Below are 144,179 nucleotides of genomic sequence, written 5' to 3' on the forward strand. Positions count from 1 at the left end.
AATGCTACAGTTTGGGACTTTTTATATCCAAAATTAAGTTTAAGTTCTCTTTGCCATGATTTTTTTTTTTTTTAAAGAAGCACTACTAAGAGAGATAACTATTATGTCAAAGATTTTAGTCTTAATTTTCAGTGATAAGAAATTAGGTAGACTCCATCCATTAACTGACTCTGCAAGTTAGTGGTTGACACCGGCTCTCCAGGGAAAAAGCTGGCATGGTTTCTAATCCAGTCTGGGAACCAGGACTACAAGACCCAAAGGAAAAGTCTAAGCCCAAGTCCTGGGAGGATACTTGAGCTTCAAGTTCCTGATACTCTTATAATTTCCACAAATGAAAGCTCAAACAGTCCTTAAGCAAGGTTTCAGTAGAAAAAGCTGGGGAATAAGTGAAATAGGAAGAGCATTACATGCAGAAGATCCTGGGGGACAGGAAACATGCCACTACATTGGTAATGGCTTTGACTGTAAGCCTGACCAGCTAGAATGGTCAGAAAAACATTAGCTGGACTAGTGGATACCAAAAATTGAATAATTTTAAAAAATCTTATAATCCAATGATCTCAAAATAGATCCTGTGATTATGACTTCACAAAGTTTGTTCAAAGAGGTGAAAGTAGTAGACAGAGAGGGTTGAGTAACTGGATATACATATATACAAAAAATCACAGCAGGTCCTCAAATAACATCAGTTCATTCAGCATCATTCAGTTAGAATGCTCAAAAGGGAAAAATCTTAGCTGGTATTGAAAGAAGCAATGCTATTCAAGGAAATTGTTTATCATTTTGCTTAATCCGTTTTCAAGAATCCCATCAACAATATATTGTGGAGTTTGTCATAGACATAAATACATAGGTATATGATCTCTTGCATGTTATATATGCATTATTTCAAGTTGTTATATGTTAACTACATTATATATTTTAAGTACCACATATACATCCAGGTATACATGTATAAAGGTACATAATATATACTTATTTCAAAGGAGATAGATCTGAGAAGTACAACTAGGAAGGGAGATTATTTGAAGTTGGATTTGCTAACTTGTCAACTTACCTCATGTAGAGATTGACTACTTCCTCCAATGCATATAATTAGAAGTGGATAACTTTTTTTATTCTACATATAAATGAGGTCATACAATATTTGTCTTTCTATGTCTGGCTTATTTCACTTAGCATGTCAAGTTTTATTCATGTTTGCAAGTGGCAGGATTTTCTTCTTTATTATTTGAATTTGACTATATGTATGTGATATATATGTATATGTCATATGTGCATGGGATATGATTCACTTATATATCACATTTTCTCTTCATCCATTTATCTGTCAATGGAGAGTTTTGTCTGTTATCATCTGTGAAAAATAATGCAATGAACATGTGAGTTGGGATACTTCATCAAGATAGTTATATTCTATAGACATAAACCCAGAAGTGGGATTGTTGTATCATATGGTAATTCTATCTTTAATTTTTTGAGGAGTTTCTATACTCCTTTCCACAATAGCTATACAAGTTTGTATTTTTATCAACAGTATATAAGATTTCCCTTTCCTTCACATCCTCACCAACCCATATTATCTTTTGATTTTTAATAGCCATCCTAATAAGTATGAGGTGATATTTTGTGATATTGATAAGCATTCTCCTGATGATTAGTGATGTTGATCATCTATTCATATATCTATTGGCCAAATGTATGTCTTTTTTGAGAAAATGTCTATTTAGTTTCTTTGCACATTTTTAATTGGGTTATTTGTTTTGTTGTTCTTTTTAAAATTTCTATGAAAAACAACACTGAATTTTGATAGGAATGCCAATGAATCTGTAAATCACTTTGGGTAGCATGCATATTTTAACAATATTAACTTTCCAATCCATGTGCACAGAATATCTTTCCATTTATTTATATTGTCTTCCATTTCTTTCATTGATGTCTTAAAATTTTCAGTGTACATATTTTTCATGTTCTGGGCAAAACCTATTCCTAGATATTTTATTCCTTCTGATAGTTGTAATGGGATTTAAAATTTTGGGGGGCATAGTTCATTGTTAGTATATGGGAATATAAATGACTTTTGGGTGTTCATTTTTATATACTGCAATTTTATTAATTTGCTAACTTTAATAGTGTTTTGGTTGTATCTTTAGGATTTTATATATTTAAATATATTTACATGATTATCTCTTCAGCAAAGAGATAATTTTGTCTTAGTCTTTTTCCACTGATTTTTTTCTTCTTTGCCCACATTGCTCTGTCTGGGACTTTCAGTACTCTTAAAGTGGTGAAAATGGGCACCCTTGTCTTATTCATGAACACAGAGAAAACACTTTCAGCTTTGAGTACAGTATTAGCTATTGAATTATCAGATATGGCTTTTTATTATATTGAGAAACATTCTTTCTATACCCAATTTATTCAGAGCTTTTACCATATAAGGATATTGAATTTTACGAAATATTTTACTGCATTTTAAATATAGTACACCACATTTAATCTGCAGATATTGGACAATCCTTGCCTCCCAGGACCAAGTTAGTTGTGGTTTATGATCCTTTTAATCTGTAGTTTAATTCAGTTTGCTAGTATTTTTTTGAAGAGTTTTACGTATATGTTTATCAGGGATATTAGCCTATAACATTCTTTCCTTGTATTGTCCTTATATGGTTTGGTTTCAGAGCAATGTTGGCCTCATAAAATACATTTAGAAGAATTCTTTCCTCTTTTATTCTCAGAAGTTTGAAAAGGATTGGTATTAAATTCTTCTGTGATGTTTAGTAGAATTCACCAGAGCATCCACCTTATCATGAATTTGTTTGTTGGGTTGATTTTGCTTATTAAAACTCTTTTATTGATCTGTTTAAATTTCCTATTGTCTCATGATTCAGATTTGATAGATTTTGTGTTTCTAGGAATTTATCCAATTTTTCTAAGTAATCCGATTTGTTGACATACAATATTTGATAGTAGTTTTTTATGAACTTTTGTATTCCTGGGGTTATAATTTTTTATCTTACTAAACTTATTCTATATATCTCCTTTTTTGGCATAGTTTATCAGTTTTATTTATATTAAAAACTGATTATTTTACATTATTATAATCTCAATTTCACTTATTTCTGTTCTAATTTTTACTATTTCATTCATTCTGCTAATTTTACTCTTAGATTACTTTTTAATAGTTCCTTGAAATATAAAGATAGGGTGTTCATTTGAGATCTCCCTTTTTCTTAAAGTATATGTTTATCATTATAAAAACTCCTTCTAAGAGCTACTTTTGCTGCATGGAAGCCAGGCTTGTGCAGTAAACACTGCTCTAGAGTCTAGGACAGGGGTACCACCACTGTGATGTTGATTCCAGTGCCCTTGGTATGTGCACTCATGGAGCAATTGCAAAAAGGATATTGAGACAGCTATAGGCAGAGTGAGCATGGTTCTGGAGCTGAATCTCAGGTGTAGCATGGATGGATTGGCCATGACTCTGGAGTCCAAGGTGTGTTGGAGTTGAGGTTGTGGGCAGGTAGTCCCATGGCAGGTGACGGTGACTTCTTGAAAGGCCAGAACATTATGTCCTTCTCAAAGGCCTTTGGCAGTAATGGCTATTGGTTACTTCAGCAGCAATCGCCACTTTCCTATATTGAGATCTGTGTTGTCCAACATAACCAGGTACTCCACTGTGAAAGCTGCAGGGAATCGACAGATGTCACAGTGGCTATTGAGGTTCCGCATAATGAAGTCTGCTAGGACTCTGTAGAGCAGATCACTGGGGACCATGATGACATCTCTGCATGATGCTGATAGATTCCATCCTAATTTGTTCCTAGACATCTTCAAATGTCTTATCTCTACCAATATCCCCACTGATCCTTTCCACACGACTGTTCTGGATTTGTACTCCACTGCATTGCTGCAGGTTATTAATTGAACTCTTGTGCTCTCCCAAGGGCATTTTTATTTGTGGATAGTTATCTAATTGTTTGTCAGTTCATTAGGAGGACGAAAGCTGGGCTCACCAATTCCATCATCTTGCTGTTGTCACCACCCTTTCATCTTTAGATACTGTGATTATTGGGCTTGTTCTATCACCCTTACTAGTTTATGTGTTCCTTTTTTATTTATGTATTTTCTGCTTACTCCTAATTCTTTGTTCATAGTAGACTTCTTGAGTTTTTATAAAATATAAAATATCAAGTGTCTCATATTTAGCAGCACTTGAAAAATGTTTGTATATAATTGGTTTGGACGCAACATTATAATGTACAGAAAGCATGTCCTTCAGCCTTCAGCAGCAAGAGTCATTTCTTTCGCTCTTCTAAAGCTGGCTTAGCTAATATACCTGCTCCAAATGTTCACTTGCATATAGGAATCGAGAGTCTATTCCTGGAACAAACTAAATTCAGAGGCTCTGTGCGGGCAATAGCTTTGCCTAGAGCATCTCCTGACATTTACTCACAGAAGGAAACCACCCTAGCATCAGAATGAGCTGAGCAAGCTGTAGGTGTTGCAAATTAGTACTCCAGTTGGGAAACCCACACAACACACACCACCAACAACAAAAAATACACAGTTACTCTTAAGCTAAATGCACAGATGTGTGTGGGGATTCCTTAAATAGCAGGGGTGGGTTGTAAGTTTAGATCATGATATCTCAACTGTGTTCTCTGTGGGTGTGGATAAGGAAAGACAACTTTTTAAAGCTGAAATGCAGGACATTTTAAGTTGGAATACAATATTAGGAAGAGTTAGATATTCATCATTTAGAGAATATCATATTTCCTTTGACATAATATTTAGTAGATAGAATGACAAATAATTGCACACACATATCACCTATATTACATTATGTTTCCTCCTCTTTCTGTTGTGTAGAAAAAAAACAAGCTGAATTTATATGGATTCCCAATTCAAGAGAAAACATAACCACAAAAGTACATGAAGTTGAAAGTTAAAACAAAGTATTCTTTAGTTTCATTTCAGAGGAAAATTTGATATGTAGTTCTCTGTGTGAAAATCAAGATATATATGGACCTGGGGACAAAGGCGGGGGAAATAAGATTCTTACCTATCAACTTCCCTCTTACCTTAAATATTAATGTCTAAGTGCCATTAAGTGCACCCTCTGGAGGTGACTTGGTAACAGAATGAAAACAGGTGAAGACATCCTGCTTTCACAAAAGTGGAGACTCCATATTGGGGTGTAGCAGTCAGATGTGACATGTGATATAAGGGATCTGTGTGACATACAGGGGTGGTTTTCATCAAATATCATTTTTAGAACCCTCTGGATCTTTTCAACCTCATTTCTCTCTTGTGTTATAATTGCAATTGTCTATCTCCACAACTTCACACATATGAAATTTGATAGTAATTTGTCTCATACCCATGGAGCTCCTTACCATGTTGGAAATGGGAAGTTGTGAGATCCCACATAAGCCCACAGATGTGTAACCCAGAGAATAGGAAATTTAACAACTTACAAAATTTTTTCCTGACTAGTAAAGAGTTGGTGCATAAATGATTTCTTTCTTCTACTGACAAAGAGGCTGTCCTGTTATACAGTTCACATGGCTTCTGAAAAGATAATCCCTCAGATTGACAAATCATTCACATTCAGTGATAAACTGCTTCATATACATCCCTGTACTAACTCTCCAACTTTCTTTTCTAGTCTCCTCTTGTTCCTTATTTTTTACTCTATAGGGTTCCTCTCTCTAATACAGGAGTAGCATATAATCTATACTTCTTTCATAGTGGTATCCATTTCCTGAAGAGCCCAGACAAAAACACACAGGTAGTACTTTTAGTCCATTGCTATAGACAGCAGCTGGAAGATATTCTCATATCACCTGAAGATAGAGTGCTTTGAGCCCTTCAAAACTCAGCCCTTATTTTAAAGAGCTTTTCACCTTTTGGTTAACTAAAGAGCATGACCACATTCACCTAAAAGAAAGTTATTTTTTAAGTTATTTAAGGAAAATCCACACTAAATTACATCTGATAGATCACTAAGAAGTTCCTCCCTGTCTTGGCCACTTATCCCAGTTTTTAGGCTTATTTTCCCCCTGATATTGAGGAGAAAATAAGGCAGAGGAGCAGAAGCTGATTCAAAAAGAGAAAGAGGAAAAGGAGGACATTATTTAATGAATAGTTCAAAGTAATGTGCTCATGTAGGTGATATTTGAAACAGGGTCATCACTTTGTGCCTGAACCATCTGTACTTGAACTATTTCAGGATGTCTCAGACTAGCTCACCACTGCCATTGTAGTCGTTGTTATCACCACCACCATCACCGCTACAAAACTTTCTTAATGTAAGATTGTGGAGAGGAAGAGCTTCATAAATGTAAATCTCATGTAGATAGTTATTTCTGTTAAAATTATTCTAACCTGGATGTTCTTGGCTTCTCTCTCTGTGGTTTCTCCAAGGAGGCAATATGAGACTACAGAAGAGGTATGGAATTTGGGGGAATTTGTGTCTCTTCCTGTCTCCACCATTTCCTGTTTGGTCTATATACATGTTTCTTCATTTCTCAGAGCCTCAGATTTGTCAATGGTAGCTTGAGGATAATAATAAAGATTCCCACGCATATTCCCCACAGAGATGTGAAAGATCAGCAACATAATGTTTTTGAAAGCTCTTTATTAGTTATAAAGTGGAGGATAAATATTAACTGCTATTAATATTCTCTTCTGTCATCCTATTAAAACATTTTCCTGGTGAAGAGGTACTTATTTCACATTATACTTGTCCAAGCAAATTACAAATATATAATTGCCTTCTTGAGCTATTGGCAATTAGGATGAAGTGAAAAGTTCATTTTCTGCAGGTTGTCAAACTGAAAAATCTCTGCATTTCCACCATTGGGCTTACCCAAGCATATTGAGAACAGACATACATAGTTAATTGTGGGCTTTATCTTCAAATACTAATTCCTTTAATAATAATAAGAAATTCTAACCCAAAGATGGAATACAACTGATTTTGAGCTGACAAAACTACAAAAATAACTTCTGAGAAATAACTTTAGCCTCACCATATTTCAGTCTTGGTTAGATTGAAAATATGAGTGAAGAGACATATTGGTAGATGCTGGAAGGAGAAAAGACAAAGTGCAGGGGAAATAGTACACTCCTCTATGACATTTCCCTAAGCACCCCAGAAAGTCAGTATTGAAAAAATCCTCAAAGTAATGCCCCTTCCACTAAGATCTAAAGCAAACTAAAATTTATCTGAAATATGTTCTTAAATCACTTTACAAAAATTTAACATGTGACTTCCAGTTCTTAGTTCTACATGTAAGAAGCTTGGAAGTCACCACTCCATCCTAGCAAATAAAAAGATGAACATATTGAAGAACCATTTTAGACCCTTAAGAGACATGAAGACAACTGCCCAGGAGACTGGAGAGATCACCAGAAGTTGTGGTTTACCAAAGCAGATACTTATGAATAGAGACCGCTGAGATCCAATGTCAAGATGGGAAATTCTGGACTGAATAACTGATAAATTGCTGTTATCTATGCCAACTCTGAGTTTATTCAGTGCAATTATGAGCATTACAAAGTTAGGTGGGGTATATATGTATGTGAGACAACCAATTAGTGACATTTACCTTCTAAAGTTGATCCTAGCTTCCCTAGTAAATACAAGAAAAAATTCTCTGAGGTTTGCAGCAGGAATATGAGAAGAACCATTTTGAAACATATCAGAGGGGAATGCTTTATCCTCTCTGATTAGATCCCAGTCTCCTCACACTTCAGCACTCTCTTGTTCAAGGACCATTTATAGCAGTTCTTTTTATTCAATACATCAGGTTAAGGTGTTCAAATAAATTGCACTGTATACAAAAGGCAAAAAACACAATTTAAAGAGACTAAACAAACAACAGAACAAGACATGACAGGGATGTTGGATATATCAAGTAGGGAATTTCAAAGAAATATGATTAATATGTTAAGGAATCAAATGGGCAAATAGACAAGAAGAAACAACTGATCTAAAATGTAAGCAGACGTTGCAAATCCAAATAAAGAGCCAAAACCAAAGTCAGTGAATTAAAAAAAAAAAGCATGACACAATGTCTTTGATTGGATATAATAGTAGACTGGATCTGGCTAATGAAAGAAACTTTGCAATAAATCCTCAAAATTTAGCACCTCTTCAGGCTACTTGTGACTCTGAAGGTATTTCTTTTTACAAATATTTTTCCCTTCCCAAAACAGCAGCTAGCAGCTTTCCTGCTTGCCTGTGACTATGCAGGTGCCTCTCATTTTCTACTTTTACTAAGAAAACTGCCCTTTTAAAATGTTAAAAAAAAAATCCCCCCACAATTAAAATTTAATGAAGTCAAAGCAAAGAGTGAAAACAAAGATCAAATTTTATTAGGGCCATGAGACAACTATAAAAGATTAACATGTATGTTAGTAGTGATGGGAAAAGGAAGTAGAAATAAAGAATATTTTAAACAATAAGGAATCAGAATTTCCCAAAACGAATATCAGACAGAAAACCAAAGACCAAAATCTTTGAAAAATCACACTGAATAAATACAAAAATTGAAACCAACAACACAAAAACTACAATTCAGCATTGCATTTTCAAATTAGAAAAAAATGAAAAAAAATAAGAAAGATCCTGAAAGAACCCTGAGGATGGAAAAATACTTTACTTTATAAAAACAATAATAGAATTACATCTGACTTTTCCTCAGGAAACATGTAAGCAACAAAGGATTAGAGTGAAACATTTTAAGTGTCCAGAGGATGAAATCACCAGCCTAGAACAAGTCTAATAAGGTGAGAAGGTTGGGGGAGGGAGGAAAAAATGATATACTGAATGAAAAGGGAATACATAAAAATTTCCTTATTTGCAGATAATATCAATGTTTATGTAAAAAAATTTAAAGTAACTGACAAAAAAATTTTGAAACTAAGTGAGTCTATCAAGATTTCAGAATACAAATTACTGATAAATACACAAAAGTCAAAAAAGTCAAATGCCTCCCATACATCAATAATGAATAAGCCAAATTTGAAATTAAAAGCTCAATACTAAATAAGTGAAATATTTAAGAATAAATGAAAGACAATATGTAGATTATCCATATGAGCAAAACTATAAAACATAAATTAAATTTAAAAATAACCTAAATGAACATAGAGCTATTCCGAGTTCATTGATGAGTCAGTATTGTTAAGATATTAGTTTTTCTCAAGTTGAGCTATACATCAGTATAATTCCAATTAAAAATCAAGCAAGTTATTTTATGGTTTATGGCAAATTAATTCAATTATTACTATGGAGAGGTGAAAGACTCAGATAGTCAACACAATATCAATGGAGAACTGATACTGCCCAATTGCTAGATTTACTTTACAGGTGTAGCAGTCAAAATAGTGTGGTATTGGAGAAAGGAAAAATAAATCAGTGGAGTAAAATATAAAATCCAGAAATACAAGCACATATAATATAAGCAATTGGTCTTTGCTGAGGAACAAAGATAATACAATGGAGCAAACAAAGTTTCTTCAATAAATGCTGTTGGAGAAATTGAACTTCTACATGTAAAAAATAAATATATCCAGATTCATACCTTACACCATTCATAAAAGATTAACACAATGTGAATCAGAGGCCTAAAGTAAAACACAGAATTGAAACTCCAAGAAGATAATATTGGGGGAAAAAAAACAAAACCAGATGATCTTGGGTTTAGTGATGCCTTTTAAATACAACTTCATCTGGGCCTCCTTGGCAGCCTAGGTGTTAAGTCTTAGTACTATCACCTTGATGGCCTGATTTGGATAGCTGGCCAGGGAGTTAACCCACATGACACAGCAGACCTGTCTCACCCACTGATCCCCTCCGCAGTGTATTTCAATAGATCTGCCTGTTCTGCTCCCCACTCTGTCTCTGGTGAATCCTCTCACTCTCCACACCTCCTGCCTACACATAAGTTACTCTACATGCAAAAAAATAAAAATAAATAAATAAATCAAGGAATAAATGCAATTCCACCAACGTGACCCCAAAATAATAATTGTAAGTAAAACTTCACTGAAATTTAAAACTTTTGTTGTGTAAAAGACAGCAGCAAGTGAATTATAAAATAAGTCATAGTTTGGGAGAAAGTATTTGCAAGAGATATAGCTGATAAAGGGCTATTATTCAAAATATACAAATAACTGTTAACATTCAAAAATAAGAAACCAGAAATCTGGGTTTAAAATAGTGGGCCAAAGACTTTAATGGACACCTCAACTAGAAAGGTATCCAGATGGTAAGCAAGCATTTTAAAAGGTGTGTCACATCATATGTCATCATGGAAATGCACGTTAAATAAAGTGGTAAATAGATACCACTTCTAGTGCCAGCAAGCATGGGGCAGGTTTACCTTCTATTCCAGCGACGAATAAGGAGAATCCTGGAGCCCTCAGTGGATTTCTCAGGCCTCAATGCTCTTTCAGGGTAGCAGGCACACATGCACACCAGGCAGGGAGGCAGCCATCAGTGGGGCAGCTGGGGAGTTGGGGGCTAGGAGCCTGGGTTGCAAGCAGGAGACCAATCTCCAGTATTCCTGTCTGTCTCTGAGTGATGCCACCTTATATCCCTGGCCTCTAGACTCAGGTGTGCACACTTACACATGCCCCCACCCATATTCCAGGTGTCCACAATCAGGCACTTGTGCCCCACACCCACACACCTTTTCTGTTAACAAGATCAAGGCCCCAGGTGATAGCCACAGAGCCCAATGGCATAAAAACCCTGATGAATTCACTTACCATACCACTATATACCTGCTAATATGACCAAACTTTGGAACACTGGCAAATAAAATGCTGTCAAAGATGTGGAACAACCTGAATTCTCATTCATTGAAGACTGAATTGCAAAAAACGCCACTACTTTGGAGGAATGGCAGTTTTCTAGAAAACTAAACCTACTTTTTCCATATGATCCAGCAATAGTACTTTTTAGTACTGACCCAAAGGGAGCTGAAAATTTATATTTACACAAAAAACTTGCACGTGAAAGTTGATAAGAACTTTATACATAATTGCCAAAAACTTGGAAGTGACCAATATGTCACATATCTTTCAGTTAGTGAATGTGCTACAACAGACAATGAAATATTAGTCAGTGCTAAAGAAAATGAGTTATCAATTCATTAAAAGACAGAAAGAAACTTAAGTGCATATTTCTATGTGAAAGAAGTCAATTTGAGAAGGCTACATATTGTAGGATTCCCACTATTGATACTTGACAATCTGGAAAAGGCAAAGCTTTGGTGATAAAAAAATCCAGTGATTACCCCAAGGATAGTTGGGTGGAGAAATGAATAGGCAGAGCACAGAGGATTTTTATGGCAGTGAAAATACTCTGAATGGTGTTGCAGTGATTGAAAATAAATGTCACTACACTTTTGTTCAAAACCTTAAAATATAAAACACCAATAAAAAATTCTATGGGCCTCTCTGATGGTGCAGGGGTTAAGTCTCAGCACTATGAAGCTTTTGGCAACCACAGCAGCAGCATGAGCTCAATCTCTGGACAGGGAGCTGACCCACATGGCGCAGCAGACCTCTCTTGTCTTGCCCACTGCTCCCCTCAGCAGTGCATTTCAGTAGAACCACCTGCTCTGTTCCTCACTCTGTCTCTGGTGAACCTTCTCACCTCCCCCCACCCCCCACCTCTGGCCTATACGCCATTTCTTTTATGCATAAAAAAATAAAGAATTCTAAGGTAAACTATGGATTTGGGATGATTATTATGTGTCAATACAGGTTCGTTCATGGTAAAAAAAAATATCTTGTGTGATGATTCAAGTAATGTAATGGGGGAGGCTGTGCATGCATGGGATAGCAGTTAAATGGAAAATCTCTTTACCTTCCTTTCAATTTTATTATAAATCTAAAATTGCTCTGAAATCTAAAGTCTTAAAAATTATCATGTGTTTATTTTATCCTTAGCCATGTTTCTGTTTTGGGAAATAAAGTGTTACAAGATACAGAAGAATTGAAGAGGCAAACATTGTACTCACTTATCATACAATAATTTTCATATAAATAAAACCAGTAGATATTTTGTGGTTTTTAATTTACTTGTCTTCTAAGTAGTAATCCTTCTTGAAGGAACATTTTTTTCTTTGGTCTTTGGAATTCCACATTCTCTTGTTTCTTCTTCTTTATTTTCCCTACCTCTATAGTCCTTTTTACTAATTTTTCCTCATATTTTCCTTCCTTTACTCTCCTTTAAAATGGAGGCTTAATTTACAATTTAGTTTAAAGTATTTTTTCATTTCTCCCCCAACTCCAAACTTCTTTTTTAAATGATCTCATTGATTATAAGTATATTAGTTTTAGATCAATAATAAGTAATCTAATTTTTACCCATAGACTCAATTACCGTTGAATAAAATGATTCACAGTACATTAGTCCAGAACTTTTGTCTGTACTCTAGAATTTTAGAGCTAGTTGAAATTTGACATTTCTACTGGGATATGTCAGGGCTGCCCTAAGTTATATCTACTGGGGCAGTTATATCTATCTCCTTGTTATATCTACTGGGATATAACAGGTCTGACACTGACGCCGAACTGATGATTCTTACAAACAAATGAAAAAACATTACAATGAGTAAAACAAAACAAACCTATTTTATAAGTGCTCAACAATGTTCCTTATCTTTGTAAAAGGTAACATCATTCATAATTGTTATTGACAAAATAAACAGGATTTGTCAAATCCATTGTTCATCAATTCCAATGTTCATCAATTTAATCTCTTGTGTATGAGATAGCATTTTATATTTTTAGAAAGTCATCATTAAATAGATCACACATCATATTTTTTGGCAAAGAGCCAAATGATAAGATCATGCTCTTCTCTCCAAGATAAGAAACAAAGCAAATAAACAAAAGGCAGAAAAATTGTAAAGGGAATAGTAAAACTTTATTTACATATAACCTGGTCTGTTTTAAAAATAATACATGCTAGTGATTGTACAAAGCAACTATTAAAACTGTAAATAAGTTTAACAAGTTTGTCAGATACAAAATAATTTTGCAATTCAATTATTTTTCTCTGTAGTCATCACAAAAAAAATGGTGTCTACTTTTACCACTGCTATTCAACATAATATTGTAATGTTATTTAGAGCAATTAAGCAAGAGAAGGATATAAAAGGAATTCAAAATGCAAAAGAAGTAATAAAATATTATGTCATTATTTGTAATGACATAATAATATACACCAGAGAACCCTAAAGATTCCACTGAAAAAACTAATTGAAACAATAAATCAGTTCAGCAAATTGGAAGGTTATACAATTAGTAAAAACATTTTTTTTTTTTTAGGATTGAGTTATTTATTTATACAAGCACTGGGTACAGTCAGAAGCGCGGGAGGGTGAGAGAATTCACCAGGGCCAGAACGGGGAGCAGAGCAGGCAGAAGGACCGAAGTACACTGCTGAGGGGAGCAGCGGGTGGCAGGAGAGGTCTGTGCGCCAGGTGGGACCCTCCGGTGGCCCGGGAGCAGCCGGGGATCGAACCGGCGCCGCAGAGGCTGCAGGCAGCTTCTCAACCCAGCGCTCAACCACTGTGCCACCGAGGAGGCCAGTAAAAACATTTTTAAGCAAAAATTTCAATTACCATTAAACATCAAATCAAAAAATATATTAGGGATAAATTGTAACATAAGACATGCAAGACTGAATAAATTTAAGAATACCAAAATAAAAGGTAAGAGATACCACAATCATGGATGGGAAGACTCAGTTAAAAAGGCACAATAATCTCAAGTATACACATATCTAATAGGAAGGTGACAGAAACCTTACTTTTTCTGGAAGTTAATATTACTAGAGACAATGTTGGAAACTTCTGTGGCATAATATTAATCATGAAGGATTCCAGTCTTAGGTTAAAGTCAAAACTTAGGAGAGAGTGGAGACAACGGAACTCTATTACCATCCTTCCTCATATTATTACCCATTACTTATATCTCACTGGATTCTGTTTTATCCCTATAGTTATAAAATTATAACTGAATCAATGCATTTATTTTTTAATCAAAATTTTGGAATCTAGTATTTGTAGTCAAAGATATACTATTCAAAATAGTGAAAAATAAACATACAATTTCTAAACAGATAAAACTTAAAAAGATAAGATAAACATGACCCTCCTAATGAATAGAAAATAAGTTCCCATGATCACTTCCGGATTTTGAGAAATCTGAGAGTTCACTTACTAACAAGGCTAATATTGGGGAATCACTTACCTATTTTCTAGGACCTTCAGGGTCTTGTAGATCTGGTGGGAAGTATGTGGATTTTATGATCATCAAAGACTTTTTTTTCTCTTTTAAATATTTTAGTTGTAGCCAAACTAGCCCCTGATGTATTTTGTGTCAAACAAAGACATTTTATTGAACTCCTATTCACTCTGATATCCCAGTCTGGTATGTCTTTCATCATTTCCAGTAAGAATTAATTCTTTGCCATACACTTGCTTCTTTCCCTCTCCCATGGTATCTACTCAACAGGTCAATATGCTACTTTTACTAAGCAGATAAAATTCACATTTTATGCATCTTCATAGTTACAATATTTGGTTTAGTGCAGGCTTGAATTTGTTGAAATGAAACAAGATGAAATCAAATTTGTACATTTGTGCCAGTTTAGGTCTTTTCATTTACTATCAGGGTTCCTTGAACCTACATGCATATGTGGTGCATTTTTTTTTTTAATTAAAAGCAATAGAGATTCTTACACTTTTTTAAGTAAAAATGAGTACTTTTTTAAAGATTTATTTTTATTTATTTATTCATACAAGGACTGGGGTGTAGGCCAAAGCTGCAGGGGTGAGTGGATTCAACAGACAGAGTAGGGAGCAGAACAGGCAGATCTACTGAAATACACTGCTGAGGGGAGCAATGGGCAAGACAGGAGAGGTCTACTGCACCATGTGGGTTAGGTCCCTGGCAGGGGATTGAACTCAGACCACAGTTGCTGGTGATAGCTTGATAGCGCTGAGACTTTAACCTCTGTGCCACCAGGAAGGCCCCAAAATGAGTTTATTTTAAAGACATATGTCTCAATAAACGATGCAGGTATCTCAGGAATCTAGATTATTTGTTACTCAATTTCTTGGAAACTGCTTATGGATTTATCTATTGACATTCAGCAAAGTAGTTCATGACCTTCATTTCAGTGACCTATTATTAAAGAATTAAATATTCTGATTAAACATGGACATATTTTTTAAAAATTTAAAATTTAAAAATACTGATATACTCACCACTGAGACTTGACAACTAATGATGTAATATTTGCTTTAAGCATATATATTTTTTTCTAAATGGAACAAAACAACTAGAGATAAAGCTGGACCCTGTTCTACCATTGTGTTTCACTAGTCTTCCTCATCTCCAAAAGCAATGATTCATGTGAATTCAGAGTGTACTATTTTCTGTATCTTCACTTACATACTAGACATAGTCCATACATAATATTTCCTGCATTTTAAAATTTTGAAAAATTGTTCTATTTTATCAATTGTTAATTTCATTTATTGTTGCCATCTTCATTTGTGGCTTCTCTTTATCATTCTTTTTTGCATTCTCTTTTTCCTGTCTTCTAATAGACTAATAGAATTTTTTTAATATGTAATATTGATATTTTCAATATTTATCTACTATTTTCAATGTTCTATGTAGCTATTCTTTTTGTGGCTTATATCTTAATATACATACTTGTCTGATATTTTTCTAAAACACTAAACTTTGTATTTCAGTTTTCTTCTAAATAAGAAAAAATGTGTCTACTTTAACAACCATTTTAATTACTGTCTTTCAATCTTTCATTTTATTATTTGGCATTTTAATGGCAACACATTTTATAGTGCAGAAATACTATTATTTAAAAATTTACATTAAATACTTTATGAATATATTTTGCTTCATTCTTTGCTCATATTTGCTTCTTGCATACTCTTCCTTCTGGGTTTACATACTTTCCTATATATATATTTATAATATATATATATATTTATAAATTCCATGGACAACACTTTTACTAAGCAATAGTTTTCTTGGCATAGTCTTTATATCATCCATAGATTTAAATTATGATTTAGCTGGATGTATAATTTAAGGTTGACAGTTTTATTTTTTCCCCCTCAGTGTTTCTAAAATATTATTCTAAAAGTCAGCTAGTCTCAATTTTTGCTGATAAGAAGTTCATTGGCAGTAGAAACTACTTATTTTAGTATCAGGATCTTCTTTTCCCCTTTTCTTAGATTTGTTTTTATTATTTTGATTACTTTGAGAACTTTAGAGAACCAAACATTATACTACATTTAAAATTTCTTTTTCTTTTTGTCTGCAGCCCACACATTTTCCCATTTGAGAGTCTGTTGTCTGCCTTTATGCTTTTCATGTCTGCAAGAACATATTCATTGATCAGCTTCCAGGTTCTTGTGCATAGGCTGAGTACTGGAAGTTTTTCTATGAGGCAGTTTGACAGCTGCCTCTGCCTAGGACCTAGGAGTAGCCTGGCCCTAATTTTCATACATGTTTTCTTATCTAGGATTCTTCCAAATAGGTTGGGTGGTATAAACAGCATGGGACACATATAGAACTGAGATCTCACTTACTGTGAGCAGTCACTAACTGTAACTTGGTTCATACTTATGAGCTCAATTGTCACTGGTCAGTGGGCAGAGATTTCAGAGATGTTATTGCACTGCACATGTATAGGACTGTACATATTTGGTTTCTGCTTTTTACTAAAAATCCAGCTACAAATCTCACTATATCTGGGACCTCAAGTCCTGATAGATGTTTGTCAGTAATGTTAAAAATTCAAGCCACTAAGGCATATCTCCTCACTCTCCCAGTGTTAAGGTGGCTTTAACTAATGCTCATTGCTATGACTCTGGTATTATTTTTCATTTCTGACATCTGGTTGCTTTCCTCTTGTTTTATGTTTTTCATTTATTAAGAATATATTAGTAAGCATTACTATATTGAGATTAAGAGCTAGAATTTCTGTTCTGTTAAGCCTGCCAGTCAACACAGAAGTTTGGTTTTCCCTTTCCTTCAGCCTCAGCCTCTATTTGAGTATGTACCTTATCAATAGTTAGTGTCCCTATGAGCAGATATTTGATGCTCATCCACATCTTACGTCAGCAGCCAGTATGTGCATTTGCTGCTCTCGGACCAGCCTAAATAAGTGACTCAGAGAATATCCCTAGTCATCTTCTCTTAGAAGTTTTAAGTTGGAGCTTGAAAGGATGTTAGACCTGATAAACACGGCTATTAAACCATTTAATATATTCCCTAATGAAAGGTTTAAATGTATGAAATGAGTAATAGATTGTGCATCACTTAAGAAATCAGAGTGAGTGTCACATAATAAACAAAATTATTTGTTGAAAGAATGACAATATTAATGAATAATGTTTTCCAGATAGGCTCTTCATTCATTTCATTTGAGCAAATGCTTTTCTGTTCCCTCAATTTCCTCAACTTTAAAATAATGAGAAAAAAATTGGCTCTGCCTCCTTCACAGGTTGTTGTGAAAACAGAATAACAAGAAGAAAGAATATGTGGAAATATTTGGAAACCATAAGATGCTATACAAATGTGATTTATTGCTATTGCTATTGTCATAACAGAAGAGAATGTTTTATTTTGCTTCACAAAACCATTTGTGTAGTCTTATTATAATCTGTAATGACAAAATAATACAGCTTATTAATCATCAAGCTATTCCTTGTCATATTTCACTATGTCAACGGTGCCAAAAATATAAACAGCCATTTAAGAATTCTGTTGACTTGAAATGTTATGACGCAGCCAGATTTGTGAAGTAAACTTAGTCTTTGGAGCCAGATTTTTCTGGTTCCCAAATACTAGTTCTGCCACTTGATAGCTCTTTGATCCTGAGCAAGTTAGTTTTTCTGAATCTTGGTGACCTAATTTTTGAAATGGGGATAATTACACCAGCTTATTGCTGTCCTTGGTGTGATGGAGCGGCACAGCATACAGGGGTGAGCTCAGCTAGATCCAGTTGCCCTTCATTTTCTTGTCTCCAGCTAGTCCCCTGCTGCCTCCCAATATAATCCTTTAGAGCAAATTTCAAGGTCAGCGGGTGATTGAAAAGGACTATGTCTTATTTATTTTTTTTTAAGGGAAAACTCTGTCCATAAACAATGTGTATTTATAAAGCACACAGCTATGGCCTTTTTTTTATATAGTATTTTAAGTGTAAACGAATTAGAAACAGGCTTCAAGTGATGGGTCCTCTCTCGTTAATTGAATTTGATGGCCAACCACAGTGACCTGTTTCATGTAATTAATAAAATTCCCTCAGTAATTTTTGAATGCACATATAGAGCATAGAAATTCCCAGATAAAGGGATGTGCAATAAAACAATGTAATGTGTTACTGAATGTGTTGTGGCTATGATTCTCTTATACTCTGGAGAAAAAGTTTTTCTTTTAACTCTCCAGAAGACTCTGTGCTTCACAAAAATTAGTTTTTGATCTGATTTTCAAAATTAGATAGTAGTTATGCATTGAAAAAGAAGTTCTCTCTGTGCCTTTTATGTTTAAACTTTCTTCTGTTCTGGTTGCTGCCAAATTAATAAAAATTGATTTATAGCTCTGAATAAAAATTTGAAATTCTTTAATAAAATATATTAAAAGTTCTTCGAAGGGTAAGAACTTTAATATAATAGGAATCAGAAACTTCCTTTGAAATAGTTGATGTTATTTTATTTTTTTTAGATTTATTTATGCATGCAAGAACTGGGGTACAGGCTGGGGGTGCAGGGTGTGAGAGAATTCACCAGAGACAGTGGGGAGCAGAACAGCAGATCTACTGAGATACACTGCTGCGGGGAGCAGTGGGCTCGACAGGAGAGGTCCGCTGTGCCAGGGCTGGGGATCAAACTCGAGCTGCAGTTCTTGCAGGTAGCTTCATAATGCTGAGAGTTACCTCTTACATCACTAGGGAAGCCCTGAAATAGTTGATTTTACACCTTTCTTTGTTTCTCTCACAGGCAGTTTTTGTCTTCAGACTATGTGACTTGTGTTGAGGATGGGCAAACAAACCTTTAATTGTAGAATTTGGGTGGTTTTCACAAGGAAGAAAAATTTCCCCTTAGGGGCCTCCCTGGTGGTACAAGGGGTTAAGACACAACCTATGAAGCCATCAGCAGTCACTGCAAGCACAAGTTCGATCCCCAGTCAGGGAGCAACCCACATGGCGCAGCAGACTTCTCCTGACTCGCCCGCTGCTCCCCTCAGCAATGTATTTCAGTAGATCTGCCTGTTCTGCTCCCCACTCTGTCTCTAGTGAATCCTCTCACCCCCACACCTCTGGCCTGTACCCCAGTTCTTGTATGCATAAATAAATAAGTCTTAAAAAAAAAGAAAAATTTCCCCTTAATTATCTCTGCATCAATGACCTATTGTTATTTTTCATATGGGAAGCAACAAAGAGGTTTAAAGCTGAGAACTGTCAAAGTTTTTTCTCTGCCCTAAGGGACTTCATGATGATTCTTATATTTATAAATGAAAGGTAGCCACTCCAGTTATATTGAGGAAAATGTAAAAAGGAAATTGGTTCATGATTGAAACATGTAAAGGTAGTAGGTAGAAAATGGCTAGATATTCCTGAATGTGGTGACTCAAAACGGGTATTAAGTCCTTTCCTCTTGATGTCATGGCTCTTCTTTCTTCCTCTGTTGCCTTCATTCAGGTGGTCTCATCCCACATAGTAAAAATAGATACTAGTACCTCCTGTTCTCTCAGAAACTCCATCAAAAGATGATTTTCTTTTCAGAAAATTCCAATAGTGGTCCAAGTTCAATTTTTTGACAGATTTAGATTACTTGCCTTCGATAAGCCAGTTAAGGATTGGGTGGGCTTAAACCATATACCCCATTCAGGATTTAACCTACCCATAAAACAAGGATTGAGAGAAGGGGAAGATCTGTGTGGTCTTAAAAAACAGAATATTTTTACTATGAAAGGTAAGAATGGATACTATATTACAAAAATAAGTAAAAGGAAATCATCTTAGCCATACCTATGATACTTGTGTTGCAGATGGAAGAGCAAAAGCTCACATGGTGAACAAGTCATTATAGGAGATAGAGTACTAGACATTAGGGCAAAGGGATTAACAAACATAAGGGAACAACTAACGGTACAATACTTTGGAGACATGAGAGTCTCGACTGTTGTAGCTAAATCTCACAGCAATGACCTCCAGGAAGAATCACTTGTGGCAGAAGCAGGGCATTTGAAACAATAGGTATTTCAAGGACAAAACATTTAAAATTATATTTTACAAATTGTACAAATTTAGGTGGAACAGAAAAGTTACTGCTCAAATAGATTTTAGAGGCTGGCTAGGTCATTGTTTCAAAATGGTCTATAAAGTACCCACCATGTGCAAGATCTTGGAGAATATAGAGAAATCAGCCATGCAGGATAATCAACCTTTCAAGGAACTATTAACAGGGTACAATAAAACATGTGATCAAAGCACTGTGTATAGGACAGGAAAATTAAAGCTTTTAACCCTTACACTTTCAACAATATGAGTCAAGGAAAGTCCCAGAATTGTTTGTGCTCCTGGAAAGACCTCTAAATTCTCTAAACACATCATTCACAGCTTCACCACCCTTTCCTGCTGCAGAAATTGGGACCAGACACATCATGCTCTCTCCCTGATCGCATTATCTATAGCCACAAAACACTCAAGACTATCTGGTCATCCATAAGCCATTTAACTCCTCCTTATAGGTCTCTTTCAATTCCTCCATTCTCATCCAGTCTCCCATTCATCTCTCTTAGTTTCTGTCAGGTTAATTTCATCTTTGGTGACACATGAATCCAAGCCTCCCATAACACTTTTCTCTCTTTTAATAATTGACACACGGTTCTATCCATTCCCATTTCTGATCTCATCTCTCTCTTCTCCAAGTATACTCCACTTTCACTAAGACCTTGGAGTTTTTGGTTAGTCATCAACATGGATTTTGTTGTTCTCCGTCTTCTTTTTAAATAGCTGTTGTGCCAGCAAGCACAGGGCAGGCTCACTATCAATTCAAAGAGTTAGATATAGGAGCATCCTGTAGCCCTCAGTATATTAAAGCCTCAGAGAGGCTTTAATGCTCTCTCAGGGAACCAGGCACACAGGCATACCAGGCAGGGAGGCTGGCGTGCAAGGATGTAGGAACTGGCTGGCGTGCCAGAAGGCAGGGGTTTGGCTGGGAGGCAAGCAGGCCTCCCTGCACACCCACACAACTTTACTCTTTTTTTGGGCTCTCTATGGGGTTCTCTCACAGTCTCACCTCTTCTGCAGCCACTTGTCCATTTGCAGCCATCTTCCCGTAGCCATCCCTGAGTGATGCCACCCTTATATCCCTGGCCTCTAGGCTTAGGTGTGCACACTTGCACATGTGCACACACCCATTCTCCGGGTGTCCACAGTCAGGCAGGTGTGGCCCCACCCACGCTCTCAAGGGCCTCCTGCATTAGCACAATCAAGGTCAAGGTCTCAGGTGATAGCCACAGAGGCTAGTAGTGTAAAAATTCTGATCAGATCATTTACCCTACAATAACCTCTTCTTATGTGAATGGAGATGGTTAGCCACTGACAATGTTCTTTCTCCACAGGCTTCTCAGGTAGTGAATATACATTCCACAAATCTTATGCAATTTGTCTGGCAGTAAAATGAGTTCCTCCTTGCTCTCCTTTTTTTTTTTTCATTTTTGCTGCTATTGGACCATTATCTCTCCCTCCTCCATAAAATTCTTCAGATTAAAGTTTTCTAGATTACCACCTTAATGCAATAATATAGCAAACTTTGACCCTTCCTCATGATTTAATGATTTTTAACACTTGGCTCACTACCACTACCTCAATAGTAGTGCCTTAATTTTGGTGATCAGATCATTGGGGGCACAAAAGACTACAGTGCTTTATTGATGCATGGTGGGGAATGTGCTGTGATAACCTACATTTGAAGAGATATGAACCTATAACCCTAAAATGCATACAGTGTTGTGCCAACATTCCCTTAATTAAAATAATTAAATTAAATTTTTACATAAATTATATTTCCACTATTTAACCTCTCAACTTCTTGTTCTCTTCCCCTCTCTTAATTCAATCTACCCGTTTCCATCACTACCATAAATACCTTTGAAGTGACGTGGCTGAATAACTTCAATTTCTTCATAATCTTTGTTTCAAGCTCACACACTCTCACTCTATCTATCTCTACTGATCTAGTATCTTTATTCCAATCATCTTTTGAATTTACCAACATCTCTGATCTATTGCTCTTACCACTTTCATTAATCCTAAACTCCCTCATGTCCTCACCTCCTTATTTAGCTTATATTCTATAAGCAACATGATTATGTCTTTGCAGAGATTCTTAATTGCCATCCTATTAAAACCACTTCTTCGTTTACTCACCCCTGTACATACACAGACATATGTGTGGTGGAGGAAAAACAAGTGGTCATACTGATGAATCTCTTGTCAAATTCCTTACCACCATCTCCAGGCAGAACTTTTGCCTCCCCCCCCCCATAATAATGCTACCTCTCCCATGGTCATTTACCTTCTTACTTTTCTAGAAAGTAATTTACTTTCCTTTCATAGTTGTCCCTTTGGTCTCAAATATCCAACACACAGCACCACCTCTCCTAGTCTCACTCTTGACGAGCAATCATGAATTGTTTTTCATTTAGAAAGACATCGAGGAAGAGAGCCATAAAAGACAGTCCTCAAACCCCCAACAGTACCTCTGCTGGCTGCCAGCATGCCTCCTCTTGCTCTCAACTCTGTGCTATTTAAGAAAATCCCTTACAAAACACAATAAAACAAAAACAGACAAATATAAATCAGAGACATCCTGCAGGAGAGGAGGCCCAGAGAGGGATCAGAGGGAGAGAAGGAGGGAGGAGCACAGGGCACTGAGGTAGTGGTGCATGGGTCCATTGGTGAAGGAAGTTCTATGGGGACTACACCTGGGGAGGGGTGTGGTGGGGGGGTGGAGAAGTGGGGGGGTAGGGGGTAGGGAAGCAAACATTGCTCAAAAATGAACAATGATGTAGAAAAAAAGTTTGCATGGAAAAAACAAACAAAACAAAAACAAAAAACTGCTATGCAACCTATATTTTCACTCAACAATAAATCATAAATTTTTCCATGTTAAAAAAAATTATAATGTAAAAAATAATTAAATAAATAAATGACTTCCTGGACTGCTGATAATCTTTAACTCCTATATAAATAGAAATCTTTCTTTTCTTGCAATTTGCATTTTTTTTTTTACTTTGAGTAAGAGTAAATGTGTCTATGATATTATGCGGTATTTTCAAATGATTCTGTGTTTTTTCATATGAATGAGTTGTAACTATTTGTTCCATTGTCTTGTCTCATAGCTAGTAACTGAAAATAAATTTCAGTACCAATAAATTGTTTCTGGTAATGCAAAAAAAGAAAGAGAGAGAGAGAGAGAGAGAGAGAGAGAGAGAAAGAGAGAAAGAGAGAGAGAGAGAGAGAGAGAGAGAGAGAGAGAGAGAGAGAGAGAGAGAAAGAGAGAAAGAGAGAAAGAGAGAAAGAGAGAGAGAAGAGAGAAAGAGAGAAAGAGAGAAAGAGAGAAAGAAAGAGAGAAAGAGAGAAAGAGAGAAAGAGAGAAAGAGAGAAAGAGAGAAAGAGAGAAAGAGAGAAAGAGAGAAAGAAAGAAAGAAAGAAAGAAAGGAAGGAAGGAAGGAAGGAAGGAAGGAAGGAAGGAAGGAAGGAAGGAAGGAAGGAAGGAAGGAAGGAAGGAAGGAAGGAAGGAAGGAAGGAAGGAAGGAAGGAAGGAAGGAAGGAAGGAAGGAAGGAAGGAAGGAAGGAAGGAAGAAAGAAAGAAAGAAAGAAAGAAAGAAAGAAAGAAAGAAAGAAAGAAAGAAAGAACTTACACTTGTCCAATACATACATGTATACAGTTATTCTTTTGGCAGCCTTTTGCTCTTTATCCTGAATCTTTTATATTTTCCCTCTCTACCTTTCTAACTGTCCACATGCAGTTAAATATGGGAGATGAAAGACACACCAATAAGATGAATTATCTCACATTGAGTCAAATATACCTTTCTGAAGTGAAGTCTTATTATTTCTATCAGCATGTAAGAAACAACACAAAAGCACTTCTTGATGCCAATTAGATTTTCTCTGTTGGTAGGTGTAGTGTGACAACAAACATTTGTAGAGATGTGAACCCATGCTTCTAAAACATATACAGTATTGTAAGCCAATGTTATCTCTATAAACATAATTTTTAAAAACTATTTCACTTTTCTGTTTCCTTTTATGCCTAATTCCTTTAAATATGGTTTTGTTTTTTGTTCCCAGTTCTCTTGAACCTATTCCCAATTATTTCCTCCTTATTCTTGAACCCATTCCAAGTAAGAGTTTACTTGTCCAACCCCACAAATCTTTTCATGTCATCACAAATAACTCTATGTTGCTAAATCTAACAGTCACTTTTCAGTCCTCATCACTTGATCCAAACACAGAATTTTACATATTCATTGTTTTTTCACTTTGAAGCACTTTCTTCACTAATTCTTCTGATATTTCAATCAGATTCTTTATTGATTCCTTCTGATTATCTTGATTTCCAATACTGTAACACCTCAGGTATAGTCCTTGGACTTTTTCTTTTCTAAAGACACCAAATTTTTTTTGATGGCTTCATATTAAAACAACCTGCCTAATCCTTTCTTCTGAATGATATTTTCCCACTAAGTTTAGGAGATAGCTTAGTGCTGTCTTTTAAATTTAAAGCATCACTTTTAAATTTAAAGCATTTTGAACTAAAACAAAAAAACAACAACAAATGCTGAATCTCTAATTTTTTGCTTCTGTCAAAGCTGCCAGTCCATCTTTTTAGTTGCTTAGGTCAAAACAATGAATTTATCCATTATTCCGATCATACTTCCATATCCTTCCTCTAATATCAGAAAATACTGTCAGCTTAAATTCCTAAAATGCAGTTTGAAACCACTTCTCAGCACTCCCTTGCTAACACCCAGATCCAATCCCCATCATCTTTTCCACAGCGTATGTATGCCATATCTTTCTTGCTAGGACTATGGTTGACACATTTGTTATTTCACTCAGAGTGAATTTTACCTCAAGAACCTCTCACCTTCGTTCTTGTTCCCCTGTAGCGTATTCTGAAAAACCAAAACCAAAACAAACAAACAAAAAAGTCAGTGCCCTGATTAAAAAAATAATAAGGTATATCATGTCAACAGTTCTTCTCAGAACCTTCTAAGAGACCCCTTCTCTGTCCTTTCCTACTTTGTTTTATGCCTAAAGGGGCTCAACATTTTTTTTTTATATTGCATATACAAGATTCCTTGATCTCTAGATTCTGGCTGCATTCAGTAAGGAGAGACACTAGGCAGATGAGTGGAAAGAGCTGTTGATTTCCTTCTGAGAGTCACAGCTGCTGTCCAGCAGTTCACTCCAGACACATTACTGTGGTTTCTTAGAACCACATCTTCCATTTACCACATTAGGCACAGGGTAGAATGACTGATGACTCTAGATAGTACTGGGTAACTATACTCATCAGGTTTCTTAAACCTTATTCACATATTTATAAATAGAAAATGTATTAAACTACCCTTAAATTTCACAGCTTATATATGCCATATCTTTCTTGCTGGGATTATGGTTGATACAATTGTTATTTCCCTCAGAGTGAATTGAAAGGTTCTTACAATGATCTGCAACTACATACCTTATTATCACCTCACTGACCATCACTTATGTCTTCATTACCTATTTTCACATATGCTCCTCATATTCCGACAACAGTACCTCTCTCTCTCTCTCTCTCTCTCTCTCTCTCTCTTTCTCAAATTAAGGCTTTTAAACTTGCTATGAAGTATGTTCACTCCTCCACCTTGTCTAAGCTTTCACTTAAAAGCCATTTTCTCCTTGAGTTTTCTATAAAGTCTACTTAAAATCGAAAGTCCCTTCCCAATACTCCCTATTCCATGTCTGGATCATCTAAATTGGTAGAACTTATCACCATATAGCACAGTCTATATTTTACTTGTTTGCTTCCTCTCATCAAGTTGACACTTTAGTGGCAGGAGACAGAACACAAATGAAATAATTTGGTCTCTTTTCTGCAGTCATAAGCTTTGAATTTTCATGATGATAATCCTGGGCACAGAGTAGATGATAAATATAGTTCAACGAGTAAATGGATTTAAAAATGTATCTAAAACTTAATAGAAAGGAAATATTTTCTGCTGGTGGTATCAGAAAACATTATCATTTAGACTTGACCTTGATGGACATGAGGAATGATAAGGGTCTTACGTGCGAGTAACAACCTGAACAAGTTACATTGTGGAAAAGTATTCCAAAAATAGTAAGTCCTTGAATTGCATTGAAATGTTAGATGCATATATGGAAGCAAAAAAGAGTAAGTTGCTGAAGATAGGCTGAGATATCATATGATTCAGCAATTCCAGTGAACAGAGTGCCCCCAATACAGGTGAAAACAAACCAAAACACATTTAATCTTGTCGAAGTAAGGAGTCACAGAGACTTGGATACTAGAAGTGTCTTGGTCAGAGTTGTATTTTGAAATATTGATTTGGTGATGGAGCACACAAAAGTTTGGAGAAGGGAGACAGAAAGCTGCCGAGAGAGGTGCTGAGTCTTGAAACACAGCAGTAATGATCGCATGTCGAGGAGGACCATAAGGTATGTCTTTTAAGTTTATTGACCAATACGGGGGTAGGGGGCTTATGCAGGGCTTTTGGAAGAACTGATCTACTGATCTCTTCATTATTATCTAACCCTGAATCAGCACAGTGCTTTATTTAATTTTTCCAATATCATCTGGATTTTAAAATAATAAACTATTTTTTTTTCAGCTTGAGTTGATTAGCCAGAAATATTCTATGAAACACTGTAGATAGGGAGTGTTTATCACAGTTTAGTGTCCTGTCTTTTTGAGCCTTTTTAATAGCAAGATCACAAATAGAACATCTGCGGATGAGCATGATGCTAACTCTAGCATCAGCTGTTAATGCAGATAGAGTGAAGCAGGGATGGGAGTTTTTAATGCCAGGGTGGCAACCAGGCCTGGCGTAGCACAGCTGGGGCTTGTTCCATCCCTGCTGGATCGTGGATCATCTGTCCTCAAACGATGCCAAAGGCCAAATTTAATGGTGCTGGAAGTGTGTTTGGGAACCCTAGGATTCCAATATGGGAATTCATTTTGCACAGTGATAAGCAAAAGTCTAAAATGGTGCCTTTTATGAAACAGTGCATCTCTCATGCAGGGAAGATGGCAGAAAGCCAAGTGGTCATCACAATTAATTTACTTTCGGTAACTTTAATGGAAAAACTATCTTCTAGTAATCATACTAGTGTTCTGTGATTCAATCTATATGACCTGTCCATGGGAGCTTACCAGAATGCAGGTGAATGATATCTATATATCTAACTTAATAAAAGAAGCATTGTGAATGATACAAGAACAGAGAAAGGAGCATCTAACTCTGCCTGGGAAAGTTTCATAGATTTTAGAACATTAGCACTGAACTTGAAGCATTGAAAGAGGGGAGAAGAATGTACCTTACTAACATTGCAAAGGCATATAGAAAATAAAAGTAAATGGCACATTCATGAAATAAATCACTAAGTATGAGTATAGCTTAAATTTGTATAAATCTTTGGAAGAAGGAGAAGAATCTTAAAAAAAATGGAAGTAGATCAACAACAGTTCACAATGGAAGATGAGTGGAAGAGACATCTCTAAGATTTGCACATAAGAACATTTAAGTTCTTTATATTTCTGACTTTGGAGTACTTGGATGGAATATGGATTGTGCTTTGAAACACACAAGAAAATCTTGTCTCATTATTATTATCACATGAACTTATAATATCAGAGACAAAAAGGCACATACTGATTCTTCATTTGGCATAATTGGTTCTTTGCTCAGGGTATCATAGCAAAAGAAATATGATTTGGATAGAAGTTCCTAATTTCAGGGATGTTGCTTTTTATACACTAATTTCTAAACCAGGTTCTATTTATAGTTATCATTATGAACTATATGGACACATATCACAATAAGAAGATTTCTTAGACTTTTTTATGGTAAAATAATAGGGCATAAAGTCCTTAAGAAGAAAACCAGTAACATTTTCAATCAAAAGAGTAATGGCCTTGGAACCTATGATGATTAAAATTTGATTACAAAAATCTACAAAGAGCTCACATGACTTAACAAAAAGAAAGTAAACAATCCAGTCAAAGTAATGGGCAGAAGAGCTAAACAGACACTTCTCCAAAGATGAAATACAAATGGCAAACAGGTATATGAAAAAAGGTTCAACATCCCTTATTATCAGGCAAATGCAAATCAAAACCACAATGAGATGCCTCCTTCCACCAGTGAGAACGGCACATGTTAAAAAAAAAAAAAACAGCAACAACAAATGTTAGTGAGGATGTAGAGAAAAAGGAACTCTCCTACACTGCTGGTGGGAATGCAAACTGGCCCAACACAGCTATGGAAAGCTGTGTGGAAGTTCCTCAAACTACTGAAAATGGAGATAACACATGATTCAGCAATTCCACTAGGAATCCACCCAAAGAACACCAAAACATTAATTCAAAAGGATGCCTGCACCCCTATGTTACTGCAGCACTATTTACAATAGGTAAGACATGGAAACAACCCAAATGCCCAAAAATAGATGACTAGATCAAGAAGATGTGGTACATATACACAATGAAATACTATTCAGCAATCAATAAAGATAAATGCCATTTGCAGAAACTTGGATCAGGCTGGAAGGGGTTATGCTCAGTGAAATAAGTCAGAAGGAAAAAGAAAAATATCAAATGGTTTCACTTATCGGAGGAGTATGGGGGAACCAAATAAGGGATCAGGAAAAAAGATAACAATAAATAAAAAAAATAATAGGCAACTATAAATCAGAGATATTCTTCAGGGGAGGAGGAGGGAGAGGGATCAAAACAGGGGAGGGAAGAGTAAAAGGGCCTATGGTGATGCTGCATGGTTAATTGGTAGTGGGAATTTTATGGGGACTGCATTGTACAAAAATAAACAATGGTGTAAAATGTATATAAATAAATTAATTAAAAAATTAGTCCAAATGAACTGGAGGCACCAGAGTTGAACTATGAATAATCCATGTAAACTTTGTCTATTCTCACAGTTACTGGCCCTGACAGTGACAGAAAACAGAAAAGCAAGGTGAATAGAAGTTAGCTGTTTAGCATTACAAGTGGGAAATGCAAATTACAGAAAATAGCTAAACAGACAGAAGCGTTGTTCAGGATTACTTGAGTAAAAGCTGTGTACCTTTTAAAAGTTCTTCCAAATATCACTAGAACATAGCTGCCATTGTATGGGTATATGAGAAAGGGAGAGGGTCATTTCAGCATTACGCAGTAAAACAAAGAAATATAGAATTGTGACTGCACAGAATTTCTAGTCCTACTCCATCCATTTTGTAGACTTAGAGACACAGAAATCTGAGACACAGAGGAGAAATGACTTGATTATTAATATATGACCATTTTAGTTCAGAGATAAGTTGAGAACCTGAGTTATTTTGAAGCCCATAATTACCAGCTCATCCTTCCTCTGGCAGTGGTTAATTATGGAATAAACAGCCTCCAGTCTAGAGATAAGCCCAGAACAAAGTTTTATTGCAATACTCAAATCCTAGACCAAGATCGTGTGTAATAAGCTCCATCCATCGTAGTCATCTGCAGTTTTCAGAGTCTGCCTACTGCTTTGTTGACCAAAACAGAATGAGGGTGAAGGGAGGGAGGGAGGAGAGACAGACAGAGAGAGAGAGAGAGAGAGAGAGAGAATGCAACTGACACAGTTCTTCCCATTCTAGAATTTTTCACCAGGCAGAAGAAATGTCCTAGTCGGAGCACAGTAATTATCTTCTCCTTATAGTTGTGGCACCACCACAGCTACTTAGCTTACCACCTTAAGGATGAATTAAGGAAGGTTGAATTCCAGTCTCAATAATTCAACTGAAAAAATAAATCATGGTCTATGTTATGGTACTGACATTAAAATATGTCCACAAATTCTTTGATACTCCTTTCCTGTGAAAGATGGAGTTAAATTCCCCTTCTCTTGAGGTTAGGTTAAGCTTAAAGGATTCATTTCTAACCAACAGAGTATTGCAGAAGTGATGACATGTCACTTTGGAGACTAGGTCATAGAGGACACTTGACTCACTCTCCCTCTCTGGGATTTCATACTTTGGGGTGATTTAGTGGATGTGTTGTGAGGATGTTTAGGCAGCCCTCTTAGAAGGTCCATGTAGCAGGGATTAAGCATGTGCCTGATCTTAGAAGAGAATAATGCTGTAATCCCAGTCAAGTTTTCAGAGACCTGGGCATACACCTGGCCAACATTTTGATGGTAATGTTGTAATTAACTAAACCTGCACCACCCAGCTAAGCCTCTCTCAAATTCCTGACAACAGAAAATATGAGGTAATCAATATTTATTTTAAACTCTGATGGGGATATTTATCACATGGCAATACAAAGCAAATATAGTTATTTCTCTGTTTCTTACTTTTACAGAGACTACAAACCTTTTGAAGCCTTCAAATGTTAGTCATATGAAATTAGTCTAGTCTCTAATTTTTTCCTGTGAAAGACTGCAGTTAGACCAGGAATTCCCAGAAAGTATACCAGGATTCAGCAGGTTAAGAAACTTTTCTTGTATCTCTTTTTTTTACTCCCGTTTTCTTATATAAACTAATGATAGTAATAATAATAACACAACTACAAAGCATATAATTTACCGATTTTATAGGTTCATATTTATTGTAAAATTTTACTTTTACAGAAGTTCAACGAGGTAGATATTATATTATTCTCATTTTATATATGAGAAAACTGATAACTTGAGAGTAAATGTGTCTGGTTGAAAGTCACACAGTTGATAGAAGCACTGATAATTCAATTTTTACTCCATTTTAATTTTTTCCCACTATGTCAAGATTCCTTATTTTGGAAATGACCATTCAACTTTATTCCCCAAACCAGGATATCCACTCCACATTTTAGCTGCCCAGGCTGATAATTGGAATTTTTGTGTATTTCCCTTCCATTTTATATTACTGAGGTTTAGAAATAAGTGAATTGAACTATTTTTTTTTTCTTCTGGTTCTTCTTAGAAGTCATCTAATTGTCTTCCTATAGCTAATCATTATACCTTAAAAAGGTTGTCCTATTTTAGATGAGTAATGAAATGGATGTAATACCAGGGTTCTGACTACTATTAGTTTTCAAGTTGAATAACTGCATCTACTATTTCTATAACTTTATTTTCTCTATTTAGTTTTTCTCATATTTATATAATTTATATAATTTTATCTGCAAATAAAGGACTCAAATCCTAGCACAGGGCAAAAAGTTTTAAACTTTGCACTTCAAGAAAAAATATTATCAGAATATTACGATTTATTTTTATCTTATACTCCAAATTTATAATAAGTCATCACTGATTTTTCATTGAAACATTTACAAATATAAGGATACTTAAGATGGCTTTTCTTTATAATAGAATACATCTGAATCATTTGGTGAGATTTAAAAGTTTAAAGTAGGCCCCAAATATGTGCAATTTTTTAAAAGGTGGCATCTAATTCTAGTTAAAAACCACTTGCCTAAGGTGCTTCAAAATATGATTATAAATAATCAGTTAATTGCAACCATATGGCTCAGTTTTTGACAACATAAAGTAGTAAGTTGTTATGTAAGTCATTATGTTTTAAATGAAAAATATATACATATCAAAATTTGATCCTATTTTTTTTAGCAATGAAACAATAGAGTATTAAAATTGTCATCACCTGGAGTAGGATTTAAAATAGTTCTTGATCTGAAGTTAAAATTTACTTGAAATTTTTCTGCTTTCTTTTTTGAGCTCATTTCAAATAGTCATTCTTCCCATTCATTTGAATTGTCCAAGAAAAAAAAAATCCATGTTAATTATTCTCCAGTGAAATTTGAATGTGTCAGTAATGGCCTCACTACACTGGGGAGTAATATATATTTTTTGTTCAATATTATAGCATTACTATGGATCAAGCCTCCTTACGTATAAATCTGCACAGTTCAAAGGAGACTTTTTTTCTCATGGTCAAATGATGCTGGAAAACAGAGAAGTCTTATAAAAATCCAAATCTTTAATACAGAGAATCCAAAGCACAGACAAAGCAGACGCATAAATGCAGCAGACTTCATAACGCACACACTCTCCCATTTGTCTCTTCCTTCACTTGAGCTATAGAATGTTCAGTTTGAATTCCCTTTTTAGCTCTTCAGATAAATGGATGAAGTGATGCTTTCTAATGATCGTGTTACATGCTCTGCTGTGTTCTAAATGTCTTCAGTTCTTCTGAGGCTCCCTGGATATTCAGAAATGAAATGGCTCATTGGCAGATAGTTTGAGCATTGCATTCTTATAGAACTAAAGCCACTGAATGAAATTAACCAAATAGAGACATTATTTTTTTCCCAAAGAATCATTCCTCTTAGCCAGAAGCTATAATTATTATTATGCATTCTTTCAACAATTTTTCTTTGGGGAACATTTATGGACAAGGTCTACTCTTTTTGTACACTTTTCCCTGATTTGACATGTTGGCAAGTGGAGGTGGGGTATTGGTAGCAAAATTCTTTGATTCTTTCATTATCTATGTGCTATATCTCAGATTGAAGGTCTTTTGCCTCTTGAGACAATCTCAATATCTTATCCTTTGCCAAAGGTAATGGTATGTGTTCATCAAGTTCATTTAATTTTTGTCTTCCTTAGAACATTTTCCAGTCTTCTCTATGACTACCTCAGTATTCAATGCGAGTTTCGGGTAGTGAATTAAAAATGAGAATAGTAAATGCCACACTTAGGCTAAAGCACAGAAGATCAGAAAGCCATACTTTTCACATGGCAAAGCTATAAAAAAAAATAAGCCCTTACACTGGATATGCAGAATAAACAAGAAGTAACTTGTGATAAGAAACTATTGAATTTTTGGAGTTATTTGTTAGCAGAGCACAGCTTATTTGATTCTTATTAATACATATGATTGCTACAGTTATCCTACCAGATTCCAAAGGCCAGTGTTTGATGTTTCACATATTTAGAATACACTCTACTAACCACTTTACTATTCAACTACCTCCTTTTGCTGAGGCAACTCCAAGGGCTAAACATGCCCTACGTTTTCATTTATTGCCTGTGAAAACCTTGTTAAAAGGATGATTCGTAGTCCTCCTTGGCTGGAGAAAATCAGAGCCTATAAAGGTAAAAGAGGAGTTAAAGAGAAATAAAAATTAATGGTTCTCCAACTTTCTGTGCATCAGAATCACCTGGGAAGTTTATTCCAAGAGCAGATCTTCCCCAGTCTATAGATACTTATTTAGTTACTCTTGTATGAGATCAGGGAATATATGTTTTTATATGAACTCAAAAAGTTCTGATATGGATGCACCAAGGAATACACTTTGAGAAGCCATGGACTAAACTCTAATAGACACTATCTTGTCTTAAAACCTAAATAATAATATAAAGAATGTAGAAAGTGTCTGAAGGAATCATCATAGATAAAAGTTCAGATAGAATGCCCTATTTGAATTATCAAGAATACTATTTTAAGTACAAACTCCTAGATACCACTTAGTACTTAATAACTCAGCCCCTTTGAGTGAGAGGCTTGCTGGGATTTTCATTGTAAGAGACACCCAAATGATTTTCAGACATACAAAATTTGAAAGCCATCATTATAGAAATTGTTTGTCCTGCTGTTCATATAGCTTTATGATTAGTTTAGGTCAATTTATTATTCATGACTTTTTCATGAGCATTAATTCAGGAACATTAGTTTTACCACCAATTCAACCTGTAAGTGAATATATTATTACTAGAGTCCTTACTTGTTAAAAGAGAAAATAACTGGAACTCACAGTGTGAATCACAGCTGCTGAAAGATTAAATTTGTTTTTCAAGGTAAATGATGCATATGTTTTTATTTTCCATAAAGAAAATATATATCACTTATTTTTTTGCGGGGCAGATTATAGTATGATCATAGAGTCTAGAGACCCAATAAAAGATTCTACTTTGAAACACTTTTGAAATGGTTAAACAAATGTTATGTTTTAAAATGAAATTATATAAAATTATAATATGATGGGTCAGATGACACATCAAACACTTGATATGGCATTTAATTAGCTATGTGATTTGCTGTGGGTGGGTTTACATTAACTGCCTTTCTGACTTGAGTGTATTATAGTTCAGAGCAAATAGTTTCAGTGAGGTGACTTTGTAATAGAAATACTTCCATTTAAATCCTTCAGGAATAGTTCTAGAATTTGGCACTGGATCAGATGTCAGAAACCTAAATTAGAGGTCCAACATCACTAATTGGCTGTGTTATTAGGAAAGTTTCTTAACTTGGATAATATGTTCCTGTTCTGTACTGTTTTAGTGCATTTTGTAAAATAATGATTTAAAAAAATGATGTGTATGAAAGAATTTTTAAGCCACAAATCATTGGGCATATATAAGTTTTTAAAACCATGGGAGTGATTTCACTCTGGGAATAATACTGGTCAGTATTTATTGAGTACTTACAATGTGCCAGGCACTGTTCTATACACTTGCTTAAATTATATCGTTTGATGCTTGCAAACCTGATGCTATTAATAATGTCATCTCTATTTTAGATATTAGGAGATTAAATCCCTGAGAGAATACAGTCAAACCAATGGGTAAGAATCAGAGCTCACATCCATCTCTACTTGAATTAAAAGTCATGCTCATAAAGTAGAAAATATCCTATTGATGATATCTATTTAACCTACAATGATATTTCAATTATGAATATGCATGACCCATGAGAAAATTTTCTTTCTTACTATCATGTGACTCATCCAAATTCATGTACTAAATATTACATTCAATTGTAGCATGTTGGACCAGGAATAATAATATAACCTACTAACCTTTCTACAAATTATAAAACTATGATCCATTATCTTACTGACCCCTATATAACTAATGCCCAAAACTATGTCTTTATATTGTACTCATGTGGTCAATGGAAAATGAAACTGATGAAAATTTAATTGTTGACGACACAATTATCTAGCTACTCATTCATAATAAGAATCCATGTTAATATCACTGCTTCTGCCACAGCCTTTTCATTTATTTTTTAACTAAGAAAATAATTTAAAAATAAAAAAAAATAATTTATCAGTTTTTCCAAAGATATTTCATAGTTTGGGACACTGTGCTAAGTAAGATTAAGACTGACTATGGGTTAAAAAATTCTCTCTGTTCTTAGGATTTAAATCAACTTACATTACCCACTTTTAACAGATTTGGAGAGAAATGGCTGTCTTCTGAGTGAAGATCTCTGAACATACATCAAATTTGGATTAATTTCTTCAGAAGGAATGCAATGTAGAAATGTGTTGTGTTCAGTCAATTTCTGCTAGGTATTCAATGAGGGTTGCCTGTCATTTCTCCAGTTGCAAGTACATGATTTACTAACTACCTGATTTACTAATTACAAATTCCATGAATAACTGTGGAGAAACCTTATTCCCTTATTTTCTTAATTCAACAGAAATTCTCTGCTCTAATTCAAAGGGGAGTTTTAGGAGGAATACTCTGTTTGCTTTTTCCACTCTTCATTCACTCTTGATGACACAGAGGGGCTGACACTCATTGGCCATATCTCACTGGTAACCTGGTCCTAGGTATTAAAGGTGACAACTCATGTCTGCTAGGGCCTTTTGTTCTTTTTACTTTACTCCTGTTCAGGAATAGCAGATTGCATTTCTAATTTTCTCAGTAAGCCCACTAGGCAGGGAATTTTTGGAGAGTTGATGGATGACACCCTCTTTCCCAGATTTGTTTCCTCAGTGAAGTGTAAGTTCAGATAAGCCCTATTCTGTGTGTTCAGATGTCACCAAACTATGTCCTTAGGATTAGCTTAAGTTTTCCAGTCTTGGTATTGATAGATGTGCTAACATCCCTAATCGGAAATATTTGGGTGAGTATTTTAGTTCTGAAATTATATACTAGTGTCCCTCAGGTTAAACATGTATTCATGTACTTAGACTGGTTCTTTACTATTTTCTTTCTCTTTTTTTAAAGTTTAATTCATTCCCAAATTGAGAGATAACCTAAAAATATGTATATTTTTAGATTCTTTTGGAAAATCTGTACAATCCATCAAAGTGAGACTAAATCAATGTCAATAATCAAGATGATGCTGAGCAGAGATTGCTCCCTTTTTAAGAAATATATACTTTTAAATTACCTACAGGCTTAATGATCTTTATTATCTCACTGGCTTAGAAATCAAATGTCATGTACTTTTAATGATATGCTAATTTTTTATACTAAAGAAATATTCATCTATACCTGCTTCCATACAACATTGATCCTAGATGGAGAGCATGTGTATTATGTTTACATTTGGTCTACTTTTCTATATTTTCTTACCTTCTGATCCATGTAGGTGTTTGAACTGACCATGCCTTACTGCATGGGAAGAAGGAATTTATGTACAAACCCGACCCTAATCCCTGAACACTGACAACTATCACTTCTGTATAAAATTAGGAGATGATTGTGTCAACTTTGATTTCATTTAAAACATTTTCTCACTGCCCTATTTTCTTTTTCCTGGATTTTTCCTAATACACATTAGAAAGAAATTGGAGACACCCCAGCTTTCCTAATATTTAAATCAAATCTTGATTACCTAGATGAAATATTCTTCAGATATGAATTCAAAAGTCATAAAATGTAGAAGGGAAAGAAGAGATAAAAATTTGTTAGTACAAGTGAAATGGCATAAAAATATAACTTTATTGATGCTACAACTTTAGGCAGCTTAGATAACACTATTTTACAGTGAGACAGAAAACACCATGTACCTCTCTGTGCGTGTATTTGGTTCTTCCATGGACAATTTGGCATAGGCTTTCTGTTTAGCTTGGTCCTGCAATTTATACCAGAACCATATCCTTTCCATATCATTCCCTTGGGATATACATACCCTGTAAGTGTCACAGCTGAAGTACACCTGAATGACTCAGAGCATAAGGATGATCAACTAACTCAAAGGAAACACATTCAGATCATTTGTTCAATCTTAAACCAGCGGATAAAACAGAGGATTGGACTTTAGGCAACTTTCAAATACTGACCTTCTAGGACCCAAGAAGAGTGTGCTCTTCTGAGGCCATTAGAGGCAATATTTCTGGATTCAGGTCCTTCAGGTCTTTGTCTCCTAGAAATAAATAGTTTTCAAAAATCAATAAAGGGGACAAAATCTGATAGTTCATTAGATGATAAAAAATGTCAATCATTCCCATAGGTTCATGACACAAAGAGGGCTGGTAGAGATTTCAGCCACCACCCACCATACAAGGAATTATAGGATATAAAAGTCATTGTTATTGGATAAATCCGTGAAATGGTGAAGAGCAAGGGCTGAGATCTGGGGAGCAGGGGGTTCCAATCTGGTGCCATTTTGTATCCATTGAGTTTCTGACTCTTGGGGAACAGGCTTACAGAGGTGTGTCTCCCACTGGGGCTGGCTATGAATCTCTGCCCGACTCTTGCTCCTAAGGTGACTCTCTCCTTCACAGTAGGTGACACAGCAGCGACAGGCTGCAGAGGGCTTCCCTCTGTGCTTGGACATCATGCCTGGGGCTGGAGAGGCACCTGAAGCCCTCCCTGTGCTCTGGAGTTCTGGGGGTTCTTTCAGACGGCTTCTCCTCCTTTGAACGTGGTCCAGACTGATGTCGGACTGGGAAGAGCAGCTCTCATTCCAGCCAGAGCTGGCACTCAGACTTCTTAGGGGAAGAGCCAACCGCAAGGCCTTCCAGAATTTAGAGCCAGAATGCTTTGACTTTTCTCCCTTCCAGCTCACAAAAGATACAGACTCCTTCAGCTGCAGGATGCCTGGGTGTGGGTGCTCAAGGGGACGATACTCAACCACAATGAGCTTGGTGGCAATAGAGTTTTGGCACATGACACCCAGTTTAAACTCCAGCATGCTGATGCTCTTCTCTGTCACATAGTCTGGGCTCAGGACAACAATCATCCTTCGGCTTCTCTGAATGAAGTCAAAAACTGCTTCCACTGTATCTATAGGGAAATGAAAAATAGGACAATGCGTAGTGAAAACTTATATAAGATACATTTCCTCATAGTCCTTGTTAAAAAAGGACAGGCGATGAATAAACACTTGAGAACATAGGATCTCAGTGCTAAACAATATACCTAGCTGGGAAATCTCATTGACTCCACTTTTACTAGTGGTTACCAAGCATCTGCTACCTTCAAAAATGAGGAATTGATCCCCTCTAAATGTAGATAACTTCAGCTTTGTTTGTAATTAATTTCTTTTTGTGTTTTGAAACATTCTTCCTTACCAATTTATCTTTTGGTTTTTTATGTGTTGTCTTCAAATTCTTGAAATATTTCACAACTATTGTGATAGCACTGTATTTTCTTCTCATCTGTAGACTAAATTAGAATTTTATCTAATTCCCCATGTGACATAGTACTTTCATCATGTTCCTCTGAATAATATTCAGTTTATACTAGTATCTCTTAAGAGTAACATTCAGATCAGGACTGAATACAGTGCTACAGATATAGTCTGATCAATAAAGAGGAATACAGTATTATTGCCTCTTAAGATTTACAAGTTATATCACTTGAAGCAAAAAAAAAAATGAGACAACAGATGATATTATTGACTTTGTTGTCATTCAAAATTTTCTTTTGTGTGTGTGTGTGTGTGTGCATCTGTGAAGAACTGATCAAAATCAACTTAAGGGGCAACAGCAATGACAATGGGCAAGAATCAGTTAATTAATTAAGACTTCTGGCAAAGCTTTCAATTTTAATAGCCACTAACGTAGGTTTGAACAGATTCCAATGAAAAGTACTTAAGATAAATGCAGTCCTTGACTTACTATGATTTTAGAGGCTTACACAAAGTTATTTTCTTAAGGAAGGAAATTTCAAATGTATAGATCACAACCATTGACAACCTTGAAAACAGATACCACAGACAGTGATGTTGAATACCTACACTTAATGGCCAATGACAGAGTGACAGAAAAACTTTTCAGTCTGTTAATACAAGCAGAAAGGTTTGCAGTGAATTTGATCATTATGAAATTGAAAGGGAATGAAGAGCTCTGCTACTTACCAGATTAGTTCTTTCTAATTAGTGAATTTAACATGAATTTGAAGGAAAATTGGAAGAAACACGTGCCCACACTTTTATTAGAACTTTTGTCTGGTTTTATCAAGGTGGCAGTATTTTGGAAAATTTTTAATTTGACCTTAAAAGATAAATCTAAATATTCACATATCTTCAAAGCTTGTGTATGTGTGTTTGCACATATGAGGGTTGGTGGTAGCACCTTTATCCTCACTTAGTCCTACATAGATTTTTATTAACTGCCTTTCATAAACCTGAGGGTGGGAGAGTACGAAGTCTACTGTCTTATGATAAGTATGAGATAACCTTTTTGTTTTTCAATAAAAAGGACTGCTGCATATAAGAACATTTAATAGTTAATCAGATAGACACTACACTGAGAGAATCCTTTAGCACAGATTAAGACTGAAACACCCTTAGACATCAGAAATCAGCACCTTCTGCACCGAAGTGATCATGGGGAAGATTCACAATTCACTGGAAATAAGGTATGTGGCAAGGATGCCTAGAGGCTATGGTTAGTGTAGTGAACATAGAGAGCTGGGCAGTCAGGACAACCAGGAGCAGGAAAAATAGAAAAGACGTGGAGAAGCACACCCTTCAAAGGAGGAAAATCCATAAGAATAGCTAGGTGAGTCCCACAGGGAGGGTTCTCAGTGAGGAAAAGAACAGTGAAGGAGATCTAGACTGTCCTCCCCCTCAACCACCACTCAGAACGGGCACTGACCTCTTGAAGTAGACAGATAGTGCAAAGACTGATGAGTCCAGGTTTGCACATCCAGGTTTGGCATAAGCTTTCATTTTGTTTGAGGGGTATCAGACATGAGCCAGTACCCCCATGAGCAAATTCACATCAGCTTTGGGACTAATACAGTGTCCTCCCCAACACTGCCTACTCAGCAACTGCAACTAACAGAAGCCATCAGTGGTCAATAAAAAAACTACATCTACAGAACTGCCTGTAGGTAAACCTCAAATATATGGAGAACAGTGTGCTACTGAGTGACTACTAGGCTAATGAGGATATTAAATGAAAATTTCAAAAATACCTGGAAACAGTAAAAAAATGATAGGAGCTATCAGAACCTATGGGATGCATCAAAAGCAATACTAAGAGGCGCGCAGACCTCTCCTGCAGCGCCCGCTGCTCCCCTCAGCAGTGTACTTCGGTCCTTCTGCTTGCTCTGCTCCCTGCTCTGGCTCTGGTGAATTCTCTCACCCTCCCGCGCTTCTGACTGTACCCAGTGCTTGTATAAATAAACAAATAAAACAAACAAACAAATAAATAAATAACTCTTTTAAAAAAAAAAGCAATACTAAGAGTATATGGAAATGCAGGTCCATATCAAGAAACAAGAAATATCTCAAATAAATAATTTAATCTTACAACCTGCATTTACTCTGGTCTAGAAATAAAGAACAAACAACAAAAAGCTAGCAAAAATAGGTAAATAATAAAAATTAGACTGTAAATAAATAGAAATAAAAAGTTTAAAAGATCAAGGAAACCAAAGGCCAATTCTTAGAAAAAACAAACAACAAAGACAAACCTCTAACAAGGATCACTAAAAGAAAAAGACAGAAAACTCTAACAAATAGAATCAGAAATTAAATAGAAAAAGACACAATGAAGAGCTCAGAAATAGAGGATCATGAAACTACTATGACCATATTTATGCCTATAAACTGCCTTACTGAAATAGATACATTCTTAGAAGCATACAACCTTCCAAGACTGAAGTCAGGGAGAAATAGAAAAACTGAACAAACCAAATAAAATCAAGAAAGTTGAAAATTTTCCAAAACACAAAAGTTAAGGGCCAGATTTTTTTCACTAGTCAGTTTGAAGTATTCAAATATGAATTAACACCTATCATTCTCAAATTCTTCCAACAATTGAGAAGAGTGAATGCTTTCAATTACATTTTATTGGGTCAATATCACACTGATACTAAACGCAGACCAAACATCACATAAAAAGAAAAGTACAGACCAATATACTTGATAAACAGCATAGATGTAAAAATCCTCAAAAAATTTTAGCAAACTGAATTCAATAATACATTAAAAGGATCATAAATCATGATCTAGTTGCCAATTCAACATCTATTTATGATTTTAAAAAAAAAAAAACCTTCTCATAAAATGGGGATAGGAACATGCCTTGACATAATAAAGGCTTTCTTGCCAAATCTATAGCTAACAGCACACACAGTGGTGAAAAACTGAAAGGTTTCCTCTGAGATCAGGTACAAGATAAGAATGTCCAACATAGTATTAGAAAGTTCGATCTAAAGCAATTAATTAGGAAAGTGAAAGATATAAAAGAAATCCCAATTGGAAAATAAGTAAAACTATCACTATTTGCAGAGAACATGATAATTAACATGGAAAAACCTAAAGAATCCAATAAAAAAACTATTAGAAATAGTAAATACAGCAAATTTGTAGATAACAAAATCCACATACAGAAACTGTTATGCTCTTCTATTCAAACAACTCAGAAAAGAAAGAAATCAAGAAAAGAATCCAATTTGCAATTGAAAATTTTAAAATTAAGTACCTAGGAATAAACTTAACAAAGATGAAATACCTGTACAATAAAAAACTGTAAGACATTATTAAAAGAAATATAAAATATTGAGATATGGAAATATCTATCTTATTTGTGTCTTGGAAAAATTAACATTACTAAAATTTCTACCACACCCAAAACAATATAAAGATTCAATACCTATCAAAGTTTCAGTGGAATTCTTCAGGAAACTGAGCATTCATTACTGAAATTTACAATCACAAAAGATCCTAAATATTCAAAGCAGTCCTTACCAAAACAAAACAAAACAAAAAACAAAAAACAAACAAACAAAAAAAAAACTAGAGGGATGGAGATAAATGCCCAGACTTCAAAGCTAAGCAAAACAATGTAGTATTACCATAAAATAGAGATACAGACCAATGGAATATAACTGATTGCCAAAAAATAAGCCCACATTTATATGGACAGTTAATGTAAAACAAAGGAACCAAGAGTATACAATAGAGAAAGGAAAGTCTCTTCAACAAATGGTAGTGGGGAAACTGGTCACCCATATGCAGAGAAATGAAACTAGACCACTCTCTCACAACATAAACACAAATTCAAAATGTACTAAAGATTGGATGGAAGGCTGGGATCTATAAAATATATAGACGAAAACAGACAAAACACTCCTCAACACCGGCTTCAGGTATGCTTTGGGATGATATTCCAAAAGCAAGGAAAATAAAAGCAAAAATCAACAAATGCAACTACATCAAACAAAAGAGCTTCTGCACAGTGAGAGAAACTAGCATTAAAACAACAAAAAACACCCTCTGAAAAGGAGAAAATATTTGCACATTATATAGCTCTTAAGCAGTTAATGTCCAAGATCTACAAGGAAATCACTAACTTAATAAAAAGAAAGCAAAGAACCCTATCAAAAAATGGGAAAATTGCTAAGCAGACACTTTTTCAAAGAAGACTACAAATGACCTACAGGCATATGAAAAAATGTTCAACATCATTTAGAATCAAGGAAATGCAAATCAAAACCACATGACATACCACCTCACTCTAGTGAGAATGCCCCATATCAATAAAATACCAGAAATAACAAATGTTTGTGAGGGTGTGGAGAAAAAGTTACCCCCCCTACACTGTGGGAATGAATAACAGTCCATCCCCTAAGGAAAATAGTATGGAATGTCTCAAAATATAAAAAAATAGATATACCATATGATCTAGCAATTTTACTCCTTGCTATCTAGCAATTTCACTCCTTGTTTTTGACTTGCTAAGCTGTCAAAAACATTCTTTCAAAAGGGATAAATGCTCTCCTATGTTCATTGTAGCACTATTTATAATAAATATGTTTTGGAAACAATCTAATTGTCCAGACAAATGATTAGATTAAGATTTGGTATGTATGCAATGGAATACTAGTCAGCCATAAAAAAGATGAAACCTTGCCACTTATGGTAATATGATAGAACCGGAGGAAATTATGGTAAGCAAAAAAAGTCTGAAGGTGAAAGGCCAATACTAGATGTCTTCATTCAAGTGAAATATAAAGAAAATAAAGGAACAGACAAGTCTAAACCAAGAAAACACTTAGAAATTGAAAGAAAGTGGCAAATAGGAACAAAGTGAAAAGTGGACACAATGGACTATGGTGGGGGTTTATTTGTTCTTTGTGATGGATGTTGGTGGTAACATACATCTGAACAGTAGTGAACCTATACCCCTACACTATAACAGTGCTGTGAGCAATGTAACCCCCCCCAAATCAAATAAAATATTAGAATGCTAAGTAAACCTTAACTATATCATTATATGCTCAATAAAATTAGGAACTATAAAGAAAAACAAAAGGACTCTGTATTCAAATTTTTCATTTGTGTTTAACTTCAAAATAATCACTTTAGAAAAACATGTTGTCTAAAACAGCTAACAGTAACATAAAACAGTCTCTTAGGTATTCTATAGAAAATTGTCTTTAGAGTCTGTGACTTTTTCATTTTCCTTTTGTAAAAAAAATGTATTGGTACTCACTCTGAAAATGTAAGGTTTGCATTTGACAATGGGTAATGCTAAAGAAATAGATGTGAATAGTGGTATTCCCGAAATTAAATAAGCAGTGGAGAAAATGCTTCTTGAATGGAGGTTGGTCTATGCCTTTGGTCTTCACATAGTATTTTAAAGATAGCTGTCCACTTTATGGCATATTTTAATATCTTTCATATTTTCAAAACTTTTTTAGGATATGAAGGCTACTTGGTGAGGAAATAATAAATTTTATTGTTCTACTTAGCCCCAAGGTATTGAGGTGTGGCTATAGAATGGTAAGACCAGTTTTCTTGCACTTTATTAATCTTGTTTTTAGGGCATATTTCTGGTCTGAAACTAATCAAAACTCCAGAATAACCCTGCCTTTAAAAGTCATAATCTCCCTGAATTTACCTTGAAGAAAACTAGGCCGATAATTTCATTATTTAGTCTGGTTATTGGTGTATCAGTGAGTAGTAATTATCTTTCTTCTCCCCTTCCATTCTTTCTTTTTTTTTAAGATTTATTTATTTATTTTATACAAGAACTGGGGTACAGGCCAGATGAGCGGGAGGGTGAGAGGATTCACCAGAGACAGAGTGGGGAACAGAACAGGCAGACTGACTGAAATACACTGCTGAGGGGAGCAGCAGGTGCAACAGGAGAGGTCTGCCATGCTTTGTGGGACCCTCGTGGGCTGGCCGGGATTGAACCGACGCTGCAGAAGCTGCGGACAGCTTCACAGCACTGCGCTCAACCACCTGCACCACCAGGGGAGGCCCCCATTCTTTCTTAAAATTTGAAATGTGGTTAACAAAAGGTGAGGGAGCATCCAATTTAGAAGATTTATATGAATTCTAACATTGGTTTATCTATTTGTCAGTTTCTATCTTAAGATATTTAAGTCTGAGTTCACACATTTATAAAATGCATATGAGAAAACTTGTATGGTTGTTAAACAAATTATAGATAACTAAATTCATATGCCTAACATGACAACCATTTAATAATTTGATTAAATTATCATTCAAATCTATTTAACACAATCCTAAAATAATGTATCTATTAATGTTGATTGACTCTGAATCAACCATTGATGGTAACTTTAAAGAATCACATTAATATGTGGACATATACGAAAGTATCATTTTTAAAATTATATTTATTCATTTTAAAAGATATGTTAGAACTACTACTGAAACAATCTCCTACTCCACAGCTAAAGATACTTCTTATTCTTTGCAAAGAAACAGAAATAAGGCTAGTTGTTGAATGTGTCCTGTCATGCTGTGAATTTACTTGTGTCAAACACCTATTGCCATTAGTAAATGACTGAAGAAAATATCTTGAGTTTTAACAAGGTCTGTAATAGTCAGATTACCTTGATGTCCAAACTACTGATATTAACACTACTAATATTTAGCTAAATAGTCACTAGTGTGTTTGAGAATGTTATTTAATATGTCCGGCATTGCAAGCAAGCACCTTTGAACTTAACACCACTTATCCAATGCATTAAGTCCATATAAAAATCTCAGTAAAATCCATTAAATCTCTCCTTGCACACCCTCTAAAAATTGGGGGACCTAGTATCTCCAAAGTAAGTTAAATACATCATTGTTCAACTCTGCATTAAAGTTGTTACCTGAATGAATAGAGATATGGTTTCTTGTAAATTCCATTCATTGATCCTTAGTCTATTCTTTGGAGACTGGTTTGAAAAAAGGAAAATTCTTCAGTAGGAATAATTTTACTAACCTAACTAGTTTAGTTATGGGACCCTAATTAATATTCTTGGAAAAAGAAAAGCAAGGCAAGGGCCTCCCTGTTATTATGAACTTAATACTATTCACTCAAAAGAAAATGCATTTCCAAATAGTTATTACTTATTTACTTGAAATTTATGATAAAAATAATGCCTCTTTGATCCTAATTATCATCTGCAAACTAAAGTCAGGACATTACTTGATCTTATGCCAAAGCAAATGTCTTAGGATTGCATGAAAACCTATAAAAGATAAGAGATTCCTGTAATCTACTTAATTCCATGGAATAGGCTTGTGTACTAGCTTTAAAAGAATCTTTCTCCTCTCCCTCTCATCTCTCTTTCACACACAGACACACACACACACACACACACTCTTCTGATAACTAGAACTCATCCATTCATCCATTTTAATTAAGGAATATTTTACTCCTTTACTCGCATGTAAAGAAAATAATCTTGAGATAAAGTTCCCATTTTTATCAAATTTTTCTCACAAAAGAAACTTAATGTAACCTATAACATTTCTTTCATAGGTGTATTATTAATTTTTATTCGCAGTTCTTATACACAAACATAAAAATAAAGACAAAACACATGCACAAAATAAAATTCAAAGCTGAAAATAAATGGTTTATTTTAAAATAAATTTACAAATCAAATGGAAAATACAAAAGCTTATGAATAAAATAAAAAAGATAACCTTAAAATATTAAAACCTATGGAAAGAAAATGAATAATTAACAAATGGAGGGAAGCTGTTGTTTCCCAATACAATGGAGTGCTTATTTAAGAGTCCTAGGGCATCATCTAAGTTAGAATACAGAAGAAAATTAAATTAATTGTATATGATTGCATAATTAGAGACTATATATCATGGTTCTCTGTCAGGAGATCTTTATGTCATAGACCTAAAGCCATTACGTTTATTTTTTTAACATTAACAACATTTTTTAAAAAAATATTAGAGAGCAATTTTTTTTTTTTGCAGTCTAAATTATAAATCGTTTCTCCATTTTCCTCAAATATTCTATATTGGGCATCTTCTGGGCTATAAACAAAAAATCTTGGGAAAAATTATCTTAGGATGAAACATATCATTTATATTTGAGAGGCTTTAGATTTTAGCATTTGGAAAAGTTTGGAAACAACCCAAATGCCCAAAAATAGATGACTGGATCAAGAAGATGTGGTACATATATACCATGGAATATTACTCAGCATTCAAAAAAGATAAACACATGCAATTTGCAGCAACATGGATGGCGCTGGAAGGGATCATGCTCAGCGAAATAAGCCAAAAAGAAAAAGAAAAATACCGGATGGTCTCACTCATAGCAGGAATCTAGAGAACTTAAATAAGGGACCAGGAAAATGAATATAAGAAAGTGAAAATCAAAATCAACAGAAAACTATGAACCAGAGACACTTTTTGGGGGGTACGGGGCGGGAGGGGAAGGATTGGGGTCAGAATGGGGCGTTTGCAACTGTATGGGGGAATATAAAAATAAAATTTATTATTTAAAAAAAATGATCACTACTTAATAAATGGATAAAATCGTGTATCCAAAAAAAAAAAAAAGAAAAAGAAAAAGAAAAAAATCAACAAATTTCTAGGGGCACCCAACAACATTTGGGAAAAAATATGTACTTCAAAAGTGCGAAAAAACTGCAGCATTGGCAAGAGAATGGCCCCTTGAGAAGGGACTGTCCCTCATTTACATAAAGCTCATGCAAGAGTTGATATTCAAAGTTTTTCTGGAGTCAATTCTCCTCTGTTCTGGTGAGTGAAGGGTTAATAGGAAAGTATTAAAAAAAAAATTAATAAGGCCAAAATATAGGTCTAAGAGTGACTCCATACCATAATTCTACAGTTAAGAATCATAAAAATTTGTTTTCAATTTTAAATAATAAATAACTCCTCCATCAAGAACTGATTTATTGTGCATTTTAATACTGATGAAAGCCACTTAAATATAGGCGATAGCTTTAGAATTGCTTATAAACACACCACTAAGATAAGGGGTTTTATAGGATACCAGTTTCATGTATAAGCATATTATTCTCCTTTCCCTTATTACTTAACAGCCCAGACTGAGATTTATCTCTCCATGACTTGAGCACTGAGATTAACACAGTTTAGTTTCTAAGTGTGTGTGCTTGAAAACACAGTAGGCGATTAGTTAATGCCAGAGGACTAGCTACCATTCAGCAGTGACCATGACAGCTCTGTGCACAACAGGTTTCACTGTATCCAGATCAACTATAGTAGCAGTAGCAAGTTACTGAAACTAATTTTGGGAAGGCAAGACCAAACAACTACTTCTTTGTGAGCTGTGAATGAATGAATAATGAATAATATCAAATGTACAGACAACACTGAGACAAAAGCATTATAGTAAAAACTGGACAAGAGTTCCAGTGGTTGATAATATTATGACAATAGTTATTTGAAGCCATAAGCATATATAGATATAAAGATATAGATATACACACATATATAATCCGTGTGTATATATGTATGTATGTATACATCTATAGTAGAATTCACATGTTTAACTATGTGTGTATATATACATACACACACACACATATATATTAATCTGTATGTAACATATTCACCACTCTGTAAACTCTGGACTTAGTTTTCACTTTTCCAACTTTTAAGAAGAGTAAAGTTTAATTAAAACAAACTAAAACAAGATTTATTGACAATGACTTTTCAGACTGACTTGTTTGTAGTGAGGAAACTGTATCAGTGAATAAAGTATGGAAAATACTGGGCATCCGGTTAATTTTTTTAGACTATTAATGCTAAAAGCAACTCTCAAGGTCACTGAATCTAACTTCCACACTTTACAATGAGGAGGTAGAAACAAGTGAAGAGAAATCACTTTCCTAATAGTCACATTAGCATGACTGAAATTAAAAGACAAATTGCCAAACATCCTGTTCTGTGCTCTTCTCACAAGCCAGAAACCACCCTAAAAGCATTTTGCTGTTATTTCATTCTCTATTAGCACCATTAGTAAAAGATCCTATCAGACTGAACTAAGTGTGGAGCCAGTTGCAAAATCAATTACTGATATACACTGTACAGTAGACATGGAGACAGAATAAATATGGGTTGACCTATGGATATGCAAGAATTTACTGTAATAAGAAATTATGACATCTTTTTCAAGTTGACAAATTTATCATCGATTACCTGAGAGAGAGGACACAGGGGTTATAATAAAGAGAAAATAAAGGCAAGTCCTTTAAACCAATTACAAGGATCAATTCCAGTTATACTGTTTTGCGTCATCCTAAACGAGTGTCAGACTTGCTGGGATGGTGCTTTGTAAGCAGGCCGAGCAAAAGAGATCATTCTTTTCAACTAAAATAAATTTAGATTCTAGATGAGTAAAAATAAAAGGCAAAAGAAAACCATACTTGGAAACTTATAATGATCCTGTTAACAAAAAACTTAACTTTAAGGGGTCTTTTAATCAACAGCAAACTCAGTAATAAAGAGATTAAAAACAAATGAAGAGAGAATGGAGATGTAGGAACAAGGTAGAGGATACATAAGGGGAAATTCACATCAGCTAAGTCTTTGCCTGCAAAGAACATAGGGACATGAAAAGCTGGTGACAGAGTGGCGGCACTATCATTCTCAACCTTAGTCTTGACTGAGGAGGCTTAACGGCCAGGTGCAGTCACCTGAATTTATCCCTATGAGGAGGCTTTAAAGGAATATTTTTCTGTCCATGATGCAATAATTTGGGAACAAAAAAAGGGGCCGCTCTTCCCTTCTGGAGTACCCTTGGTTTGTTTTACCCCTTCCATGGTCCCTCTCATACATTTTTCAAAGATGAATAGGAGAGACCCTGCTCGCCACTTCTAGACCACCTGGAACTTTTCTTCACTGGCATGGCCACCTGCAGCTGCTTCCAGAACCTGCCCTGCGGATACTTGGATTTCTCCCCTTTCCATTTAATGACCGTGAGCACCGTCTTAGCCCTCTTCAGCTCTTTCACCTTCGTCTCCTTCACAGCTTTGTACTGTACTAAAATGACGTTGATGTTGCCCCGAGAGGCCATATTTTCTAGGCCAGCCTTGAGCTCCAGGAGGGCTTGGGTTCCCTGGAGTACGTAGTTGGGGCTTAGGACAACCAGGAGGCGTCTGCTTTTCTGAATGAAGCTCAAGGTCTCATCTGTGACAACTGGGAAAGAAAACACCGTGGGGATTAGTGTTGGCCAGGAACCTCCCCAAGGCATGGGGCTCGAGTGTAGGGGACTGAGGGGTGAAACTTTTACTAAGAAATTTAACTAAGAAACTTTTACTTAGACCCAATCACTGCCTTCACCTGATACCACTCTCCTCAGGGAGAAGGAAGGCCACATGCAAGTAGTCTCCCCCAAAATGAATGCCAAACAGGCATGAAGTCAAAATGTACTTCTGCAACCTTGGTCTTCAAAAGCATTATTTGGGACATGAGAAATAGGTTGTCTGGAAATCAATTTTTCAACCATGTTGCATGTTGTGGCTCAGTCAAATCAGGTCATTTCTCCTCAAATACACCCATGTATCAACTTTAGTGCCAGTGGACATTCAAAAATTATACATTCAAGTCCCTCTCTGTTGCCAAGATATCTCCTGACTCAGATTGGCATCACTGTCACTGGCATAGGAACTTAAAAAATCCTAGCCAACTGACTGACACTTTGGCTGGCATCACATTCGCAGCTCAGCTTTCTATTCTGTATCTGCTCGGGACCCGAAATTAGTCCATGGATCTTTCTCCTTAAACTCTTATCATTACTATGAAGCCATGTGTCTCAGCAGCTGCTAGCAGATGTGTCTGCCTTCACTAACAGACAAATGCTTTCTTCAAGTCAGAAAAGAAGAAGAAAAAGCAGGGAAAACAGAAATGCAGCATAATTTTATTCTGTTGTCAAGGATTCTGATTAGTTCCTGTCACTAAATTCTTAGGGCTAATCCATCTACACCAGGTTGCTTATCAAGGACTGTATAATCCTTTACCTGGGGTTCAGATAGGAGCCAACACCAGGGAATACACTTGTGTTGTGAAAAGCTATTTCATGGCTTTCCATACTCCCATAAACAGTCATTTTGCCCCTGAATCTTTGCAGGTACAGAGGCAGTGGGGAAAGACTTGCAATTAAATTAGCACGTTTAGCCTGGAGGAGAATGCAGAAATAAGTAATGGTCTACATCAAGCAGCATTGCTGGGGGCTGACCACTTATAAGCATAGAAATAGATCCAGAGATAGATTAAGAACAACAGGAAAAATGCAAAAGATCACAAGAATAAATCAAAATCAAGATGCAAGACTATTATGCAGAACTTGAATTCTTCAAGGAACTATCAACCCCTATTTGAGGGTCTTACACTGTTATACTGTATATCTTCATTACCTTTTCATACAGTAAATAAATATTTTTGAAAGACTTGAAATGAATACATGGCTGAATAAATGATTTAGAATATATTCTTGAAATAGTGACATGGTCCCTCTAATTTTATAATCAAGTAATCATTTCCTGGCAAAATTATACTGAAGGTGACACCTACTGTAGAACATAAGCATGATGCATTTTGGGGGGAATGATAAAATAAGAAATTCAGCTAATTCAAAATGAAAATAAAATTTTTAGTCTATTCTGCATTTCAATTACCTATATAGCATTTTAAAAACTTTGTGAAATGGTTACTGTAAACAGGTTTTAGAGGAAGAAAATTATTTTGTCATGTTGAATACTAGACACATTCTATACATTAGAACAGTATGAATTTAATGGTGGGCTCACAAATGATACATTTATGTATCAAATGGCCCATCACTTTGTGTGTTACTGTGTGGATCTGAAAATTACATATGTACTTTTATTTTAAGATATTCAGCAATTTAAGCTTTTTTAACTAATAGAACATTCTCATCTTTGTAAAATTTTAAGCTATATCTCAAATGTATAAGCTGATAGAAAGGAAGAAACACAGCCAAGGAAAAGAATTTTGTAGAAAATAAAAGTAAGGAAAAGGAAATTAGCAAATGCCAAAGGGGAATATTCTAGTTAGTATCAATGAGTAATATGAAGATATCATGCACTCTCTTCTGAAACTCAGTTTTGGTAAAAATGGTTTGTTTAAAATCAGTCTCCGTAAAGACAATTCTAGGCAAATGAATGTAGATTGACTTAAAACTTTCTAAAGATCTAAATGAAAGTAAAAAGGACATTTAAAGCCATGACATTTAATGCAATTTAATCTACTCTGTATTCTCACATTTCTGACTAGAGTTCTTTAAGCTCCTATGGGAAAATATTTTAATGACATAAACTGCACTTGAATAGTCTACATCTTACAATGCAGTTTATTCCTAGCAAAGTCTCTATTACAGTAAAGAACTGGGCATTAAATGTCCAGAGATGCCAACCTGGAGCTGGGCTATGACCCTTCATACACCATTCAATGCTAAAGATCCCCTTTGCCTTTCAGGAGAGCTTCACTTCTACTCATCTGAAATACCTACTTCCCCCAGGCAGACTGTCTCGGTCAAAGATGCACAGTTTATATCCAAATTCATTCTCCAAAACTCCACGGAGGGTGAGTAATACAAACTCTTCTTCTTCAGCATTCCTTGCATAAGATACATAAATATCATATTCCTTTCCATCTAGCAAAAGAAACACAGACCCAATCTAAGTTAGGCAAACTTCTCAATAGTAATGCATTTTTTTTCTTACATCAAATTTTTGGATATTAGACATTTCATTTTTACCTGTCTAAATTGTCTGACTGATTTCAATGTGATTTCCCACTTATGACAGGTCTCCAGGCAAAATGACTATTTTAAGGTGTAATTGCAAATTTTATCTGATGTGATTTCTACTCATCTTACTGAGTTCAGATTTTATAGTGAAGATGAATAAAGATTGGTCCATTCGACTATGAATTAACAGAATTAGGAAGCAAAGAGTCAGTCATAGAAACTGATGATTAATACTAATTAATACTGCAGAATATTTGTAGTTCCTGTTCTAATAGGTTATTAATATCCTGGAAATATGTACTGAGTTAAAGTTTTAGAACTAAATTACTTATACCTGAAAATAACTACAATTAAAAATATGCTTAGATACAATAAAACATTTTTTTTCTCTACATTGTCTAGTTATAAAAATAACCTGTCATTAAAATATAGGTTCTGTGTCTAATAGGCATATAGAATGAGTCTTTATGGAGTGTGTCGAAACGCTGTATGTTTAAATGTTCCATTCTTGTCACCAGGCAAATTTGACTAGAACAGTGTTTCTTAAACTTTACTATGCATATGGATCTTGAGAATATGTTAAAATGCAGATTCTGCTTCAGAAAAGCAATTAAGTGTAAGACTATCTTTTTGGTAAGTTCTCACATGATGTTCAGGCTGCCAGTGATTGGATTATACTTGCGCACAAAGACTGTGAATCTGTATCACCTAATAAAGCTGCCACAAGCCACATGAGACCACTGAGCACTTAAATTGCAGTGTTCTGGACTGAAATGTAAGTGTAAAATATGATACAGTTTTGAAGATGTTTAGTACTCAGAATAAGAGTAAAACATCTCCATTAGCTTTTTAATATTCACTATATGCTAAAACAACATTTGGATTCACTGAGTTAAATAAAATACATTGTTGAAATTATTTTCATTTTCTTTTTAGTTTTATGTGACCACTAGAAAATTTTAAATTACATATATGCCTTGCAAAATATTTCTATTTAGACAATACCAATTTATACTAAATCACACATTGAGTCAACAATACAGAATAGTAAGTATTAAAAAGATTAACAAAGGTAGTTTGATTAAATCACCCAGTTTTGACGAAACCAACGTTTTCAAAAGATGATAGAAAATTTATGTCAGACTTGCATTACTCACCTAAGATGGTTTCATCTGTTCCAAAATGAGCCCGGTAAAAGAGGACCATCTCCAGCCAATACACATGATAAACAACGATGAGAATCACCACCAGCAGGATTGTGGCTCCAAAACCACACGCCAGTTCCACTGTGTACCTTGGAGCTATCACTGAGGTGAACAACAAAGAAACAGCACTGATTTCTATGTGGTGATCACAGTGACCCATCAACCTGCACATCACTGAATAGTCAAGCAGCTGAGTCACATACCCGGCTTAATATGTGTGAACAAGCAGATATAACATAAGGTTTAAGCACCATGTTTTAATACTATTGATAAATTATGTATATTCACCTTTGTTTCCAGCACCTGGTAATGAAGCATTTTTAACTAACAGATGATTTGAATAGGCTTGCTGATACACAATTTAAAACAAAATGTTAGCACTGGGGAGAATTTAGAAGGTGATCTCCTATACCTGAATTTCCTATGAAGTATTTTGAAAGTATAACTTTGTTCTCTGTTTGACCAAGAAATCCTTACTACTACCTGGATCAGCCCATGATTTTAGTAGAATTTTTAATTGTTGGAACGGTTAAATTGAGCAAAAATCTTAATGTGTTTTCATTACCCTTAATTTCATCCTCTTGTTCAATACCATATGGAAGAAATTTAACTCCCTTTCTTTGTATTTGGAAATAGGTTTAAAAAATCTTAATTTCATCAGTTAAGAATAGAAGATATCCACCAAATGCTCATCTCTGAAAGCATCTCCCAGACTGACAAATCTAGGATAAATATTCCAAAGATTGACTTTCAATATCCAGGTATGAAGAGATTTCCACAGTATCTGCTTATTTTTATGATAAACATTTAAGCGGTTTCTTTGAAATTATCAGAAAAATTCCTGTAAATAAGGTCTGTCACAACTGAATTGCTCTCCTGTCTCATTTGCCATTGCCCTGTCCTCAAAAACATAAGGCACATTCAACTTTATGCCTTTGCTCATGTTCCAGTTTCTGCTGAACAGTCATTTTTCTTCAGTTTGTATGTCCATGCTAAAATGTTATTATGTTGTATAATCCTTCCTAGGATAAAACTCTTCTTGCAAACTGACTTCTGCCTGGTAGAAACCACCATTCTTCCCTTTGTTTATAATTCTATTACAGCTTTTTAATTATAATTTCCCTATAAACCTACTTCTCTCTCACTCCCACTAAACTATATAATACAAACTTTTAGATAGAGACTAGTCTAAGAGAAGTCTAGAGCCATACTATGTATCCATAATTTTATTTAGCTGCTTTCTTAGCATATGGTAATGAAGCTTAAGAGTTGGAAAAAGGAATGGTATTTTTGGATCTGAAGGAAATGTGCCTTAAATTATGTATTAGTTGATTGACAATTGCTTCTTGACATGTTCTCTTTGCCAGAAGGTGCTGGGGATATAATGGTAGATAAGACAGAAGAGCCTCTGCTCACTTAGGGCTAATATTCTAACACAGGAAAATAAATAAGGAAATGAATAAGACAATGAGCTTTAGCTAGTGACAATTACTATAAAGGAGATAATTCAGAGTAATGTGATGGAAATGATATGAACAAGAAAAGTTTTTTTTAGGTAGGGGGGTGAGAAAAGTGGTCACCTAACTATTGTTAGGTGTGAAGTATTCGCTGAAATAGGATATGGAAATATTTTGTTCAAGGTTAGGTTGTTACTGTTGCTAACTCCAAGGTCCAGAGATCTTTGCACAATACTGAATTCAACTACTAATCATATATTGGTGGAAAAATCCTTTAAAACCTGTCTATCTCAGGGGCAACATGATAAGGAGCCTGGAGCTAAACCTAAAGTTCTCTGATTAAAGGGCAGATTGTAGAGTTTCAGTTTCATTACCCTAAACTCAAGATACTAATCTTATCATATGTTCCTTGAATAATGGTGTTTGAAAATAACAAAACTTCATCAGAAAATGTCAGTAGTTACCTCAGTGCAATTGTTGATAATTTATTGAAATCAGTTTGGATGGCCAGCATGAAAATTTCTGTGTGCGTGATACTCTGGGTACATATTACGTCAATGGTAGATTGGAGTAATTCACATTGACATCATTATTTTCTCAGGTAATTTGTTACCCTCTGAGTGGATATTTTATAATTGGGTGCCAGGGGTGAGGGGGAGAATTTCTGTGGCTGTACTTACTTGAAATGGAATTTTATAGTATAGAGATCTTGCTCAGTGATCAAGTGACAAATTACCCCTCTGCTACATTCATTTTATTACTGCCAATTTTATTTCTAGTGGGGCTTTTAAATTTTGTTTTATATCATACAATTACATGTATCATATTTACAGATTGTATTTTGAGAGGCCATCTTGATGCTATCAAGAAGTTCCTAATGCTACTTAACTAATTGAACTCTTAAGAGAATTAATCTGCAAGTCTGAATTTCTAAATGGCTTGCATCACATGCAGGAAGTACTTTACAAAGCTTTCACATAAAGCTTTGCTTTGCAAGGAAAGAGGGGACTTCGGCCCAAATTTTCTGTCTGCCTCAGCAAGAATTGCTGATGTTTTGGGATAAAAATTTTACTCTGATGCAATCCCAGACCAAAGGGTTTTCAGTCAGGAAGAGATGATGCAATTTGACCAAAATGGATGCCCCGACTGCTCTTGCCTTTGATCTCACTGATAATATGATTCAGAAGGTAGACAAATGTAGCTGCTTGCTCTGCTTTTACTTTGTGAATCAGAATTTTCTGATCCCGTTGCTGTTCTATAGTAATGACTGTCTCCAAAGCCTAAATTTCCAGCTAATCATCCTCAGTTAAACAACCCAATTCCTTAGCTCCAATCATTTTCCCTGATTTGAGTTCTTGGTTTACAATTTTGCTTCTTCTTGGAAATCTAAGTCATTCTCTTCATCTCCATTATTGAAGTGGGGGACTTGCTATTCATGAAGTCTCACAACCAAATACTTTCAATTATTCCCTGTCACCGAACATGGTATTCTTTCTAAATGGTTGGAACTTCTTGATAATTTTTGCAACTGTACTGGAAATGAACATTTTCTTAAATTGCAAACAAAGCACATGCTAAGTAAACCTATGACTGAATTGACATGTAGATGTGATTTGTCTAGCTATCATAGTGTGTTAAAATGTGAGCACTTTGGACTTTAGCTACTGGCGTTAGAAGAGTAATTGATAGAGGAGTAGCCTCCTCTCCATAATACCTAACAGTTTTTCAAATTTGGGTAACTGGTAGCTCAGCAGTGTGATCTGTGAGAGGAAGGACACAACCAAGGTAAGCTCCAGGATTACCGTGTCTTTTTACCTGCAGGCACAGTTAGGAATGTGACACTGAAGGGAGAAAGACAAAAGTACAGTGGTCACACTGAGCTAAGAAGATGGAAAATAAAGTGCAGGACTATCAAGTTGGGCTGAATTTATAGTTCTGGATAAGGAGAGAAGAATATTCTGGACTCTGTAAGAAGTTACTTCAAATCTTTGGAACAGTACAAAGCCTTGCATATTTAGCTTTCATATAATGACAAAGAAGAGAATAGCATCCAAGTTATATCAAAGACTTCATAAAAAAAGAAAATTTTATTTATTTATTTTTAAAGATTTTATTTATTCAATTATACAAGCACTGGGTACAGTCAGAAGTGCGGGAGGGTGAAAGAATTCACCAGAGCCAGAGCGGGGAATAGAACAGGCAGACTGACGAAATACACTGCTGAGGGGAGCAGCGGGCGGCAGGAAGGGTCTGCGCGCCATGTGGGACCCTTGCCGGCAGCCGGGGATCGAACCGGCGCTGCAGAGGCTGCGGGCAGCTTCGCAGCCCAGCACACAACTGCTGCGCCACCAGGGGAGGCCCAGAAAAGAAAATTTTAGACCAGTATCCTTCATGAACAAAGGCATCAGCAAAATCCTTAATAAAATCTTAGCAAATCAAATTCAGCTATATGTGAAAAAACTAAAAATCATGACACTGCAGAAGTTTATCCCAGGAATGCAAGTCTGGATCAAAAATTCAAACTCAATCAGTGTACATCACAAAGACAGAATAGAAAAATCATATGGTTCACTTAATGGACAGAGATAATAAGAATTTGAGAAATTTCAACATCATTGTGAATTTTTTTTCAAAAACTCAGTAAACCAATAATAGAAGATTATTGCTTATGAAAGTAAAAGTCATCTTTTAAAAAAAGCTACTAATAGGATGATATTTAATATATAAAAGTTGAATGCTTGTTCTCTAAGAAACAATAAAAGAATTGCTGTTCTTTTAAAAGTTCTGATGATCATTGTTCTTGAGGTCCAAAAGAATGAAACAGGCAAGAAAAAGGAATGAAAGGTGAAAAATGTGGAAAGAAAATAGAAGTCTGTTTATTTATGGGTTAAAAAAATGTCTAAAAAAATTTTAAGAAAACTAAAAAATAAAACAAAGAGAAACCTATTTAATTATTGAATTTGGGGAAGTTCAACCACTGAGATCAATACAGAAAATTAAAATTCAATTTTATTTACATTTGTTTCAATCAGTGAATGAGTAGAAAATAAAACTTAAAAAATGCCATTGCTGGGCCTCCCCGGTGGCGCAGCAGTTGAGTGCTGGGTTGCGAAGCTGCCCGCAGCCTCTGTGGCTCCGGTTCGATCCCCGGATGCTCCCCGGCCACGGGAGGAGGGTCCTGCATGGCACGCAGACCTCTCCTGCTGCCCACTACTTCCCTCAGCAGTGTACTTTGGTCCTTCTGCCTGTTCTGCTCCCCGCTCTGGCTCTGGTGAACTCTCTCACCCTCCTGTGCTTCTGACTGTACCCAGTGCTTGCTTGTATAAATAAATAAATAAATAAATCTTTAAAAAAAAAAAGCCATTGCAATAGCACCAAAATATTTAGTGATAAATTTACCAAAATGTGTGTAAGAACTATAAACTCAAACCTAATAAATAAATAACTAAAGCATTGTTGAGATTATGAATAAGCCTAAATAAATATGATGGATTAGGAAACAGAATATTCACATTTCAATGATCTCCAAATTAATTTACAAATTAATGCATTCTGATTGCATGCAAATCCCAGAGGGCTCTTATTTAGAAAATGACAGGCTGATACTAAAATCTATATGAAAAAAATATACGGTCCCCAGCTAAAATAGTTAAATCAATCTTGGAAAAGAAAAACATAGGAGGTTATATAGTATCTGATTTCATGACCTACTTAAACCTGTTAATAAAGACAAAATTGTTTTGGACTAAAGATAGACAGTTTAATAGATCAGAATACTGAATACAAAAATAGTTCCACACTCATAGCAATATTTTTTTTTTTTGTGGATAAGTTGTCAAAAACATTCAACAATAAAGGAAAGATTTTTCAATGAGGCTAACAAAAACCACGAGTTTTTATATCAGAAAATAAAGTACTAAGCCTTAACCCATATCATGCTATCAAACAAATTAACTTGAAATGAGTCATAGACCTTATAAAAGAAAAAATATAAAATAAAGGCTGCTAAAACAGGATTTAGAAGAAACTAATAGAATGGACTTCATCAAAATTTTAAAGATGTTGTTCACCAAAAGAAAATAAGTTCACAAAATGAATAAAAATATTTCCAAGTCATATATACCTGACAAAGAATATCTATGTCTATATTTACATAGATACAGCTATACCATTGATCTATATCTATATATATCCTAAAGCTCATTAAGAACCCAGTAAAAAAAAAATGGGCCAAAGATTTTTTAATAAGCGCTTCACAAAAAGAACTATGTATTAATGGTCAATAAGTCCATAAAAAATGTGCTCAACATCATTAGTATCTGAGAAAAGTGAATTAAGAATGCAATCTGATACCATCACCACATGTTAGCATGGCTAACATGTTTGAGTTTGACAACTACAAAAGTTGACAAGGAAGTATAGCACTGGGAATTGCTAGCAGAAATGTAAAATGGTACATCTTTTAAAACAGGTTTGGCATGGTCTCAAAAAGTTCAACACAAGCCCTGCCATAGTCCCTACCAGTCTTCTATTATAACACAACTGCATGTTTAACCCTTTTACATTAGCTGCCTCGCCTTCAATACTTTGCTTTAACTGATCAGATGAAACAGTGCTATCAACAGAGCTATCCCATGAGTTCCTCTCGTTCTAGGCAATAGCCTACTCCTGTCATCTTCCTGATAAATTACACGGAATGCCTTGTCAATGAATTCAGCACAGGGTCCACATATAAAATGCATAAAGGCGAATACAGATCTCACCTCTGAATTTCAGCATTAGCTGGTCCAGACTAGAAGCCAGATAAAAAAATAAATCTGGGACACCTCTGTTACCACTGGTCTAGTGGATGAACTTATCACTTCATATACATGAGGCTGTTCATATTAAACTATTCAGAGCAGGGTCTTCTATGGAAGTGGAAGTACTCAAGCTCTGCCTCACTCCTGAAGGAAATATCATAACTGATTGTTCTAGTATTATTCACCTGACAATAAGCTACTAATTTATGTCATTCTCCATGATTGTTTCCCAAACGCACGGCTCAGAGGATAAGTCCCACAAAATGCTCCATACTTTAAAGAATCTGGAGTCAAACATATTTAGCCAATTCTGTCCACTCTATTTCAAGCCCCCTGCAGATAGTCATAACAAATATTTATGTGTTAAAGACCCTAGGGGTCCTGAACTGTATAGTAACAAATGATTTTATTTAAACTAGATTTTTATGGTACTTACTTGAGTTTTAAAAGTCCCTGTCAAATAATACCTATGAAAATCTTGTGGAAATAATAAAAGCTAACATCTGTTGAGCATTTAAAGCTGTATATAAGCCCTATTTTGATGCCAGTTGTGAAGAACACTTTAAAACAACCTGAAGAGGTAACAGCGTTACATTTCCCACTTTATCACTTTTAACTGTTTCATTAAGGTAATGTTGGTTTATAACACTGTTGTGGGTTTTTTTTTAAGATTTATTTTATTTATTAAGAACTGGGGTGTAGGCCAAAGGTAAAGGGGTGAGGGGTGGTAAGAGGATTCACCAGAGACACAGTGGGGAGCAGAAAAGGCGGACTGACTGAAATACATGGCTGAGAGGAGCAGTAAGAGAGACAGGAGAGGTCTGCTGTGCCATGTGGCTGGGGATTGAACTATTGCTGCAGTTGGTTGCCAATAGCAATAGCTTCACAGTACTGAGACAACCCCTTGTGCCACCAGGGTGGTGCCAACACTGTTATGTTTTAAGGGTATAAGTTCAAACCTCTTCAAGTGTGTGTTATCACCCTGGGCCTACCACCAAATTACCAAATCGCCACCATAATATTTTGCCTATTTTAAAGACAAAGACATTGAAACTCCGAGCACTTCAGAGACTTTTGTAGATCATAGAAATTGGGAAGCACTGAAATCAGGATTCCAACGTAGGCCATCTGAGTCTGAAGCACAAATAATGAATTGAAGTACCACAAAGAGAGTTAACAGTGTTCTTAAAAATTAACACTGGGAAGCACTGCCTTCTGGCAAGTGGTTTAGTCTTTGTTTACACTGACTTCTGAGGAGCAGAAGCCATTAACTCTCTAGAACTGATCCACTTAAGTCAGGTCTTTACTCTTTATTTTCTAAACTGTTAAAAATGTAAAGTGGAGTCTGTTATCACAGCTTTAGAAAAAGGTTTAAGTTGCATGGCAAAATGTGTCATGATTTAACTTTTGCTTTTTTAATTTTGATATAAATTTTGGCACTACAATCCAGCATGATTCTGAATGATGTGACTCCATATGTGATAAATCATCTTTATCTTTTTCCTGATTCTTGAAAAATGTTCTTAAAGGGATGGTGTGTGGTTCTGTGTTAGGTTAGCAACCCCAAAATAATTTTAGACACAGTCAGTTTCAGAAGAAATAGTTCACATGGGAAAGTTTTACAATTTTTATTTACTATAGAAAAAATACCATAGTATCAACAAAAAAATCACCTCTAAATCATATTAAGTCATAGTTTCATTTAGCAATTTGGTTAGTGGTATGTTATAAACCTGCTTGAATACTGATAGATAGTATTTAAAATAATCATTTTTTAAATTATATTTTTGAGAAATTTTTAAATCTTATTTTTTGCATATAAATTGTCATTTATAATGTTTCTTTAATATATATATAATACTTCTAAGAGTATTTGCTCTTAAGAATATTGATTTGCATATAATTCTTTTTTGTGCTATAGTTATTTTTTTCAGGAAGAATTTCCAAAGTATTAAGTCATATAGTATGATAATTTTTATGAGTCATGAACTCTAACATCAATTATTTTTAAAAGATTCTTTACAGTAATCTCTCCAAAAATATGTGACTCTACTATTTTTAATATATATTTGTTAACTTTGAATATTTCCTTTTTATCTTTGATGACTATGTATAGCATTATGTCTTATTATAATAATATGGATATTTTAGTCACATTTGGGCACTAATTTACTAAAACTACAAGAAACAACATTCACATAGATGTAAATTTTCTTTCAATTTTGATTCATTACTGAGGATCAGATGTGCTAGGTGCTGGAGCTCTTCTCAATTTCTCTGTTTTCCTTTATTCACCAAAATGCTACATTTGAAGTTCACAGATTTGTCTGCTGAATGCATCCATTACCTTTCTGTTTCACCTTCGCCGCTTTGTCAACCTCCCCTTTGTCATTTCTAGCATGGCAGACATAGCTACGCTTGAGATCCTCAGCAGTAACTTTCTTGATGCTCAAAATCTGAGTTCTTGTTTCATCTTCTGTTTGAGAAAGAATTACACTAGAAATAGAGGAAAGAATCAAGGTATTAGTGAGACTCAAGTTCTATGACAAGTAGACCGTCAAAGAGCACCCAGGAAGGTCAGATAGAATATCAATAAGCTATGTTGCCTGTGAGCCAAAGGTTACAAAGGAGAATAGCTTCTAGATTCCAATACTATTGTTTATCACCTATGCTACACAAAATCCCAATGTCTAGATTAATCCCAGGATTATATGATATATCCCATACTAAAATGCCTCCTTTCTTCAGCCTTCTGAGGCAGGATGCTGTATAACAAGAAGTAGTTTAGAAAGAAGCTTCTGAGGCCAAATCTACTTGGGTTTTGATCCAGGCTTTGCCACTTAACTGGTCACATACTTTGGGCAGGTAACTAATCTTTTCATATCATGTGTTCCTCTTGGAAAAAAGAGAAAAGTAGCAACTGCTAATTTTAGAATTCTGAGGGTTGAGTATGTTAATAAGAAAATATTAGAATGATGCTTAATAAATATTCACATTCGCTATTCTTTACCCATGGCAAACAGATGATGCATTTCAGGTTTGCACAGATTACTTTATTATTAAATACTGAACCCTCAATATTATATCCTAACATATATAATGGAGAAATCTCAGAGCAGATAAATTTAGTGAAAATAGCATCCAAAGCTCAGCAAGTCAGAAATTAAGTGCTTTGGGTCCAAGATCAAGATTCAAAATCCCTTCAAATGTCTTTGCTTTTTCAAGAGGGGAAAAATGCCTCTTTTTTATAGTTGACTGCTATCTAGCAGTCTGATGAGGCTTATGATCAGTCCTGAGAAGTTCATTAAGGGCTGTGATGGGTTTAGCTTAAGCTTAACTGCACTGCTCAATTATGAACAGTGAGTACATGTTTTCTATAATAGCTGGGGTGAACAGCATGACTTTCATTATTCATTCATTATTATTATGAGGTTAGAAAGTATAATGTTCATAATTCTTGAAATGATCAATAATTCTCCCTCTGTGCCTCCAGCCACATCTTTCATCAAAGCCTTCTACAAAATCTGCTTCAGTTTCAGGGAATTCCTTCTGTACCTTTGAATATGTTCTGCTTCTCTAACCTCTAGGCCTTTGCACATGTTGTTCCTTTTACCAGGAACATTCTTCCCATTTCTTTAGTTACTACCCATCCTTTAAATCTGTATTTAGGTACTGTGTCATCTGAGAAACATTAGCTAATTCCCTAAAACTGCCTAGAATCCCCAGATAAATTTCCGCAGAATACTCAATACTTTCCACTTACTGTATTTATCTCATTATATTGAAATTTCTTCTCTATAATTTATTATCCCCTAAAGTCTACCTAATTAGGAACTAAGGACCTTGCCTGATGCAGATGAAATATTTGTAATTTTTGTAAAATGTCTTGGTTTACAGTAGAAAAGAAATAACTTTTCAGTTCTATAAGTTCAAGTAGTCTAAGATCTATTTGCACACCAGTCATAAGCTTAAGGTCTTAAACTGCTCTGCCACACAGTCAGGTGTAAATTTTTATTAATTATTGCAGTAAACCAAGTGCACTTTTACATTGGTATGCTTCGTTTATAGAGGGATCTTTTGTTTCATTGAAACTTTCTTCCTGTTAATGCAACCCCCTTTAAATAAAATCATGTTTATTTAAGAATAAAATGAAGTAGCTAGTTAAAAGAGTGAATTATAGTGCCACCCTATGCACTGTTACCATAAACTGTAATGATCATACATATTTTTGCTCAATATTAAAAAATAATGATCAATTACACATATGACATGCAAGTTATGTGAATTAAGAAACAAGAGGAGGAGATAAGAAAAAACATGCTCACGGCAAGAGAAGAAAGTGAACCATTATCAGAGGCACAATTACAGAAACCCATACTCCAGACTCAAGAAAGAGCAGGGCCACACTAACAGGTTTTCCTTTGTTTTCAACTGTATGCTGTAGCCTTTTCATTCTTATAAGATAATCATTCCATCTACTTTCAAGGGGTTGTCATAAATGTGTGCATTTGCTGGGTTTATGACAATGGTGTGCTATGCCCTAGGCAGAGACTGATGAAAATTCTCTGCCATAACATAGTAATTCAATTCTGGACTTTCCACTGCAAACCTGGTAATCCTGTATAGGATGTAATCATGAAAGACCTCAGAATCTTGTTGACTTTTAATTGATAGGCAGAAATGAATTTTTCCCTTGATTAGTATATACCAGAGAGCACTAGAGTGAGGGACAAAATATACTAGAGAGCACTAGAGTGAGGGACAAAAGTTAGTCAGGCCCTCGCCTGTGTCAATGATACCTTTCATTCACAGTTACATCAATAGTGGTGTCCTCTGGCTTTTTTCCATCAATAGTCCACCAAACCTCATTGCGAGAGTCCTTCAGGAAAGTGAAATAAACTTTACAGGGGATGAGAAGCTCTTCTCCTAAAAGGAAAAAAAAAACAAAAACAAGTCAACCCATCAGTTTGCAATCTTCACATCAGGATATCTGATTGGTACACTATTCCATGTGATTAATTAGAAACTGCACAAGTTACATGTAACTAAAACCTACACCTGACTAATTTTCAAGTGGACTTCCATAAAGAATACACCATACTTCATTCTAAAACAAACTAAACCAAGAAAAGAAAGCCTGAAAATTTTTATAACATTACTAGAATGATTTTCTTTTAATATAATCTATATAAACAATTTTTATAATTTATGTAATACAATTTAAAATGACAGTATTTCTCCAAAATGTTAAAGTGATCCATTTTTGGTTTCTGGTTCTGATGATGTTTGAACTGGGATGTAGGCCAGAGGGGTGTGTGTGTGTGTGTGGGGGGGGCGATAGGATTCACCAGAGACAGAATGCGGAGCAGAACAGGTGGATCTACTGAAATACACTGCTGAGGGGTGAGACAGGAGAGGTCTGCTTTGCCATGTGAGACAGCTCCCTGCCTGGGGATCGAACTCATACCACAATGGCTGGTGGTAGCTTGATAGTGCTGAGACTTAAACACCTGTGCCACCAGAGAGGCCCTGATGATGCTTTTTAACCCTAAACCTCTATGAACTATTCTTCTCTTTTATCATTTCCATAATGAACAACGGTGACTAAGGAAAGCTTCACCAGATCTCTGCTCCTTGCCAAGGGGAACATGTGGTGATGTCATCTCTGAGAAGAGTGGCCAGGCAGGCCATAAGGATGCATTCAAAAAGTTTAAAGATATGTTACAAATGGAAAATTGCACCATATGGTTCTGAGATGTAACATGGGTTTAGGATCCCATTATTACCCAGAAAATGGTATTAATGATAGTAATAATAATAAACTACTGAGAACTTTGCATAATTCACTGCACTAAATATTTTTGTAATTACTGTCTTATTTAATTTTAACAAATTACTATGAGATATTTTTAAAATTCATGCTTTATAGATGCAAAAACAAGCTTAAAGATACTACATGCCATTCCTAGATCACATTGTTAATATCTGGCAGATCAGGAGTTGACCTAGATGTAACTGCTATTCCAATTTTCCCAAGACAATTCTGTATTATGCTTGCTTTCCTAGTTGGTTATTAAAACCAACTACTTTCTATCTCAAAAATGACTGGGTGGAGGTGATAAAGTATACTGTCATCCTAATTTGAGCTCAGGTTTGTCTCACTGAGTGGTCATACTCTTATTTTCTCTTCCAGTATATGGTTCTTAAGTCTTCTCTTCTTTCAGTTTTCTATATCAATATGTAGGGAGATAAAGTGAACTTGGATTCAGCACTGCTTTTGTAATCACACATAAAAGACAGATGAAACATTTGGATGATTGATTAAGGATTTACCATGCAATCAGAAAGAACGTTCATATTACTATCTAAAGTCACTAGTAATTCTAGGAAATTTGGTCCATTTGGTCTTGGCAGGTCCCTTAGTGTACTCTTTGTTTTTTGATGTATTTTATTTCACTACTGTACGTTTTTTAACCTTAAATGTGAATTTTTATTTCATTTTTAAGTAAATATTTATTGGCTTACAGACTATGTAAATTTTATTATAGTTTCATGCCTCTATGTGCAAAAGCCTTACCATGTCCACCACCAAATTTCTAGTCTAATTTCCATTATCAGACTGTCCCCTCTACCCTTTCCTTGTTCTTTGATTTTTTGCAAGGAAGCTCACTATTTGAAACCTTATTTTAAATTTGGGTGGGGTGTGGCAAAGGTGTTGCTGTTCTCCACCTGTTTTGCCCACATCTCTCTTTGGTATTTTTTTTTCACATTTCACCTTATTTATTGGATTTGTACTAAAGGAGATAGTGAAAGGAAGAAAGAATTTAAGAGTCAAAACACATAAAAGACAGTAGAGATAGGAAAATCAAACCAACAGGGGAAAATGGAGTAGAGTCAGAGGGAGACTTGCCCACCTTTCAACATCAAATCAAGAAATCTGGGGTAAAGCAAAGGATCAGGGGAGAGAAGAAACAGATGTTGTCTTCAGTCTGTCTGTCTTTAGTACATCTTAAAAAAAAAAACATTCTTCTAATACCTCTCACTGGGTTGGGAGTGAATTTATTGTAAAGAATATAGAAAAGGTCAAACTTTCCTTCTTTCAACTTAACTGTGGGAGGCTTTGAGTCAGAAAAAGCACAAATTAGGCCTTATTTGGTCAGTTACAAATGATTTTTGTCTAGACTCGGACAGCCACAGTAATCACTTGGTAGAGTTCAGAATCAGGAGTATTGTTATATCAGTTGTTATCTATTAAATTCACAGTCCTGCCTCCAAACCCAAGCCCCTGCTGAAGATTTAGAGGTATCTTGTGAAGATTAAGAGATGTCTTGTGCTTATGTTGCAGTCTTGGCAAACCAAAGTCTTGTGCAACTTGAAGACTGCATCCTGATTAGTCATCACTAATCAGGAGAGGAAAACTGCTAGCAGTGGAAGAAGGGACAGCTGTCTAGAGAGGCAGAGCCTCTGCACTGCCCACGAGATAGATGAACTAACTCTTCCCATGGCTGTCTTGGCTTAGACATTTTATTTCAATTCTCATGTTCCTATCCAGTGGCACTATATTCTCATTGTTGACTTAAGTGACATTTTATTCCTCGTATTTAAGAGAATCTACTAAAAATCAGAGACATAGTTATCATTACCAGGTTCTTTTTCGTAGGTGACACGATCATTAGGTGAATAGAACTGAGGGGGGAATGCATCGTTAGGAGATCCTGTGCGAGAGAGAACAAGGACAAGGGAAGATGATGATAATTGTGTAGGTTTTATCCCTCATACCCCATTTCAAAAACCTACTCTTCCATTAAGCCTTTCCCAACTTTCTGGTGTAGGTTTTTAAATTTTTCATAGGAGGGCCCACAGTTCAATATATGCTTAATTACAACACTTCATTTGCTATAAACAAACATGACATGTTGAGCATTATTCATTTTCAGGACAGAATGTTTAACCAGTGTTTTTGCATTTGAAATTTTACATGAGTAGGTTTTTCATTCTACATAATCATTTATTTTGTGTCCAACGTGTTTCTTTTCCACATATTGCTCCTCAATGTGTCAACTGTCTAGTATCAACAATTAAATGAATGGATAAGTATATGGACTATTCATAAACATCATTTTGATGTCAGCATGCAAATCTACGTGTATAGTGATGTATAGTGATCAGTTTAAGTTCACTAAAGGGTTATTATTTTTAATAGTCTATATCCTTACATTGAAAGAAAAATACCCTGTAAAGGTTCTACAGTATAATCTTTAAGAGCATGAACTCCAGAGATTTAATGACCAGGGTCCTAATCCTGACCTAGCCACAACACATACTAACCATATGACTCTGATTTACAGTAAACTTTTGAAACACTAATTTTTCCTGACTCTAAAATGAGGATAATTAAACTCATCACAAGTTCATTATAAGGATTAAGTAACAATTTAAAAAAATCTGTTACTGGTATATAATAAGCACTCAATATTTTAGCTTTAAAAAACAAACCAGTGTTGCCTGAAAATTGGGTAAGAACCCTCCCCCAGTATCTGTATATGTGAACTTCCATATCTATAAATCAGAGTGAACAAAAAGGTCTTTTTCTACTTTTGCAAAAATGGGTATAGTTAAGTGTATAATTATTATAGGAACAATTTTTGAGATGAGTGTAAGCTTATATTATTCATTTGAATTTAAAAGTTCATTTATATTAGGTTCTAAATTTAGTCTGAATTTACTCCTGAATCAGTTCTTAACTTACCATTATTTTGAAAGTAAACAGAGAAAAGTGATTACAAAATCATTTGATTTGAATCTTATTTGTATAATGTTAAAACCTCCCTCTTAATCTATGCCAAATCTGATGTCAGAACAGTGAAAAAAAAAGTCTTGAGCAAAGAGTCAGAAACCTGAGGTTTGGAATCACCTTTACTAACTCATGGAGTGTCCTGAAATAGGTTACTTTCTGTCACTGGACTTCAATGATTCCATCTATTTAAAGATGGTGTAGGACAAAATCTTTCTGTGACATGCTCTTATTTTTAGCACAGTGGTTTTTAGGTTTCTCCTCTAATTACCACCTTCCCTACACTAGTTCTCTTGATTTAGGTTTTGATAGGAGTCTTCGACTCTTCTTAGATGTTGTCCTTTTCATTTCCCTCATTCTCTACACCCTCACTGCAGAGAATAGTAGGACACTAAGAACAAATACCTTCAGCATTAGCTACTTCAGTTCTAATGCCCAGAAAGGCATAGTTCACTTAACTCAAGCTAATATTGTGACAATAATATTAACTCCTACTGTTCACTGAGTCTGTACTGCCTGCCTGGAACTCCATCATTATAATATATGTATAATTTCTAACATTCTCAGCTATACTTAATATTAGGTATTACTCGGGGACTGAAGTCTTGATCAAAGTCAAAAATGCTTAAAAATGGCAGTGGTATAAGTTGAACACAGACATTTTGGCATTCTCTTCATTACCTAAGCTGCTTCATTCACTCACATATTCATTCAATAGCCAATAGTACTGAATGCTTACTATATACATGGGATTGCTGAACACTCTGGAGTTAATAGAGTGAATAACAACAAAAAATAAGTCTCTTTTCACTCAGATTTACCTACTTGTTTGTAACAGACTTTTAAGGGACAGAATGAGATTTCTGTATTTTTATTTCATGCACGTAAGGCAAATCATGCTTACCTACCACCTTTACAGTCAGAGTCCTGGTTAAATGGAAGGTCCTCCCATTTTCTGGATATGTGACAACACATGTATAATCTCCGTTATTTGAAACCATAGCAATGAAAAAACTCAAATTCATGCCTTCAGGTACTACATTAATAAAGTTCTCTACTTTATTACAGTCCTAGAAGGGAAAAAGAAAGACACATACTACTTTGATATATGTATAGAAAATAAACACACATGAACATCCAATTTTGCATAGAACATTCAATATTTATGCTGGTTGAACATTTTATAAAACTATTTTTGATGATCTGCAAAGAATGAATGCAATAACTTTCATTACCTTTTCTGAAAAAATTAAAATTCTGAATTGAGATAGGAAACATAAGTGTAATATCCAATATTTGAATTCCTGGAATCCATGTTAACAGTGAAGAACAGTCAAAGTTCTCAAAAATGACTAAAGCAACTTAAGCAATTGCATGCTCTATTATTTAACAAAACAAGTATTTTTTTTGTTTTGTTTTTCTATGTTTCTTCACTGATTGCATCAATTCATAAATTCAGTCACTCTACTCCACAAGCTGTGCTCTAATTTAGATGTCTGTGTTTGGCATTCTTGCTCATTTTACAGAATTCACTATCAGTGATTTTTACTTTTCTTTATTTTGTCTTTTACTTATATCTTTTATAATTGAGTATTACACTCTAAAAATAAGATATTTTATGAGGCTCACTCAGAATTAATTTAGTAACTAATCTTAAAAAATTTCCGTCCAACTCATATTGTCATGTAACTGCTGATTTTTAAAATTTTAATATTGAAATAGTCTGTTCAACACAACTAGAATTCTGTTTTGGATTTCTTAGCCCAATTAATTGTAATAATTATGTTTTTCTTTTAGAGGAAAAAAAACTAACATATCACCTATGACAAAATACATGTTGAAAATTACTGTTAGAAAAACTTTGCGTTTGTTATTTTAAAGATTAATAATTCATTAATGACAAAAATGATGAGATTATATGTAGTTATTTAGATCTTTAAAATTCTGGAAGACTATTACTGTCTTGTAATTTCAATAGTCTATATCCACCACATATTTAACGTTAATTCTTATGTACTTAGTTTTCTTACTTCAATTCCTAACATGTATTTTGAAATATGACTATTACCCTAAGTGGCACATTTCATAATTTTTTGTCACAGGAAATATGTCATTTATGAATAACACTAGTTTTTGATTTATGCAGATGATCATTAACAGGAAGTTGATATATGCTCAATTAAGTTAGTCTCTGAATTCAATTTGTCCTGTTTTGATAAGCACTGCTTCTAGACATTTATCACATCAGCAAAAGATTTTAATACTCTTTTTTAAAAAATGTCTTTTCTTTCTTTAAGATTTATTTATTTATGCATACAAGAGCTGGGGTACAGACCAGAGGTGTGGGGGTGGGGTGGGGTGAGAGGATTCACCAGAGACAGAGTGGGGGACAGAACAGGCAGATTGACTGAAATGCACTGCTGAGGGAGCAGTGGGCAAGTCAGGAGAGGTCTGCTGTGCCATGTGGGCAGCTCCCTGGCTGGAGATTGAACTCGTGCTGCAGTGATTGAGGACAGCCTCATAGGCTGCGCCCCAACCCCTGCACCACCAGGGAGGCCCAGACTTTAATACTCTTAAGTTACCACAAAGTATAAGGCCATATAGGTCTATACTCATAATGAATTCATGTCACATTTGGTTTAAAACGAATTTAGACTACCTATAGAACTTCTTTTGATTTTTGTGGCATCTTTCATTGAAGCAAGTTCAAAGCTATTTTCTTCTCTCATTTGTTAGCTAAGCCATTCTTAATCCCTATGAAGTAGACAGATCAGACTAAATATGCTCTAAATTTACAAGTGGAAAAAATATAACAGATAAAGAGATATCCTAGACTCAATTTCTCTGACAGATGAATAAAGATCTTTAACTAGCTTTCAAATGAAGAATGAGTAACTTTCTTCCAAAGTGAGTTGAGGCTAGAAAAATTATACTGAATCATGCACTTATCTGTACTCCATCATCTTATCCAATTCTTATTTCAATATAGAAAGTTGTCCATTTTATAGATGAAGTTTCAAAGGCCTGTAAAAGTTAATTGCCAATGCCATAAGCTTAGGCAGAGCCAGAACTGCAATTTGAATTTAGGTTAACCTGTCTCGAGGTTTTTGCTTTGAATCCCACCTGATACTATCTCTCCACCCTACCCCGTGGTCTTGTATACATACCATTCCTGGGGCCAATCCCAGTGTTAAAAATGTTATATGGCTCTATCACTGATGTGCCAAAATCTCACAGTGGTGTATGTTTGCTTTTTCATTTGTTGTTGATCTGAAAAAGCACACTTAGCAGGCTGACACTTAGCATGAATGCATTGAAAGGAACTCTTTTCTGATTTGTCACATATTATTTGTGCAAAGACTATTTAAAATACATTGCTTTACTCATGCAATTTGCAGCAACATGGATGGAGCTGGAAGGGATCATGCTCAGCGAAATAAGCCAGAAAGAAAAAGAAAAATACTGGATGGTCTCACTCAGCAGGAATTTAGAAAACCTAAATAAGGGACCAGGAAAAAGAATAACTATAAGAAAGAAAAAATCAAAATCAACAAACAACTATAAACCAGAGACACACTATGGGGGGGGAAGGAACGATTGGGGTCAAAATAAGGGGGGTGCAATTGTATGAGGAATATGAAAATAAAAAATAAATAAATAAATAAAATACATTGTTTTATAATTCATGGTAAGTACTACTAATATACAGTGATTCTGACTCTTGTCTTTTCATCTATCATTCACCCTCAGGTATTAATCAATAAAGCATGTGCAAGGCACTATTTGCGTTTCTGAGAAAACAGCATTAAATGAAACAAAGGGTCAAGCTCATGGGCTTATCATTAACAGAGAAATGGAATCAGACACATATACATAGTAAAGAAAAATATATAAAATGGGTATGTGTTCATTTTTTGCTAGCGTCCCCTTTTTCTTCATCTTCTTGCAGACCCATGAGAATGGACCTGGAAATTTGGGGCTGAATATATTTAAGGTTATTCATTAGGCATATGTATTGCCTGCACAAGTTTGCTTTGTCTTGAGATTTTCTCTTTTTCAATAAGTCAGGAGAAAAATGCAGGCAAGGGAAATTTTCTTGGAGCTGTTTTAGCTAGAAAAATATTTCAAATTGAGAAATATTCCATAGAAAGCAATCGGGAAGTGTGAAGTCTGATCTACTATTCAGAAAAAGGTGACCATTCAAAGTTGTTAAATAACTAGTTTTAACCTACAGAAATTAAAAGAAAAAAGCTGTTTCAAAGTTATTGGAACACAGTATTTTATAAAAGGAAATGAAGGGAATATTTCCCTTCAAGAATATACTCAGCATATTATTATTTCAAAATCATTTGCTTGCAACCCAGAAAGAGAAAAAAAAAAAATCTGAACAAAGATTAAGATACGCAAAGAACAAGAAACACTATTTCCTAATACAAGAAGTAGGTTAACTGTAAATGAATTTACACATGTTAAAATGAAGCAAACAAAACTAGATGAGTCATTCTTTTAGCTGGCCCATCACTTCCTCATTTTCCTCCAAAGGGAGAAGTTAAACAGGAGAGCAACTTCTCAACCACATAATGATTGCCGTGGTAACTCACCACTCCATACATGTATGTATACATAAGGAAGTGCTGGAGAAATGACTTTGACATCCTTGAGAAGAGTTAAGTTGTTTGGTGAGCATGGGTGTGGGTGGGGGATGAAACAGCCAGAGAAAGGGCAAATATTTCCATTCAATAAGGCTACACTGCTTAGAGAACTGTGAGGGCACAAAAAGGGAAAAGACACAGTTCCCAAATGATAGGTGCATACAATTTAGTGAAAGATTACAACAAATACTATAAAAGGCAGGGGTTTAGAAGAGGGAAGAAAATCAAACAGAAAACATTTAGAAAAACTTCACTGAGAAGCAAGATTTGGATCAGATCTTAAAGGGTAAGTAGAATAGTAACAGCTATTCAGAGGAAAAACTTGCAAAGCAACACTCCAGGCACAAGGAAAAAAGTGGACAACTGACCCTTGCATCTTTCTAGCACTATGACCTTATGTTATTACTGAACTAACTTTATTATAATAACTTCATTCTCTGGAATATTGACACCTATGGGAACAACTGTATCTGAATGGCCAGCAATTTGCCTATTATTTGATACATGGTAAATACTCAATACATTGGCATTGCATGATAAAAATGTATGAATGAGAGAAGCAAAGACACTAAGCATGGAGTAGAAATTTCATGTGTTTGCAAATGATAAGAAGGCAAGACTATGGAGCAGAAGATGTGGGATGAGTCCGTTGTTGGGTAAGTAGGGAAAAAGAGAGTAAGAATAGAGAGTTTAACTAAGAAATAAAGTGAGAACAGTTAGGAATATCTATTGACATTTTTTCAACCAAGAGGAAGCTGGTATAAAATGTCTGCTACTTGGTCACCAAAGTCTCTTAAAATTTCTGTAAAAGAATCACAGTGAACAGAGACACATCATCTAATGTTTAGGCAACAGGTATTTACCAAATCTTTCCTCCATGTCAGCCATTGTGTTAGGAGGTGGACATACAGTAGCCAGTAAAAACAGAAATGGTGCTTATTGTCCTGAAATTTTCTAGTCCAATCTAATTATTTCATCAATTCCTAAATACAAAGTATATTGGCTCAGTTTTGTGATAAGTAACTTAACTTAGTATTCAAGGGAAAGGAAAAGAAAGAGGTAGCTCCCTAGTAAAAAGAAAAATGCAATTATTTTAGGAACAAAGATGAGATAAGAATTAAGTGCTATCCAAGTACAGAGTAAGTGATTTGTCCAGCCTAATTCAGTCTCAAGGTTTCACAGATATTTGAACTGGATTTAAGGTTAAAGGGTAAATCCTTGGTTCTCAGAATTCTTGAAACCACATGAAAAGATTGTGTGCTTTATGTGCATATATGGAACTGTGTGTGCATATATGGAACTATAATGTGAAAGAAGTATGTTTGTGTGGCATATATGGAACTACACTGTGAAAGAAATATGACACGCACTTTCTTCACATCAAACATTAAAAATCACTACACAAGGACTATAGGAAAATGAAAGAGATAAATTACCAGCCTAAGTTGCCAACTAAATTGAAGCAAGAACTTTAAGCACAAAGTTTATTACATAGACCTTGGACTAACTCCTCAACAATATGAGCTTTGCCATCATGAAGGTCAAGCCTGGTACTTATTCAGAAATGTGGGGTTTCTTGATGGAACTTTGTCAGAAAAAGCACAGATTCTCCTACTTTCTGAGAGATTTATAAACAAAATCCAATCCATTCTCACTATTTCCACACTGAAAATTAAGGGTGAAGTTACTATTTTAATTTTAATGATCACACTGGGTGAAAAGACTACCAACATTTTTGCAAATTGATTTCTGGAATGGTATCCATTCTGCTAAAGGCCAGTTGAGAATATTTTAGCAACTGCTATCAATGTAATATCCAGATACCCAGTAAATATGATTCTTCTGATTATCAAAAGAAGAGGAAAACTGCCTTAATTTTATAAACATCTCAAGATGGGGAAAAATCAAATATCCTATTATAATAGTGAGGAAGAAAAATAATCCAGTAACAAGAAAATTTGGATGACTGCTATATATTAAAACTCAAATCTGGAAGTATGACTTTAAACCTCTAAAATATATGAGTGCTGTAAACTAACACTAACTCAATAAGCATAATAATAAAAATTAAAACTAAAATCTCTGGATAAACCTAACAATAACAGTAATAACAGTAAAAACACCAACAGGACCTCACTTACCTGGATCTTACTGCTTTACATCTAGAAGACCCTGTGTGAATCAACAGGCCTCCAATTTACACATGTTTTGTTGCAGAAGTTCTTTTACAAGCTGGCTATTCGAAATTCAATAAATCACTTACAAACCACGGTTTGATTTCAGGACTAGTTGCAAAACATGACTTATTCAACAAACATTACTAAATAGCAATTTAGCTCACAGAATTGTTGAATTAGAGAACTGTGGATTCAAAGCCCTGAATGAAGAAAACCCTGACATGTAAGAGGAGGGGAAGAGAGAAGCAGGCATGCTGAGGAGGAACATTCAACACTCTCCCACTTCCCCTGCAATTCTAAGGGACAAACTTTTAATTTTCTTTTCCATCCAATCTATGTTTTTCTGAGCCACTCGATTTCCAAGGGACTTCTAACCACAGGTTTCTTACATCCCATGATTCAGCATATACATTAATCTGTATTGGAATATTGTCTTGCCCTTCAAAGTGCCTTAAACTCCAGGAGTAGAGACTGAACCACATTCTTTGGGTCATTTCTAGAGCAACTAAGCATAGGAACCACACAGAATTAGTCTGAAATCCCAAATTCTGCCATTGTTGGCTGCATTGTTTTAAGTAAATTATATAAGATGATGTAAAAGTATGAACTCTTGATATGGCATGATTAGTGCTGACTCTTGGCTGCAAGGTATGTTATAGTGAACAAATCACTCAAGCATGTTACACCACAGTTTCATTAAATGGAGGAAACAGAAGAGCCTACTTCATATTGAGAGAATTAAGTGAAATAATTAAAGTATTTGGAATAATTCTTGCGCCCAGTAAATGTTAACTATTATAATTTGCCCCTTTGAGCATCTATTTCCTCCTCTGTAAAAGGATGCCATCCACCTTGAAGGACCGTGATGAGTATTACACATAACAGATAAAGTACTTAGCATAATATATTGTACTAGTAAATGTAAGAATTGTTAGTGTCTAATCAGTTTTTATCTTTCTGTTAACAGGAAAGCAACGTTGTTGGGACTGATTAATGTGACTTTTAACACTTACAGAGTTTGTATTATTAAAGACACCATGCTACAATGTAGGAATTCAGTTGATCACAACTAAAAAAGGACTACGTTACCTAAAGTATAATGTTGTCTGAATTAAATTGTGAGACTCTTTGGGATAATAGTAATGCAGAGCATGTATGTCTGATTCATTACTGGGATCCCCCAAGCCCTGATATATTGTACTGAATACATATGCTGAATGTAAACATGAATGAATGGCTATTAAACAATAAAAGAACTGAGAGGTGAAAATGAACAGTCATAAGTAAATAACTATGGGTACTTATAAAGAAAAAAATTATTTCCAATTGGAAAGAATAGAGGACATTTCATGAAGGTCTTAGAATTTGAAGGTTCAAAGGAAAAAGAGGACATTCCAGGATGAGGGAAGGCATGAGGGAAAGGAAGAACTAATTATTTTTTTTTTCAAATTATAGATTAATCATAGTATAGAAAAGTGAAAAGAATTAGAGATTAAGACCTCAGCTGCAAGTAAATAAACAGATTTTTTAAAACTAGAAGGTATATTACATTTACTGATGGAAAATTGTGATTATTATTTTAATTTTCTTTATATTGGAAAATTACAATCACAGAGACAATATGCAATTATTCCCTGTACTCATACCTACCCTCAAAAGTACTAATTCAGGCTGTATCTTATTTCGTCTACAACCATTCACTGCAAATCACAAACACTCTATAATTTCAATTTTAAATGTTTCTGTATATATCTCTAAGTGATAAGATCCTTTCTGCAAGCATAACTACAATGTCATTATCATAATTTATGAAGTAATAAAAGTCATTGATATTGTCAAAATTCTGTGCTCATATTTTTCTACTTTTCCCATAATTTGTTTCATAATTTTCCTGGATTAAAAAAAAAATCCAACTAAGGTCTATACATCGCTCTCTGTCTCCTCCTTCCTTCCTTCCCATTTAATCACTTTATATAAAATAAAACATATAGCAAAAAGCACTCAATACATACGTACAAGCTAATGACTTTTTTAAAGTGAGCACTCAGTCCAGGAATAGAAATTGCCAGTTAAACTGAAGGTCTGCCACTGGCCCCAGGTCAACCACATCTCCTTTACTACCATCCAAAGTTGCCATATCTATACTTTCATAGAAAAGTCACTTCTCTGTTTCCATTTATAATTTTATCACCTAGGTGTGTATCTTTAAACATTCTAGTCTGGGCCCTCCTGGTGGCACAGGCGGTTGAGCACACCGCAGCCTCTGCAGTGCTGGTTTGATCGCCGCCAGTTGCAGAGCAACCCACATGGCACTGCAGAACTCTCCTGTCTCGCCCGTTGATCCCCTCAGCAGTGTATTTTAGGCAGTCTGCCTGTTCTGCTCCCCACTCTATTTCTGGTGAATCCTCTCACCCTCCCGTACTTGTGGCCTGTACCTCAGTTCTTGTATATATAAAATAAATCTTTAAAAAAAAAATAAACACTCTAGCCTTATTCTTACTTTAAATGTGTCTTACATGTCTCTTTTAATGCATAAATTTCACTCCACACTTGCTTGGTTTTTTTAATGCAATGTTACTTCCATTAGAAAAAGAAATAAAATTTATTTTAAAAAGATCAATAGAGCATGCTTTTCTTTTTTTAAAATTTATCTGCTGGATACCCTAGGGCATTTCAACTATAGAATTTCCCATAGCCTGGATTTTGCTGATTGCAAACTCATGGTACAGATCAATATATTCCTCCATTCTCTGTATTGTCTGCAAAATGGTAGTGAGATCCAAAGGTTGTATCAAACTTGTATTTAATCTACTTGGCACATTTATAGTTAACGTTGTGTTCTTTCATTGAAGAAATGTGTCTGGCAGCTTCTATCCTGATAATATTATCATTATTGATGTTTAAACCTTAGATTTATTAATCTGTTGGAGGCTGAAATATGATTACATTCTATCCCTATCATTTCCTTTTCACTTATTAGTAGAAATATTCTTATAAAAACACACTTCTCTGTACTATTCTATATCCCATATACTTACTGGAAAGGTATAACAAATACTTGATTTTTTCTATTTACCAGTTTTCAAGAAAATGAACTGATTTCCTATTGCTATCTAAATGTGATCAATTAATTTAAAAAAAATCATTATGAATGTATGGGTTTGAACTTAATTCATGGGAGTCAACCCTTTGTAATTCATATCCTAACTGAAGTTTAAACTTTTCCATCTTTAGCCAATGGAAGATTGTTAAAAATGACTCCTAAGTCATTTCATTAAGGTCTTAGGTATGCTAACAATTTCAATCATGACAATGAAATTGTCTATTTCTTATTTTAATTGTGTTGACTTTTGCCTCACTGTTTTGAAGCACTCTTAGCACATATACCATTGCTATTTTCATGCCTTCCTGGTGAACTCTTTATTAATCTAAAAAGCCCTCTTTATTTCTAATACATTATCTCTGATAATATTTATTATCTTACAGTCTACTTAATATAAAATTAGTATAGCCATTCTAACATTTTTTTTGTTTTGTTTTTTTAAAGATTTATTTATTTATTTATACAAGCACTGGGTACAGTCAGAAGCACAGGAGGGTGGGAGAATTTGCCAGAGCCAGAGTGGGGAACAGAACAAGCAGACTGATGAAATACACTGCTGAGGGGAGCAGCGGGTGGCAGGAGAGGTCTGCACGCCATGTGGGATACTTGCCCTGAGGCCGGGGATCTAACTGGCACTGCAGAGGCTGCGGGCAGCTTCGCAGCCCAGCGCTCAACCGCTGCGCCACCAGGGGAGGCCCAGCCATTCTAACATTTATATTCATCTTTGATTTAAAATTTTTCTTCCACTTTTTCTCAGTTTAGCTTCATTTCTGAAATTATTTAGTTGACTGAGTAACAAAATTTCTGGACTCTTCTAATATTTATTTATGTTTCTCATTTTGTGTCACTTTAATGTCTTGCAGCACAATTTGAAATAGTATTTTATAATATAAACTCTGATATGCCTTTTTCCTGTAGAAATATTTTTCTACTTTTCATTATCCTTTTTATTAAAATTTTGGACAGGGATTTATAGTGACTCTTTTGTGTTGCACATTTTTATGTGAAACTAGTTTATTCTGAACCTTAGCATATGCCAGGTATCTTCAACAGAGATTCTCTTCAAAATTATTGTGTTTAGATTTTCTAATCTTGCTCCTCCATGGTCAGCTGGTCCTTTGATTTCCTACCTCTACATTGTCCTGATGCATTCTATGTTTAATTTGACTTCCAGCAGTTTGTCTTTAATGTGGCTGGTCATTTGTAGAGTTCTGAGGCACCGGAACTATTCCAATTCCTTCAGCATCTCTTACTCTTGGTCTCCTGGACTTCCCCTCTACTAGAAAGCAAAAAGCTTTCCTGATTTCAGCTGTTGCTCTCAATTGGCCCACCAAGGTTTCCGGTGAGGACCCACTGGCTTGTTTGTGGTTCTTCAGTTCTCAGCTTTGCCACACACCACATTACTATTATGTGTTCCTTCCCGTAAACACTGTTTCTGTATGAGTCATGTCAGTGGTCTATCCCGCTTGCTTTACTGAAAGTGTTTGTTGGAGATAACTTGTAACTGAATTTTGTTGTTAACTTTGTTTGTGAGTTTTTGGCTTTGGTTTATATGGATATCTGAAGAGATTCAACATGTAAACTGCTACAATAAATACTACTTCCAACACTTTTGTTTTTAATTAAACACTTTTCAGATATGTCAGATGTAGAAGAGACCACAGAACAACTGTGTCTACAAATAAAAGCAAACAAGAAAATATATACAAGTAAAAACTACAGAACTGACTAATCAAGGAGTTGAAATTTATCAGATGAATTAGCAACTTCTGACTTCACTCAGCAGTGAAACTGTGTTTCATATGAAGTTAACATAAATAAGGCAATTCTAGGATTTCAGTGAATAAAATTTAAGAAATGTGGGTTGAGGCAAAACATTCTTCACCCTTCCTTTAAAGTGGTACAAAAGGAAGATGCAGATACAGGTATTATAGGATTAATAAGGAAGAAATTAAACCGATGAGAAAAATCTCAGTTTATACATTACTAACCCAAGTGATAATTATTGTCATTTTAGAGAGGGTAAAATAACTTCTCATTTGCTTACCTTATACCAAGTGACGCTTGGTTTGACACTGGAAGGAAAAAATCCATCTACATTTGGGCAAGAGATCTTCTGTACACCAAATTCTAGATATATTTTATGTACTGGGAGTTTCATGGGAGACTTGAAGCAGTTATCTTTTTGAACAACTTCCAGAGGAAATGCAACTTTACTGCAATATGTGGTATTCCTATAATGAGAAATATTCAGTGAATGGGTAGTCTTACTTTCATTTGATTTAATGGAGCAAAACCATTAAAATGAACTAAGTGAAGCCATTCTATATATTGAGATTGTCTTTATAAGTGTAAGTTCATGTAAAAATTAAATGCTTCATTGAAGTATTTCCTATACCACAGGACCTCACAAAGTAAAAATGACACAATTAACAATTATTGGTATGTAAATATTTTTACATAGTTCCTAAACACATGTATATAGATATGTATGAATGCATGTATCTATACACATACATATTTCACCAAAATAAAAACATGGTACAAAGAAAATCATGGTACAATCAAATTCATTGTACATATATAAATAAGCACACACATATATATATGTATTCACACACGATCCTTTACTGGTGTGGGGAATATAGCTTTGTGTCTACACAAATGATCCTGTGCCATGATGTGATATAAGTATACACATGTTAATCCTCAAAACAACCTCAATATCACTAGTAGATGTGAGAATAACCAATTAACTCAAGTTTTAATGGTATAAAAATTTTTCAAAATAAATGTTTCCAGAAGAACTAAAAATCTATAGTTTTTGCTCCAGTAACCCTGTTCCTGGAATTTTCTTCCTCATGACAGAAGTGTGGAGAAGGAGAATTGGAGAGAGCACATCATCAAAAATGCACATCCAGTGCTACATTAACAAGAAAATATTAGAATCAATGGAAAAATCTTCAAAAGGAAGACAATAAACTAAATCATGGGATAACTATTCAGAGGTGTACATACCTGTTAAAAAAAAATCAAACCAGAAGAAAAAAATGCTTGTAAACACATAAAACTAATACTTAGGATGACTAGAGGATCATATTTCTATTTTAGAGTTTGCACAGGTTGTTTTATCTGCCAGGGGGACTCTTCTTATCCCCTCACATTTCACACCAGGGTCTCTGAGTCACCTTCAAACCACCCAACATCTAAATTACATTTCTAATTCTCCAGTGTCCCAGACATTTCCTTAATTGAATTTATTATAGTTCAAGCAAAGATATGATCATGTGTGTGTTTTCTTTTATTTATTGCATCTAGTACAGCGCCTAAACTTTCAATAGATTTTGAATACATATTTGTTAAATGAATGGAATGGGTATAAAACATATATATGTATACATAAATAAATATTTATATTTCATTTATATATGAAAACAATGAAGGGAACATAGATAATAAATGTAACTGATTTTTTTCAGGGTGATGGGTCAATGGGTCATTCACTGTCTCCCCTTTTTGTGTGATTCTCTTTTTTACCAACCACAGATAATCACTTTTGAATTAAAACTGAATTCAATGGGAATTATCCCCACATTCTAGATTTCCTTTATAGTTATATAAGATAGGCATATAGTACATGAAGTTATAACAATCCAGAAATTGGGCCTCCCCTGGTGGTGCAGGCGGTTGAGCACTGCACTATGAAGCTATCCCGCAGCCTCTGAAGTGCCGGTTCGATCCCAGCTGACCGGCGAGGGTCCCACATGGCGCGGCAGACCTCTCCTGTCTCGCCCGCTGCTCCCCTCAGCAGTGTATTTTGTCAGTCTGTCTGTTCTGTTCCCCGTTCTGTTTCTGGTGAATCCTCTCACCCTCCCACGCATCTGGCCTGTACCCCAGTTCTTGTATAAAATAAACAAATAAATCTTTTTTTTAAAAATCCAGAAATTGATAAATAACATTAAAGGTACAATCAGACCTTAATAGCCATGTAGCCTTGCTTCAGTAATATCAAAGAAGTTTAGGAAAGTTTAGGAAAGGACTTTAGACAAGTATTCAGTTGCCAAGGAAAAAGCAATAGAGATACTGAGCACTACAATATATAGTGGCAAAGACCCAGGTCATCCAGAAAACTGATGACCCCTTGATGGGTATTCACTGCTATCCTTTTGGGAAATGTAAATGGCTCACCAGTTGTCAAGAATGAAAAGGAACTCAAACAGCATGTAGGCCACCCTTCTCATCATACAGAAACAGATACAAAAGCTCTTGGCTGTAAACATGGCTTACTTAAAGGTACCAGCTAAGTAGTGGCAGAGCAGAGATGATGGCCTAGTTTTGTCTTATTTTTTTTTAAAGATTTATTTATTTATGCATATAAGAACTGGGGTACAGGCCAGAGGTGCAGGGGTTGAGAGGATTCACCAGATAGACTGGGGAACAGAACAGGCCGACTGACTGAAATACACTGCTGAGGCGAGAGGCAGGCAAGATAGGAAAGGTCTGCTGCACCATGTGGGTCAGCTCCCTGGAAGGCCAGGATTGAACTCATGCTGCAGAGGCTGTGAATAGCTTCACAGTGCTGTGCTTAACCCTTTGAGCCACCACGGAGGTCCAGTTTTGTCTTCTGGTTCAGTGTTCTTTCCATTATAAAATGTTCTGACCTCTCCTAAAGTCTGTATTAGTAAATAAATAATGGACACATGAGTACTTCAGATTCCTTGGAGATACCAGTTAAGAGTCGATTCCAATAAAATTCAAGTGTCAGATGAAAGACTCAGAAGGGCCTTCTAGAGTTACAAGGGACTCCTAAGGTCACAGTGATCAAAATTCTTTACTGGGATAAGAAGGTCCATTTTTCACTTAATCATAAAACAGCTTGTGTTTATCAAAGCATACTCATAGTTCCCCATCAGAGAATAGTAAGCATCCATGAGACAAGGAGGATTCAAAAGTTTTAGGATTACTCATTTTTAAGTTGTTTTTCTAAGTTGTTGCATGGCTAGGTTATGTTATTCAGCCCTATTGCTATGCACTGGATTGTGGCCACCCACTCTATCTAGACCTGTTATCACAGGTTGATGATTTAACCTTCATACTCTAGAATTGACTGTACGTGGAGATAGGCACTGGAAAAGTAATGAATCTATAAGGGTGAGGCCTAATTAAAAATAACTGCTGTTCTTATCACAGGAGAGGATTAGGACAGAGAAGACACAGAAGGAACACCACCAGGAGATATAAAGAGGAGATGGCCATCTAGGAACCAAGGAGAAAAGAAAAAAACCAATACCACCTACACCTTGATCTTGGAAATCTAGCTTCCAGAGCCATAAGCAAGCAAATTTTGGTTGCTTAAGCCACCTAGTCTGTGATACTTTGTTATTACAGCCTGAAAACTAAAAAGAGAATTGGGGGAAAAGATGGCTCCCCCAAACATTAATCTGTAGTAGAACAAAATTAAGTATACTGTGGAATAAAATGTAAAATCTAGATGAACTTTCAAGGAAAAAAAGCAGATTTAAAAGAAAGTTTGTACTAATAGAGTTTTTGGATTATATGCTTAGATTCCCAGAGGTCTGGTGCCCATCTGTGTCTTAAGTGAACTTTAGTGTAAAAGTTTGAAATGCATTGTTCTGACTACATTTGGTGCCTTCCAAATAGTCTTTCTTCTAGGAAAGCATACTGAATCTTTATTTTGTGCTAGGTACTTTAAAAGGTTCCAAGAATGGAAGATATGAATGTGTTCTCATTCCTGCTTTATTCATTGTCTAGGAATATAGATGCCTCCATGTGTGGCAAAAGTGTAGGCACCTTTTAATGTCAGGGAAAGAAGATGAATAAATAAAAAAGGCTCCACATACAGACAACCCTGATATATATCAGGATTTGAAAATAAATCAGCTATAGAGAATGTTCTGAAGAACCCAATCATTTTCTCTGCACACTACTTTCAGTTAACCTTAACTAAGCCACAAAGAAGAAGTGTAGCTCTTTCTAAATACTTCCTTCTCATTTGCAACTTCATAGTACATAGTACATAGTACTTCCTTCATAGTACTTTGCTGGACGAAGGCCCAGGAATGAAAAGGAAAAGAGAAAGTCACTGCCAAGAGTCAGACTACCTTAACATGCAAGTATAGTTGCCTGTGTCATTGAGGAGGGTGGGCCGGAACCAAAGCACATCTTTCTCCTTACTAATGCGGTTCTCAGGGAGACGGAAGTTAATTGGCTCCTCAAGGTCTCGGTCCTGCCTAGTCCAATACCAGATGAGAGTAAGGCCAGCTGAATGGGCTGTGCTGTAGTTATATTTCAAGAAGTGTTCAAAGAGTGGGCACTTGATGCGAGCTGGCTCGTCTTCAAACACTTGGATCTGCCTCATGGTATCTAGTCCCCAGTCATCACAGCGTTCTGGAAAAAACAAAAAGAAAGGACAAATGAGTCACCTCATGTTCAAGGCCTCCAGAGAACACACCTTATGTTTAGAATGCCCAACCTTCCTCAAGACCCCCTTCTGGAGTAAACTTCAATAGCCTCTCTAATAATTGTATGCAACTGTCGGTGTGAAGAAATGACTTCCCCTCATTCCTTTATCAGCTTTGAACTATCTATTGGTTAACAGTTTGATCAGAAAGCTAGATCCTGTTGAAGCCTGTAAGCCCTATGGGATAGAATCTTATCTGATAAAGAAGTCATGTGTTGTTTCACTTCGCTGGAGTCAGAGAAAGTTCTAAGGAGAAAATGGTAACTGAAATGATAAACCTTAAAGATTCGTGTTGCTCCACAGGTTCTCCTCATTTGGAAGCTAGATTAGTACTGCTCAATAGGAATAGAATGTGAGCCAGATATGTTGTTTTAGATGTCCTCATTGCCACATTAATAAGACAGATGCAGAGGAAACAAATTTTAATAATTTTTAAAACTTGATATATCTAAAACACCCCCAAATTTTAAATTATTTTACATTTACATTATTTTGTGGGCACTAAATCTTCAAAATTCAACCTGTTTTACACATACTGCATATCTCAATTTGGGGCTTGTCACATTATCTATCAACTACCATATTGGACAGTAGCACTGAAGACCTTAAGAAGTGAAGAAGTCACAGCAATTCTTCCTGGGAACAAAGGTCCTGGAGTTTCAATGACTGAGTCAAATAAAATGTGTAATGGCTTTATAATTTGTTTTTAATAATGAAAAGTAATCACTTTCATTCAGGAATAAAAAAAATAAACCATGTTAGTAAATGACTTTTTAAAAGAGTTTTATCTGAGTGGAGACACTAGATTTCATCTTAAGGACGCAAGAAGAGAGGTCAGGGCTGATACAGTCTTAGATGCCCAAAACAATCATCCTGAAACAGTTTTCTTTTCACCTTTCACCTTACAAACATACACACATAAGCATGTGTCTATATATCTGTATCTATAAAACTGTACTATTTTTGACATTTAAGTTGATATCTAAAACTTTTCATACTTTACATGTATAATAGTTGGAAAGGATATACTTAGTGTTATTTTTGCAAATAATGCCATTTTAAAATAAGATGTCTATGCTAAACTTTTAATACATCATTTAATAACAGTGGAATAATGATTTAACACACACAAGTTTATTTAAAGGTAAGTAAGCACACTTTCTTTTAACCATTGGTAAATTTATTCTGTTCCTTGTCTTCTTTGAACTTGTATTATTAATTCTATTATCATTACACATAACTTTACTCTAATGGGATATATTTTTATGTTTTATAGTTCTCTCTCTGTCTCTCTCTCGCCTCGCTCTCTCTTTCTTTCTTCTTCTTTTTTTCTTTTTTCTTTTTTTTGTTTTTTTTTAAATAATAAATTTTATTTTTATATTCCCCATACAATTGCAACCCCCCCATTCTGATCCCAATCCCTCCCCTCCCGCCCCCCACACCCCCAAAAGTGTCTCTGTTTCATAGTTTTTTGTTGATTCTGATTTTCACTTTCTTATAGTTATTCATTTTCCTGGTCCCTTATTTAAGATTTCTAGATTCCTGCTATGAGTGAGACCATCCGGTATTTTTCTTTTTCTTTCTGGCTTATTTCACTGAGCATGATCCCTTCCAGTGCCATCCATGTTGCTGCAAATTGCATGTGTTTATCTGTTTTGAATGCTGAGTAATATTCCATGGTGTATATGTACCACATCTTCTTGATCCAGTCATCTATTTTTGGGCATTTGGGTTGTTTCCAAAGCTTAGCTATTGTAAACAGTGCTGCTATAAACATAGGGGTGCAGGTGTAAAACTCGCAACAACAAATGTTGGCGAGGGTGTGGAGAAAAAGGAACTCTTCTGCACTGTTGGTGGGAGTGCAAACTGGTCCAACCACTATGGAGAGCTGTGTGGAGATTTCTGGACCTACTAAACATAGAGCTTCCATATGATCCAGCAATTCCACTCCTAGGTATTTACCCAAAGGACACAGAAACATCAATTCTTTCTCTTTCTTTCTTTCTGAGAGACAAAATTTCAACCTTCACACCTGTAGGTAGCAACTTTCAGCAGGAAGTAGCTACAGAAGATTGAGATTGTTGTCCCTACCCCTTAAAGATAAAGAGGGTGAAAGGTGTCTCTGGAATAATTAGACAGGAAGGGCCCTAGGACAGAGACCGAGGGTCTGTACTCAAGGACAGAAATTTTCTGTTCCCACTGATTTCATCAGAATGGTAAATAAGAGGGTTAATAAACATGAAAGTTACTGAAATCTTTGAAAGGGGAAAAGTACGGTTAGCTGCAACTCCTCACCCCTATTCAGTAATTCTGGATGACCCAAATCCTAATTATTTAAACTCTATCTTGGTTTAACCTCCAGGATCCTGGTATGATTCAATAGCCCCTAGTAACCACATATACATACATAATCTCAGCAGCCTTAAAACCCAAGGCAAGATTCTGCCCACACTTTTCTCGAGCATGTACTACATTATTTGCAATAAAAACTTGACTTCTCTCTCACTTAGTCTGACTCCCACACGAATACTTTCTTGCACTAAAGTCAAGGACCAGGGTCCCTCAGCATCCCAGAGCACAACAAAAGTCCCAAAAGAAGGGCCTCCCTGGTGGCGCAGTGGTTGAGCACTGGGTTGCGAAGGTGCCCGCAACCTTTGCAGCACCGGTTCTATCCCCGGCCGCCAGGCAAGGGTCCCACATGGTGCACCGTCCTCTCCTGCCACCTGCTGCTCCCCTCAGCAGTGTACTTCGTCAGTCTGCCTGTTCTGTTCCCCGCTCTGCCTCTGGTGAATTCTCTCACCCTCCCATGCTGCTGACTGTACCCGGTGCTTGTATAAATAAATAAATAAATCTTTAAAAAAAAAAAGTCCCCCCAAAAAAAAGAAAAAAAAGGAAAGAAGAAAATTCTCAAATAATTCAAAGGAAAAATAAATCCCAGGAATTAAGACCATAGCCTTCTAAATCAAAATGACCTTTCAACTGCCTCAGCACAGTGGATGAAAAAAGACTTACGCCACAAAAGCATTTTAAATTCTGTGGGAAAAGAGAAGATTCTATAAACTACCAGGAAGTGAAAAGTGGGGTGAAATGGTCACATACAAATGACAAATAGTCAATATGGATTTGGATTTCTCAAGAATAAGATGGAAAACTAGAAGATAATGAACCTGAAGAAAAATTATTTCTAATCTTAAATCTAAACCCAGTGAAACATTCAAGTGTGTAAATGACATAGGCTTGTTATCAGGAAGCTCTGATGGTTTGTTTCACTAAAATGAAAGAGATAAAAACAAGAAAAAGGAAAATATGGGATACAGGAGTAGTTGATTCAATTCAAGAGAAAGGAGAAGGGATTCCCATAATAACAATAAAGGCGATCCTAGGATAATAGCTATGGGCAGCACAAGTAGGTGACAAACCATACAAGTAGAATGGAACAGAAATCCCCAAAAGAAGAAAATATTGCAACTGATAGGTTATCTGATAAGATTAGTACTATGGGAAATTATGCTAAAAGACAATTGTAAAATGTGAAAAAGTTTACCAAAGATAAAAGTAAGCATAGAAAGCAAGGTAATTAAATTCCAAAAATAAAAGAAGAAAGCTAACATAATCATAGCTTGCTAATAATAGATGAAGACATTTAGTGAATGATTACTGGTCAAGCCAACACTGTAACAGCATTATGTTTTGGAAAAATGGGTAAGAATTCTAAATGAGATAGCAGTTTTTAGAAATTTAAAAGAGATAATCCTTATCTACTATAATTAAAAAACTGAAAAAAAAGGCCTAAGTTTTGTTAAATGAAAAAGAACGACATGCACAAATTGGTTATAAACATAAAGATGGGAAATGCCAGAAAAAATAAATAAAATATTCAAAAGTAGTTGTGTCTGACAAAGTGAACTAGTGAGAGAAGAGGTAAGGCAGAAAAAGTAAAATTATTTTGGTATAAGCCTTTTAATATATTGGCCTTAAAAAATCTCTATGCATGACTTGATTTGAAAATAACAAATAATAAGAAGAAAAAAGATAAAAAGTAAGGAAGGAGCCATTCTCAATCTCAAACCATCCTACTGATATTTACTTTCTATTAGGAAAAAAGTCTTGATTTCATTTTAAAATTCTACAGATTTATCTTAATAAGCATTGATATGGCAATCATTTCCCTTTTGGATTACAAGGGATAATTTAAAAGAGAAAGAAATACAGTTGGATAGCTGATGGTATATGCACCTTTACCACATTCAGTTTGCAGTATGGATGAAATAAACTGCTACTTCCATCTGTATTTCACAAAACTATTCTCTACTCTGTTCCTAAAGTTATCAACATCAAGATCTTTGCACTACTTGTCCAAATTGGGATGATGGTAGAAACAAGACTATTAAATGAAAATTATCTTCCCTGCAACCCCTCTGTATAATATGCCTCAATTCAGATCACCCCAACTTGGACCAATAGAGCCCAGTTCTGATGTCATGACTCATTCTTTAACAGGAACACCGGAAAGTTAAAAATAAAGAGGAAGCTCTTCTGGGGGTTAATGGCATTTTGATTAAAAGAGACTTTCTGACAGCATTACAAATGGTCACTTTGGGCCCACAGAATCTTTATAACTTTGGCAATGGTTAATAGTCAGCTAGATAATAAGTAATGGGTGGATTTTTCTTTTATAAAATGGGAGAATGCTAACTGTGGAAGGGGATATGGGAAAAGAGAGCTAGTATGATATCTCAACCACACGCACGTGTTAGGAACCAATTAAGGGGGAGGTAGGAAATAGATTTTTGATGATTAGAACCAATTAGGAGAAAGCAGGAAATAGATTTTTGGTGATCGCTAGGGCAGACAATATCTGAGACTAGCTAAATATTCATTAATAATCTTTTCTCTTCCTTGGCTCATATAAAAACCATGTATCCTTAGCAATTGGATTGGGGCTAAATTATTTGGTTTGAGCCAATAGAATGTTGCCACAGATGTTGTACAATCTGAAACTCTTGGCGTAATCCTCCCTTAAGTAGAAATCCCGAGGCCAGAAATTTTTGAAAAAGTTAGCATCACAAGATGGAAAGAAACTGGACCTCTGCCATTACTTGGACAGAGCTGCTCAGGAATGCCATATCACTGGCAAAGAGCTATAATTGAGTAAAAATCAAAGTTCATTTTGTTAAACCACTGAGATTTGTGGGACTATTTGTTTATAGCAACTAGTAGCATCTACTTTGACTAACAGGGAAAGGAATAATTTTCCTTTTGTTAACATAATATTATCAAGAGCAAACACTTAAAAATAGCATTTGTTAAAGGTCCTTTATACTAAAATTTAAATACAGATCAATTATTAAGGTTTCTGGCTGGTTCCATAGACTTAAAATCTTTTCAATCAAATTAAATGCAATACATTTAAAGGGGGGAGATAAATCATTATACCCACTATGTATCTCCCTTACAGAATGTTTCATGGGCCAAATGAATATTTTTAAAAGTGAATCAGACTCCTTTACAATAGGAACTGAAAAGACACATATTAGTATTCTTAAAGATTAGCAAAAATGGTATTATTATAGACTTTTTTCTCTGGGGTATTTTATTCTTTTAATTCAGTTGTGTGTGTTTTTATATTTTTCCAGCCAGCCACCTGAGGGTATTTTGTCAGAGTTTTTTAAATTATTCAATGAACAAATAAAAATAAAATCTATGGCAACAGGCTGAAGTGTCATGTAATACCAAATTAATTATATGATTCACTGCAGGCACCAGCTGAAGAAAAGACTGGGGAAAGGTTGTTATGCAAATAGATTTGTCTCTAATAACAGCAAAGGGAATTTAGTGAATTACTGGCACAGCAAATTACTTTTTTGTATAAAATGTCCTTTCTTATCCAGTTTACTCCACACTGGAAGTCCTCTGCAAACTGGTTCCTCAACATGGGGGAACTATAAAGTCTTCATTTCCCTCAGTTAAAGGACTTCTTAAAGCCTGAGACTGTGGCACAGAGAACTAATGTAAATGTGCAAAAGCCTCCCAAAGCCAAGTCACTGGAAAATCCAACCCACGCTCCTGACAGCAATTAGCATTTATATAGCAGGGTATACATTTTAACTAATTAATCTCACAACACCCTCTTGGGCTTTCATGCCCATTCCCACATTACATGCCAGGAAACAGAGACAGAGAGATTAATTGACTTACTTTTGCCTGAGTGGTAGCACAAATAAAAGCTGCCAGAACATAGATCTAAGATGCTTGTCCCAAATCTATGCTTATACATTCAAAGCAAGATATTTCCCACAGGAAACCTATTCACATATTTGAATATGTTAAATGTTTAGTGGGAAACTGCTGTGAGCAAGACACTGTGCTGGATGCTGGGGCACAGAGACACGAAGGCACACAATTCAGGAAGTTCGGACATGGAAAAGACACAGGAAAAGAAAATACTGGAAGACTAAGTTGGAATTATGTAATTATTTTCCACATGCCACTTATGGGCTTATGGCTGCCATGTGACTTGGGACAAAATGTCTCCCCTCTCACTCAGTTTCTAACAGGTCTATCTTATAGTGGCATGTAAGATAAAGGGCTTGGCATATGGAAACAACTCAGGACACATTAACTGAATTGGCATAATAAATCTGAATGGATCCTCACCTATCAAGAAATTAAAAATCATGTAGTGTCTCACCTATATTTCCTTCTATATATTTTATGGTTTCAGGTCTTATGTCTAGTTCTTTAATCCATTTTGAGTTGGTTTTTGTGCATGGTGTGAGGTAGTAGTCAAGATTCATTCTTTTGCATGTAGCTACCCAGTTTGCACTGCTGGTGGGAGTGCAAACTGGTCCAACCACTATGGAAAGCTGTGTGGAGATATCTCAACCTACCAAAGATAGAGCTTCCATATGATCCAGCAATTCCACTCCTAAGTATTTACCCAAAGGACACAAAAACATTAATTCCAAGAGCACCTGCACCCCTATGTTTATAGCAGCACTATTTACAATAGCTAAGCTTTGGAAACAACCCAAATGCCAAAAAATAGATGACTGGATCAACAAGGTGTGTACATATACACAATGGAATATTACTCAGCAATCAAAAAGATAAACACATACAACTTGCAGCAACATGGATGGAGCTGGAAGGGATCATGCTCAGCGAAATAAGCCAAAAAGAAAAAGAAAAGTACCAGATGGTCTCACTCGTAGCAGGAATCTAGAAAACCTAAATAAGGGACCAGGAAAAAGAATAACTATAAGAAAGAAAATAATCAAAATCAGCAAACAACTATGAACAGAGACACAATATGGGGAAAGGAGTGATTGGGGTCAAAATAAGGGGGGTGCAATTGTATGGGGAATATAAAAATAAAAAAAATTAAAAAAAAGAAATTAAAAATCTCAGAAAAAGAAATTGACACAAAATTAACTAAATGAAAATACCTGATGGTATGAACCAACTAAGCAGGAGCATAATTATATTTATAGTATAGTACAGTATAGTATAGTATAGTGAAGTACTATACAGTACACTATAGTATAATACAGTATGGTGCATTAATATGTTATCATATACGGTGGTAGGTAGAGACAGTAGTCCTGAGATTGAGCTGAGAGGAGAACCAGTTTCTTTTATTATCCTAAGCTGGAACCCAATGTGCTTTGAGAACAATGTAATTAACATATCCTAATCTATCTAAACCTGAGAGCTGAGACTAAATCTAATGGAAGGACTGGTTTATATCCATTCTGGAAGTTTTTCTTAATTTTGTTTTTCTAATGCTATTCATTGCTCCTCAGGAAGTATTGGCCAGGGACCGTGATCCAGGAGGATCCAAGGTGGGAACAAACTGGGTAGGGTGGCTAACAATGCTGAATGAACGGTATGAAGACAGAATGTAAATCAACAGGTTAACTGTAGCCAAGTTTATTAGGCGAGATAGAGGAGTGCCAGAAATAAACACATGAATCGAAGCCCTAATAGCAAAGGCATGTAACGTAGAGCAGAGAGCATTAGGGTTGGAGTAACAGTTGTGACTCAAAGGTAGGCTTTGACACTTACGCTTTCTTAATTCATTTAAGAACTATGTTCTGAACATGTTCTCATGTGTCAAATACTAAAGCTGTTTGCTCACGATGTATCAGTGAACAAAAACAAAGGACTCACAGAATCTATCTACTAACACAGGGAGACTGACAATAAACACCTGATGGGTTAAATAAGAAAAGTATAGAAACTATAAAAAGATGATAAGTAATGTGAAATAAAGAATACATGGAACCTGGTAAGAGAGATTTGGAATGAGGTAGAAGAGGACAGTCGGGGTCATGCAGTTTTAAAGGGGGTAGTCAGAATAACTTTTTCAACCATTATAAGCCTTAGTTTCCACATTCAAAAAATGAAATTTATAATATGAAAGTTGAAATAGTCCAGGATATAAATACCAAAGATACTGTGCAGTTCTAGACATGTTTATTTATAACTAATCTGTCTATTGCCATTTTCTATGACACTTTTGGAAAACTTCCTTTCTCCAGGTCTACAGCAGAAACGGCTAAACATGTTCCATGGACCTTGTTCTCAGAGATCCTTTCTTCTGGATTACAGGAATTTTCAGTTGGGTCCATAAGAATTCAGAATAAATGCTACATTTTCCAGCTTTCCTTTCTTCTGGATACAGTCAGGTAACTAAGTTCTGCTCAACAGATATGCTTGAATTTGTCCTGTGGTGGATTCCAGAAACCATCATTGAGAGACACTGACATGGCCCTACAACCATTTCTTGCATTTCATTGCTTTGAATATGGGTGGGATGCCTGGAGCTGTATCATGGACCCTAAGAATGAAGACCTATATCCTATAGATGGTAGACTATGAAAATGAAGGGAGGTGGGACCTGGAATAAATATAGAACTGCCATACCAGCTCTGAGTTTTCTACCTTTAGATTTTACTCAAGAAATAAACTTTTTTATACCCTCACTATTAAATCTGTGCTCCAAAACCCACTAGTATCATCAATGTTCCTTGAAAGCTTGTCAGAACTTCTGACTTTTATATCCTACCCAGACCTACTGAATCAGAATCTGCAGCTAAACACGCCCAGATGATGTTGTATTTTGTCTGTTAAAGTGAGCAGTTTGTTGAACTATTTCTTAGATCTTTTTATGAGTTTTGTTGATTAGTACTTATATTTAAAGATATAAAGCTTTTTGTTCCACAATGAAACAAATAGTTTAAAATGTCTGGATATTGTCCTAGCAATGTCCTATGATGAAACATCAGTTTAAAACAAAATAAAACAAAAAAAATTATGCAACCACTATGGAAAGCTGTCTGGAGATTCCTCAGTCTACTAAAAATGGAGCTACCATATGACCTGGCAATTCCACTCCTAGGGATCTACCCAAAGGACACAAAAACATTGATTCAAAAGAACACCTGTACCCCTATGTTTATTGCAGCACTATTTACAATAGGTAAAACCTAGAAACAACGCGAATGCCCAAAAAGAGGTGACTGGATCAAGAAGATGTGGACTATTATTCAGCAATCAAAAAAGATAAACTCATTCCTGAGCTAGAAGGAATTATGCTCGGTGAAATAAATCAGAAGGAAAAAGAAAAATATCAGATGTTTTCACATATAGCAGGAATATAGAGGAACCAAATAAAACATCAGTGTAAAAAAATAGTAACACTACAAAACACAACAAACAGACAATTATAAATCAGAGCCATACTGCAGGGAGGGAGGAGGGAGGAGCACAGGGGTCTGAGGTGATGGTGCACCGGTGCATTGGTGAAGGAAATTCTATGGGGACTACACCTGAGGAGGTGGGGGGAAGCAAGTATTGTTTAAAAATGAACAATGATGTAAAAAATAAAAATTAAAAATAGTAGTGCAAACAAACAAAAAAACCCCTAAATCTCCATTTCCTAGAACATAATTTAAAAATAGACTTTTTTTTTTAAATTCAAGAACTACTCAAACAAAGGTCCAGAAAATGTTTCTGAAATTGGACAGTTGTCAAGTAAGCCATCAAAAGGAGAGAGAGAGAAGTCAGAGATGGGAGGGGCAAGCTGGCCTGCCTCTGAGTATCCATCAGACTCCCTCACGTCGCTGGTACTGTTCAACAACACTGAGCTAATAACTCGGCAGATGGCTTTCCTGGACCAGATAATTAGACATACCTTACTCCCTCCCCCAAAAGGGAGTTTTCTTGATTGAGTAATTTGAAGAAAATTGGAAAAAGCCCTGAGTGAATGACAAGATTTGTCAGATAAGGAGAGAATGCCAAATCCTGAAAGCAGGCTAGAGAAGGGAAGCCACAGGCTAGAGCTTCAGTTTAGCAGGAGTTGTTAGAGTTTGTTTCTAGGACAAGCTTTATTCCCCTATAAAATACACTCCTTCTTGCAACCCTGAGCATTTATCATCACACTGTGCTATAAAGACTGTTATTTTATATCAATTAGAAATGGTAGGCCTGGTTAGTTAAAAACAGCATGGAGAAAGTCATTACCAGGCAAGCATGACAACAGACAAAATAAAGACAAGGATGAGACAAATGGAAAATGAACCCTCAAGGATAAAAACACACTCATGAGGTTTGCATTCAGAACATTTAAACCACAGTGGTGGTGCTTAAAGTCACAAATTATCCAAAGGATGACTCAGAGCAGGGTCTCTATGATTGTCACAGGACCCCTCTACCATCACTGATTAGTGTGGGTTTCATTCAATACCTGTCATGCAGAGGTGCCTCTCATAGGAATAGGACTGAGTAGGACTGACTCTTTGTACAGAGTTTTCCTTGCGTCAGAATTCAGGTTTCCCAGGAGAGTCTTACAGTTCTCAAATCTAGAAAAGCTGAAGGTCTCTAGGCTCTTTCTTGGTCTCTATCCATTCATTTGAAAACTGGTTTTTGGAGCACCAACAAAAAGACCCTTAATGATCGTGGGTGGATGTTCAAAAAGTGTCTGACAAGCAGTCTTCCTGTTGCTCTGCAGAATGAGGGAGAACATGGAATAGCATCATCTAATGGCCACCTAGAAAAGCCTCTGCTTCTCTCATCAAAGAGGCAGCAGGGCTAGCAGGCTAAAGAATGGAGGCTGGGTGTGCTGCTCTGTACCATGGTTCCATTATTTTCTTTAAAAAAAAAAACAACTTATCTAATGAGCATTCTCGTGTGACTAAACTCATGATTTTTGTTGCAGGGATGTTGTGACAATAAATAAACAGGCTTATGTCAACTGTGGCACAGTACACTAGGGAAACTAAGCAGTCATTAGCTGGTTTATATGTTTTTTTTCTTCCCCAAGCAATATTTTCTAATCCGTGATTAAGATGTAAAGATCCTATTACTATTCTCGTACAATAATCAAGCACCCGTCACTTTTTATTTTTATTATTAGGCAATATTTATTCAGAATCCTATGAGTGTTAAGGACTACACACCAAAGTTAGGGAAAAACATGTTATCTGCCTTCAAATTTCCCTTTAAGAGACAAATTGTGAGCACTGGAAGTAAAGATATTTCACATATCCTCATAGAATCCCAGAACACATGGGTCAGAGATCTGGTCATGGTCTGGTGATGGTAGGATAGCTGGTAAGATCCACATTCCACAGATGAGGTGACTGAAGCTAAGAGAGGATAAAAGAGAGGTCTGAAAGATAGGTCAACTGTATACGGTAGAGGTGGGGAGGGATCAAACCAAGTCATTACATCATCCCAGAAAGGTAGGCCCTCCAAATATATACCCTACACAAACACTTCCCAACAATGTGGGGAATGTAAAGAGAGCACTAGCATATTCCCCTCCAAAGCAGAGGATGAACTAGGTGAAAAAAAATAAAACCAGAAAATTGGAGAAGGTAATGTTAACAATTGACCATGGAAGTTATTTTGCATTGTGCTCAAAACATTCTCCTTCTCCCACTCTCATTTTACAAGTGAAGAAAGTGCTTTTTGGGTCTTGCTATGGAGGCTGAAAGTAAGATAAATGAGGCAACTAGAAGGATGATCCTATGCCTCAGTTTCCTCATAGGTAGTAGTGCTTGAAGCAAAATACAAAACTCACTAAAACACTTATCCCATGGAAATACTAATAAGGGAAAATAAAGACTATATACAAAAATACCACATGACCTCATGTGTATCATAAGAACTTAATGAATTTTTTTTCAATTAATATGCTAATTTTTACAAAGGCATTTACGTGTGGAAATATAGCAAGAGACATGAACCATTGTGTACATTTGCTTTTGAGTTTTTATTGCACTTTACCAGAGCCAGGGACAGAAAATTCAAAATTAATTTTGAGTTCTAAAATGTAGAAAGCAAACTAAACATGGAATGAGTTCTTAATTAGTAAAGAAAGTTTAAGCAATCACTTTGCTTCTCAAGAATCTGACAGAAATTTAAAGCCCTCCAGGTGCTCAAGGGATATCTATCCCCTTCATCCACATCTCACTTCTCAGCCAGAGGGTCAGGGAGGCTTGTTAATGAAAGTACATCAGGGGACTTCAACTTTCAGTAGGAGCTGTACGATTCCCCCACCTCAAGATTTGCAGCCGTCTTCTATACCCAACTACAAAGTCAAAGGAAAAAGTGTCTTGTGAGCCTTGCCAGCAATCTCCTCAGCAATCCTCAGGAAATTGCCTGGAGTAAAAGTATGTATGAGATCTTCATCACCTGCCAGAGAAAGAGAGGAAGGCTGCAATCCTGCCACTGCATTTAAGAGAAGCATCACCTGTGAAATGCCAGTGTAGTCTCATTCAATTTTAATGATGTGTCAAGCATGTAGATTTTTCTTGAAGGCTGGTAGTGACAAGTAGAGAATAAAAGATTCCAAGAGAAGATTGGGGAAGCAAGCTTCAAAAGCTGAGAGCATGACTGGAGGGAATGTTTGCAAAAGAATGGGGATAGGGTGGTTAAGAATTCAGAAGGTAGGGGATCCAGTTGTGCCTCATTTTGAGAATAGTGTCAGTTCCCACAGGGAGAAGCAATGTCTTAGGAAGACAAATGCCAAGATGAAATCATGGGTCAAGATTCTGAATACTTCAATCACCTCTAACCCATTATGCACAGTAGAAAAACTACACTTATCTGAACTGGAAGGGGCTTCTGAAATCATCCAGTTACAGGACACATTAATCAAGGTGGGCCCTGGGACCAGAGAGGTGAAGAAAGAACCCCCCAAGAGGCCACAGGGAAGAAGGAAGATGCATCTGGGGTACAAAACAGGTTAGGAACAGAGATAGGATGAAATCTAAATTCTTCATGATTTGCCTCACATCTCATAATACTTCTTTCTATAAAACCAACTACTCAAGAGAGTTAACACTACACTCATGTCAGTCTTTGGTCTTCGTTTTTCCTGTTATGTCAGAGGCTGTATGTTTATTTATTTTTAAAGCAGATTTATTTATTTATACAAGAACTGGGGTACAGGCCAGAGACGCGGGAGGGTGAGAGAATTCACCAGAGACAGCGGGGAGCAGAACAGGCAGTCGGATTGAAGACACTGCTGAGGGGAGCTGCGCAGAGATAGAAGAGGTCTGTCACGCCATGTGGGTTGGCTCCCTGGCCAGCCAGGAATCAAACCCACGCTGCAGAGGCTGCGGACAGCTTCACAGCACTGCGCTCAACCCACTGCGCCACTGGGGAGGCCCCCAGAGGCTTTAAGTTTATACCTATGTTTATGTTCAGCTTCTTGGCTCACTATAGTTTTAAGGTTGAGAACATCTGTTCAAGTATTTATCGCTGAAGATAAAGCAAAAACTACAAAACAACTTTTCTGAACTTCAGAGCACTTTAATCAAAGGAAGCAAGGTAAGAGAATGATATTTTCATATATGAAGCAAAAGGAAACACTCCAGAGAAATCAAAAGTAATAACTCTGATATTACATGTCTGTTACATAACACCCTTTACGTGATATACACACTCCCTCTCCATAAACATTCCTCTGGGCTGTACACAAAAATTCTGTCATACATAAAAAGAATAATAATTACCAAAAAGTTGGAAAATGAAAATAAGAAAAATAGGTGCTAGATCAGGAAAAGGCACTGTACTCATACAAAAAATGGGCTTTTAGGAACTTCATGATACACATACAACTATCCAGGTATATATCTCTGGTGTGTGTGTTTGTGTGTATCCAATATATATTTTACAGGAGAACTGTGAACTCCAGGACACTTGTCTCTGAGTAGTGTCAGTCTCCCAAAAGTATGATTTCCTGCCTCATGGAGAACTTGATAATGAAGGTGGTTAACTAAAAACACAGCCTTTTGTTTCCATACTCTTTGAGGCAGGAAAATGTTCCAAGCTCATCACTTGGGAGTCACTGCCTTCATTTTATTACTATATCTCATCAAAGAATACAAATTTTAATAGTTAACAGAATCCACAATAATTTATATTTTTGCACATAAATTTCAGATACATCATATTCTTTGGTCACCATTGTCCACTATGTCATGGCTCAGAAAACGACTCAGAAGTTCACATTACTATTAAGAGCAGTCTCACAATTCCAGAATCAGTCTTTTCTCTGCTGACCCCTCAGGTTCTCTGGTTTAAGTCTCAATCTTTTGGTTTCTAGTTTGGAGGCCTTATACATCTCCTTCTCTCAAATACTATACCAACATTGATTCTGTATATTAAATAATATGTTAAATCATGTTCTTTCCTTTTGTCTTATAGCAAAATAACTACTGACTCTTTCTCTTAAAATAGGAACTCATTTTCAGATATAGAGTTTGAAACTCCTCTGCCTCAAAATTTAGTTCCCAAGGTATATTAATAGTATTCTCTATAAAGAATAACAACATAGGGCCAGGAGACGTGATTTCTTGCCCTAACTTCCAGTGTGACAATCATTATTCCTATTTTAACTACCAACATTATCTAATAATGATTTTTTTCCAGATGCCAGTATTTAGTGCTTTACATTTATAATCTTTTCTAATTCTCTTAACAACTCTTCAGATGCTTTTATTATTGCTCCCATTTAACAATGAAGAGGATGAGGCTAATATAACTTAAAGAATATACACACAATTACACCGTGGTAAATTAATAAAAGAAGTCCCAATAGTCTGGGGTGTAGGAGGCTTCAATACCTTCATAGGTTATGTAAGGAAACCAAAACCTGTCTGTAATGTAGCAAGGTCAAATAATTGAAATCTAAAGACCATCAATCATAGTCAACTAGTTATTTCAAACAATGCAACTAATTATGCAATAGCCAAAGCTACAGCCAATCAAATAATTCCCTCACTTTGCTTCTGTCTCTTCTCTATAAAGTCTTGTCCCTATCTAGTATCCATCCTTGCAGTGTTCCAAACCACTACCAGTTTGATGCTGCCTAATTTGAATTTATTTCTACTCAAAAAAACTTAGAATTTTTAATATGTCTCATTTTATCTTTTAACAATAGCAATAAGTTAGAAATAAGGATTCTAGCATAGATCTGGGTCATTCCATAATCTAAACACTCATGCTGACTGTGAGTATGTCACTTTCCTTTTCTTGGATTGAGTTTTCTTGTGTATAATATAAGAAGCTAAAGCAAGATGATGATTTCTAACCCCTCCCAACTCCGTAACATGATGGGTTTATCATTACTGCTAATTTCAAGAGTGTCTTCTAGTCTGAAACATAAAAATATAAAATCCAGCCAGTTTTTCAGGGGAAAAAAAAGTGGGAGTGGGGTAGGTGGGGACTATTTAATAGAAAATGGAAGAAACCGAGTGAGTCTCTTTAATGAGCCGCTTAAAATTCTTGATTAGGGGTCCCCAGCATCAGAAAGGAGCATTTCATAGCCAAGAGGCAGTGGGGCGGAGAGCATCTGTCTGAATTAGAGAGTGTCATTATGTAGTTCTGTTGCCAATGGAGACTCTGAAGCTATCTTCATGCTCAACTTTCCCTCATAACACCCACTTTTAAAAAGCAGAGGAGTCAGAAATGTCAGCTTGTCCTCGAAGGCAGCTCCCTCGGGCGTTAGCTGCCTTGGTCTTATTAAGTATAGTCAGGCATGACTCAGCTCCTCCATCAACTGTCTGAGAAGAACATTTCATGCTGGTAGAAAATCACCTTAAGCAGAACAGTGGAAGGCATTTAAAGTAGACAGTTAGATCTGGGTTGCTTATTACTCAAAATCAAATCACCATTTTCCTATCCTAGACAGGAGAGCATCGTCACAGCCAACAGGGAGACAAGACTGCATTTGCTTCCAACTCCTCAGATCACCCTGTCACCTCCAGTTACAACTATTAACCACTCTGACACCGCTTCTGTCTGGGTCACAAAGCAAGGTGAACTGTGGGTTATGTCATGTCCTTCAAACAATAAACCTTCAGTGAGAACCTACTACATGCAACAGCTTATAATAGACTCCAGTAGTGGGGCGAGACGCAAGGAAGCCACTGTTTCTGCTCTCAAAGACCCTACTATCTACAGAGGGATGACAGACAGGCAAACGATCACAATGCAAAGCAAAATGAAGTAAATGCTAAAAATAAAATGATGCAGCATGCTTTGACAGGGCAGAAGCAACTCTTAAAGCTAACTATGAGAAGGGGGGAGTTCCATGAAGCCTTTCCAGAAGAGATGGCAACTGATTTAAGGACAAAAAAAACGAACAGAATGGTTTTAAAGATTGCCTTTGTCTGACCCTTTGCTTGTTTTCTCTATATTCCACTTATAAGTGATGCTGGGGGTGAGGGGGAGCACAGTGGGCTCTGGTGGAGGATTATGGTTCTTTGGTGGTGGGAGAACTTTAGTGACCACACCTGAGGGTAGAAATTGTATACTCTAAAAATATTAACAAAGATATAAAATAAATGAATGAATAGGAAATAAACTTTACTATACTTAAAAAAACAAAAAAGAGAATAGAATGTATACTGACAATATAAGGGGTGGAGTCCAGGCTGGTGGACACATACACACTGGACTGGTAAAATACTTGTTTTCTGAGGCTATCAAATGGGTCATGTACACGTGCTCCTCCACATGTGTCAAGAATGGATTTTTTTTATCCTTTTGTTACCTCTGCCTTTATTTATACAAACCACACATGAAGACAAAAGAGACAATTACTGGATCCTTGGCACGGGGAGAGAAAGGAGGTGGTGCAGCTAATAGCCTTTGAGTCAGTCCTTTGCTCTACAATTGTTGGAGTGAAGTCTATGATTTATTAAGATGAGAACAACATTGACCAGTGCCTGCTTCTTTTCCATCTTCCAACCCCTGTCCTCATCTGTGAAAATACATGGGACTGTAGTGGGTACAAACATTTTATTAGTCTCTAGAACCTAACTATCCATTACTGTTTCTCTCTTGTGGAACTTGTCCTCAAAGAGACCTCATTAAATGATAATGTACTGTAGTGTAGCACACTATGCCTCCTCATGGCACTGAAAATATCATTCCATGGATTATAGATGTTTGGATACTTGTGTTCTCTGTACCATAACCTAAAGCTTGCTAGCTAATAGCACAAATGTCCTTCTCATTGTCATGCCCCCCAATGTTCCAAGAAAAGCTGGGCAACTCTGTAAGCATGCTGAGCAGAGAAGGAATGGTAGCTCTGATGCTGGGCCTGTGGACAGGACTTTAAAATACTAGAAAAATTAAAGTTTAGCAAAGGTCAGCCACAGATGAGAAAGAATATTTAAAAGTTATATATCTGATAAAATATTTTTATCCTGGATACATAGGGAATGCTCAATATTCAGTAAGAAAACAAAAATTTAAAAAGTGAAAAAAAAGATTTCCATATATTTTATCAAAGAAGATGGCTAGGTAGTAAATAAGCACATGGACAAATGCTCAAAGCCATTAATCATTAGATAAATGAAATTAAAACTCCCAATACTTAATAGAATGGTTAAAAAATTTTAAATAGAAAATACCAAGTGCTGAGAAGATAGACAGCAACTAGAACTCTTGTTTATTGCCGAAGGAAGTAGAAAACTAAGTACAATCATTTTTGGAAAACAGTTTGACATTTCCCTATTTAATTAAACATACACTTATGATATAACCCAGCAAAATTAAGTCAAGGTATCTACCCAAGAAAAATGAATACTTATGCTTAAACAAAGGTCTGCAAACATAGATGCTTTATAGCAGCCTTATTCCTGATTGTCAAAACCTTCATGCAGTCAAAATTACTTCAGCGAGTGAATGAAACAAATGGTGGTAGATCTATACAATGGAATACTACTGAGCATTAAAGAATGAATTTCTGATAGACTTGACAACGTAAATGTATCTCAAATGGAAGTAAAGGAATCTCAGTCCCATATAATTGTGTCCGTACGACATTTTGAAAAACGCAGTATTACCTTTTCCAAAGGAACAAAAAACTTATTGGTGAGCTAATTGCCATAGCACAAGGGAAGGCTGACTTCAGTGTCAGCATTTTTTACTTTGGGAGGATGATGTATCTTTTCTGCATCTTAATTTTAGTGGTTGTTTCATGACTATATGCAGTTTGCCAAAATTAAAACAATGTACCACCAATAATTTAATTAACTACATGTAAATAAAAGAGTGAATAAAAAATGAAAGTAAAATTTAAAAGGTCAAGGGCTTTACAGAGTCAAAGATAATCCAAGTAATTTCAGCATACTGATTGGAGATAATGGCTTTACTTATAACAACCAACAGGAGGCAAGCATTCTGTTATGGACTCACTCCCACCCTATTCTGAAATCACAGGAATTCTTCAAAACTTAACTTGGACACCCCTCTAAATATAACTGTATTTTCAGTTTGCAAAAATTTATCTCAATTCTAAACAAAAACAGCAGTTTCTCTAGCCTCTGCCCTGACACTAACCACTCCATATACCTTGTATAGTTGTTTAAAAAGACATGGATGATCCCTTGTTAGACTATGAGCTCAGAACATGTAACAGCTTGGGCCCTGGTCACACAGCACAGTGCCCAGTCAGAGTTGGGCAGATATTTGTTTCCAAATGCAGTGGAATGAGGAAGCTAAGAGTAAAAGTAACCATCCATCATCTCATACTGATAAAAGCCTATGCTTCCCTAGAACTCCATGCCATTCCATTCAAAATAATCTCATAGCTGCTATAAAGACTGAAATTGTAGTCATTTATAATATCCATTTATTCATGCACTGAGTATTTTCTGAGCACCTCATTAGTGCAAAGCCTTCTGCTAGGCACTAAAGATACAGAAGTGAATAAAACTCTCTTCCTTGATGGAGTTTTCATTGTAGAGAAGATGAAGATATTAAATAACTAATGAACTAAGTAATTACACAATTACTAAGATAGCTGCTATTGGAATGGTTGCCATGAAAAAAAATTATAAAGGGTGACAGAGGCAGGTGTATAACAGGTATCTTACTGAGCCTGAGTACTTGGAGGAACAGGGGATTGGCTCCCTGAAGAAGTATTGTATGAGCTGTGTGCAGTAGAATATATTTTTAAGCATAGGTTTAGAGGGAAGTGTGTGAAGAGTAAAAAGGAAGTACTATAGGAGAATGTCAGGATTCCTGAAAGAATCCCAGGAAGCTTCATTGCCATGATCAAAAAAGTAGAAGGCAAAGAGGAGAAAACAAGGCAAGACCTGAACACACAGGGCTACACAGGCTACTGCAAAGAATTGAAAGTTTATTCTAAGAATAATGGCAAATACTTCCAAGAATTCATCAAAGGAGATACATTCTTTAATTTACTCTTTTGGAAAAAACAGTAATGCTGGTTGTTGTATGAAGATATGGGTAGTAGTGGAGTAGTGGGTAGGATTGGAGGAAGACCATCCAGTTATGAAGCTACTTCAGAAAGGTGCAAGTGTGAGAAGTTTGTGATTTGCACTAGGATGATAGTAAAAAGGAGAGAAGTGGACAAGCTAACGTGGCTTGATGAAAAGCAGAAAGGAAAAGAAAAGCAACTTAGTTTAGAGATACTTGAACCTCAGACTTACAACTTCAATTTTGGGATGCTAGAAGGCTAGAATCACAAAGAATTAAATGATTTTACAAATACAGAAAAGCTATTTGTAAGTAATTTGTACAGGGTTACCCAGCAAAGTAAGCAGCATACTTGAAAAGGTGTTAAGATCTTTTATGTTCCTTGTATTATTTCTCATTTATAAATTTTAGGGCCTGAATTCAGCCTCCACTTTATTCTTTATTTTTAAATCAAAGACAGTTAATAATGTCATCCAAGGGTCATGATGAAAAATAATAGAACCTAAGACATTTAGACATAAAACACAGGAGACTGTAAGTAGCATAAAGGTAAGAATAGGATCTGTTTTATTCACCATTGTATCCTACAGCCTAGTAAATACTGGAGTCATCAAAATATATCAGTGAATCACTACTTAACTAAAAAATAAATTTTCTTTTGCAATTACATTGGATAATAAAATGGAAAAATAATACAAATCTTAACTAATTTAGAATCATCAAAGCCTAAGTAAGTGCCAGAGAGTCATGGGTTCATAGGCTTGTTTTTAAGCACCTGGTTTGGAAGAATGTGCTCCTATTGTCTGAATTCTTAGGAAATTGATAATTAAATGAATATCTAAAGCAAATGATGATGCTTCTGAGAAACGGTTACAGTCATTAAGAAATGCCAGTTCTTGTGGGCAAACATCCACCTTCCAATGCAAAAAGTCCCATCATTATCTCTTGATAAAGGGAACTCAAGTGCTAAGTGGGTGGTGTCAGTTTTCAGGCTCATTCTAATGAACTTCTGCTTTATTTACTTGCTTTTGCTGGTTACAGAATAACTTTGAAATTTATTAGCTCACTGGATCTCCATAACAACTTTGTGAGAAAGGCAGGACTGATATTATCAACTTCATTGCATAGATAAAGTGAGTCACATGGATTCAAGATTTGACTTGAATTAAGATTTTTTCCCTCTGCATTTTATATGGTGAATTATTTAGGGTATTATCTAATCCAGGACATCTGAGTTTTCACAGCATTGAGACTGAATGTGTTACATTAGCAAAATAGAAAATGCTCAGATATTACTTTTCTGGAAGATCTCTGATTTACTGTGACCTTTTCTTTTTTGATGCAATATGTTTTGCCTTAAGGAAACATTCTGGAAAGAAGCTATGTGGCATAGTACCCTACTTGAGACTCATATACTATCCAATACTTCAGAAAATTATTTACAATGGTGTAATAACTTTTCAAAATAGTTTGGCAGTTCTTCAAAATATTAGACACAAAGTTACTAAATGATCCAGTGATTTTACTTGTAGGTATATACCCAAGAGAAATAAATATATGTCTGCACAAAATCTTGTACACAAATATGTATGACATTATTCTTAATTGATAAAAAGTGAAAACTATCCAAATGTCCATTGATATGAATAAATAACGAAGTATTATTCATCAATAAGAGGTAACGAAGTACTGATATATGCTACAACAAACATTATGCTAAGTAATAACATTTTTGCTAAGCCAGTTACAGAAAGTCACATATAAAATATGATTCTATTTCTAGGAAATTTGTAGAACAGGTGAACGTATTGAGACAGAAGTTGGATCAATGGTTGCACAGGACTAAGGAAAGGGACAGATGGTATGAGAATTGGCATTTAATGAACATAAAACTTCTTTTTCAGGTGTTGAATATCTTTATAGCTCATATTTTAGTGATGTCTAGAAGGCTAATATGACTGATTTCTATTGCTTTTAACCGAAGGAATCCTTAAAAAAATATTAAATTATACTCTTAGTAGTGAAAGGGTTGGGATCCTATGAATCTGCCAGGAATAGAATGATGAACTTGGGATTAGAAAACAAGGGCTTGAACCCAAGTTCTTCTGGTTAGTATCTGGATCTAAGTCTTAGACTAAGTCACTAATTCTATTCAAGTTATACTTCCTTATCTGGATATGGCAATAATAATGATTACTTTGTGGTTATTCTGATGACCAAATAATGCAGGTATTTTAAAACCATGTGAAGTCATTCATCACTTTAATGATTAGTTGGTATAATTGCAATGCAAACTACATAAGTCCAATACTGCATGTGTTTTGATGAAGAAATGAAGGGATGCTGACAGATGAAGGAAGAAGCACTCATTTGCTTCACACATGTATAATTATTCCTACAGATACTGAAATATTGACAGCTGGCTGAGCATACTCTGTAGTACTGATCTCTTTAAAAATAAAACCACAAAGTTTTCTGTAATCAATATAAATGTTCAAATGAGAAGATAAAGTGGGGAATAATTAGGGTACATAATTAATTTTTTGAGCTGAGTGTCCAGTATTGTGAACTTTGAAACAGAGAATTGAAGCCTCACTGATTTCAATTTCTAAAACTTGGGTGGGCAGGAGTAATGCTTACTTCTTGATATTGTTAACAACTTCCTACCTTTGATGATATATCTAGAAAGGCCTTCTCCATGCCAACATTATAAAAAATATGTACATATATTTTCTTCTAGTAGTTTTAGAGTTTATTTTTTACCATTAAATATTTAACTGGCATTTGCATGGATTTAAGGTATATGGTAAGAATTTAACCTTGTTTTTAAAGAAATTATCCAATGTGCTAGCATTTAAATACATCATTCACCACTAACTCTGTATACTACCTTGGGAAGTCACCAACTGCAGAACCTGCTTACTTTCTTTTCTGGATTTCTGTTTTCACTTCAATTTTGTCCTCTAAAGATTTCTTACTAACTCAGCAATTCACTTAAAAAAAGAAACTTCTTTTTTGAATGCAGCATTTCTAGCTTCTTCTGCAGGAAAAGAGTCGTTCAGGGGACCTTATCCACCATAGTGAGAGACTGAAATCTTCTCTTATCTATTTTGACATAACGGGCATGAACATTTAATAACCAGATGATGCTCAAATTCTTTCAATTACATTTTTGTTGCAGTGAAGGTAAATGTACAAATACCCTTAATGTGCGCTGATCCTTGCCTACTTCTGCCTCATCTCGTGCCCTTTCTCCTTGTTCTCGAAACTCCAGCAACACTGGCAGCATAATTCTTAGAGCTTAGGGTTTTAACATGCCATTCTAGTGCATTCTCACTACTTTGCATAGATGGTTCTTTTACATCTTCCAAAGTTTCCATAAAATGTCATTTTCTCAAACAGATCTTCTCTGACCAACTAACAACAGCAATAATGTCTGATTACCTGATTACTTCCCATCAAAATAGCACACTAAAATGAAAGGAAACCTGCATTCCCATTTTTATAGCAGCATTATTTACAATAACCAAGATACGGAAACAACCTAAGTACCCCAAAACAGATGAGTGAGTCCAGAAGATGTGGTATATGTACACAGTGGAATTCTAATCAGTGAGCAAAAAAGAAAAGTCATACCAACTACAACAACATGGAAGGACTTCACTAAGTAAAATAATTCAGAAGGAGAAAGATAAATACTGCATGATATCACTTATATGTGGACTATAGAAAAACCAAACAAAGGGTCAAAGACAAACTTTAAAACTAATCCTTAAAAACTGACCAAAGATTTTCTTTGGATTTCAGAAGAGTGAGCAAAAGAATGGTAAAAGCAGGGTGGTGGGGAAGAAGAATAAAATGGAATATGGTACTATCATGACTATACTTGACAGGGAAATCCATACTGTCAAAACATTAGCAAGGATTTAAATATTGATATTTCAATAACAATACATTTTTAAAAAATATTTTTAAAAGATTTATTTATTTGTTTGCATGTTTGTTTGTTCATTTATTTATTTATACAAGCTCTGGGTATAGTCAGAAGCACAGGAGGGTGAGAGAATTCACCAGAGCCAGAGCGGGAAGCAGAACACGCAGAAGGACCGAAGTACACTGCTGTGGGGAGCAGTGGGCGCACCAGGAGAGGTCTGCACGCCATGTGGGACCCTCGCCCGGCAGCTGGGGATTGAACTGGCACTGCAGAGGCTGCAGGCAGCTTCGCAGCCCAGCATTCAACCGCTGCGCCACCAGGGGTGGCCCAATAACAATTCATTTTTTTAAAATAGCACACATATATAATCTCCATAGTACTTTGAAAAATGTGTTTACTTTTTTTTCCCTATCTATCCCATACTCTCGCTAGAACTATAAGTTCCATGAGTCCAAAGATCATTTCTGCCTGTTTACAAATAAATAAAGTATAGTGTCTAACACATACCCATATAGTATGAATTAATAAATGCAAAGTGTTTTAGTCATCATTTATACAGCTTTGCATATAACACATCTCAGGGGATACTGCTGAGCTGGATTTCACAGTTAATCATGAAAAGCCAGCATTCCTAAGTATGGAGGTTATATCTACCTTTATCTGTTAAATGACAAAGGTGATTAAATCTCAGAATGAAAGGGGAATACTTATTATCCATATGTGATAGAAGTATTGTCTGCTTTACAATGGATAATTAGTTTAAAAACACATAAGGATTTCCCTGGGATTGAAGAGGTCTTGTGCATTAAAATTAAAGATTCAAATTTTCAATTCTTGAGTTTGCAGTGGGTAAAGTAAGGTACCTATGTGGGGACTGGTGATTATGCCCCAGCCCAGTCTTTGAGCATTTGCTGTTTTGAGTACACACACACACACACACACACACACACACACACAGATACACACATGGTGACAGCTTCTGAAAAAGATAAAACATTTCAGCTCCATCAGGAATAAAATGAAACTTGGAGTCAAACCACCATCCAATTTCAAAATTCACAGCCAATCACTGCCAAAGTTTAGTAGAGAAAAAATAGTATTTTTGGACTGAAAAGAATTTCTAGAGCTAAATACTGCTGAATAATAAAAAGATCTTTGATCCCCATGCAAACATCACTCACTAAGACCAACAGTAGCTAGAGGAAGGGACAAAGCCTGCTGTCTCTGTCTCGGGGCAAAAGGAAAAGGCATAGAATTACAGTGATATTTTCCGGGTTAGCCACATTGGTAGCCAAATGCATAACATCAAGGCAAACTTGCAGCATGCTGAAATTAACAGCATCCCACTCTACTCAAATTGCTGAACTTACCACCTTCCTTTCATCCATTTACAGCTTTGTTGAGAACTGTTTTGCTTTCAGAAGAATTTTAAAACCTTGGAAAAAATATTTAATCTTAATATATACAGTTGAAATGTCCTGTATATGTTTTAGGAGCCTTGGAGCAAATCAATTTGAAATACTATTTGCAACACAAAAAACCCACAAGAACTCAACTCAAGTTTGTTCTGGTAGAAAGTTTCTTTTAAAATGTGTGTGATTGATGTCATCAATTATTGACAAGCAGATTTGACTGACATATTGAAAAATGAAGAGTCTTAATTGCAAAGAATACAATGGCAGCATGGAATTGTGCAAATACCAAATAGTTTATCTTGTGTTAAAGACAAATGGGTATACAAGTTCTACCACCTAATAGCTACCATAGTAAGTTCTTATGTCAAACTAGCATTTTAATTCACTTTCTTGAATCAGGAATGCCTCACTGATAAAGACAGATTAAAACACTTATCTCTACCTTATGAAGTTGTTCAGAAATGTATATAACACACACATATGTATATGTATACACATTAATTATATATATATATGCACACCATGGTTCAGTTAATGTTATTTTCCTCACACATTTACACACACACTCCACTATATAGTTATTACCGATTTATAGAGAATTAGAATAAAAGGGCTTTAAAGCCATGCTTAGCTTAACATGATCTTTTACTGATTAAAAAAATCAATATTGTATAATGTTCACAACTATTATTGCAGTCATCAATTATCACTGCATTGTAGATGAGAGGAAGAACCTTTTTAATAACAGGATATTGAGAATAATAAAGGTGATATAACTAAGAGTTTGCTCTAATAAAGCCACCAGGAAAAAGCCCCATCTTCATTTTTTTTATTGAAATCCCTCTTAGCACTCACTTTGAACATGGCATAGAGTGTGTGTGGGGAACTCCTCCAACATCTTCCCTAACTTAATTCATGATTTCCATGATTTCAATTATTAGCCAAACAAAGTTACTCTCTCCTCATAGAGCTGAACACAGACTGGGTTTCTACTGAAGCTCAAGTAGTCTATTCCTGCTAGGAAAGACATTTTACACTCAGTGTCAATTGCAAACAAGAGCAGACTGTTTCTGCCTTACCCTTATAAACACAGAGCTCAAAAAAAGATCCAGGGCCATGTCTTCACCCACCATCTTCTTATCCTTCATTACTAGGAAGGTCAGGCACAGGACCCAATCGCCACCATCTTTACTGTCCCCTTCCTTCACAGGACAAGTGTCCTGCCTGACAAAGCATAACTCTGAAGATGCTGATAACTCTCGTGACGGGAGGTGCACTACATGGAAGAAAGCTGCTATACTTTATGACTTCTATTTCATTTTATCCCCTTAATATACTAGGAAGGCGGGAAAGAGTGAGAATGTTTGAAAAAAAAAAAAAAAAACAGAAGAAAATGAACACTTCTAAAAGAATACCATTCAATGAAGGCTCAGTAAAAATAAATTTTAAAAAGTAAGTACTAAAGTGTGATACTTAAAATACACACACACACACACACATATATATATATATATATATATATATATACATATTTTATGTTCTGAAAAAGTATAGAGCTGTATGTGCATTAAATCCAGCAATTACCCCTGTGGGGAGGCTATATTTACATAGCTATTTTTTTTCTTTGCCTTTCTCTCTCTCTCTCTTTCTCTCTGCCTCTCTCCTCCACTGTAGCACTCTCTCTTCTCTTTCTCCTTTCTTTAAATCTTCCCTCCCCCTCCCTCCCTGCTCCTCTTCATTTTCCTTTAAGTGGAGTGAGCAGTTAAAAATGAAGAGGCATTGAAAATCAAGCCATGGATGTCAAAAGTCTTGCATAAGAGAAATTCAATTTTCCCTTAAGAAACCATATAGATTAAAATGTCCAAAGCAAATTAGAAAATATAAGGATGAAATTAATGCCTTCTCTTTGAAAAGCAAAAAAAAATTGTTTATTAAGCAATTTTCTGGGCAGACTAAAGTCCCAAGAGTTAGAGAAGGACAGTTGCGCAGGTGCAATGATTGAGGCTCTTAGGCATAATGTGTTTAACCAGCAAACAAGCCCACAGCAAATGATTAAAAGTTTTCCTTCACGGCAAAAAAGAGCAAAGGAAACTACATTAAATAATGGTGAATAAAATGGTTGCGGTCCACTTGGGTTACAATAATTTGTATATATATATGTTTGCTTTGAAAATAATAGAGTTCTGTATTTCAAGTAGAGCTGTAATTGCATGTAAGCTTAAGTACTTAAGAATCAAATCAAACCCATGATATATAGTAATAAAGAATTGTATTTATGTTGAAAAAACAGCAGTGACTGAGGAATGCCTTCTCTTATTTTCTTCTTGCATGTCTACACTTACTGAGTTGACCCACAGGTTTTATTGAGGAAACTTCGCCGCCTAACACTCTTCACTTGATGCCTCTCACTGCCATGGCAAGCCCAAACATGAAAAGGACAGCAAACTTCTATTGTATAACTTCAGTGGAAAATGCAAACATCAGTATTTTTGTATTTATCAAAATGTACTACCTCATGGAGTATTAAAAAAAAAATGAAACTATCTCAGAAAGATAAAACAATGGGCTGGTGGACAAAGAACCTTAAACAATTATTCCAGACCTAAAAACACTTTAAGAAACTGATATCTATTTCCCAAAAAAACTCAGCTACACAAGGTCTCCGATTCTGATGCAGGAGATGTGCAATTCAGGAAAACAGTACAACTCAGCCAAGGGTAAACTATTGCGGGTGGGATTATTTTATCTCTTTTCCCTTGTTTCCTCAGCCATCTTGTATTTTTAGTTTTTGTACTGCTGATGAGTCAGGGGAAGATGAAAGAAGGAAATTATATCAGTCTTACAGGTTTGGATGGGCAGCGTCTGAAGTTATTGACTAAGCTTCCAAATTATTTACAAAACATTTCTATTTTCTCTGTGTTCCCCCCAAATAAAGAATGAGGAAAGCACCCAGAGGATTGAAAGAAGATAGATTTGTTATCTTGAGGGGGAATACACATTTTATTTTCCAAATAAGTTAATCAGTTTTAAAAAAATAAAATTTTAAATAGTGGAAGAAGAATGAATGTGAAGTGGTCTGCTAGTGAGGGTCAAGGTTAATCATGATGGTGAGGTGGTTCTCTAAACCTCATCTCAACCTGGCAATAAGAAAGGTTCTTGGGGAGGGTAAGGGAATGATGCAGAAGCAAAGGTGACTCAAAGGGCAGCATAAATTCTTGAGCCAGACATTGTCATTTGTAACCATATGCACCCAAGGATTCCCCACAAATATAGTGGGATCTCTTAACTAACAGCCATGTGAAGGGAGAATCAGATCATTTTCCTAAATAGAAAATAAGCACTGCAATACAAAAAAAAAAAAAAAAAAAAAGCTGTTCTAGAGTGTATATTTGTAGAGTCAGCATCCGGTCCAAAAATTGTGGTAGTCAAATCTTTTTTTTCAGTAAAGTCACAGAATAACCACCCATAGGAAGCATAAGTAGCTTAAAAATAAACATCAGTGTGTTTCAAAATACAAATGCAGCTTAAAAAAGAAAAAAAGGGTGAAGATTATCTGCTCCCAAGAGGGTTCATTTAAAGGACAACAGGGTGAAATGTTGTAATTCTAATGACCTTTAGGTCTAAGAATAAAATGAAACTGTATTCTTCAGACATTCTCCAAATGTTTGGACTAAATTACATAGAAACGAATTGTGTTCAGGATGACCAGCCATGAGCAACAGAGACAGCACTGAATGTCACAAGTACATCTGAGTATGGAGTTTTTCAAAAGCACATTCAAATAATATGAGGCCACTGGGGCTGGCAACAAATTGTATATTTACCAAAAGCTGAAAGATCCTACATAACATTAAAAATACTAAACGTCCTTGCAAAAGGAAGAAAATTAACAAAAGGAAAGACCTAGTCAACTATATCGAAAACACATTAAACACAAATATTCTCTTTACCTGCAGGGATTCCTGTCCTCCACAGTCTGTCCCCAACCAATATTTCTAGCTTGTTTTCTAAATACTTTCATACTATCCCTGGAGTTGTAGAGCCCTACTCGGTTACCAAATAAGAGCTGCATTTCTCCTAGAAAACTGAAGAGTCGTGCTTTGACAGAGAAGTCTTCCACAAATAAATCCCTGCGGGATTAGTAACTTTCTCTGCTTTCTCATGGCATTCTGTTTGGTTTTTATTTTCTCTTCTTTCTCTCAGGCTTTATCATAAGATGTTTACAAAAAGAATCTCCCTTATTTTCCCTGGATTCTCTTGTAAAAAATGATAGAACACATAATCTTGAGAATGAAATGAAATCACTGTAAGATAAACACTTGTTATTACAGAACTGGTTCAACTCAGTAATTGGAAGATTGTATGCTGTGTATGTCCACAATGTGTAATATGTCATAATGCTCATTAATTTAAAAAAATGAGACAGAATTAGGGTTTTGTTTTTATTGCTTCTTTGCTTGTTTCATTTGGTTTACACATAAGGAAACAGTGACTCAGTGATTTCATTAAAATCGTTAAGTCAACTCTCAAAGTGAAAAACAGCCAGAACTGAACCAATGTCTCTTGGTTTCTGGGTAAACCTCAGTGTTTTTGCTTACTCACTTTGCATAGTGAATTTTGTATAATTCACTATCTAGAAGTCCAAAGATTATTTCCACCCTGCAAACTTCTTAAATATATTTTTTATTTTTCTTGGATATTACCTCCTTTAGCAGCGAAAAGGCTAGAGGAAAGCAATGGAAAAAGGAAAAGAATTTATGTAGAGTCAAGGCAGTTTTCAAAATCCAGCTCTGTCAGGCATGCTGAGCACTGTAACCTTAGGTCCACACTGTGACTCTTCATTTTCTAAACTAAAAAACACATATAAGGATCTCTAACCCCTCCATCAACAGCGTTTTCTGTGAAGTCAATGTTTGTTGTCTCTGAAATAAAACACTATATTTAAACATCTCTGTGTGTGCATTTGGGAAGAAAATGCATTGTCACTTTTTATGCAGTCCATGTAGCAAATAATTTTGATATGACAATATTTTTTAAATTCACATATTATATGTGGTGCCATTTTCAATATCTCCCCAACTTGAAATCACAACTTCCAAATATTTATTTCTACTCCAAAGACAGTTTTAACATTTTGACTTTCTAACATGCTGCCAATGAAACACACCAAGAGAAATGTGTGATCAGCTGAAGTTTTCTTTTGCAATTCTTGCAAAGGAGGACTTCTTTTAGTTTAGTTTGAAAATGCTTAATACTATAAAAAGCAAAAAATGGGAAATTGAGCTTTGAACTTATATTACAGTGATTTTCCTCTTAAAGAAAACATCTTAAGGGTAAGGATTCGGGAGAGTAAAGTTACTCCTTATCTAGAAAGCACAGAAACCTATTTTTAAGTGATTCTTTAACAGCAAAACCTGTGATCCTTTTGGACCCTAATCTTCTTTCTAAATTGTTTCTATGCTGGTAGAGTCCAAGGGGACTATATTTAGCAAAAATAACATGAATTTTTGGAACTGGGGAATTAGTTGAAGTAACACTTATGCTAAGTGTTATCTGTGTGACTTTGGGTGATTCACTTAACCACTTTTTTTCCCCTGGAAAAAAATCAACATAATTATGGGGGTACATTTTTACACCTCCAGATGTATACATGTTTCATTTACTCCTTACCAAAACTCCCATGCCAATGCCCTATATTCTTTCTTCCCCTTCCTCGTCCACTTCCCCCCAATCCCTCTGTATAGTTTTCAAATAGTCAAACTCTGAGATGAAAAGGATGGGCCTCCCTGGTAGTGCAGGGGTTAAGATGCAACCTATGAAGCCATCTGCAGTCACTACAAGCACAAGTTCGATCCCTGGCCAGGAAGCAACCCACATGACACAGCAGACGTCTCCTGTCTCACCTGCTTCTCCTCTTAGCAGTGTATTTCAGTCGATCCGCCTGTTCCACTCACCACTCTGTCTCTAGTGAAACCTCTCCCCCACCTCACACCTCTGACCTGTTCCCCAGTTATTGTATGCATAAATAAATAAATCTTAAAATAAAAGTTTAAAACAAAAGAAAAGGTTTATGCACTCCTATGTTCATAGCAGCATTATGCACAATAACCAAGTCATGGAACTAACATAAGTATCCACCAACAGACAAGTAGATAAAGAAATTTTGAAACATATACTCAATGGAATAGTACTCAGTTATTTAAAAAGATGAAATAGTACCTTTGGGGACAAAAAGGATGGGTCTTGAGGTGACTATGCTAAGTGAAATAAGTCAGAAAGTGAAAGGCAATATGAGATGGTATCAATTATTTATGGACCGAAAATAACCAAAGAATGCACACTGGTAAATCATTTAACCATTTTGATGCTTGGATCTTAGATCTTGAAAAGAGTGTGGGGGGCCCAGTGGACTATGGTGGCAGGACTATGGGTGCCATAGTGGTAAATGTGGCAACACATATCTGAAAAGGTGTGATCCTCTGAACCATATACAGTGTTGCATAGCTATAAAAATGGAGACGGGAGGGGTTACAACCGCCTGACTACTTGATTTGGGTGTGAGAGTTAAAACGACATCCTGTATATAAAACTAAAGGTGCTTTCTTTTAGCAAAGGGAGCTTTGCTATCACCACCATAACTACCACATGACAATAACACTAATCACTATTGTAACTATTCAAAGCTTTAATTTCTTAAGAGAAAATACAGGGGACTTTTTGATTATTTTTTGTTGTCACCATCTGAGATGAAAATGTTGCCTCCATATTCCTGAGTGAATATGGAAATCACAGCACCACTACATAATGACTATGTTCTCAAGCTAGAATATTGTGCTGTGAAATCCAGTTCACTACACTTGAAACACCACACACGGGCTTGGACCTCTTCCGGTGCTATTTACATTTTGAAATTGGGCTTTTCCTTGTAAGAAGGGTTGATACAGAAGGGCCAAGAACAAGACAAAATTCTTAGTAATGTCTTGTGTAGTGATATCTAATGTGATTTAAGATCATAAGGTTATTTTTCCTTTATCCTTACATCAAGCCCATTAAAATGGGTACCTGAAGCACAGAAAGAGCCTCATGAGAGACGGACAAGTCAGCCGGCACCATATCACTGCACGAGGGACACCTTCACACACTCCAGGTCAGTTGGTCCCTCAGGATGTGCAGTGAACCCGTTTTTCCTCCAGTCACCCAGTCAGTTGCCCCTTTTATTTTTGTCAACACTTCTTTTTTGTTCCACTCCCTCCAACTAGGAAGTGCATCACTGACTCAGACACAATATACCTTTTCATAAGGAAGGCAAATGAATATGTGCCAGATGGGCTGAGGGGATTACAACATGTTTCCTGCCCCCATAGTGACTCAATGGGGCTGGTATGAGAACTTATCTTATTCAAGAACTCAGCTTCCCCGGCAGAATTATGAGTCACTGTTCCTGGGTAGAAAGCTCACTTTCCAACAACATTTGGGGTGGGGGTGGACGAGCTCCTTGGATGGATTACAGTCAAAGTCATTCAGAGAAGCAAAACTGCAGGGGCCGCTGGGGCGGGCACCAGCACCCACCAACTTCTGGGATTTCACGACCTTTCCGCAAGACTAATATGCTCCACTCTCCCTTTTCCTGCCAGGTGGAGGAACTGATAAATTATTGGTATAAACCAAACAAGTTCTGTTTTAAAACTGGCCAGATTGTGCAAAATCCATTTAACACACACATATATAGATAGATATCTTCATATGTGTGTGTGTTTGTACACATATATGTATATATATGCATGTGTATACATATATGTGGATAGACAGATAACATTGGGGGAGAGAGAGTATCACTATACTATGTATCTATGTGTCAATCATTCCTCCAAAACAACAAAAAGGGAAGTCCCTGACATTAGGAAGATTTTTTTTATTCATTTATTTATAAAGGTTTATTTACTTATTTACACAAGCACTAGGTACAGTCAGAAGTGCAGGAAGGAGAGAGAATTCACCAGAGCCAGCGTGGGGAGCAGAACAGACAGACTGAGGGATCGAACTGGCGCTGCAGAGGCTGCGGGCAGCTTCGCAGCCCAGCGCTCAACCACTGCGCCACCAGGGGAGGCCCTACATTAGGAAGCTTTAAAGCATAGAAACAGGGAGAAAAGGAGGGTAAGAGAGAAAGAGAAAAGAAAGGAGAATCAAAAGACTACAGGAGCAAGGGGGTGGGAATTGTATGGGGACTATAACCAAGATGAAAATGCATACATTGTACAAAAATGAAAAATGATGTAAAAATATATAAAATTAAAAAAATAAAATAGAAAAAAGAGGAAGAAAGAGGGAGGAGGAGGAGTTGGAGAGGGGAGGGAGAAGTGGGTAAGAGGGGGAGAGGAAGAAGGAGAGTAAATGAGAGCAGGATAGGAGGAGTACAAGGAAAAGAAAGGTAGGAGGGTGGAAGAGAAAGTTAATATAGCATCAAGAAATGTGAGTATTATAAATAAAACTAAAACAGGATAAAGAAGAGAGAATGATTGGCAGGGCTGTTTTAGTTAAGATGGTTCAGGAAGGCCTCTGTAAGCAGATAATATTCAAGCATAGAACTAAATCAAATAAGAACAAATTATAATCAGAGGTTATGTTCAACATATTTAAAAATCAGGACAGCATGACACTGGCCAATTAAATGGAACACTCAATCAAGCAGGAAAGATGTGGGTCTTTCCGACAGTGAAGCTGTAGATCAGCTACATCCCAGCTGAATCAGCCTGGGTCGTAATACATCCCTTCCTGTGGGAAGCCCCAAGGGCCAACAAGGTTGAAAGTTAGCTCGACTTTTCTCAGCTTTGTGTGTATTCTGCCCTAGTTACACCCCTCCTTTAGCACTATTTTTGGTTTCCAATAAAATGCTTTAAATGGCATAGAAAAGCTGAAACACTCCCAGGAAAGATAACCAGATTTGCTGCAGGGCTCAGCTCCATGCCTTGCAAGAACAGTTGAAGGTACAGACTAGAGAACACTGGGCAGAGTTACATGATCCTTATTTTCATATCTTAAGGTCTCTTACACAGAAGAGGTATTGAAGCAATAATGTTCAAAATATGGTCCATGATCTTCAGGAGAATTATATGTGAGAAGTTTTTTATATGTGGGAAGTTTTTATAAATGAAGAGACTTAACTTCCCTATATTAACATTAGAGAACCATAGGATTAGGTCCTTTCTGTTTAAATCAAGCAGTTGAACAAAATACATGTAATATGCAAATGATAGACAAATTTCATTTATATGCACAGAAACTTTCTAAGAATTTGCTCAGTCCAGAGACATAACTATATGATCACTAGTCAGAGTTACTATAGAAGGGTTCTGAGCAGTAATTTTGGAAATGAGAAGAGACCTAAAAGATGGCCTTTCAAGACCTTTATAACTTTGACTTCATAAGATACAGGTCCATGATGACTGAGTTTGGGTATTCAGACTCATTAGTCTTTGTCTAGCTCCCCGTATGAGACAACATCCAAGAAAGAATGACTCAAGTGTCAGGTCCTTTCTTTCCTGTATAATAATAGTATTTATTTCTATAAGGTTTCAATGAACTGTTATCACTGAGACTATCTCCACCACTGATTTTGAGAACAGAGTCCTGCTACCATCACTGTCATTTCTTTTCCCATGGGTCCTGAAATAAGGGAAAGAAGCAGAATTCTATGATGCTTGGATGTGAAGGTGATGGGTAATTCCTGCATTTTTATATGCTAGACCACTGCCCCAAGTGTACTATAACCCCATGAAGATTAGAGATGTCAGCTGCTCCTCCCATCAACAAATAAAGTTTCTTAACTCACTTTCATAGAAAGATGACACATTAACCTATGCCTGAGTTGCATGGTAATAGATTAGCAAGGTCAATCACTTACCTGAGGCATCACTTTGCAGGATCCCATAGAAGCAGAGGCTCACAACACACCACAGAAGTCCCATCCTGTCAAAATAAATACAGATGTAAGGAAGAGTACTTATTACTCTCATTGCTTAAATAATACTCAGTGTAAAAACATGCTGATTATTGACTAGTAACTACTCTAAGAATTTTACAATATTAACAGGATTAATTGTCAGAACTAGGCAATAAGAAAGACTTTGTATTTAAATGTTCTTATTACAGATGGAGAAATTGAGTAAGTTTAAAAAACATAACCAAATCCTTTGGTTAGAAAGTAGCACAGAAAATAACCAAACTCTAGTAATCTTGTTTTAGACCCACCTCTATAACAACTTACTTAAAAAAAAAAAATCATAGTTCTGGCAGATAAGCTTGATTTCTCACCTTCCTTTAATTCGCTTGTTGATACTATCAACTGGAAATATTATATGATCCAGGCACTGTTCCCTCCTTAGCAATGAATAGAAAGTCTAGAAATCCTGGATTCAGACTTGGTCTGCAGTCCACCACACTCTAAATTGATAGTCAGGGGAATACATAAACCTCATGGCCCAGTGTTCACCTCTTCTCACCAGAAGCACAAATGATGAGGCTGGAGTCCAGTTTCTGTGATCTTTAGTCTTTCTGTTGATAATCAACTGAAACAGCCACTAGCAAGAGTCATGGCCTTATATTTGGCCGTGTGATCTTTAATGCAGAGGGCTGAGATTTATCAAAGTCTGTGAAATGTTTCTTTTCCTACAACTTTAGACTTATTTGGACCCTGATAAAACTTCCATAAGGTTCTAAAAACAGAAACCTGAATATCACTGAGACATTGTATAGTCAAGGCTTCTTTTTTTGCTTAGGACACAAGAGATGGATAATGGTGCTTACTGAGGTCTTAGTCACTTATTCAGATCATCGTTTCGGTAAGTGAGATGAGATTTATACTCCTATCTGGCTAATGGCCAACCCTATGATCCTAAACATTAGCCTATGCCACATGTTTCAGTCACAAGGACCCACCAGCCTAAAAAGGTCAGAGAGGCAATAGGACATTTGATAACCAGGGTAACCAAACAACAGCATTTTAAAAGGAATAATTTTAAAAACACTAACTGAAACAAAGGGATAAACTGGATGTACTGGTACTGGTACTGCTAAGCAATACAGAGTGTATGATCACTTTAAAGCACAATGCAAATTTCCAACATCTATCACTCTCTTGACCGCATAGCATCAAAATCTCTAGTTCATATTATGCTTGCTCCTTAATGACTGTAGACAAATCACAGGTGAATTTACTACATATTAAACAACCACTTGATCTCAGAGATTAAATGTATCAGGCTTGCTACCACCATTCCCTTCCATTTCATATACCATTGCCTTAGGGAAATCCTTCCTTCCATTCATCCACCCAGTAAAGTATGTGTTGAGCACTTTCTGTTTACAAGTCACTATGATATAATTTCACAAGGCTCTGATGAGCAAGATGGAGGGTTACCTCGAAAGGCTGCTTCTCCAAAGAAAGGAAATAAACCAAATGCAAATCACTTCAATATCACCTACTATAAGTAATATACAGTAGAAGCACCAGGCTATGAAAGGATTTATCAGACAAAAACTCTAGCACTAGGTGGAGTGTAAAAGAGACTTGAAGTGTGTACCAAAAAAAAAAAAAAAAAAAAAAAAAAAAGGACTGCAATACAAAGTAAACAGTGATAAAAATAGTCAGAAAGGAACAGGTAAGTGTTATTGAAGTTGAGCAAAAGAGAGAGATTACTCCAGCCAAGGCAATCAAAGAAGCATCAACACAAGAGGTAGTTTTTTTCCGTTTATTTTTTTGAGAGGTAGTTTTTAAACTGAGCAATAACTGGCTTGGAAATTATGAATTGAGGTAGGAGGAAAGCATAAGGAAAAGAAACATGGTGGATAATGATGCTCAAAATAGGAAAAGCATAGAATATAAATAGGAAAGTGACTATAAATGATTGCAATTGGCTGAAAAACAGCATGTAAGGAAAAAAAAATAGAAGATTTTGTTGGAAAGCAAGGAATGTTATGATCAGAACAGGCCTAGAATAACAGGCTGCGGACTTGGAATTAAACATAAACAACAAATAAGAAATCACTGAAGGTTTTCGATTAGAGGAGTGATGTGATCATCAAGCCGTGCCTTATGAAGATCATTCTTCCAGGCTTCTGCTGGATGGATCGCCACTAAATCTTGTCTTGAAATCATTTGGCTCCTGAATCTGGCATCATAATAATTGCTATCCCTCTAGCCTTGGTATCATCTATAAACTTGATCAGCATGCCACTATATTCCCATATAAGTCATTAATAAAAGTAATTAATAATTCAGCATTAATCCTTGTCAACAGAGAGCAACTAAATATTTATTATAGATTCAGGGCATAGCAATTTCAAGCCCATGTTAAAGCACTTTAGCCTCCTAAATTGCTTTTGACTATTAAAAAAAAATAACTCATACCTCTAGATTTCCCCAATTTGCCTGCATATAAGCTGCTGAATTCTTGAGGCAACACTTAGAGTACATTCTAATTAGTGTGATTGAGGGCCTTAATTGATATTCCCATGAGTAACTGGATTATGCCAGGGGCAACAGGAGTCAGGACACCAAGGTAAAGCTATCTAAAGATAACCTGTGTGTGAACACAAATCCAGGGTCAACCCTGCCTGGTGATGAATTAGAATAAAGCAGACTAGAAAGAAAACTTAGCTGTTCAGGCTGGTTTTGAGACACTAAAAGAACCTAGGTGAGTGGGAAGCGGCTGGCTGGTCTGAAACCTTGCAGAGAAGACTGATTCATTTAACATCTCCCTGCATTCTGTCTCAGAATGTTATTATTGCAACTAGCAATACCCTTTTAATGCTTGTTTCATGGGGGAAAGGGACACTGATATTTTCAGAGATGGGAAAATTATCAGAAAGCAAAAAAAGCTGCCTAATAATGCTTGATTTCTCATGGTTTGATTTATGACCAAGCTTTAGATTATTTTGATGAGGTTTAAAAGACTCTGCCCTTGTGGCAGATGATTGAAACATACATATAATAAGTTCTTAGTCTGCTTTTGCTGCATATTTCTTATTCTTTACTATATGACCATGCTCATACTTCCCCTCCTATATGTTGTTACTTCTCTCACATTTTATGCCACCATTCCTCAGTATATCAGCTAGGATGGCTATATCATCTAGCATGAACTTCCAAATACATACTTAGCTCTGTGTTATCAACAAATGAGACTGATGGTGGCTAACATATACTTAGCAAGATAATAGCTATTTCTTACATAGTAATCTTTCTATTGTCTGCATTCTCTAGGCTCAATAAGCTTCAAGATCTCCTTACCTCTGAGTCAGCCCTGACCAGTGGATACTCTCACTGAGCCAGCAGGCAACAAGATGATGTTCAAGGGTGATGTTAAATCTGAATCACCATTTTTTTAGACTTCCCTTTTACAGCAGCAGTTGACCATGCCACAGCACTAGGTTTCTCCCTTAGTTTCCATTTTCCACATACAGTTCCATACGCAGATAACAGCCAATCCATGAAGCCCATGAAGCCCACCAGTCTGGATGGGACCTCAACCCCCAACACAGTGTTTACCAGATTTCATTTCTAGGAACCTACATTTTGTCATCTATAAGATCTTGCACCATAAACCTTCTATAAATATAAAACTGGTATCGTTTGCTTTAATCTCGGATGATACTTTCCATTTGCTATAACCTGCTACCTCAAACAATGCCTATCCAAAACCTGGCCATTAAGGCATAAGGCTAGATGGCCGTCACAATATGGAGTTAGACCAGCAGCCAAATTTCTTCCATGAGTCCTGATCCCATCCGAATACTCCCTTTACTCTTCTCTAACTTACTGATAAGGTTTGAGCAGGTTTTGCATCTATGCCCACCTGAGATATGACAAAGGAGCTTTTGCAGGACACAAGTCATTATCCCATTTTACAGGAAAATACATAGCATTTATTAAGAAACCAGTTATTTGCATCATCACTTTTATCTTGTTTAGTTTCTTAAACCATAAAAAGTTTGTACAGAATACTTCAGAATCCAGGATTTATTTGAAAACAAAAATTCATGCAAATTGATAAGGGTTCGTATTCTAAGTAAAATAAAGGAACCGCTACTCTGTCTTTTTTGGGGAATATAAGCCTGCATATAATAAATGGAACGATAAGCCTGCATATAATAAATGGAACAAGTATCTGAGTACTTGAAAAATTACATAATAATAGTATATTCCTTACAGGTACACATGGAATATTCATCAAGATAAGCCATATTATGCACCATAAAGCAAAGCTTACAAATCTAAAAGAACTAAAAGTATAATCCCTATTCATAGAAAACAAGTATATTACAAAAAAGAAAGCCATAAACCAATATAGATGCAAAAATTCTCAACAAAAATTTGGCAAAATGATAACTCCATTTTAGTCTATTTTTCTTGTAATATTTTTGGCAACTGGGGTTTTTTTATAGTTTCACATAAATTCTATATTCTCTTATGAAAGGGTAATACACAGTGATCAAGTAGGATTTCTTCTGTAAATGCAAGGACATTTTGACCTACACAAATCAATTAACTTGATATACCATAGCAACAACATAAAAGATAAAAAACATACCACCATCTCAATAGATGTGGAAAAACCATTTGATAAAATTCAACACTCATTTATGATGAAAATTCTCAATAAAACGAAAAAAGGACAGCATTGCAACATAATAAAGGCCATATTTGACAAACCCACAGCAAGCATCATTCACAATAGTAAAAAACTGAAAGCTCTCCTCTAATATGAATAAGACAATGATGCTCACTATTATCATAATATTCAACATAGTATTGAAAGTCCTAGCCAGAGCTAGGACTTTGTTTAGCCAGAGCAAATAAACAAAAATAGAAATAAGTATCATCCAAATAGGAAGGGAAGAAATAAAACTCTCACTATTTGTAAATAATAGTATTTTATGCATAAAAAAACTCAAAAGATTTCATGAAAAAAACCATTAGAAATAATAAATGAATACAGTTAATTGTAGGGTACAACATTAATACACAAAAGTAAGTTGTGCTTTTGTATGAAAACAATGAACTATCAGAAGAGAAATTAAGAAGATACTCATCTATAATTACATCAGAAAGAATAAAATGCCTGGGAAAAAGTTTAACTAAGAAGTGTCTTACACTGAAAACTGTAAGACACTACTGACAGATTAAAGAAGATGCAAAATACATGGAGAAATGTCTTGTGTTCATGCATTGGAAGAATTAACACTGTTAAACATTTTACCTAAAGCCCTATACAAATTCAATGCAATCCCTGTCATAATCCCAATTGCATTCTTTATTATAATTGAACCAAAAATTATAAAATTTATTTGGAACTACAGAAGACCCCAGTAGCCAAAAATATTCTGAGAAAAATAGAATAAAATGAAATATAGTACTCCCCAACCTCATAGGGATAGTAATTAAAACAGCATGGTATCGGAGTAAAGGCAGATCAATGAAATAAAACTGAGAACCCAGAAATAAAGCCACACCTATATGTACAACTAATTTCTGCAAATGAGGTAAGAGCATAAAAAAAAGTAAAGAAAGTCCTCAATAAATGGTGCTAAGAAAACAGGGCATTCATACACAAAAAAAACACTAACAGCAAACACAAGAATTCAAAATCGATCAAAGATTTGAATGTAAGATCAAAACCCATAGGATACATTAAAGAAAATATATGTGGTGAGCTTTTTGACATTGGCCTTAGTGATGTCTTTGAGGATTTGACTCCAATAGCAATGAAAACAAAAATAAAAGTTAACAAATGAGTCTATGTCAACTGAAAAGCTTCTACACAGCCAATAAAATGGTAAGGTAACCTATTTGCAAATCACACATTCAACAAGGGGTTAATATACAAAATACAAAATTCAACAACAAATAAACAACTCAATTTAAAAATGGGCAGCAGATCTGAATTGAAACTTTTACTGAAACAGTCAGTCAGACAGCCAACAAACACATGGAAATATGTCATCATTTCTTCTTATTAGGGGAAAGCAAACCAGAACACAATGAGAAATCACCTTACTTTTTTTTGTAATGACCATAATCCAAAAACAAGAAATAAGTGTTAGAGAAGACGTGGAGAGACAGAAACCCTTGTATATGGGTAGTGGGAATGTTAATTGGTGCACTTACTATGGAAAGCAGTATGGCGAGTCCTCAGAAATTAAAAATAGAAATACCATATGTTCCAGCTATTGCAATGCTGGGTATTTATCCAAAGAATGCAAAAATACTAATTCAAGTAGATATATGAATTCTCTCTAATTCAAAGAGACGTGAATAATGCAGCATTATCCATAATAGTCAAGAGCTGAAAACAAACTACATGCCCATAGATGGATGAGCTGATAAAGATGTGATATGTGTGTGTATGAATAGTATCCAAACAATTAAAAAATAAAGATGAAATTTTGCATTTGCAACAACATGGGTGAATCCAGAGTGTATTAGGCTTAGTGAAATAAGTCAGATGCAGAAATACAGTGTATGATTTCACTCACATGTAGTAAATAAAGAAATAAAGCTAATGAAAAAACAGGACCAAAATCTTGGGCGATAAGAAGAAATTAGTAGTTACCAGAAAGAAGAGGGATAGGGTGTTAACTATATGACAGTGGATATACACTAGACTTCTAGTGGAGAGAATAATTTAGTACATACAGATGTAGAGTTATAAGGCTATATAACTGAAACCTATATATTGTTATAAACTTGTGTTACTTCAATAAAATTAAGAAATAAAAAAATAATAGGAAAATCTCTAAACCCTTAGAAATAAAAGAATATAATTCTAAATAATCCATTAGTCAATGAGTAAGTCTAAAACCAAATTAGTAAACACTTAAAAATGAACAAAATTGAAAACACAGTTTACCAAAATGTGTGGGATGCAATGAAGGCAGTGCTTAAAGGATAATTTATAGCATTGAAGTTTTATATTATAAAATAAAAAAAAAATCCCCAATTGAACTAATCTTCTACCTTTGATTATGGTGGAAGATTATGAATGCTTCTGACGGTTAAGGTGTGGTAAATTATATCTGAAGAGATGTGAACTTATATCCCTAATTTGTATATTGCATGGTAAACCACTGCTACCTCAATAAAAAATACAACTTTTAAGAATAAGGTATTTATTAATTTTCAGAGTAATTACTATAAAATGTAAGATTAAATCATGACCTCAATCTAAAAAAGGACTTTAAAAAAAGCTATGCATTCATCAAAGTAATCACTTAGAAAGAAAAAGAAAATTACTGAATGGTTTCTCTTATAAGTGAAATATAAGGCAGCAAAGCAAATGAACTAACAAAATTCAAAAAAAGATAATTCTTCGACTCCAACAACCAAGTAGTGGTTACAGGAAGAGAAGGAGAGGTGGGTGAAGGGAAAGGGTAGAGGGGAGTAATTTTATGCTGGTGAATAGATTTAGAACATTGGTGATTGGTACAGTGTGGTATATATACTTGCATGAAGGTATGAAGCAACAGAATTGAAACTTAAATAGTTTTATAGATCAATGAAAGTAATAATAAGTACATGACCTAAAGTAAGTAGAGAACACTCAAACAAACAAGCAAAATAGGGGAAATAATGAAGAGTAGAGATCAAATAATTTTAACATAGGAAAAAATATAATGAAAAGATGTCCAACACCATTAGTCATAAGTGAAATGAAAATTAAAACCACAAAATTAGATCCTACTGCACAACTTTCAAAATAACTAAAATAAGAAGTCCTGCTAAGACCAGTATTCTGATGAGAACACAGAGCATCTAGGACTCTCCTGCTGGTACCAGAAAGCAGCACTGTCTCTCTCGAAAACAATGTGGCATATTCTTGTGAAGTTAAACACACTTACCGTAACAGTCTCACTCCTAGGTATTGACCCAACAGAAAGGAACAAAAACCTATCTTAGAATATTTATAGCAGTCCTCTGATTCATTGCCAAAAAAACAGAAACAACTCAAATGTACCTCAACAAAGCAAATGTATAAACAACCTCTGGTACATCCAAAATATAAAATACTTTTCAGCAATACAAAGCAAGGAGCTGATGATAACCACAACTTGGATGAATCCCAAAGATATTACACTGAGTGAAAAGAGTCGGTGTCAATAGGCCACTGACTGTCCAATTCCAGTGAAATGTCATGCCCAATAGGATAAAACCAGAGCAGCAGAGAACAGAGCAGGAGCTATAGGAGACAGGAGGATGTAGCTGACAAGGGTTAGCACAGGAAGTTGTTTAAGGGTGAGAGAAGTTCTGTGATTGGTGAAGTGCGTCCATACATGAGTTAAAATTTTTCGAGTTGCAACTCAGAAAAAGCCCATTTATTGTATGTTAATTAAAAATATATTTTTCAAAAGCTTGATTTTTTTCATTTTAAAATACTCCACAAATGATTTGCGAATCCTTTTAGATAGTTTAAATAAATGAAAGTGGTTTTAACCTACATATGGTTTCTATTTTCAACATTTACTTTGAAAATAACATAGTCCTCTTCTTAGATACTGAATGTTCCAGAAAAGTGTAGCAATAGAAGAACACAGGGAGATCAATGAACTGTCCCAACTTTCGGCATATCAAGCCAGTGTTGCTAACCTCCCTAACAACAGCAGAGTCAAAGTTCACATCCGAAAACATTAGCACATTCCTCTTAGATATTGCCTCCTGCTCTCTTCCTTCATAGCTTCAAAGTGTTTGGAACTTGGAGAGGACATATATAACAGAATATGCTGCAACCCTGATAGATAGAAGCTTGGAATAGAATGTGAGCAGACTGATTCTTCTTTGTTCTTTAATATTTTGAATAGACACATGCTCTCTGGGGTGAGAGAAGAAATATCAAGTCTCATCCCTCACAAGAACTAGAACTAGATTTTCCGTGAGATGAAAGTGAAAGGGCACTTTAAAAAGAGCACTGAACTTGAAATTCTAAGTTTGACTGCATGATCTTAGATCATCTGAGAGAAGAGGAGAGGGATATTTGCAGCACCACTAGGTAGTATTATAACCTGGTCTCTGTCTTGATAACTTATTCTGTGTGCTAGACATTGGTAAACACTTCTTAATGGGGACAGAGGGTTTTTCATTGTATCCTCTCCCTAGGATGAGTGAGCATTCTATACTTAGGAATACTGAGGAGAGTTGAGTTCTAAATGGAGGAGATAGAGACTAATAAACTACCTTAACTGTTTATTGAGGAGTGTACTTAGCACTAGCCAGGAACATAAGTAGCTTTCAGCAAACAGAATCTAGTTCTTATTAAAAGAGAGAATGTATGTGAAACACTTGAGAGACTGGAACAGCAGACAATTGTCAGCTGCTGTTAACATCATTTATAAAGGGCTCAAATTACTTGGTTCAAGCTGACCATTGACCATTTGACAAAACCTGCACTTTCCTACTCTTGGTATGTGCTAAGTCCAAGTTTAGTGCTCGGTTTCCCAAATATTTCAGAGAAGACAGTTGAAAGATTGGTCTCTGAAACTTAAGGAAAGATAGCACTTCTATAATGCACTCTATAACACAGCTTGAACTTGGAGAACTGATGGTCTAGGATATTTCCTTCCCTAGTCCTCAAATCCCTCATTTCAAAAATGAAAACAAAATGCTCTGTCCTGTCTATCTCATAGGGACTTCACAGGATAAATCATGTCACACATGGAAGGAGACTATGTAATTATAAAATGCTATACTAATGTGACATTGGTTTCTATTATAAGTCGCCATTTACTTTTGTTTTGTTTCACTTAACATTGAAAGAATATGAAGGGTTGGAGATGTCAAAAATTAAACATGTTTAATTTGCTATTTCAAATCAGAACCTGGATTACCTTTCCTGATATTGAAGGGAAGAAAAAGAATAAAGCTTCTAAGGTCTGGTAATCTGTTTCTCAGGTGATTGTTACATAAAAATGCTTTCATAAAAAGTATTTGTACACTTAATATTTATATTTATTTGTAGATTTAATATTTATGTACTTTGCTTTTGTTTAAAAAGTACAGGAAACTTTCAATTGGAGTTAAAAAGAACAGAGAGGTTAGAGAAAGGGACAGGGTTATACTATGTACAACCTTTTAAATCAAGAAAGCAATTTAAAATCCAACAGAGGATGTGACAGGGAGTTATCTTGGGGCACATCAAGGCTGGCAAGAATATTTCTGGTGCGTATATCTCTATTCCTTCTAATTAACACCACAAATATTCATTAAGCTCTGAACACAGTCTGAGAGAAGCAGGGTCAGAAAGCAACCCCTGTCCCCATGCGCCTTGCAGTCTGAGACATATAAACCTCCAGAGCCCAGAGAACAGTGCTATGGCCGAGCTCTCCTTAAGCCTGGGATAGTGCATGGGAGGGAGAAGCTTACTGGAAAAATGTTGTCATCTGAAAGAATCAGGTGAAATTATAATAACCACAGACACAAAACAGTCACATCACCTGGTAGACAAAGATCAAGTCACCTCCAAGTTAGGAAATTAATTACTTTCCCCAGCACAGAAAAAAGCTTCTTAGCCATCTGAGATTTCCTCCCCTTAAATGTAATGACATTGCCACAAATAACCTCTCTAATTCAAAGGGAAGGTCTGAAGATCACGATCCTGTCTGTGAGGTTCTCAAGAGATAGACACTATCTACACACTGTTAGAAATGCCACAGCAACAAAACTGTGGCCAAGTTTTATAGATTTCCCCATAAAGACTAAGTTTGCTGAATCGAATTTTGTTCAAATCAAAAGTATTTATTGAGCCCTATTTCATACAATTTAATCAAAACTGTGCAGTGCACAGAAATAAACACACTTCTTAGAATCATGGATATCATCATTTTGGAGCAAACTGAGACTATAAACCTATTTTTTAAAAAAAAAAGAAGTGAAGAAAAGAACAAGTAGGTGGTCAAGTATAATACAATAACAACAACAAAAAAATGCATGATGAAAAGAACTATTGTATCTCCTAATGAGCATTCTTTCAAAAGAATATGTGAATAAATGGGTTGAGGAAGGTAATAAGCTATGTGTCCCTCTTTCATGGAGATTCACAACACATAACGGGGATTTTAATCCATCAGATAATCTACTAAGCAAACATTGTGGATGACCTGTTCTATCACACACCATTAAGCAAACTTATTCACACCGAGCTCTTTTTTTGCACATTATATCTCTTAGGATTCAGATACTAATCTCCAGATCAATCCTCCATCTGTAACGGGATGGTCCCCAGGAAAGGGGGAGGTTCCAGGTTTCCTGCCCCACCCAAAAGAGGGTGGAGCTGAGCAGAGAGAGAAGAAGCTGCAGAGGAGACTGAGGAAAGAAGGAAGCAGGATGGAGCCAGAAGGAGACCTGGAGGAGGCACATGGAGCCGAGAGACACATAAAGAAACTGTGCTTGCCATTTGGTTGTCAACTGGTTGAAACAGATGCGGGTGAGAGACCCACGGGGAGGTGACAATGGTGGTTTTTGTCTTGATTTTGATTTTGCTCTTTTCCCTCTAGACTTGTCTGGTTGTTTCTGATCCTTTTCTGTGGGTCCCCACTGGAAGATGCTTTCGACTTGTAACAGGCTTTGGGGCCTTGCTCTGGGCCAATCCCATTTGGATGGACTTTTACCCACGAGGGGATGGGTAATTTGGGGTGCTTGATTTAGAAACTATATTCTTTGCCTTTCCTGTATCGCTCACTAATTGTATTAAAGTTCCTTCCCACTGAAGTCTCATTTGTTTTGTGCTGATGTGGCAGATGGCAGAACCTATTTAGAGAAGGCAGGTTTGTGGGTCTGGGCTGCCCCTCTTCCTGCCCTGTAACACATCCATGAGATGTGGATGTGTTTCAAAATCACCCAGCTTCACTGGAGACTGTGCAGACTACTAGGAAAAAGAAGTGAATCATGACTTTTACAGTCTTACCTCCCCTCTGCATTCCTTCCTGGTCCCCTTCCACCTTGACGCTCACTGGAAGTAAACCATGTATTTTCTAAAACACTGGTCTGGTGTCTGTACTTCTTTTCAATCCCTAGACATTTGACCAATAAAACAAACAATAAAAGTGTTTCTTTTATTTAGGGTTTGCCTTTACACACATGCACATGTACACACACACCTTTTTTTCTTTGTAAAGACTGGGGCTCCAAGTTTGTGTCCACAGTACATAATCTAATGCTGTTACACAGGAACCATATATAAATATAAGGCCATGCAAGGTAGGAAAAGAGCCTCTTCCTAACACATCCAGTCTCTGTTCTAGCTTGCTGTTGGTCACTATTTAATTGCTTGCCCTTAGATGATTTATTGAATGTCTGTGGACACTGATATCCTTACCATTAAAATAAGGATAATGACTATTTACTACATAGGCTGCTATAAAGATCAATTATTTTCATACACAGTAAAGTGTGATGTAAATAAAGGCATTCACAAGAACACTATATTATTCAGCAAGGCGAAGGGTCATCCAGAGGAAGCAGTCTCCTCCAGGGGTGGGTGTAAACAAAGGTCACTGTGAGTTCTGCCTCATTCAATATTCACTGCCTAATAAGTGAACCTGTCTTCAGAAATGAAACTGGAATGGCTCGATGCCATCCTTGGTCTCATAACATAGTCAGTTGTCCTTTCACTGAGCACTTTCCTGCACCACCCCCACCCCTCACTTCTTTCAGAAAAATGATGGTTTGTGAAGGATCGCCCAACAGACCAAGGCCTCACCTGCCCTCCTCCCTGGAACCTCAAGCAGGCCTTTGCTACAGAAATATACCCTGCAGCACCCAGGGGCTCCTCGTTCTCAATTACACATAGAAATAGAAGAGGTGAGTCTGGGTCCTAGTCCTGACTCTTCTACTAATGAGCTGTGAGACTTCTGCCTATACATCTGATTGTCCTGGTGCCTTAGTTTTCACAAACAGTTTTATTCAGAAGAATTAAAGTCGGGCCTCCCCTGGTGGCACAGCGGTTGAGTGCTGGGCTGCGAAGCTGCCCGCAGCTTCTGCAGCACCGGTTTGATCCCCGGCCGCAGGCAAGGGTCCCACATGGCATGACAGACCTCTCCTGCTGCCCACTGCTCCCCTCAACAGTGTATTTTGTCAGTCTACCTGTTCTGTTCTCCGCTCTGGCTCTGGTGAATTCTCTTATCCTCCCGCGCTTCTGACTGTACCCAGTGCTTGTATAAATAAATAAATAAATCTTAAAAAAAAAAGAGAGAATTAAAGTCAATAGTTAAATCAGAATTTTCAGAGAAGACTTATTGTGTACCAAAGTGACACAAGACAGCACCAACTGTGAGAAAGCACTGGGGTTTCAGGAGAGGCTCGACCTTCAGGCATTCTGTCTACTGGAGAACATGTCCATTACGCATCCTCCCCAAACCCATCCCCAATCTTGCCCCAGAAATACAAAGGCCCTATTCCAAGGCTTCCTGGGAATCCACATCAGCCAAAAATAGAAAATCTTAAAGAAATATCCTATCTCTGTTTCTAAAGTGTTAAAGAATAATCCCCTTGGGGACACTGAGGAGATCTGTGTGAGTCTGTGTCCTTATTGAGAAAATTCTAAGACTTCTTTCACTGATTTTTGGACACCAGGATCATCCTGACAGATGGCAACATGCACCCAGTGGTCTCCTTGTCTGAAATGTGACCTCAGTTCATCATATCACTCTGATGGAGGGAAGTGGGTAGGGGCATTGATCACAGTTCTTTACGTATGCATCTGACATTTGGTGACTTTACTGCCAATAAAGTAAGACCATGCAAGTCCCCTTTCATCAGACGAGAATGAACTAGAATGTTATAGTGCTATTATCTACTCATCCATAAACCACTAAAGACTCAAGTGACCCTAATTTCAACAAGTAAATCTTACCTTTACCATACAGCTACTAAGGGGGAAAAAAAAAAAAAAGAGTCCCTACAGAGAGGTATTCAGGTACTACGTGGTGCTTAATATGAGGTTTTTTAATGCTTTGACAAGAAAATTGAGCACAAAAGCCAGGATATACACTAAAAATAGACTGATGGAGTACAAGCAGGGCATTTTTTGCTGTACCTTATGCTTTTTTTTGGGTGGGGGAGTCATTGTTTTTCCAGGGCAAAGCTATTAGACAGCAACTAAGTACCTACCACGTGGTCTCTCTCTACCAAATGTGAAAGGATAAAACGGATTTTAACATGTCCCTGGCATATAGAACTCACAGTCTAACAGGCATCTCTTGCTTGTATATTACTAGTTATAACCTTGCAGTTAAGGCCTTTTCATTAGCTATTCCAATCCCTGCTTTTGCTACTTAACTGATACCTGCAGAATACTGGAAAGTTAATCTGTTTGTGCCTTAGTTTTCTCAACTTTAAAGTGGGAAGAATAGCAGCTACTCCTTATGTTTGTTGAGAAGATTATAAGTTGACAAGTATGAAATGCCCAAGATAATTATTGTTACCAGTTCTTTAGCTGTACAAAGTAGTTTAACTGTACTTTGTCCTGTTATTATTACATTTATAAATCAGTTCAAGCAACATGCATTGAGGAAGGAATTATCTGCATTTCAGTGTGGAGAGGGGTGTGGGGGTAGGTATGGTAAGAAAGAATCCTTGAATCAGAGAGCATTACTGCTGGGCTCTGAAGACAGGTCACAATCATGCATACAGAAAAAAAAAAGTTATTTAGGGCAAAATAAAATATAACAAACCTTACTTTTTACCACTGAGTACAGAAGAGGAAGGAAACCTTGTTGAAAATTATGATTAGATGAATCTTATCTTATAGTCATGAACTTCCTAAAACTAGGTACTAGGAATACTATGGATTAGAAATAAGAATTTTATTCTTCACATCATTTCAAGGACATACACTCCTTGGAGCTGCTAATCATATCAACGCATGGTTACCGCATTCTGCCCTAGGTAGCAATACTCGTGATGATAGGAGTTAATAGGACATTACCCAAGCAATGGGGCCATAAAAAGCATGTTCGATTTTGCCGACCCTGCCAGTTAAACAATGGAAGGCTTTCTTGTTAGCACAGAAAATATTTTTAAAACACCATCACTCACAAAACTTTTTCCCCCCCTCCACTCATAATATATTCATTTAAAATGCCAAAGATGGACAGGTGTTTGGTATTTAGTACCAATTCCATTTTACAGAAGTTGTGATTCCCCCAAGTTCACGGGGGGAATCAAACTGAGACCAGTATTCAAACTGAGACCGAGACCAAATCTCAAGACTTCCCCACTTGAGGCTGGCTTCCTCTCTTGTCATTACTTTAAAATTTCGTGTTAGAGACAGGGGCCACAGAAACTCTATTTCTCCCGCATTCTGAATATCTATCTTCTGCTTAGCAAACCATCTCAGTATTTGTCATGTCCTAAAAAATCCCACGTTGCTTCATGCCATTGATCTGTGGCTGTCTCCAACAAAAGGACCTCAATGTCTGCTGTGGCCCTGGGAATTTTAAATAAGAAGTCAATGAGAGATGCTGGTAAGTGTTTCTGTAATTGTCTAGAGGCGGATAAAACCTTGGTGGAATAATAATCATATCAATATGCTGGCTACACGGATGATCCTGCAGTGAATTACAACAGGGCACTTCAACTCTAAAGCCTAGGGTGGCACATCTGCATAATTAATCTCACTCTGCAATAACCCCGCCGGGTCAGCAGCATTGGCATTCTGCGGCAGAAATTAATGTCTTGTTATTTCAGTCCCCTTTACTGTTTCTTTAGATTCAGAAAAATAATATCAGTTCTAGTAGCTCTGTTGCCACACAGAGGGTCTTAAAGGATCATCAAGTTATAAAAAATTTTTAAAATTCTCACATAAATCCTGGTAGGTAGACAGGATGAATTCAATGCACAGTCCTAATATACCTACTAAATTTAAGACTCTTGATATATACTTTTTATTTTATTCTTGGATTAATTTATATCCTCTTAAGGCAACACATTGATCCATAATGTCCAGCTATAGTTTCTACAAAATGATTTCAAAAATTACATTTCAGTATTGTGCCCTCATTTTAGAGAAGCATTAGGTTATTAACATCAGGTTAAAAATTAGGTTAAAAAGCTCTCTTTTTCTGTGGGACTTCTCAGGGCCTCTAGTATGTGAACGTACACTGTGAAACTAACTTACTTAGGAATCATTTACAGGCTCCTCAAATTTAATTGACTTTAGGAAACCTTGTTTAACATCTCCAAGCATTAGAATTCTTTGCACAGTTTGGAAATGCTGACTGATGCTCTTTTAGGAAAAAAAAAATGTGGAGTGTGGGGGCTGGTGGGGGCAGGGGAGAGGGTTTCGTCTGCATAAGGCACCACTGTGAAAAATCCCTGTAAATTCTTTCACGGGATATATTAGCAAAAGAAAAAAAAAAAATCCTTATGAGTTGAGGGTCATGAATTCTTAATTGTGGAAAAAAGTGGGAAATTCAAATCAATTTTCTAAGCCATGCCTGTGGCAAGCTGATAGAGAAATAATAGCATAATGACTAACTAAAATGAGACATAAGACATGCTGGTGGATTTAAGTATGGTGATGCTATGCTCGGTCAGTGTAGCTAATTGGAGTTGATTATGATTTCACTTCTTGTAGCATTTTGGATGCATAAAGACTTGCCAAATCAGAACATAAGATACCATAGAGGGAGAGTCAGAGAACAGAGCACAGCTCTTATTTCTCCAATTATAAAGAGTCAGCACACATGAAGAGACATGGCAAATAACTCCTTCACCTGTGACGTTAACCCACACTAGAAAAATTAAAAGTGCTATTGTGTTTAATTGGTCTACTCTCCTATAGAAAAAAAAAAGGGAGAAAATGCATGTATTCATTAGGCTAACCTAAAAACAGTTGCTTTTTGCATGTAAATATTCTTTCTATCCACTGATGCTTGAAAAACAGACTGAAATCTTGTTCTCCAACACTGAAAGAAGAGCTGTTTCCCATATCACAAATAGGAAGGCTGTAAAAGCCTTAGTTAAGTTTTGGGTGCCATGAAGACACCTGTAAAGGCTGACTGATGACAAGGACCAAATCAATTTTCCCACACAGCACATCTTAATTCCATTTCCCTGCTGTCCTTCATATGACATTCTGGATCCTCCAGGATTTGACAGCAAACCCTGCTCCACACCACTCCTTGCAAAACCCGGAGTCAGGTCACAGGTACACACACAGACTGTGCTATAAATCACCCTCGTCTTCTTTCCCTTTTAATCATTCCTTCTGCCTGGAATGCCCCTCTTCACATATACAAACACTGACCATCCTTCAAGATCTATTTCCAAAACCATTTCCCTCATGAAACTTCCATGTTTCCCTTAGTCGGATGTCATTTATTCCTTCTTCTTACAACATTCCCTGATGGTGGCAGTAATGCAATTCTTTACCTTGTACCACTATTAAGTGTGGATATATTTTCTCTAGAGACCCTCGAGCAAGGGCTCTACCTCTGATGGTCAGTCTGGCAGGGCAAGCACATCCTGCACAGGGAAAGTACTCTGGACAATGGCACGAAGGACTGTGACATCCTGATGGAGTGACTCTACAGGCTTTTTCTCAGTCCAAGAAAATGGTAGAACTCTTTCATTTGTTTTCCACACCTCTGAAAACTCAACACTCATTTTTTTTTCCTCCAGATCATCTTTAGGGAGGTGTTTGCTCACAATAATATCTCAGACAAATAACAAGAACATCCTGGGACTGCCATCTATTTTGTTCATATGAGTTGGTCATACCTTACAATACATACATTTTCATGTATCCTGTGCATGATGGCACTAAACAGGATAGTCTTCTTGGGGAGCCTATGCCTAAGTGGCCATCCAGGGAACTCTTGGGACTAGCCATGGAATGCTGTTTGATTTGGAGTCACAGTGCCTGATTAACATCATAGCAGTTTATTTTATTTATTTATTTTTTGTCAGGGTGATATCCCCTGAGCATGTTGCTTCTGGAGGTAGAGGGTTGGCGGGGGGGATCCCATTCTTCCTAACTATGCATGTTCCATTGGATGATAGTATTTCTTTTTTTTTACATATCCTTTTTTTTTAACATTTATTAATTTGTTTATACCAGCACTGGGTACAGTCAGAAGCGCAGGAGGGTGAAAGAATTCACCAGAGCCAGAGCGGGGAGCAGAGCAGGCAGAGGGACCGAAGTACACTGCTGAGGGGAGCAGCGGGCGGCAGGAGAGGTCTGCGCGCCATGTTGGACCCTCCTCCGGTGGCCGGGGAGCAGTCGGGGATCGAACCAGCAGAGGCTGCAGGCAGAGGCTGCAGGCAGCTTCACAACCCAGCGCTCAACCGCTGCGCCACCGGGGAGGCCCCTGGATGATAGTATTTCTTACTGTTATTGCTAGCCCTTTAGAAACTCTGAGGAAGAACCTAATCTCCAAAAGGTAGAGCTGATGTAACAGACATTCTTTGATCCCATCATATCACTCCTAAATCTTGAACTCTGGAGTTTTTAAACATTAAGTATGATGTCGACAGAAGACAGGGGTCTGATGAGGAATCAGATGAAAGCAGAGAGCAGAGACTATAAACCAAAGCAGAAAATGTGTGTGGACAGAAGAGAACGCAAGAAGATTTAATTGTGCAAGCAATATCTGCTCATTCGTTCAACAAAATTTTCCAAATTCCTACTATATTCTGGGTGCATTACTTAACTGAAATAACTCATCTTTTGACAGTTTGCACAGCACTTCCTTTTATGTCTTATTTTATTTAGCATTCACAACACTTATTCAGAAAGGAATATAATTTTCTTGTTTTACAGATGAAGAAATTAGGTGTAAAAAGGTGAAGAGTCTTACTCAAGATATCACAGCAATCAAAAACCAGAGTTTGGTTTTAAATAAGGTTCTCTGATTGCAGCAGACTGTCTGCCTGATTCTTTCACATTATTCTCCCCAATGCCCATGGCAGACATAAAACAAAACATAGCAAGAAAGTGTTTGATATTTAGTTTGCTGTGCTTCACAAAATAATCCAACAGATCAATGAAGAAAGATAAAGATTCACTGGAGCAAAGGTCATGGAAAATGCCAATCTACATTAGGAAAATCCCTGAATTATAAGCAAAAAATATTTCAGTGGCAGAGCGGTTTTCATTACTTTCAAAGTAATGGCGTGGCACAAATGAGACATTTCTGGGAACTGCACAGACTTAGATTATTTGTAATTAGTGTAGCATCACTTAGATAAGTGGGGCACCACATTCAAGGGTTTTAAAGTTGCTTTTCTCAGCCAGTTTCCTAAGAAAACACCTTTGTGTTTCAAATCCTGGGCAATCAGGATTCTCATTATTGCATATAGGCAGGATATTGAGATTTCATGGGCAGTTTTTAATAGGTAGGTTAAAATGCTAATGATGGCAGTTGCAGGGTCATGGTGTATGGAGGATATAAAAGACTTTGTGTTTAAAGGGTACAGGTTCTGTTGAGGAAGATGAAAAAAATTGTAGAGATGGAGCCTGATGAGAGCTGCACAATAGGATGGCCCTGATGCCATGAATTGTACGTATCATAGTGGTCAAAATAGTAAATTGTGAGTATATTTTACCACAATGAGAATAAAAAAAATAAATGCTAATGATTTGCAAATTAGATTTCATCATGAAGGTTTATAATTTATTATGCAAGCCCAAAGGCAAACCTCAGCTGAATCCTTGGCTGATTGCTAACTCAGAAAAAAATAGACATTAATTTTAAACTATATCAGTTGAACATACTAAAACATGTCATAGTCTCTGCAAAAGCAAATACAAATTAAAAATAAGAAGATTAATTCTCTTGTTGAAATAAGCAAAGATTTCCCTCTCTTTTTTTGTCAGTGCACTCAATATCCTGCCTAGTAATTATGAGATATCTTTGAATGACCCTACTTGCCTCTACCTTTATTTTTTTTTAAGATTTATTTATTTTTATACAAGAACCAGGGTACAGGCCAGATGCGTGGCAGGGTGAGAGGATTCACCAGAGACAGAGCGGGGAACAGAACAGGCAGACTGACTGAAACACTGCAGAGGGGAGCAGCGGGAGAGACAGGAGAGGTCTGCCGTGCCATGTGAGACCCTCGCCGGCTGGCCAGGATGGAACCAGTGCTGCAAAGGCCGTGGACAGCTTCAGAGTGCCGTTCTCAACTGCCTGTACCACCAAGGAGGCCCACCACTACCTTTATTTTTAAAATATCTTTTATTACAATAACACTTTTACAACATGGTATATATCTCAGAAATATAGCATCCCAGCTCTTCAGCTGTATATTACAACACTATATCCATTACCAAGTCACCAGTAGTCCTCTACCATATTATTGGGTATTTTCTTTGAAATGTGTATAAATCATGTTGAAGATTAGATAGGTCTTTTGTGACCTTAGTAACATAGTTATGTCTTTCTTGAACACCTGTGGTGATATCCTTGAAATGTAAACATCAAGGGAGATAGTAACCCTATCTTCCAGTTTCTTTGGGTAGGTATGAGTCTAACTCTGGGGGAACACTTTTCTCCAAGTTGCAAAACTTATCTCTTGTCAGATCCAGCAAATTTACTTTTGAGTATTAACTCAAAAATATTCAAATCGGATCCTAAAACGATAGCTTCACTCCCTTATCCACTGTAACACTATTCACAACAGTCAGGATGTGAAAACAACCTAAATGCCTGTCTAGATAAATGGATAAAGAAACTGTCATGGAGAAACACAATGTAATGCTAATCAGCCTTAGGAAAGGAAATTCTGAATTATGTAGCAACAATGGATAAGCCTTGAAGACATTAAGTGAAATAAGCCAGTCACAGAAAAACAAATACTACAAGACTCTATTTGCATGATATATCTAAAATAATCAATTCATAATATCAAAGAGTGGAATAGTGGTTGCCAAGGGCTGGAGGAGGGGGAAACTGAATAAAGTTTCAGTTGAGAAACATGAATAGGCTCTAGAGATATGCTATGCAACATTGTATCTATAGTCAACAATAATGTATTGTAGTCAAAATTTTAGGAGGGTACACAGGGGGTAACATAAATTAAGTATTCTTCCCACAATAAAATACAATTGAAAAATAAAGATAATGAGAAGTTTGTTTCTCCTCTGGATAAAGCCAACACAGAAGGTCACCCCAATTCTAAACAAAGGCAGGATGAACTATTATGACAAATGATGCTATCAAGCCTCCTGACTTGAGACAAGTTATTGCTTATCCTGAAACTCTGTGAGCAATAGGCTGCTTGGACATAGAAAAAGGGTAAGATTTCTTTTTGTTTCTGCACAGGTTTGCCCGATGTGTATCATATTTGGATTTAATACTTACTCAGTAATAAAAGTATTTTGTTTTTCTCTTACCTTCATGGAGAATACCTCTGGGTTGAGGGATTTGGCTACTTTTGTTATTTATTGCTGTTTAATTTTCAATTGAACTAACACTGGTTAATTTTTTGAGTTCCTAGACCCAATTTCCAATGTGAACATACATGGAAGAAAGCAATTCTCAGATATAGGCAGTGCATCTAATAATTCAACTCAATCATGACACTATCCACCCAGTGATAATGATGGAGGACAGGAATAGAAAAAAAAAAAAACAAAGAAAACTGAAAAGGAGGTGTGCCACAAGACCAGAACCTTGGCTCACAAGTAGGTGGGGTAGAAGACATTAACGTAGCCATTGACACAGCTATGGAAACCAAGATCATTAGATGCAGACAGCACAGTTGCAGAAACTCATCTCCTTAAGCAACTGGTATCCTTAGGCACAGACTAGAATCCTTATGCGTGGACGCCTAGATTACAAAGCATGACATCCAAGCAGGTATCCGAGGGTCCATCCAAAGGTAAAATATGGAGATTGAGCACATTGTAGAATCTCTAGTCCCCTTTCAAATTCTACAGTTATCTAAAATTAGCTACCAACTGACACTCACAAGGAGTGACCCCTCCCAAACAGAATAAGACTGCATCAGTTCAGTCTCTGCACAGACTCCGGGCAGCATCCCCACTCCTCACCTGTGATTATGCAGGTGCTTCTTTTCACCAACTCTCTTCCTCCGCAGGGCAGCAGCCTCCTGCCTGCCTGTGACCTGTACCATGCTGGGACTTCTCTTCACTGACCTCCCTCAGCAGAGGCAGCTCTCCTCAATGCCACCCACCTGCAACTATGCAGGCCTCTCTCAGCAAACCTGTCCCTTCTGGGGCAGCTCTTCATGCTCGCTTGTGTCTATGCAAGTGTCTTTTACTCTTCTGTCCCTTTCCCTGATAAACCTGCCCTTTAAATATAACTATTGTCTCTGTCTCATGGAGAAACCCCCTAGGAATCTTGCCAAGTGTTGCTGAAACAGGAGCGCTGGTGAACTCAAAGACCCTGCACTCCAAACCCACAGACTCCAAAAACCACAATGATAACATCAGATTCTACAGTTTAAGGGCTCAGTCTTCCAAGACCAAGCTCCATTTCATATATTAGTGGCCAGCTTAGACTGTTATGTGTTCTTCCAACCAAGTGTTTAAAGATTAGAGGTTTCCAGGACCCCCTCCTTAGACTTCAAGTGCCAGTTGTAAGCTCTGTACTCCTGACCAATTGCCTACATAAATCAGAGATTTCCAGGAAACACTCCTTAGGTTCCATTAATTTGCTTGAGCAGCTCACAGAATTCAGGAAACCCATTTACTAGATCACTGATTTATTATATAAGATATTATGCAGGAACAGCCAATTTGAAGAGATGCAAGGTATGGGAAAAGTGAATGGGGCTTCCATGCCTTCTCCAGGGATGCCATTTTCACCTGTCTCATACTCACAAGTTGGAAGTCCTCAGAAGCCCATCCTCTCGGTCTTTTTTTTTTTTTTAAAGATTTATTTATTTATTTATTTATACAAGCACTGGGTACATTCAGAAGCGCTGGAGGGTGAGAGAATTCACCAGAGCCAGAGCAGGGAACAGAACAGGCAGACTGACAAAATACATTGCTGGGGGGAGCAGTGGGTGGCAGGAGAGGTCTGTTGTGCCATGTGGGACCCTTGCCGGTGGCCAGGGATCGAACTGGTGCTGCAGAGGCCGTGGGCAGCTGCACAGCCCAGCACTCAACCACTGCGCCACCAGGGGAGGCCTCCTCTTGGGTTTTCATTGAGGTTTCATTCATTGTGTCAGCATGTTTACAAATTCATTGGTTATGGGAAATTGACCTTAATCTCCAACCTTTCCCCCTCCCCAGAAGTCTGGGGTTGGAACTAGAAGTGCCTCAAGAATGGTTCTCCAGGCAATCAGCCCTATCCAGAGGTACTTTCCAAAAAGTCAACTTACTAACAACAAGAGATACCTTTATCTCTCTCAACACTGAGGAAATTCCAAGGCATTTGGAACCTGTGAGCCAGGAACTGGGATGAAGACAAAACACATATGAGAAGTAGATTTTGGTCATCTGGATGGCCAACTACGTATTTTTCTTATAAAACAAAATATTGCAGTCGGCCATTGGAGTTGTATGTCTTCTTGGAACAAGTGTCTATTCAGATCCCCTGCCCATTTTTTAATTGGGTTGTTTATTCTTGAGATTTATAAATTTTGAATATTAATCCAAATATGTATGATATGCAAGTATCTTCACCTGTTCAGTAGACTGCCTTTTCATTTTGACAATAGTTTCTTCCTCTCTATGCAGAAACCTTTTAGTCTGATGATGTCCCACTGGTTAACTTTTGCTTTTGTTTTCCTTGCCCATGGAATCCATAAAACGTCTTTACCGCTGAAGTCAAGAAGCATTATCACCCTTGTTTTATTCTATGCGTTTTATGTTCTGAGGTCTTACATTCAAATCTTTATTCAATTTTCAAGTAATTCTCCTGCTTGTCACTTG

The 144,179-nt window shown here is 36.0% G+C and overlaps 1 protein-coding gene across 4 annotated transcripts; it reads right to left on the reverse strand.

The window, feature by feature from the left end:
* Positions 1-37,597: 37,597 nt before the first annotated feature.
* On the reverse strand, positions 37,598-120,254 carry IL1RAP (interleukin 1 receptor accessory protein; the record flags this gene model as incomplete). Of its 4 annotated transcripts, none has more annotated exons than XM_084231723.1 (10): positions 37,598-38,316; positions 52,281-52,424; positions 53,678-53,821; positions 62,332-62,480; positions 64,784-64,910; positions 67,628-67,699; positions 69,683-69,848; positions 80,758-80,944; positions 84,833-85,118; positions 120,191-120,254. In XM_084231723.1, 10 exons carry the CDS (start codon positions 120,252-120,254, stop codon positions 37,598-37,600), a joined length of 2,058 nt encoding a protein of 685 aa, XP_084087849.1. The 4 variants fall into 4 exon arrangements, with proteins under 4 accessions (XP_084087849.1, XP_084087848.1, XP_084087851.1 ...); XM_084231722.1 differs by having other exon boundaries at positions 53,678-53,827; XM_084231725.1 differs by lacking the exon at positions 37,598-38,316 and adding an exon at positions 49,581-49,948.
* Between the last annotated feature and the right edge of the window lie 23,925 nt (positions 120,255-144,179).

This window comes from Talpa europaea (genome assembly GCF_964194135.1).
Source record: "Talpa europaea genome assembly, chromosome: 4".
NCBI lineage: Eukaryota > Metazoa > Chordata > Mammalia > Eulipotyphla > Talpidae > Talpa > Talpa europaea.